The sequence below is a fragment of the Mastigoproctus giganteus genome, chromosome 10 (assembly GCF_048544385.1).
Source record: "Mastigoproctus giganteus isolate SK-2022 chromosome 10, ASM4854438v1, whole genome shotgun sequence".
Classification (NCBI taxonomy): Eukaryota; Metazoa; Arthropoda; class Arachnida; order Uropygi; family Thelyphonidae; genus Mastigoproctus; species Mastigoproctus giganteus.
Genome location: NC_143584.1, coordinates 211,610,798 through 211,734,467, shown reverse-complemented (window position 1 = coordinate 211,734,467; position 123,670 = coordinate 211,610,798). Strand labels below are relative to the sequence as shown.

Below are 123,670 nucleotides of genomic sequence, written 5' to 3'. Positions count from 1 at the left end.
CTGTAATTTGCAAAACTTAAGCCTTTCTTCGTAAGAGCAACCCTTTGTTCCATTCATTAATCTTTTCCCTTCTCTGTACTCATTCCAGCAGCTCTACATCCTTCTTGAAATGAGGCCTCCAGACCTGTACACAGTACCCAAGGTGTGGCCTGACCATTGCCTTATACAAGGGAATAATCACCTCCTTATCCCTGCTAGAAAAATTCCTGTATATCATTGACAAGACACCATGAGCTACTCTTGCAGCCCGTCTGCACTGCTCAGAGAACTTCATATCTGCCTGCACAACCACCCCCAAGTCCCTTTCATTCTCTACCACTGTCAGTGTAGTACCACAGAGTTGATACGTTGCTCTGGGGTTGCTGTTTCCCATGTGTAGTACTTTACATTTGTCAATGTTAAACTTCATTTGCCACCTCTCAGCCCATCTGCTCAACCTTTCCAGATCCTGTTGCAGCAGCATAGCGTCAGTAGTGCCCTTAACAACCCTGCTAACCTTTGTATCGTCTGCAAACTTGGACATTAAGCTTGATATACCATCATCAATATTATTTATAAATACAGAAAACAATAATGGACCCAACACTGAACCCTGAGGGACTCCACTAATAACATTTGTCCACGATGAGCAGTGTCCATTGATTACCACTCTCTGTCTTCTCCCCCTCAACCACCCCTTTATCCATAGCAGCAATTTGCCTCCAATGTCACACTGCTCCAATTTGTGCAGCAGTCTTCCATGTGCAACAGTATCAAAAGCCTTTCTAAGATCCAAGTATATAATATCAAAGTTATTCCCTGCATCCAGTTCTTTTGTGACTGCATCATAGTATCCAATCAAATTGGTCAGGCAAGACCAACTTGATTGGATACTATGATCTTTGGACCCCTTGCAGTATGATAGCCTTATCGCTGTTCTCATTCTTCTTTTCCTGATTAGTTTCTGACTTTATGATCAATTAAAAGATTCCGGCAGTACTCTTAAAATTGATAATTACCTTACCAATCAATAACTTGTTCAATGAAATAATTTCAAATAAACTCTTCACCTTTTTTTTAACCAATCTAGGCATGTCTACGTTGTTTGCTTCTTCACCACAGAAATCATCTTACAGTTTATATCGAGGGGTGCATTTTGGGGAAACTATACTTATCTGCGGAATCCATGGCATTGTCTGAACTTCGTGCTAACAATTATTGGGTGAGTGAAACTGTACAATGCAATATATACAAATACACTCATGCGAAAAAGTTAAGGAAGTTACATTTTAATAATAAAAATTTATAATTTATTCCACCTATTTTGATTTCAATAAATTCACTAAAATTTTGTTGATTTGTAAATAATTCAGCTCGTGAAAATTATAGAAATTTAATATCATGAATAAAGATTTGTGCAAGGTTGTTGTTGTAGTAGGGTTTTAGGAGCATCAGCGACTAAGTCCATGTTGCTCTGTGTGTACCGTCTGTAAATTCTGTGTGTTCTAAGGTCGATTTTCTGTTTTCTGGAAGAAAAATCCCGAGTTACCGGGAGGAAAAACTATGCTACCCTCGCCTGAGATCAATTATCTCAGCCACGTAAAGGCCCATAAAGATTGCTTACGTCATCGACGGGACTCGAACTCAAGTCTTTTTCATTCGGTGTGGGAGGACGGTGACCCTACTAACTGTGCTAACCACGAGGGTTGTGAAAAAGGCCCATAAAAATTCCTCTTGTTATCGGCGGGACTCGAACTCGGGTCTTTTCCATTCGATGTGAGGAGGACAGCGATCGTACCAACTGTGCTACCGACGAGGGCATTTTTGCAAGGATTAATATACAAAATTTCACATTAAAACCTTTGATTCCAAGAAGATATTCACGAAGTCAGTAGGGAATAAAACCAACAGGAAAACTGGGCTCAGAAAAATCAAACTGGACAGTGAAAGATTAGAAAAATGTTTCCTGGTCTGACGAATCCCAGTTCATGCTATTTCACGGTGATGGGAGGACTAGGCGGATATGGCGGAAACAGCATGAGTCCATGGACCCATACTGTCAGGGACTAGCGATGTAGGCTGGTGGCAGAATTGTAATAGTGTAGGAAATATTTTTCGGTACATGTTGCACCGCTTGGTGTTAGTGAAATAACATTTGGATGCCATAGGTTATCTAGAAATTGCTCCCAACTAGGCATAACCATTGACGCCTGCAATATACCCATTTGCGAATGAGTCCTTCCAGAAGGATAGTACAAGTCAAGTCAAAGTATTTTATTATATTTTTGGCGGGCTCCAGGGTTTCCCCTATTCACCGCTGAAAGTAATCTATACATTGGGTACAATTTATAATGATTAATTGTACATAAAAGTACAATGATTAGTTATACATAAAGAGTACAATGATTAATTATACATAAAAGACTATTTACAATGGTGGTACATAAGAAGACTATATACAGTGGTGGTACATAAATAAATACTGGGCTTCGGAGTCCAGCAGACTGATCAATACATCAGGTAGGAGTAATTCAAAGAAGCAGTCTAGCATTTTACTGAACCTCAGGAGCAAGAATTGTTTTCTTCCGTTTAAACAATTTCTCTGCATAGGTGGAGAAGGCAGTGTAATATTCAGAACAGTTAACCAATCTTGGCAGTTCGGAGCAGTCAAAGACATTTGTGAGAAGTTGAAAGTCTAGTCTTAAATCGTCGTACAGAGGACAACGAAAGACGAGATGCTCAACAGTTTCTTGAGCACCACAACTACAGAGAGGAGTGTTACTTAATCCTAGTGAGAACAATTTAAAGTTAAGACTTCCATGACCGGTATATAAAAACGTAACGTATAAACCAGGATTGAACCAGTCCATTTTCTTGTCGTAATCAACAACCTCGGGAAAAAACTTAAAGGTCTCCCTACCCAAAGTAGAGGTGGACCAGGTATTTTGCCATGCTCTACAACATTCATTTCTCATTCTTTTAATGTCTACATTTTCTTGCAAGTCAGTATTATATGTTATGCCTTTTACAATCGCAGGAATATTTTTTCTTCTACAATATAAAAGATAGTGTAACATTACTTCATATTGGATTGGCAGTCGATGACTGAGGACCTGGAGAGCAGCTGTAGAGACAGTTCGACAAGCTCTACTTACAGCGAGAAGAAAGAATCTTTGTGCTTGGGTAAGATATTTTTGAACAAGGGAGTTATCGATTCTGTATCCCCAGGCCCCAGCAGCATAACACACAATTGGTATAAATATACAAGAGTAGTATAATTTAATGGAAGATTTCTTTACACCAAAAGTACTTCTGGTAATCTTAATAATTTTCTAGGTCATAGCTTTTATTTTCTGAAGTACATATTTTGCGTGGTAATTAAAATTAAGACGGTCATCAAGATAAATTCCTAAGTATTTATGCTGCCGAGTACTCCTAATCATTACTCCATTCAACTTAATAACAGGTGGTCTATTCACATCAAGAGAGCCCTTTAGCAACATTTATTTTGTTTTATTAGTCGAGATTTGAAGTTTATGTGTTTGACACCAGATATCCAAGTCCTCTAGAACTTCATTTGCTCTGCACTCTAGCTCCCGGCGGGAGTTACCAAAAATCAGAATAGCAAGGTCGTCTGCATAAGCTATCTGAAGGATGTTGTCTCGATCAACCGCAAGCCACCCATCAAGGACCATGTTCCAGCACACTGGGCCAAGAACAGAGCCCTGAGGGCAGCCCCTAGAAACAGATCTGGAGACAGAGCAGAATCCTGAGGAAACTGTGATGCTGCGAGAATCAAAGTAATTCGAAAGGAGACGGTAAATAGGAGCAGAGACCCCGGCCTCTCTGGACCTCGCCAGGACACTCGGCCACCAAACAGTGTCAAATGCCCCTTGGAAATCAACAAAGAGACCGAGGACATATTTAGAATTGGAATTTTGAACAGAACTCAAGATCTGACAAATAGCATCAACAGAAGACCTTCCACGTGTAAAGCCAAATTGAAGTGGGGAACTTAGGTTTCTGTCTAAATAGTAATTTAGAAGACGAGAAACAATTAATTTTTCCAAGACTTTGCCAAGGATGGGCAGCAGTGCAATGGGCCTGTAAGAGGCCGGATCATTGGAGGGTTTGTCAAAGGACTTAAGCAGAAGTTTAAGTCTAGCCTGTTTCCAAGCCAGCGGGAATAATCCTGAAGACAGACAAGCATTCAAAAGATTTAATATAATTAATGGACAATTTTTCCCAAATCTTTTAAGTACAGAAACCTCAAGGAGATCCTGTCCAGGACATTTACCATCCCTTAAGGTTGAGATAGCAGATTCCAACTCAGTATCTGTAAAAGGAGCTTCGGTTCGGGGCCCTTGGTAAGATAAATGATCTAATCTCATTGTAGTTTGGATGGTGTTTTCGCAGGAAGCAGTGTCCTCATGGAGCAAGCCGTCCAAGATAGCATTTATGGACAAACTCCAGTCCAGGGTTTCGTTACCATTTACAATAATAGAAGAAAGAACATCGCCAGGATGAACCTTGTTAGTAACAAGTTTGTAGGGTAATCCCCACGGATCTTCATTTATGTTATGCTGAACAAACCTTGCCCAGGCAAGTTTCTTCTCTTGGAAAATGGTATTGAAATAACTCCTTCTATTGGATTTATACAACTCACCAAGTCTGTCAATCTCATCTCTGGGCCTGTTAGCTCTCTTTGCTCTCTGAAAATTACGACGAGCATTTGGTAAGTTTCTTCTGAGAATTGTGAGGTTTGGGGTCCACCATGAAACACTATTCATTTTTCGTTTTTTCTTTTTTAGAGTGGACTCACAGACGGTGATTAGAATCTCTTGAACTCTAGAAACCTGCATATCAGCAGGAAGCGAACCAAGTTGGACGATTATTTCTTCTGAAGTAAGCTCTTGAACCTTTACATCAAAGATATTCCAATCAATGTTTTTTGTCTTAAACCGCGGGAAGTCAAAACAGCACCTAACAACCCTAGGATTGTTGTTTGGACTGAACATAAAAGTAATGACATTTTGGTCGCTCGAGCACCACGAAGTATGGCTAAGCCAGTTGGAGATGCGATGACCAAGAGTAGAGTTTGAAAGGGTAATGTTAATATAAGATTGACCCAGAGAAGAAACAAAAGTAGGCGGATGGCCTGGGGTATTCCACAAAGTGAGGTTATTGGACTGAATAAGCTCCTCCAAAAGCTCACCTTTAGAGTCTGTAGTAGGGCTATTCCAAAGCTGGGAGTGAGCATTAGCATCCATCATAAAAATGATGGGAAAACCAGTTAAACGGATCAAAACGTCTTCCATGTAATTTAGAAATGGCTCTATGGCCTGCCCAGCCTGACTACATTGAGCGTACAGAGAAACCACATAAATTTTTCAAAACAGCCTTCCAAGCATGCGCATGCGGCATGTGTGGTGCAAAGACTAGAAATTTTTGTTACAGTAATGAAGGGGTCAGCAACAACCAGGGCGGCCCAAACCCTGGTGGCGTTACCACGGTCACCGACCGTAACAGGGTTTGAAGTAATAATGTGACAGCTGAGAGGGAAGCCCTTGACCACACCCTTATAAGAATGCAGTTCTTGTAACCCTAAAAGTTGAAATTTGTGTTGGACCATTAACTTAGAAAGGTCACTTAAAACCGATAAAGATCGTTGACAATTTAACTGTAAAGTATATATACAAGACATTTCAGAGTTAGGTAAAGTCGGTCCGAATTTTTGTTACCTCTTGGGCTTTCACAAACTCAGGGCACTTAACGTCCTTGAAGGAATGGTCCGCATTCTTCTTCTTAAGCCGACAATTTGGGCAAACAACAGGTTCCTCCATTTTAGGACAGTCTTGAATTTGATGACCCAGGTCACCGCAATGTCCGCAGGTAAACTCGGACTGGTGGCAGTTTTTAGCCGAGTGTCCGTAGCCAAGACATTTAAAGCAGCGTGATGCTGTGAAAAAATCCTTCATACCATGGACGGACCATCCGACAAAAACCTTGCAATTTGAAGCCAAAAACGCTTTCCTAATTTTATTTGGGATCTCAAGAACCCAATGTTGATTGTTTTTGTTCCGAGACCTGATTTTAAAACGAACCTTAACAGACTCGAAATCTTCCTGGGAAATCCCATGATCCACAAGGTTTTTATTGAATACGTCCTCCAGAAAATCAGAGTCATTGACATCTTTATGTATGTCATATATTATGACAGTGGGATTTAATATTTTAGGGGAATGCACAGAGAATTTTAACTCCTTGAACTTAGGGCAGGATTTAAGTTTATTTAGATCCTTGCTGTTGTCAGTTTCGATTAGAACTCCCTTTTCTCTTATTTTTCTTATTGATTTAATCTTTAATTTTTTAAATTCAGGTTTAAGACTTTTAGAAATTTCAGCTTTAACTTCCTCACTAGTTTTACAATTACTATCTGCATTTGCTTTAACTATGAGTACGTGCTTTGTTTGAACATCTGGTAAGTTAACAATACTCTGAGATTGTTTGCCAGCGCCTAAGGCAACCACACCCGAATAGGTGGGAGCTGGAACGGTTGGCAAGACATTTTGTTGTTTCCTCTGAATTTTAAGATCATTTAATTTTGTTCTCAACTTTTCATTCTCTATAGTTAGATCTATCACTAACCTTTCCATATTGTTCCAATTTTTGGACATCTCGACAAACATAAGAGGTGTCACAGTAGAGCCCTCTATAAAAACATCAAGCATGTTTGCTTTCAATCCAAAAAGATAGTCAAGAATAGCTGCGCTACCAGTTTGTTCACAATCTTGAAAATCATTAAACATATTAGTAGAATTTAAAGGCCCTTTTATAGGAGGAAATTTGTCTTCCAGTGTTTTTTCCATCCTAGCTGGAGGTTCCTTGAAACTGGTGTCTGGAACTTCAGAGAAAGTCAATTCACCAGACAACTCGGCTATTGAAACACTATGATCCGACATTTTGGACGACGGAAATTTGTATGGGGGAGGATCGTAAAGCTTTCCAGGAACACGAAGCCACCTTTTCCATTAGGCACTGTGCAAGGGCTTTGTGACTGACGCTGTATGTCGCTTCACCCTACGGCGAGACGTCACTTTAAGAAAGGGGGAGGATTATCACTCCTCTCTGACCTTGACTGGGGCTGCAATCCAGTAGGCAGAAATCCGAACTGCTGAAAACGACGATCTTCTACTGCAGAACGTGCTTGGTTCGAAACTTACACACAATTTGAAAGCGTTAGAATAAACGGATCCGGGATATACTCACCTCGGGAGAGGTAGAACCATTTGGCCGTTGCACTGTAACATGTGAGAACCTTTTTAACATTCACTTATAATATAAAAATCGAGTGACAATCAGGAGCACTTAAAACAACCGCTTCACCGTGTCCGCGCCACCTAGCGATCCCCAGAAGGATAGTACACCATGTTAAAAGGCCAGAATTGTGTAAAACTGTATATAGTAACATGAGGGTGAATTCAGCCTACTGTTGTTGTCTTCCTCAGTCGCCAGATTTCACTCCAGTTGTGCACCTGTGGGACAGGTGAAATGATTCCTTCGGAGTACAAATTCAAATTATTATATTAGGGCTACCCGTAATTTCTTACATAAACCGATTTATATATTATGTCTGTAAATTTCATGTGTTCTCGGGTCGATTTGTCTGTTTTGCTGGACGGAAAAACCTTGCTATCTACGCCTGAGACTGACTAACTCAGCACTCAGCCACGGAGTGAAAAAAGCCCATTAAAGTTCCTCGCGTCATTGAGGGAATTCGAACCCGGTCCTTTTCCACCCGATGTGGGGATTCGAACCTGGTCCTTTTCCACCCAATGTGGGGGAAGACGATGACAATACCACTATGCTATCCACGCAGACCCTTCGGAGTACAGATAGGCAACCCTCCAATTTTCAACAACTACGGTAAGCAGATGAGATAACGTGTCGATGCCGGATCCCGGCTATTCTGGAGTCTGAAGGGCAATTTACTCGCTCTTAGTTATATTCACTAAGTAAAGTGACCACTCAGTGTATTCTTTTGGTGCGAGGAATTTGCTGGCCATTTATTCTAAGGATATCTTTGGGTTCTAGATTTTCATCGACTAACTGTGCCGTATAGGAAAGAACCTTATCGTCCATAAAAAAAAAAGTCTTCTATCAGTGTTGTTGCCCATAGATGGTGTTCAGCTGTCCTCTGGTTACATATTGTCTCCTGAAATTGTTTCTATAGCCTTCAGATGGCACTTTCAATCATATTAAGCAATCTGGTAACTTCTACTTGTGATTGATATCCATCCTTAAATGGCTCTCCATCTGTAACAGTTATCCTTATAGTATCTTATTGCCACAGTAACGAAATCGGAAATATCTCAGATGCGTTCTTTTTCTCTGGCCTTGCAGGATTAATAGCGAACAAGTTGGTTAATGTGAGCAAAGACTTTAATGCGCGAATCGAGAAAATTTAGTGTCTGCGCATTTTCCTCATAGCTCATTCATTGCTTCAATCAGATCATGGCAACAAACATATCCAGTGCTTGAGCAACATTTGGGTTGTCTGGTTTGTCGACCCTCCCAAATTAATGAGATTTGGGAAGGCTCGACAAATCTTTCTAAAAGGCTCAAATATAAAATTTCACGAAAATCTGTCCGATAGGAGTTGAGTTGTTACACTCGAATGGACGGACCATGGACCCATGGTCCGTCCATTACGATTTATGCCACTTTCTAGGAGTATAAAATTTGCATGCGTGAGCCTTTTGGTAAACATTTCCTGAAAGAGGACTCGAAAATTTAGATATATCAAATAGCGGAAAACATAACTTCCTTAACTTTTGCATGTAGTGGGATTATATTCTAGTGTTTAGTTGAGTTAGTGTTCATCAGTGTGTATATGTGCTTGTTTGACAAAAGAATGATTTCATTTATTTCGATTTTTGCTTTGTTTGATTTCTAAATGGTAGTTTACAATTTCTAATTTCCTTGAATTTACATTTTAACATATTTAAGCACAGCCTTTATTGGATAATTTAATTAAAATATATGATCCATAATTTAAAAGCATAAAATTAAAATACTAAAATCGGAATAATTTTTTTACTTTAAATTTTAATTTTTAATGTTTTATTTAAAATTTTTAAATAGAAATTTTAATTTTTATGTACACTGTATTTTTAAATTTTTAATGATTTAATTTTAATTTTATTTTTTAATTTAAAAATAAAATAAAATTTAAATATAAATTTTATTTTTTTAATTTAAATTTTATATTTATGTATTTTAATTTTATTTTTAATTTAAATTTTATATTTAAGTATATTTTGTTTTTAAATTTAAAATGAAATCTAAGGGAAAATTCATTCCTTGTAAAACTCCGAGTGGCCGTTTCAGGGCTATTTGGACCTTCATCAGTGGATGTTTACCCTCTGTCAGTCAGAAGGTACCCGATAATATAACTGCTGAAAACTGAGTTGTGAAAATAAATCCACAATATGAAAATTTAGGAGTATCAGTGACTATGTACAGACAAAAAGTATATTGCTCTGTATATACTCTCTGTAAATTGTGTTCTATGGTCGATTTTCTGTCTGCAGGACTAAAAACCGTGTTTCAGGGAGAAAAACTATGCTACCCTCCCCTGAAACCGACTAACTCAGCCAAGTTGTGAAAAAGACCTTTAAATTCCTCATGTCATCGACGGGACTCGAACTCAGGTCTTTTCCGTCCAGTGTGGGGAGGATGGTGATCTTATTTATGCGGAGTTAATTTCACAACTGGGTTTGTTAGTCGTTATGCCATTCGGTTCCTAACCACCCACCTATGAAGGGCCAAATAGTCCTGAAACGGCCATTTTGGTGTCATCTACTGAGCTGAGAATAAGCAGCAATAGTCTTCTGTATTGGGGAAGCATTACTATTCGAGGTATAAGAGTGAGTGTGAGTAAAATGAATGTGGCTCCTTTACTTTCTTTCAGGGTAAACTTTGGCCTCCTACTGCCCTTCTTTCTGCTGCCAGAATGGGGAAAACTCGTGATATCTGACTTTGAGAAAGGTCTTATCGTGGGTGCAAGTTTAACAGGAGCCACAATTCAAGAAACGAAAGATACAATTGGTTTCTAAAAAGCATCCATCTCAAAGGTGTTTAATGACTGGAAACCAAAAGTTTCTTCCACATCTCAAGGGCGTAGATGTGGCAAGAAAACAATTCTTCAACAGCGAAGTTGTTGTACGCTAAGTAGGACCATATGGAAAAATTAGGACTCCCAATGTGCTGCAACTAACATCTGAATTCAACCAAACCCAGAACTGCCCTATTTCAACCAGTAGCATGCTTAGGGAATTGAAGAAACTGGGTATTGTCAGTTGCCTGCCTATTTGGAAATCACTAGCTTCAGAGAAAAACAGAAAAATCTGCTTGCAGTGATGCCGAGAACGTCGTGATTGGACAATATAATAGTGAAAGAAAGTCATATGGTCAGACGAATCACAATAGACTGTTTTATACTGATGGTAGGCAGAGAATGTGGCGGGAAGCGATGGACCCTGCTTGCCTTGTTAAGACAACCGAAGCATCTGCAGGTGGTATCGTGGTATGGCGAATGTTTTGTTGGCAGGACTGGGTCCGTTGATACCGTTGGAAGGTCGAATATCATCCAGGGTTGCCTGAATTTTGTATCAGATCTATTACACCCTTCCATGTAACACTTTTATCCCGATGGTGATGGCCGCTTTATGGATGATGTTGCAACAGTGCATCGTGCCAGAATCATGCAAGAATGGTTTGGAGTGACACGGACTTCCACCCTCTTTTTTGGCCCCCACATTAACCTGATCTCATTTCTATTGAGAATGTGTGGGATATGCTGTAGAACGTTATTCGGCAACGAAATCCTCTTCTTTCAACTTTTTCGGAGCTGCACGATATTTTTCTTCAAAGATGGATACGATTAGACCAGAACGCACTAAAACAGGTTATAGACTCAGTCTGAGGCTTTCAGCCCTTAATTTCTATTAAGTATTAATTAGTGTAAATTTAATTACTTTACTACTATTCAGTCGTTTTTAATATGTGAAATGTATTGTCCATAATTATGATTTTTCTTTCAGATATATAAACCTGATCTCTCAATTTTATCCTTTTGAACGTAAACCTTACCTTGTACATGAGCTTCGTTCTCTAAGATCTTTAAGAGTATTAAAGACAATTACTATTATTCCAGGTAACTGACAGAGTAATTGTGTCTTATTTGTTTTTTCATTCACCATTGATTATACGTTTATACGCCCGTAACGTACGTTTCGACTAATTATGTAAGTAACTATCATCAGATATATAGTATCAAACAAATTTTGCAGTTTTCTTATAATGAGTGACTACTTTATAAGAGACATCCACCCTTTTCATGGAATGGAGTATCCTTCGGTAATAGCATCGCCTGTTCGTGCTGTTGTTGTTCTTATTGTAGGGGTTTAGGAACATCAGCGTCTAAGGCCATATTGCTCCATGTCTGTAAATTGCATGTTTTCTTTGGTCGGTTTTCTGTTTGCTGGACGAAAAATCCAAGGTTTCCTGGAGAAAAAACCATTCTACTCTCTCCAGAGACCGTCTAACGCAGCCACGTTATGAAAAAGTCCCATAAAAATTGCTCACTTCATCGATGGGACTCGAACCGAGGTCCTTTCCACCCGGTGGTATCGATGCTGAATGTGTGCAGTTCGGTGGGAGCTTGGGTAAGACGAAAGATCTAAAAGAATGTGGAATTGAAGTCGGCGCCAGCCGCACCAATATGAAGATTTTGGAAGTTTGTAACCTTGCTGAGGTTTTCACCTAAGACCGTCTCGGAAGTATTGAGATTTATTTACTGACCAAATAACATGCAACCAATGGCGATCCAGGGTAGATCTTTCTGAACTGGATATAACAGAGCCAAACAGGCATTTTTAAAACACAGTCCATCGTACTTTGTCGTGGATTGGGCTACGTTGCATACCTGTGAATCCCCTGCTACTACCACTGTTTTGCCCAGATGGGAGGACCAAAATATAGCAAAAAAAAAGCATGGGTCCATGTATCCATCTTGCCACTTGTCAACATATTAGGTCCTCTTGGGACCACTTGATCAGCATTTGGATCTCACAAGTTATCTGGAAATTGTTTCCACAGACGCATCCATTGGTGGATGCAGTATAGCCATCTGCAAATGAATTCTACCAAGAGGATAATGTGCCTTGTCACAATCCAGGATTTCATAGAACTGGTTCCAGGAACATCAGAGTGAATTCAGTCAAGTGTCTTGTCCTGAGCAGCCACCAAATTTGCGATAACGGTGGGAAGAAATTGGATCAACATGGACCAGCATCTCTTTAGCATCCGTTGGACACCTCGTTGAATCCAAGCCACGAAGAATCCAGGCTGTTCTGAAGGCTGCGACCTACTCACTATTACGCAGGTGTACCTAATAAAGTAGCCACTCAGTGTATGTTAGTATTTCACTGTTCGTTATATCGTGAAAAATATTATACGTTGTATCTCAAGTTAACAGACACCTTATGAAATTACAATTAAAAAAATATATATTTGTTAGTGATGTGATTGTGTAAAAGTAAGATCTCTTATTTGCGTAGCTCTTCAAAAGTCTGCCAGTGGAATTCTCAATTCTTTAAGGAGTTTTATTCCTATGGTGCTTGTTGCTCTTCTGTTCGTGTTTCTTGCAGCTGTTATTGGAAAAGAGGTAATAAGTAGTTTAAATAGTTTAGTATTAGTATTATTAGTGGACAATCATTCATGGCAAGAAAGCAAGATTTTAGAATTGAGTTAAATTCCAATTCTTCTTGCCAATTACAAAAAAAAAAAAAAAAAACATACCTACCTGTCCATCCCCTTCAAGAAATTGTCGTTCTTCCTTGAATTTATTCAAACTAACCACGTCCACTACACCAGATGGAATTTGTTCAACAATAAATCACTCCGTACATCTATTTTACAACCATCCTTCCAAAATTTCAATTTATGCCCCCCCCCCGTGCGTATTTGCTTCGTCTCAGACTATACGCCCCAACGTGCGTTTAGTCTGAGAGGAAGAATCCCATCAGCATCGAGCTTGCTCAAACCATTCAAAGCTTTAAAAGCCTAAATCAGATCTGTTCTCTGCAACCATTCCAGCAGTTCTACATCTTTCCTAAATTGAGGCTTCTAGACCTGTATACATTACTTAATCATCCCTTGTACAAGGCCTAACCATGAGCCTTGTACAAGGGATGATCATCTCCAATTCGTTTTAAAATACGAGGGGGTGATCAAATTCGCGGACTGATGTACGATCTTAATTGTCATCTGAATCTTCTGTGCATTTCCCTTTCTCGAAATACTCTCTCTTAAAACTTTACACTCTTTTGCCACCGTCCTACTCATGCATTAAATGCTCCTTGCAAGCCATTTTTCGAAAGACTGCGAAGTGCTTCCGTTGTGAACCTGCGACGCGAAACGCTTGCCTTCCAGAGCTTTCTTCAGACTTGGAAACAGGAAGAAATCGCACGGGGCTAAATCCGATGAATAAGGGGATGTGGCACAACCACGGCACCTATGGCAGTAATCACTGCCTGCACAATTTAACCGTATGGGACATGTTATTGTCTTGATGGAAAAACCACTTCACACCGTTAATCCGGATAATTCGGTCACGCCGGAATATGGCTGTCCTACCAAGATGCTCATTACCATTCGCTTCATGAAACCTTTTAATTGTTTCCCATTCATTTAAGGCCCGTCTGACACAATAACGAATCATAAATCGCTGTTCAATCTGTATGTCCAACATGATATATGCTTCAAAACGATCATCAGTGACGTGCGGCTGAAAACGCAAGACTAGCTCGACAAGTACTAGCATGCGTGCACAGTCTGCTTAGTAGTGATCAAGGAGAGCGCCACTAGCGGCAATTATGTAAAGTTCGCGCGGTAAACAAAATCTTGCACCAGTGCGCGAATTAAATGATCACCCCTCGTATATTGTGATAAATATTAGTTTTCAATTACTTAATCTTTAATATAAAAGATATTTCTTGGCTAAATGCCTAAGAGTATGAAGGAGTTTGTTTATGCATGGGTAATGCACACGCATCATTTCTACTACCAAGGTAGTTTTACTGCATCGTTTTAATTATATCTCATATTGTGAATATCTTCACAACGAGTTGCCGTGGTATTGCATTTCCTCGAATAAGTAATATTTCACCTATGGACAAGACTATTATTACTTATTCTCGGCGGATGCCACCACCCAGACCGCACCGTTTCGAAGCTTGTTGGCTTCTCATCCCATAGGTGAAGCATTACTTATTCGAGGTAGTGCAATACCAAGGCACTGGTTGTGAAGGTATTCACAATATGAGAAATAATTAAAGTGATGCATTAAAACTACCTTGGTAGTAGAAATGATCTGTATGCATTACCCATGCATAAATAAACTCCTTAAACTTTAATAGTTTATATCTTATGCACACGCTCTCTGCCCGATTAGATTAAAATGAACACCAATTATAAAATTATTCTATTATTCTATTTATAATTATTTTTAAAAACTCCAAATACAGAAGTTCTCATACAGTGGAGTTTCGATTTTGTCCAGTAGTAAAAGCCACTTGATCAGAATTCTAAATTTTTGTTGGTAACCGGTTGAAGTTCGAGCTATTTTGAAATATTCCTTTACTATTCAAAATAGTTAAAAAAGAAAAAAAAAAAAAAATCGATTTTGTACGGCAGTGTACACTGAGTTGACTTTGCATTAGCAATACCTCCTTGTGTAGGAATGGACTGGTCTGTGATGCTGGTGAAGGCCCAAAGTCGGGAACGGCTGATATAAGATTCACACACGTGGCGATCAATTTTTGAATTTATGCGAGAAAGAATAGGTCGGCGCCGGGATGTTACCGATTTCGGATGTGGATTGATTGTGGGGCTAAGACGTGAAGGTGCCACTATACCGACAACAACCATTATGGTTAAGTGACCTCCTCATTCTGTTGCATCACAAGTCTACAGACAATATACACGAATAATAGGGCCTTAGTCGCTGATGCTGCTAATATCCTACAACTACAACAACAACAGCCACCTTTCATGGTCACGTCTGCACCAACGCTGGACCAGCAACATTTGGAAATTTGACTCCTGGTCTGGTGAATCCCGTTTCCAGCTCTATCTTGCTGATGACCGTATGCACTTTTGGAGAAAGCAACATGCGGCCATGACACCTAGGTGCACTGTTGGTGGTCAGCAAGCTGGAGACGGTGGTGTTATGGTTTGGGAATTGTTTTCGTGGCATGTCCTGGGTTCTCCAATCACTGTTAATCAATGAAATTCAATTTAAGCACGTTTGGGACCTGCTGGAATAGGACATTCGATGCTACGACCATCCACCTGACAATGTGCGGGCATTACTGGACACACTGTGCAAAGCATTGGTGGTACTTCCACAGGACACCCGGAAACACCTTGTGGAGTCTATGCATGAGGTATGTGGGGGTCATTCCGGGCAAAAGATGGTCCCACGAAGTGTTGCTAATACAAAGCCAACTCAGTGTACATTTTAGCATTTAATAACATGTTCTTTTGCACTTGAAGTGGTCGGACTTGTTTAGGGCAAAATCTCAATACAAGTCGCACATAACTTCTGATTGCGTATTCATTTTATTATGACCGGGCGGTGTATATTTATAGGTGAAATTTGTTTCTTTATATCTTTTGCTTTCTTTGAAGATTTTCATGGGCATCTTGATGCAGAAATGTGTGGCCTTTCCCGATGGGATTCGAAGCGAAGCCGAATACGAGCTGATCACTAGTAACGAAACTAATTGGCTGCACGATGTATACAACGTACCACAAATATGTGGAAATAGAACTGGAGCAAAGTACGTTTTCATGTTTTCCTTTGGTGATGTCACACATACTTAAAATAGCCTTGATTACAATGTTAATATGAATTAACAATGTTAATAATATTATGTTAATAATGGTATTACATTCTCCTACCAAAAGTCATCAGGTAAACCTTAAATAAACCAAATCATACGAAAAGTTCTGCATACAGCATGAGTAAAAATCAGACCTGATCGATGCATAACGAGCTTCTGCGCATTTTCAAAATGGCGACTAGTTCTTCGACTCACAACGTGTTCAAAATTTTTACTAAAGATTCTAATCTAATTAAGTTGCTAATGCTCCTGAAAACCAAACAACAACATAACTCATAACCTCAATGTCGTCTTCAGGGGTCAACCATTGAAATCATAAGAAAGACAGCAATATGTAGGCCTCTGTTTCTGACATGAAATATACGCTCGAAATACCGTGGTAGTGGTAACGAAATTTAAAATTGGTGGTTAAAGAAATTAGTTCTAAAGTTCAGATAATGCACAAAACAGGCTTATTACACACATTATACATAATTAAATTTATATACACCGCCGTAAATATATTTCCATTTGAAAAATCCGATCAAACAGGTCTGAACGGGCTACCCTTCACCGCAGAAACAGTCATTCGTGCGCATTAATACATTTGGAACTAGGTAAATAGACTCAATGCTGTCGCGAAGTATAATTTCTGGTACGAAGATTGTGGTATTACGCTCTACTTCTTTAAATTATTTAATCAGATGTGTTTATTTAGGTTAGGATCGATAAACGTTATTTTTTTATGTAGCTTTCTAAATTTTTAGTACGTCATGATATTTGCATAAAGTGCCTATTGGCTTCACCATGTCTGTCTGTCAGTCCGCATGCAATAACTCGACTTCCCGTTTCTGGACCTTCCTGAAATTTTGTACTTCATGAAATATAATATACTAAAATATAAAAGTATATAAAATTTATATTTCAAGAAATAACCAAAGAAAATATAAAAGTATTTTAGAATAATTTATCGAACCATCTCAAATTTTATTAAAATGGACTAATAGAAATCTGGCAATTATTATGTTATTTCTTTGTCCGTCCGTTCGCACTTGTGACACAACAGAACGGAAGCACTTCAACATGTTGATGTTGTCGGTTTACTGGCACCTTCACGTCATAACCCCGCAATCAGTTCACGTTCGAAGTCAGAAACATCTCATCTTCTCGCAGACGCTCAAAAAGTGATCGTCACAATTGCCAACTGCAATCTTATATCAGTTTCCCGACTTTGAGCCTTCACCAGCGTCACAGACGAACCCATTCTTACAAAAGAGTAAACTGTATTACGAACGTAGTCCAGTATACTAGGATTATTTACGATGGGGGGGGGGGGTCAAAAAGATTTACATTCACGCAGAAGTAGATTTTTTTTTTTTTTGTTTTATTCCCTGAAATCTCTATAGTAACCAGTAAGGAAAAACCAAGTTTTTCAGATGCAGGGGAAGCAATATTTGTGATGTGCTTATGCGAAGAGAGAATAGAAGTCAGGGCAATCCCTAATTGTTAATCACAGCAAAAGAAAAATTTAATTAATTTAAGAAATAAAAATCTAACGTACCTGAAATGTAATGCACTGTGTACATGAACTAACTCGTTCTCTTTTCCTTTTTGTGTCTGTTCCCCTTAGCTGAGGGGCCCTGGCGCAGCTGCACCGATGCACGATATCATTCTCCACTGTTCACAGTCCTTGCTTTGTGGCAGAGAACATTGTACTGGAAGATTAAATGAAGAAGCAAACTTATACGAAGCATCAGCAAAAAAATTAATGATGATAATAAAGTAAACTAGGGGGGCTTTGCCCCCTGCTCGTTGCGCTCGCTTCTTTTGATAAAATAAAATATAATCTTACAGATGCTCTCGACACTGTGTGTCTCTTCCTCATCAATGAATACATAAATACGTTACATATGGAAATCAAGAACCGCGTGGTCATGCTAGATAAACAAAGTGCGTGCACGAGGTTTATCTAGCATGACATTTCTTGCGTATTACACGTAACCCGCATCCCTCTTCTCTCATTGGCTGAATAAATATCACTAGGAGGAAAATTATTTTAATGTATAGAAAGATAACAATTCGCATATTTGTGAATGAACAGTCTCCTGCAGAGTGGATACTTTTGGTAGGACAGTGTACTTTGGACCACTTTATAATACTTTATTTTTGTTTTAAAACTGTAAAGTTGTTTTTTGGCGCAGAAGGATAACCGAATAATCCAACAGAAACCCGCCAGATGGCAGCACTTTATCAGTCATTCTTTCCATTCTGCTACTTCTAACTAGGGCTTGCATAAAACCGAGAAATTTCAAAACCGAATTTAACCGAAGTTTACTCTTAAAACCGGTTTTAAAACCGATTTTCTCAGACTTAGGGAAAATAATTAAAAGCTTATAACCCAGGTATTTATTTTATCTTGGGTAGATTGTACAAATCGTAATCAAATATTTTAAACAAAATCTATCACCTCTTATAGTAAAAAAAATTAAAAAATTAAAATGCTCCAAAAAAGTAACCAGCTTGAGATTTACAAAATTACAAATTGTATTCAAATCCTTTGAATAAAAACTATCTTCTTGTATAGTAAACAAAAAAAAAATAATAAGGCCTATAATAATAATAATAAATAAATAAAAATAATGTGAAAAAAAAAACAGCTTGGGGAAATTACTATTTATTGCTCAGCTTTTTGCTGAAAATTATCCTTTAAAAAACACAGTATATTTAGCATTTTTCCTGATAGACTTGACCTTATTTTTGTGTTAAAGAGACCAGTGATCGAAAACACTCTCTCAGATTGGACACTTGTTGGTTTAATGGTCAGCAGTGCGCTATAAACTTTCTCTAGTTTTTCACTTCTACTGCTAGTTGCCTCCAAAATTTTAAATTCTTTGCTGATTTCCAATTCACTCGGATATTTTGAAGGCTCTTCAGTTAATCTCTTTATTACACTATCATACTCTCGCATGAGTGTATCTCCAACATCGGAACTAGACGAGTCTTTGTTTTCTTCTAAAAGAACAGTTTGTTTATTTTCAGTTTCTTCATTCAACGCTAAGACTCCTTCGGAATGTTTTGCCAATAATTTCTGATAAATCTCTTCAGCATCCTTTTTCAAAACTTGGTTATTTGGAAAATCAAAAGTTCTTGAACCTGAATCTTCTTTCCTAAACTTTTTGGGGTTGTGTAGATAGCTCAGCAAAGCCACAGTTTGGCAATTTCGTCTTGCATTGTAACGCTGCAAAAGGCTTTGGTGAAACTTTAAAGCAAATGGGTTTTCTGCTGTATCAAGCTTAGCAAACAGAAATTCTATTGAAGACTCGGCTTTAAGTAAGTCTATCTTCTGAGGTTGTAGCCTTCAGAATCATTTCAACTGGTCGCAAAGTTTCACGTAGCAATTCAAGTGTTTTCTAGTCATCGTCAGACAGCTTCAGTTGACAGTACTGCACATTTGGAATGCAATTTTTCAATTTCAAAAATCTCTCAATCATATAGAATGTGCTATCCCATCTAGTCTTGCAATATAATATAAGTTTATATTCTTTCCCATTAAATTTTGCTTTAACAAAATTTTATAATATGCCATTTTTGGTAGGCGATTTTCGAAAAAGCTTGCAAATTTTTCTGACTTTGTTAATAGTTTGTGCAATATTGGCCATTGGATTGAAGAAATAAATGAGCTCATTGGTAAAGTCGGTTTGATAAAGCATGCCTTGCTGTCTTTCTTCAACTTCTTCTTCATCACTACTTTCTTCATTATTTTCATTTTCTTCATTGTCTTTGAGAGACCCAAAGACTGTGGCACCATAATTGATTGCTTTCTCATAAAGTACATCTTTTTTTTTATTTTTTATTTTTATTATGAAAACCCAAAACACGAAAGGTATCAAAACCTATAGTACTTAGTACCGTGCATGGGTTGAAGGGGAAGTATGGGGGGAGGGGGATGCCGGAAACTTTGCTCTAGAGACTAAACATGGGTTTCACCACTTCAAGCCTCCAATAAGCAAAGTGGTGGTATTTCACTGGTTGATGAAAGTCATCTACCACATCTATAACTGACAGATGTATACAATGGGCTATACGTTGTTGGTGATTAGGCGTAATTTGCTTGCCAAACTTAATCATCATTGCTGCTTCATCGGTGGTGCAGGCAACAATATCCTCATCCAAGTTCAAACCAAATTCCTTCAAGTGTCCATTCACAATTTGCTCAGTTCTTCTATCAAGTGAACCATTAATCTCAATAAGACCTAACGACCAATGATTGTCTTTTGAATGCACATTTATATTCATATACATTTTATTTTGTATAGACGTATATTCGTCAATGAATACCGTGCACCCAAAACCAATGAATTTTTGAAATGCTGAATGAGTTCTTCTTTAGTTTTATAATCATTCAGAACCATATTTTTAATTCCATTCACTGAGGCTGGTGGTAATTTATCGTATTTATTTCTCTGAAGGTGAAGGCTTGATTGTATAAACTCACTCTTGGCAAATGAATTAAAAGAAAATCCATCTAAAGCAGCTAATTTTGAAATCTCTTCTTCCATAGATTTTTTTAACGATAAAGTTTTCTAATGTTCTTACCATTTTTGCGGGAGGTTCACTGTTATCTTGTTTAATGTCAATTTGATGCATTTTCTTTAAATGCAACATCAAAGATGATGTAGATCCTCTAGACGACTTCATTCTCTTCTGACATTTCGAACACTGTGCTTCATCTTTGCTTTTTCGAGCAAAATAATTCCATACATTTGATTTCATCTTAGACATATTAAGAGTAATAAATATTAATTAGTAGGAATTTATATCACCGACAATTTTAAATAAAAATATTGAAGATAACAAAGGCACAATACTATGCGTCACTCCCGCAAGCACTGAATGAAGAGTCTAAACGAGGCAAGTTTCAAAATTTTCACGAAAGAAATTTTTTATTTATTTACTCGCAATTTTTTTTCCCCAATTAAATCTATTGTATTTTCAAAATTACATAAAAGCTAAATTTGGTGAAGCTGCTTTTTGGAGAACATTTGATCGCAAATTTAATAGGAATAAAGAAGCAAAAAACTTTCTACGATTGAAATTTGATGCAATATTCAGCGAATCCGTTTCAAGTGGGTAACCATCATTAAGGCGCGTTCCACAACTCACTCAGTCGTAAATGAGTACACCTGCATCGTGCCATGATACAGGTGTGAAGATAAAAAGGTACCCCTCCTAGATTTGGGCCACTTGCCCATGAGATTCGTACCTAAACATGAAATAAAATAAAATAAAAAACATGTTTAAAACAAAGCAGTTGAACGATCCAGACAAACGAACAAACAAAAGAAAATGTGCGTAACAAAAAACTATATTCGAGGGCTAACTAAAAAAATATTCGAATCCGGTTTTAGAAGCTCGGTTTCGGTTTTAACAACTCAATATGAAAACTGGATTTAACCGGTTTATAAAACCGGTTTGCAAGCCCTACTTCTAACTGCATTAATTTATTTCTGAGTTATTATTATTTTTTTAAATTAACACCATTACGATTTGAATATTAATTAAATGTCCTCATTTATGGCCGATAGAGGGCGTGATAAATGTCATTTTACTAAATTGTGAAAGATTATAACATTATATTTAATTTCTGCAAGTATGGCGGAAATTATTCATTTAAATTGAATCATGAATTTAATTATTATTAATCATTTAATTTAATTTTAATTATTAATTTAATTTATTAATTTAATTTTATTAATTATTAATTTAATTTTAAATTGAAAATTTCACAATATTAATTTCAGTATTAAAACTGAAAATAGTTAATTGGATATTTACGATTTTCCACCGTTATTTTTCCAAACTCCATATTTGATAGAATGAAATTACGCTTATCGTTAATTAAATTTTATTTATGATTGTTTTATAAGGTCTCCGACTTAAAAAGAACATGTTAGCCCACAATCGAACAAAGCTTGTCTTCACAACAAGTTGTCCAGGCGTTGCACTGTTTTCATGCATATTTTATCAGAGTAATGCAGTTGGCAAATTAATGGTAATTTATATACCATTTAGCTATTGTCTGCCCTTTTAAATAAGAGTTATACGCACGCTGGCCAAAAAGTACAGAGAAGGGCAACAAGATTGGCGAGAGGAGCAAAGGGGTGCGTTTACGAAGAAAGGCCTAAGTTCTGCAAGTTGCAGCATCTTGAGACTAGGCACCTGCGAGACGATCTGATTGAGGCCTTGAATGGTTTCAGCAGGGTAAATGCTGATGGAACACTTCCGCTTGCTCAGATTAAGAACTTGGGGGGGGGGTCATAGATTCAAATTGCGGAAAGGCAGTTGTAGAATAGATATGCGGAAGTTTGCCTTTAGCCAGCGGGTAGTTTATTGCTGGAACAGACTTCCATCTGTTGTTGTGGAAGTTGATAACTTAAACAAAGTTAAGGCTGAACTAGATAATCGTTTGGAGTGACCGGATGGGTGAAATGGTGCTGTGTAGCTTGCTTTCTTGTATCATATGCCTCAACTAATTTGGAGGTGGTATCATGATATGGGGAAAGTTTTGTTTTCACGAACTGAGTCCGGTGGAAGGTCGAATTCCATCCAGGGAACACCTGAATTTTGTATCAAATATACTGTACTCTGTAATTTTATACTTTTATCCCGAAGGTGATGGCCACTTTATGGATGACAATGCAATGGTGCATTGCGCCAGAATCGTTCAAGAATGGTTCGGAGAATAGGACGCGAATTTCTACCATCCTTCCTGGCCCCCACGTTCACCTGATCTCAGTCCTATTCAGTTGTTGTTGTAGTAGGGTTTTACGAACATCAGTGACTAAAGCCATATTGCTCCGTGTATATTGTCTGTAAATTGTGTGTATTCTGAGGTCGATTTTCCATTTGCTGGAAGAAAAACTCAAGTTTCTTGAAGAAAAAATTATGCTACCTTTGTCTGAGACCGATTAGCTCGGCCTCGTTGTGAAAAAGGCCCGTCCTCTGTCATCGACTATACTCAAACTCAGGTCTTTTTCACCTGATGTTGGGAGGACGATAAGCCTACCAACTGTGCTACGTGGTAGGCTTCTGAATAGGACTGACCCACGTGGTCAGTCCTATTCAGAATGTGTGGTATATGCTGGATAGAGTTATTTGGCAACGAAGTCCATTTCCTTTAACTTTGTAGCAGCTGGGCAATATTTTGCTAGAAGAATGGTTACAATTAGACCAAAACGCATTAAAAAAAAACATGGAAAATCCATGCCGCGCGCTAACTTGCTCTTATTCGGAACAAAGGTGACGGGATTCGATACTGAATAAAGGTTCATATTTTTTTGGCCAGGTGTGTGTATCTTTTACGATGTTTTTGTTTAAATTAAGTGAACTGCATTACGAAAGCGTAGACAGTATACTAGGATTATTTAATTTATTAAATCGCAGAATACTGACAGAACTTGTGAAGGCAAAGTTCGTTTTGTTGTGGTCATTACATCAAGCAATATTAATCCTGACCACTGCCAAAAAAAAAAAAAAAAACATAGAAGACAGGATATCCAAAACGCCGTATAAGTTAATAATCATTTTATTTTATTTACAGTTGAATTGGTATTATAAGTTAAATAATATTATAATGTAACTAATTTAATTATTTATTATATTTTTTTGGAAATTACATTCCGGAAAGTTTAATTTAATTTTTAGATTATTAATTAAATAAATTCCTAATTTCATTTGTTTAATTCTTTCTCGGAGGTACATAATGACATATCTTTATTTTCCATATTCTTTGTATTGAAGGCTTGTTGTCTTTGGATTTGAAAGGGAAAAATGGTAAGAGAACGAATAAAGATGCCATCAGTGTTAAATAATAACAACCATTTTATTTCATGTGGAACTGTATTAGTGATCTTTACGAAATATGTTTATCAAAATTATTCTTTGCATCTGCCTTTATTGCTGTCACTCTACTAATAGCAGAAGGAGTAGCTCAGAAGCAAAGATTCTGCAGGAGCACTGGCTCGTTGTCTGGAATCGGGTGTACAGTGTCTCATAAAGGTGCCTTAGTGGAGTTTTGATCGCAACCATCAGCATAATAACAAACAAATTGGAGGAGTGTCCCTGTTGTTGTTGTACAATTTTAGGAGCATCGGCGACTAAGGCCATATTGCTCCCTGTATGTTGTCTGTAAATTGCGTGTGTTCTGAGGTCGATTTTTTGTTTGCTGGATGAAAAACCAGAGTTTTCCCGAAGAAAAACCACGCTGTCCCCCTCCCGAGACCGACTAACTCAGCCACGTTGTGAAAAAGATCCATAAAAATTTTAACGTCATCCACGGGACTCGAATTCAGGTCTTTTCCATCCGATGTGGATTCTACCAGCTGTCCTATTCATGACTGCCCTGTTGTTGGCTGAGACTGACTAACAGCTACGATGCGAAAATTCCCATAAAAGTTCCTCGAGTCGTTTAGGGGATTGAAACCCAGAAGTTATTGTGGTAACATCGTCCATTCCTTTGTCAGCTCCATCTTCATTTTGGATAATGTCCATTACAAATTTCGTCTTTGTGCTATTTTATCACCCTGTAAAATAATGATTGCTGCTGCTATAATTGGATTCCTAATTCACTTGAATATCTATATGAAAAATGATTTTTTCCCCTATACTTTGTAGCAAATGCCCAGAAGGCTATATCTGCATAAAGGATATTGGAGACAATCCAGATTACGGTTTCAGCAATTTTGACAGCACCCGATGGGCTCTCCTGAATACATTTCGTTTAATGACCCAGGATTCGTGGGAAAAACTCTACGAACAGGTAAGCAGATGTGCAAAATCGCCAACTTAAATTATATGCAGCATTTCTTTTAATTTTTTTAAATAACCGGATTACTAATTTTCTTGGTATCACTTTCGTTGGATATACTTGACAAAAAATATGGCTAATTTATTTAATAGCATATCAATTCAATAAATTGTTACTTTTTCAAAAGATTTCGAAAACTAATTAGAGTTTGTCATTCTGATAATTGCTCTGATGAGTTTCATGTCGTAATGGACTAGATATTTTGTAATGTGAGGTTTTTTTTTTTTTTTTGACTAAGGCCATATTGCGTTGTTCTGAGGTCGATTTTCTGTTTGCTGGACGAAAAATCAGTTTCCGGGAGAAAAAAATCACGATACCTTTACTCGAGACCGACTAACTCAACCACGTTGTGAAAAAGGACCATACATTCCCAGTAGGGAATTTCTAAAATCACGGTAATAAGGGCCGTGGAAGACAATGTGTATCCAGTCTTCTTGCTGTCGACAAAGGCAAGCGTCAGTATCTTCCAAACTCACTTCAACAAGTTTCATTTTGATGTAACCGTGCCCGGTGATTTGAATGGACGTGTAGATATTAGAAGAGAACCAAGATGAAATTCTATGATCAGAAGCAAACAATACATTATCGATAAACTTGACCGTGACTGAAGTGGTCCAACGATCTTGCCAGATGTTGATAAGTTCTGCCCAGATACTTTTTTTCTTGCTTTATATCATTTAAAGAGTTTGCAATGACCAAAAAATTCCATTGGTAATGTGTGCTTGAGATGATAACAGAACTATCGAAATATAAGGTGAAGATCCAATAGCAAAGTCCCTTCTATCACTTGTAGGGCATCCGTAAAAACTGTCCTGTAGGCGCATAGCATACAAAGGCGCATTGAGCGCTGAGGGCAGTACAGTTTGAGTCGAAATTTGGCAGTTATAGCACGCTAAAACCAGATAGGGCAGCCAAAAGTTACATTGGAAAATACATAGTGGCATAGTGTTTAGTGAAAGGCGCCACCGGCGTTTTCTCACATCTGCACCATAGTGCTTTGTACAGAAGTACAAAATTATTATATTAGGAGCACTCCTAATTGATTACATATGCCAATATGTATTTTGTTTATAAATTGCGTGTAGTCTCTGGTCGATTTGCCTGTTTTGCTGGGCGAAAAAATCCCAGTTTCTGGGGGGGGGAGAAACCTTGCTATCTGCGCCTGAGACCGACTAACTCAGCCACGGAGTGAAAAAGTCCATTAAAGTTCCCCGCGCCATCGACGGGATTCGAACCCGGGCCTTTTCCATCCGGTGTGGGAAGGACGATGACGATACTGCTGTGCTACTGCGCAGACTGTGAAGTACAGAATATAGTAAAAGCCAGAAAAGTGTAACGTCTGGTTTGCGTTAGTGGTATTATTATCATCATTATTATTATTTTTAGGGTTGCCCGTAATTAAATACATTAACCCGTATTTGTGTCTGTAAATTGCGTATGTTCTATGGTTGATTTGCCTGTTTTGCTGGACGAAAAAACCCCAGAACTGGGGGGAAAAAAACCTTGCTATCTACGCCTGAGACCAACTAACTCAGCCACGGAGTGAAAATAGCCCATTAAAGTTCCTCGCGTCATCGACGGGATTCTAACCCAGGCCTTTTCCACCCGGTGTGGGGAGGACGGTGACGATACCACTGTGCTACCCGCGCAGACGCGTTAGTAGTGTATGTTCTGTTGTTGTGTCACTGGCTACTTGGCGGCAGGTCCCACTAAGGGACCTACCGCCAAGTAGCCAGTGACCTTGCGTTGCCCGCCACCTCCACTGGTAGATGAGCCAAATTGCCCATCATACTCTGGCTGGCCTCCGCCAGGATTGCCTGAGCTTCCTGACGGAGACCAAGGAATTGGTCTCCGTCACTTGAGACTTGATTCTTCCCTGTTTATTCTCGGCCATATCATCCGAGGGAGAGTGATCACATTTCCCACTTTCGCGCATCTATTCTCTCCGTTAGTAACTTTGCCAGAATTAAGATGCTTCTGGTTATGATGATATACTTCCAGGGTGTGATGTCCAGATTGAAAACAAGACCGCTCTTGAAATGGTAAACGGTTTCCCTGCGATCTTATTTAGCCCTCTCAGGAGCTGTATTCTACTCCAAGAAGGCCTTGGTGTTGTTCTTGGGGGCCGATGACCAGATAAGCGATGAGTACAACGGAATCAGTGTAACGCATTTAAGGATGTATTGAATCATAAGATGAGGGCTTCAGAGACCGGTGAGTTCTTGTCTAGTGCTGCAGAGTGCTGCGTATGTGTTTTTCCTAATGTGTTCGAAGTGAGGTATGAAGTTTAATCCTTAAGGCCAAGGTCGACAGATGGTGGTCGTTTGGTCACCGTGCTTGATTGTAAGCACTAAACACCACATCATCTCACATAAACTCCACTCCGAACTTTCAAAGTTGTGCAATGTTGATGGTTCTTAGCCCAAGCCAACCGTTTCTTTCAATTTTCCGGTTTTAATAAGGGTTTTCGGACCGGCTACTCGACCACGAAGTCCTGCTTGTTTAAGACGAAGTTTTCCAGTGGATGTAGACACGGGAGTTTCAGTCGTCGATGTTTATCACGAAACACAAAACTTACACCAAAAACTCTTTCTGAATGATGGGTTTGATTTTATAAGTTTCATATTACTCCTCAATTTATATTATTGAAAAACAATCTAGAATCATCTACAATCTTCTATAATATTTGAAACAATACTCCTACTTTCTGGAATATTCTAGGATCATCTACAACATTCTGTTGTTGCAGTTGGGTTTCTAAGAGCATCAGCGACTAAGGCCATATTGCTACGTATATACTGTTTTAAATTGCGTGTGTTCTGTGGTGGTGTTTCTGTTTGCTGGACGAAAAATCAGAGTTTCCGGCAGTGAAAATCACTCCACCCTCTCCTGAGACCGACTAACTCAGCAAGTTGTGAAAAAGGCCCATAAAAGTCCCTCTTGTCATCGACAGGATTCGAACTCAGTTCTTTTCCACCCGGTGTGGGGAGGACAGCGATTCTACCAACCCACGAGGGCTACAACGTTCTACCACATTCCGAATTTTCTACAGTGTTCTGCCACATTCAAGAATCTTATACACTTTTTGGAATATTCTAGAAATTTTCTAAGTATTTCTTAAATATTATTTAAGATTCTTGATTTTTGTACATAATAGGAAATATTTTAATAAAAATTGGTAAATAAGTTGGTCTATTTTAATAAAAACTTGGAAAATTAAGAAAAATGAAACGTAATTACGAACTTTTAGGTGGGAGGAAAAGAAGGGAAAAAAAATAATTCGCCTCAGAACAGTTGGAGTAGCTCTCCCGTTTTGTTGTAATAATTATGCATGTTAGATTTATAAAATATTACATCAATAAAAAAAAAATAACATAAAATAAATTGATTTTTCTAATATAGCAGTTGTTTCTAAGATGGAAACTGAGACTTACATTGCTTTGAATATGAAACATTGCAGGTAATTCAAGCTTTTGGAGGCCTTGCCCTGATTTTCTTCATTCCAGTTGTCATTTTCGGTTCCTGGTATTTATTGAGTATAGCTCTTACCGTGGTGGTTAATGCTTATGGGAGTTTAAAACCACCATCCACGTCGGTAAGTCAAACCATAAAAGCTCGTTTCAGAAATGTAACTAACAAACTTAATTTGTACGTCTATTAGGCACTCCGCATAAAAGTGCATAAGTACTTCCTTTAGCCTTTGGAACAGCCTTCATTTCGTTGTGGCTTGGACTCAACGAGGTGTTAAAAGTATACTACCTTGATGCTTGACCATGTTGACTCAACTGTTCTCCTCAGTTTAGCAAATTGGATGGTTGCTGATCTTACAATACTGGTCTTGCGACCTGGTGCATTGTCCTGTTGCCAGTACCCATTCATGAATGGATACAGTGCAGCCATGAAGAGAAACACCTGGTTGGAAATAATTTCCATATAACATCTGCGATCAAACAATTAGAAGACGGAGAAAGCTAACCTATTCCAACAACTGCAGCGAGCATGGCAGAACAGATGGGTGCATTCGACGAAAGGAGAAGTGACAAGGAAATTCCTACCAGATATTGACAGGGTGTACACCCGGCCCCATCACTGGTTTCATCCAGGATTGAATCTGACCTTTCTAATCACAGTACATGGCCCGTACAGCGTCAAATTGGCAGCTTTCGGCTTGATTGATAGCCCACTATGTATTTGCGGGCGGGCAGAGACATGGCACCATCTGATGCACCGATGTGAACACTATGAGGACCTGCGATGCCTCCTACTAACAAGGACAAGTTACACGCCTCTGAATCAAGAGTCGCACTTACTCGAAACGGAGGACGACTACAGAGTGCTCTCACGCTTCGCCTAGGATTTATTCTCCAGGAGAAGAACGTTGATTGCTGTTCACGGTACCAGTGTAACATCGTTACACTGGTACCGTGATTAAAACTAGATGAAGAAGTGACAACACACACACAGGAAATTCGAAATTTGGGATTCCACTCCCTGGTTGGACAACGTATAATCCGGCCAGTCACGCAAATTGGACCTCGAGTGGACCAAAAACTATCAACATGAAGACATCCTCACCGGACGGGACTATCCCCATGAATGACTCACAGCAGACCTCCGACAACTGATATGGACTCTGACATTGACTGCAAAACTCCCAGCTATGCTGGCGCCATTGGTGATCTGTACCCCACTCTCTTGTGAGGTGCCTCTATCTTTCCCCTTCTTGGAAGGGAGGAAGAGACCGCGTGCTGCCCGTCCTCTCCCCACCACCGTACTCTTCGTCTGGTGAGGCATGTGCCTGCCGCAGTGATACTCTGGGGCAGCCTTCAATATTGTTCCCATACTTCTGTCTCTCACTCCCCAGTCTTCAGTCTCCCTTACCTCTCTAGCTATCTCAATACTAGCGTTTGATCCTTGTTAAAACTACACAAGCCCCCACTCAAAAATTTTAACTCTACCCAGCACGACTTACCGGTATATGCTGGTCTGTAACCAAGTCACAAAGGAGATTAGGTAGGCAAAGGCAGATTATGGGAAATCTTCTTTACCTTATGTAAACTCTAGAAGGAGAGGGATGAATCAGATTGGTCCACTGGATATTGATGGGTCAACCTGTTGATGATCCTGCTCAGGTGGCTAACAACTAAATGAGTATTTTCCATCTACCTTCACCCATGAGGAGTTATTCGGAGAGGGGAATGCCAGAGGTGAATTAAACTCTAGCAGTGAGCTAAATGATTTTGTAATAACTGAGAGGAAAGTGGAGGAGAAATTGTTGAAAAAGGCACCCGGGGTGGATGGGATCTATCCAGTTATATTAAAGGAGGCTGCAAACGAAGTAAGCAAACCCTTAGCCATAATTATGAGAGCATCCTTGGACTCAGGGGAGGTACCCACAGACTGAAGATGTGCAAATGTGACCCCAATTCACAAAGGAGGATCAAAGGCTGACACAGGTAATTATAGACCTGTGAGTTTAACTTCTGTTCCAGGAAAATTAATGGAGGCACTGGTTAAAGAAGCACTGCAGGATCATCTAGACAAGACTTCAGTCATAGCTCGGACACAGCATGGTTTTATTAAGGGAAAGTCTTGCCTGACCAATTTGATTGGATACTATGATGCAGTCACAAAAGAACTGGATGCAGGGAATAACTTTGATATTATATACTTGGATCTTAGAAAGGCTTTTGATACTGTTGCACATGGAAGACTGCTACACAAATTGGAGCAGTGTGACATTGGAGGCAAATTGCTGCTATGGATAAAGGGGTGGTTGAGGGGGAGAAGACAGAGAGTGGTAATCAATGGACACTGCTCATCGTGGACTAATGTTATTAGTGGAGTGCCTCAGGGTTCAGTATTGGATCCTTTATTGTTCTCTGTATTTATAAATGATATTGATGATGGTATATCAAGCTTAATGTCCAAGTTTGCAGACGATACGAAGGTTGGCAGGGTTGTCAAGGACACTACGCTACTGCAAGAGGACCTGGAAAGGTTGAGCAGATGGGCTGAGAGGTGGCAAATGAAGTTTAATATTGACAAATGTAAAGTACTACATATGGGAAACAGGAACCCCAGAGCAACGTATCAACTCTGTGGTACTACACTGACAGTGGTAGAGAATGAAAAGCACCTGGGGGTAATTGTGCAGGCAGATACGAAGTTTTCTGAGCAGAGCAGACGGTCTGCAAGAGTAGCTCATGGTGTCTTGTCAATGATATACAGGAATTTTTCTAGCAGGGATAAGGAGGTGATTATCCCCTAAGGAGGTGATGATTAGTCAGGCCACACCTAGAGTACTGTATACAGGTCTGGAGGCCTCATTTCAAGAAGGATGTAGAGCTGCAACAAGACTAGTGAATGGAACAAAGGGGTGATCTTACGAAGAAAGGCTTAAGTTTTGCGAATTACATTGTCTGGAGACTAGGCACCAGCGAGGTGATCTGATAGAGGTGTATAAAGCTTTGAATGGTTTGAGCATGCTCAATGCTGATGGGATTCTTCCTCTAGCTCAGAAAAATCACCTGAGAGGGCATAAATTCAAATTGAGGAAAGACAGATGTAGGATAGATGTGCGGAAATTTGCCTTTAGCCAGCGGGTGGTTGGTTGGTGGAACAGACTTCCATCCCTTGTTGTGGAAGTTGATAGCCTAAATAAATTTAAGGCTCAGCTGGACAGGTATTTCGAACGAACAGAGGGGTGAAGTGGAAGTGTTTTCGTTTTTTTTTTTTTTTTTTTTGGCTGATGCTGCATAAGCTTGCTTTCTTGCCTTATATGCCTCTACTAATGCTAATGGTAATGCTAATCTAATGTTTCCAGGAAAAAAAAGAAACCATGCTACCCACGCCTGAGACCAACTAACTGAGTCACCTTGTGAAAAATACCCATAAAATTCCTCCCATCATCGACATCAGTCCCCGATGTCGATGACGGGAGTCCCTGAATTCAGGTGTTTATCACCAGGTTTGGGGAGGACAGCGATCCTACCAAGTCTGCTGCCCACGGTGTGCAAAATACACTGGTGTATTTTGGTGTACACAATGGTGTGCAAAACGTAAGGACCAGTCAGGTTTTCACCTGTAGCTTCTCATAGGAGTGGCCTGGATATGGGAAAAGCATACCAAAGGAACCTTGTGAGGTACAGAAATGATGAAGGAAACAACACTGACACAACAACGGAAACAAAACGGTAGAGAGGGACTTTATTCAAAAATGGCAACATAGCACTGGCTGCCATGATACAGATGCATCACTGCCAAAGATGGAACAAAGGGAAGAGGTGGTCCTCAGTAGGAGATATGGCCACTCCTAATGTCGATGCAGGCTTTGCATCCCCTGTCCATACTTAGAACAATGTTTTTGATAAGTTAACATCGTAACATCGTCCATTCCTTTGAAAGTGGGTGTGAAAGTGCTGCTAGGCGTCTCCCCAGAGTGTTCCATATGTGTTCGATGGGATTTAGATCGCTCGAAGCATTGATTACCAGTCCATACGAACAATGTCCTCACTTTCCAAAAGCATATCAACATCTGCAGTGCGATGGGGTGTGGCGTTATCGTCCCTAAACGCGAACTCGGGGCCAATGGCACCTCGGAACAGACGCACGTGGGGAAGGATTACCTCAGTACAGTAGCGTGCACCGGTTACAGACCGCTCTCCAGTATCTGGAGTTTTGTGCGTCCATCCAAGATAACGCCTCGCCAGACGAGAACACCTCGACCGCCGTATCGATCCCTTTCAGTGATGTTTTCGGGGTGATACCATGTGCCAACCTCTCGGCAGATTAGCTGACGTCCAGAATCGCTGCTGAGACTGAATCTATTCTCATCAGTAAAGAGTACCTCACCCCACGGCGCTGCTGTTCAGTCCATGTGTTCGATGCACCACTGTAAACGGTGTCTCCGATGGGCAGGTGTCAAAGGGACACAGCGTACTGGCCGTCGGGCACACAGTCACCTTTGTGGAGTTTCATGGCCACAGTAAACCGCGATATCCTTCGTCCTTCGCTCCTGTGCAGCTGGTTTGCAATGGATTCCACTGTCTGGTGTTGGTCCCTCTTAGCCTGTAGAGTATATAACGGTCATCATTGGGCATTGTTTTTCATGGACGACCGCCACTGGTCCTTCGAATAGCTGTACCTGTCGTTCTGAAGGCCGACCACACACAAGTGAGACGATGCTATGGGCGATACCGAACTCTGCAGCCACACTCCTCCCACTTCGACCTTCCTCGAACTTCCCAATTATTCGACCCTGGGTAAAGTCATCCAGATGTTGTCTACTCTCCATTTCGTTGTCTCTAGCACTGTATGAAACCAATGGAACTTCTGTAATAATCGTGCTCACCATTCGGTAATTTGCACATAACTGCTGAACTGCTGCTTTTATCTCTTTATGTGAGCCCTCTCATCACGATTCAAATTTTTGCACGTGCACCAGCTTTTTACTGAACTGCCACAGTTATGAAAATCGCCACAGGCTGTTTCGTTTGATTTTGTGGTAATCTTTAGAAATAGGGTTGGTCCCTAAGTTTTGCACACCAGTGTAGCATATTTGACTTTTTTTTTTTTTTTTTTAATCCATCTGGTGTTAGAGGAAAATTGTTCATACATACAGTAAATTTTTAAAAAAAAATGCACTTTCATTCGTTAACGTTGCTATGGTAGTTGGTGACCGATTTCTTTCTTTTTTATTAGGACGTCCGTTATCTATCGAAGCATAGTGGTTCTTTTTTATTTCGTTTCGATATAAAGTACCTTCATCTGACGAAGCTAAACAGGAACATCTCTTTGTATACAGACGTAAATTACAAAAGACATTCTCCAACCGATCCATCTCTAATAATGCAAGAGGCATCAGATCCGGACTCGCCCCTGGAAGTACCCAGAGTAAGTTAGACTCAGGCAGTTCATAAAGTTTTTGACTCATTATTCTTTCCTCCCCAAGAGAAGAATTATTATCTTCTCTGCTCTTGTGACCCACCGACATAAAAAAAAAAAAAAAAAAAAAATTGTAGAATACTTTTAATTATCCTTAATTTTTGAACTAGTTTTTTTTTTTTTTTTTTTTTTTTTAATCTATCATAAATCGTTAAACTTATTTTTCATTCAGAATAGATGGAGGAATTATTTAAAATTTCATAGGAATTTTAATTGGGTAAGTGCTGTACACTGAGAATAAATCGAATGATAATCCATTTATTAGCTACACAATTTCCGTTATAGAAATTCAAGATGACAATTTTACAGGGTTGATGAAATTTTTAATTCACGGTTGGCAGCACCACCGTACAAATAATTAAGTTTCGGCGAACTGCTCCTAGATGGCCGCTGTATGTACGTCCAAGAATACGGTAACACAACTGAAACTATCAGAAGATTTAAAGAGAGTACCCTTAAGGATGCCTGAGTGGTCAGGAGCAGGAGTGCAGTAACGCGCTCTTTGAGCAGACCGGGGTTCAAGTCCCTGACTGATAAATACGGTCCATCTGCCAACCGCACTGGACCAGCGTGGCAGATTATGGTCCATTTCCATCAATATGAATCATTGAGGAGGCTTCCATCCTGCAGTGGATTGATAAGCTGCAGTTTACCTTTTTTTTTCTTTTACCCTTAAGGACCGAGCAGCATTTCCCTTTTCCCGGGATTTTGTGCCATTGAACCACAGAAATATTCAGAGGTGGTATACGTGCACAATCGAACTGATTGCCCACGGTCTGATCGCACATTTTAGAAGCATATGTACTGCGCATATGCACATATGTTTATTTGCATTTGCACCACTGTTGTTTACTTGAACTCTTCGGGCCCAATTTCAGTCTTTATCTTAATTTTTATATACCAGTAGTGGGTTACTAATTTTTATGTCTTTATTTTGATTTCAATACGTACTGTATGCATTTGAAAATTGCAAAATAATTCTGAACAGATTATTCTCATCTATTTGTTTCTTATTTTAGATTCGGAGGTCCATGGCTGAAAATGTAGACCAACAAGGTAAGTTGCAGCTCACCCGAAGATGTTGTGAATATCTTTGTTAACATTATAACTGTAATGTTAACAAAAGTTCCACTTTTAAATTTCTATAAAATCAGATGTAAAACTATTAAAGGAGTCAGAAGCTTACATGTGGTATGGTGGCATGCCATGGAATAACAATGAAATGAGACAGCGAGAAAGAGGTATAAGGGACAATTATAGGGGTTGTATAAGAATTACCAAAAAGGTCCCATTACAGAAGCCATCAGTACAGCATATGGTCCCTCCAACGGCTAAACGCCTGACAGTGGTGAACCATGTTCAATATAAGGGTGTTTGTAAGATTCTGTGGCAACGAATCCCCATCTTTCACCAGCGCAGACCTTAGCTCACCAAGTGACCGAAGGGTTGGCTGTCGGTGTGCAATGCAACACCCAAGGGCGATCCACAGATGTATGATCGGATTTAAGTCTGATGACAGTGCTGGCCTCTGCAGTCGTTGGATATCTTTAGTTCCAAGATATTCCTCCACCACTTGAACTGTACATGCAGTGGCGTTGTCATGCATGAAAAGAAAATCTGGGCCAACTACGCCCCCAAAAAAGTCACACATAAAGTTCGAGACCTGTTCTCGGTAGGTCTGTGCAGTTATGGTACCCCTATCAAAAACATGGAGGGGTGCAGCTGTTGATCATTATTCCGCCCCACACGAGAACACCGCCTGCAGCGTACGTGTCCATTTCTCTGACATTGGAGGGATGGTATAAAATGATTTAAACCCTCCTTCCATGTTGACAAAACCACGAACGCACATGTTGATCGTTATTAGTTCTCTTAAGAATATAAGTTTACCTTTTTTAAATGTCTCAGTTTTCTGTCCATCTTCATTGATTAATATTTGAAATCTTCAAGATTATTCTGAACAACTTTTTGGTTTATACAATGATTATATAGTGCAAATGTTGAATTCCACTAGGTCAATGATTTTTTTTTTTTCGTTATTTTTCTTGTCATTCTCATCTGTGTTTAAATGTTTCTTTCCAGGACCAACCAATGCTATTAGCACTTTTTTGAGAAAATTCGTTATTCCCAACCCTTTATTTCGAGGATTTATCATTGGGTGTATTCTGGTAAATGCCGCGATCCTTGCAGTAGAACATCATGGAATGTCTGACCAGTTGAAGGAAAATCTGGATATAGCAAATATGGTAACCAGTAACACTTTGAATGTAGATAAGAGTCAGTCATACGATCTCTACATTAAAATGTCTAATCTGTAAGAACATTATTAAAAATTAATAAATTTATTTATTTATTTCTGTAATAAATATAATATTTTTTTTACATCTGCCAAAAAAGTTCCACTCATCCATCCTTTCGCCAAAAAGTTATTCGATTCCGTTTGATCTTAACTAAACTCTCCACCTTGGCCATTTTGGCAAGTAGTTCATTCCACTGATTTCCAACGTGCTGCCTGAAAATAATGTTCATGAGATCTAGCTTTCTGTTACCCCTCCCCAGAAATTTTGTATTTGCGGACCTTAGTTCTGTCTTCTGGTGAAAATGTACCACCCTGTTTTATTGTACTGATTCCCTTAAGGCAGAGGTTCCAAAAATGTGGGGGGGGGGGCGCTTCCCCGGGGAGACGCCAAACAGTTAATGTATTTTTTGTAGGATCCCTGGTTTGCGTACAATAATTGCTTCAAAACAAACAAATAAGAAAAAAACTGTGTACTGAATTCGCAGTTTCTTAGGGATTCGTTCGTTGTGATTCTCAGGAAAGACCCGAGGTCACTGGATCGAATCCCAGCAGAGGTAAAATGTTAATTATTGTACATTATAATAATTATTCTTAAAATAAAATTTAAGACAATGAATACCACAGAAAGCATGGCGTAAACAAAGGAAATTTGGATATTTATAAATTTGAACTGTAATCGAAAAAAGAAAAACTTTAAATGGGCAGAATTCACTCGACCATTTTCAAAAAAAAAAAAGTGAAGGAAAGTAATAGAATCTCGAAAGACAGATATACAATTTTTTTCTACAAAAAAGGGAATGGATTTTGAAGCCTTGAGGATATAGTTTGAATTTTCATAGAATAAGGATTCAGTTTTAATGTGGACAAATGGAATCTGGGAGGCCCTTTGGTCTCAGGTAAAGTTAGGTTATGTTGGATTCCTGTTAAACTCTAAAGCAACTGGGCTTAAAAGGTGTCAGTATATTGTGCGTGTAACCTCGCGTATTCTCCTTCAGTTAGCTGTTCGCTGGATGAAAATCCATGCGACATCTCTCCAGAGATCGATTGATTTGGCAACTTAAATACCTTAAAAGTTCTTCCCATCATTGATGGAATGTGAGCTCAGGCATTTTCCACTCGGTGTGGGAGGACGGTTATATAACCACTGTGTTTCCCGCTGGCGTCTCATACTAAAGAGTAATGATGCATATTGGTTGTTGTAGGGGTTTTAGGGCGCATCAACAACTTGGACCATATTGCGTTTGCACTGTACTTGATTTGTTGGACAAACAACCAAAGTAACAATATCTGAATTTGCATTACCCTAATAGCTGGATTAGTCGTAGCCGTCCTTAGATCACACCCCTTGATGTCTTCCTTCAGAGGCACACGAAGGACTTAATGTACTAGAAAATATCGCAGATAAGGGAAGAAAGTTTGCTTCGAATCTTGGATACAGTTGCTTAAATACCGGTAAATTTTGAAAATATTCAAAAGGAAACAAATAAGAACGCATGCCTTATCTTCCTTTCCCATACGATGTTGTTCTTAGTGTCCCAAGTGGGGGACTTCAGATCCTACGAAATCCATCTAATAGTACGTCCTACAAAGTGGTACCCAACTTATATGTTCAGTTGAGCACCACATGGAGTTTCCCTTGAAACTGAATGTTATGCATTCTTAAAATTTTGGGGGATGGGCAGGACTTGCAGTTCATGCACCACAGGTATATTGAAGTTGATTCTGTCTGTACAGTTCGAACTGTATGTAAATGACTTGGAACATCCTTTCTGCACACTCGTATGTAATCTCGTATTTTCTTTCCGTTTTTATTTTCAATTATTTCTTTTGCAATAAGGTCATGTTAACAATAATAGTAATAATATTTTCTAATATTTGTAGATTTTACTACCTGCGTTCATTACTAAAGGGGCGCTGGAACTTATTGCTCGTGGAAAATATTTTTTCTTTAATAACTGGAATGTTCTTGATGTGATAGTTTCGATTACCGGACTGTTCGACATTGCTTTAAGCAAAGTAGCCAAGTTGACATTTGCTCGACCACTGAGAATGGTAGGTATAATTGCAGTTTATATTATGTCCTGTCCTCTGTCTATATACTGTCCTCAAAAGTCGTGGGACTTTGTAATTATCTACAAAACGTATTTAACCCTAAAGAAATCAGTAGTGTTCTTTGGCCGTAATGACAACTGGGGTGGGGAAGACTTCCTACTAGTTTCTGGAAGAAAATCTGCTTATTCCTTCTTTAAAGCACCTTACATTCCAATAAGAAAGAGTACCGCCTTGTCCTTGTCCTAATCCTGAGTTTAAATTCATTTCAAAGGTGTTCATTGGGTTGGGGATCACTGCAGTGTTCCGATGTTATTCTCGTCGAGGCACACGTTCACAATCTTTGACATGGAGCGTTGCAGAGTTGGAAGATGTAAACCTTAAAACAAGGTATAAGAGCCACTTCCATAAAATGATCACAATGTAGGAAACACTGAATTGTTTAGCACACTAATGCAAGACACAGCATTCGTGGCTCCATATATCACGACAAGCGGACTTAGTCCATACCACGAGAAACACCCTCAGACCGTGACAGGTCCTCCTATCAAAATTATTCGGCGTTCTCGTGGTATCCTTCCTACCAAAACACGTCCATCAGACTGGAAATGAGTGTAGCGTTAGTCATTGTTGCACAGAATCGATTTCCTATAATCCACAGTCCCGGTTCGGTGTACCAATCGGAGGTGTGCATTTGTTTTTATTATCAGTGACTCGTGAGCTCTTCCATGAAAATTCATGGCATGCAACTTTAAGCACTTATCGTTGCCCGCCTGCAACTCAACACTCAAATTCTGTAAGGTCTGATGGCGAGATGAAGCCACCAAGCATCTCAAGACGCATCGATTCTTGTATTTTATGCCTGCCTGTTCGTTTCTTGCGCTCCTTGTCATCACTGGACTTCTCTTGTTTCAGAGCGTTGCCAATTATCGACTTTAGTAGGCATTTTCCTCACATAACATTCAGCTAACATTCCCCTTTGAACTCTGTGAGTTCTTTCTGATAGTTCATTTGAAATGAATTCAGAAAAACTTCTGATCAACTTTATTGGCCAAAAAATTGCATATTTCGTAATCACACAATTTTCTGCAACCATTAAGGTGTCTCCCATGATTTCTTGTAGGACAGTTATATGATGTATTTAGCTCTGATGTACATCGTACATCAGTACTAAATGTATACTCGAATAATGTACCATAGAAATATTAAGCATTAAATAGACACTGTTTTATGTACGTTGTTTTATCTGATATCCCAATTCAGGTGCGACTTTTTAAACTAGCAGAAGAATGGAAATTGATTAAGAGGATGCATGGAGTTACTGTGTCCAGTATAAAGTCCATTTTGACGTTAACAGTAGTTTTCTGCATAGTACTGTATATATGTACCGTGGTGGGGTTGCATCTGTTAAATCCAAGATACGAAGATTATAAATATCCCCCTCTTAACAGGCCAAGGTAGGATATAAAATCTGTGGTATGTGAAGTAAGTTTGTTTTCGAATGCATTGACATAACTAAAAATTTTTCCATAACTTGTTTTGAATAACCTAATAGAGTTGATAGTGTAATCTTTCTTTCATAACTTTCCATGAGCATCTTTACCAAACAGTTGGTCAAAAATTCTCAGTTCGATTGATCATTTATTCTTCCTGTTTTGGTTAAGATCTTCATGATCATTGCATACAATCCCCTTTCTGTTCACTGGAACATTTATATTATCACCCAAATCTGAAACCAGCAAGCCTAGCCCATTCTCCGACTGTAAAGACATCACAAGTCTTTAAGATTCGCTTATACCCTCAAGATCCTGCTCTCAACCCTCATGAAACGGACTTAAGCGTCGAATCTCAAAGAATCCAGCACATCGTCTAGAGAAGATCAAAAGCAGTAATGCCCTCTGAATATCCCACTCACGAAAGTGCTCAGATATTCTGTGTTCCGAGGCAAACTAACGTTCACTTTTAAATTACCAGCACTGGGCATGTGTATAGCTGGGCTGCAGTTCCTTCTTCACTTCAAATTTCGGCATTAATTACTGTACGTTTTATTCGTTTTTAAAAAAATTCAGTTTTATCTTAAAATGAAATAAATGAAAATCAATAAATGAAAGTTTCATATTCAGATAAGGCCCCAACGGGCACTGCAGAAATGTTTATTTGCTTCCCAAGAGGCATCCTTACTGAGTCTCCTTTGATCACCACTTTGCCAATGAATACCCCTCACGGATAGGAGTGCATATCTCCGTCCGCCCCACAACAGGTAGACAAGGTTTGGATTCGAACCCCGTTAATGACGCGAAGAACTTTTATGCCGTTTTTCGCAACGTAGATGAGTTATTGAGTCTCAGGTGAGGGTTGCATGTGTTTTTTCCACTAACCTCAGGATTTTCATCTAGCAAACATGCAAATCGACCAGAGAATACATGCAATATGCAGACACAATGTACTAGTGCCTCAGAGTTATTAATTGGCGTGTATGTGTATTTGATGGGCTCCAAAGCAACTGATGTTGCACAAATTCGCATCACTATGAATCCAACAGCATTTGCTTAGGACGCAGACCGTAAGAAATTAACAGACTTTGGGACTATCTCTGATTATAATCACTTCTAAGCAAAAATGCATGCCGTTATTGCTTAGAAATGATTTTTGCTCTATCGATAACAAACTCATCTACTCTTGTGTATTAAGTCCATAAATTGCGTGTGTTCTCTGGTCGATTTGCCTGTTTTATCCCCTAGAAACGGGTTTCTAGGGGATAAAACCTTGCTATGTACGTATGAGACCGACTAACTCAGCCAGCACAGTGAAAAAAGCCCATTAAAGTTCCTCGCGTCAAGACTGCCTAACCAGCAGTGACACGAGAATCATCGGTGTCAAACGTCTCGAGACACAATCAATATTATCCAACACAATTTCCTAGTAGGATAAACAGCCGTCAAACTAGAAGCACCAAAAGAGTTGTCACACACACCCAAGTTGTCTTGTGGAGAGGACTTTTTCGTGTTCAAAATAGCACTTTTCTAATTGATGCGGGGAAGATCGTGGTTATGACCACTGTGTTACCGCACAGAATAGTAGATAATAATAAAAACAGTCATTGAATGGCTTGTCTACTATCCTGCAGATACTCGCAGCTAATATCTCTGCAATACACTGTTAACTTGGTCAGTCATAGAAAAATGTGACCAAGTCAACAACTTGAGGTACTCTTCTCTGATGGCAACGTATGCAATCAATCATCCTGGACGATGTGGTGACCAAACAAAGGTCACTGAGGGTGCAGTGGAGCCGATTCGAGAAAATTGTACGTGGAGGTGGCAGCCAAACAAAGTTCAGTGAAGATGTAGTGGTTATGGTTCGAAGAAGTTGTACGCAAAGCGTAAAACTTCCTGTAGCCTTTCTTGGAGCCCAGTTTAGTCTTCTCATAAGCCAATGTTCTAAGTTTAGGTGCCGCTTCAAACGAGATTGGGGAGCAGACACTCAGATCACCAATGCACACATCATTACAAGGATCACGCATCTATAGTTACATTGGACAATGAGTCCGGGTTAGTAATAGCCGGTTCGCTCTTGTGTGATGGCCCACAAAGCTCCGCAGAATTTGCATTCATGTCATTGAAATGGGGAATAAAGGAGAAGTTAATGTCCCATGTTATTCCTAAGTCTTTACTCTTTGAAGCTTGATCCATTTGATACATACCGGGTTGTCTATCATCATTTTTTAGAGGTTATCTGCACGGATTTGCCTAGGTTGATTTTCAATCAAGTTGAGGTTAAGGACATGTATTCTAGCTGCTTTTTCTTCTGTGCTACTTAATTCTTTCTTAATCTAGGAGACTCTGATGGGTCTAAATCTTAGAAGGTAATGAAGATTTTCATGTCATTTGCATAGGAAATTATATCTTAGTATTTGTGACTTGATAATAAAAGATTTTTGAATCCGAAGAGGGGTATCCAGAAGATTGGTGATTGTTGACCTTTGACTTAACAGAGTATAAGTACCGAGGTCTCTTGAAACAATGATTGATCAATGCTGCATGAAACACCTCAAATATTTTAAGAAGAGAACATTCTATTTGTGGGCCGAAAATCCTTTGAAGCTCTTGGATTTCTGACTTTGGGGACAGGTCTGACAATATAAGACCGTGTTTATGGTGAAGACGTTGCATAACTTGACAACAAACATAAATTATTTTCATATCAATAAACTTTATGAAAATAATAAATATCAATTATTATTATTATTGATAATTTAAATAATTATAATTTATAAGACAAAAATGTTTTCATACCAGTTGCTAGTTATGTGTAACTACACTTTCAGATTCCGGTTTAACGACTTTCCTCATTCCCTGTACGCAGCGTTTCGAATCTTTTGTGGGGAATGGATAGAGACTGTGTGGCTCTGTATGATGGGCGAAAAAGAACGGTATGTCATTTGTCCGATTATCATAATTTGCATCTTGATCCTGGGCTACTATGTGGTCCTTAATGTCTTCGTTGCAGTTTTGCTAGGCTCTTTCGATATTGAAAATTATGAAAACCGGGTGGTGAGTCTGCATTTTTCAATTACTCTTTTAATAGAATGATATTTAAAGTGAAGTTGTTATAAAAGGATTTTCTTATTAATTAATAATTTTAACTAAATGGAAGCTGTTCGATTTCTTTAAAATATATTTTATTTTTATTAGGTTCAAAATTTTGAAGATAGTAATTGAGTAATGTTTTGAATGTGACACTTTTCGTTTAAACGAAATTAATCTCCATTATCCGTGACCACATAAGTAGTGAAATGTATAAACTCATTGGTCGAATCTCTGGTCGTGTTTGATTGAGTTTACTTCCAGACTAACTGTGTGACGTCATAGGTGACGCCACACAAATTTTAAAATTAAATTTGGTAACTTTTACTCCACAATCGATTGCAATTTTGCGTTTGAAACTATTTGTTCATTTTCGATACTTGAAACTACAATGCTCGACAAAACTAACCGAATACTTAGAAAACGTGGTGTAACTCCTGGTGTAGTTCTGTTCTCTGATGAGGCTCGTTTTAGCCTACAAACAGATTCTAGACGTTATTTCATCTGGAGACAACGAGGAATGCGGTACCATCCCTCTAACATCGGAGAAAGGGACACTTATAGTGGAGGCGATGCTCTCGTGTGGGGTGGAATAATGATCAACTGCCACACCCCTCAATGTTTTTGATTTGGGTACTGTAAATGCGCAGATCCTCGAATCATATGTGCGACTTTTTAGGGGTGTAGCTGGCCCAGGTTTTCTTTCGTGCACGATAACGCCATTGCACACAGAGCTCTAGTGGTGAAGGAACATCTTGAAACTTAAAATCCGATCGTACATCTGTAGAACGCCCTTGGGCGTCGCACTGCACTCCAATTCCTCGGTCACATGCTCAGCTGAGGTCTGCGCTGGTGGAAGAATGGGATTTGTTGCCAAAGAATCTTATAGACACCCTTAAATAGAGCATGGTTTATCGCTGTCAGGCTTGTTTAGCTGTTGGAGGGAATCATGCGCTGTACTGATATCATGTGATCATATTTTCAAGTATCTTCTATCGATTTCTGTAATGTGATCTTTTTTGGTAATTCTTATAAAACCTCTATAAATGCCCATTATACCGTCCGAAATTTTTAGCTGTCTCTTCATATCACCATTATTCATCTAAAGCTGCACGAGTTACACCGCGTTTTCTACGTGTTCTCTAATTTTGTTGAGCAGTATATATAATTTCAGTTAATTATCTACACTTAAGATGTTCAAAAGATGTTGATCTTTCAGGCTGAGCCCAAATTTTCAGAAAGGATTAAGAAAGCATGTCGTCGAATTTGGACCAAATTACCGAAAATAAGTCAGGTATGTTATCTTATAGTGATATTCGCAATATATAATTTAAGTCAATCGTCTTAAAGTGGGCTTTAACCTTTTGGGAGTATTAATAAAATTTGGGAATCAACCTTCTAATGGTTGTTGCATTGGTTATCTCATCTTGGCAATCACACTCTAATATTTATGTCTATTTAAAGTTTCGACCATTTTGAGTTGTTGAAAAGTCATTCCGTGTTCTTATTTAAAAGGCTGAAGGGGTTATCATATTTTCTGAAAAGAGATTTTGTATTTAAGTGATATCAATATCGGTATCGAAGTTCCCTAATGATAGGTTCTGTGGACAAATGCGTCTATTTTTGATAAATGTTTTACATGAATGTTAATATTTATCCATTCATTTTTCTTGTAGGCAAAGTTCAATGACGTTGAACATCAAATTGGTGACCAATCACCTATTGGAGAGAAATCTCATGTCCAACCTCCTAGTGCTCAAACAGAGTAAGAAACTGTTAATTATAATTATTTATAGTAATTTGGTATTAAATTTAACCTAATGATGGCCTTTTTATTGAATATGTAAAGTTAACAGCAAAACAGGTTACCTTAAAACATCGTAATTTATAATTAAAATAGTAAAATGTAATCACCAATATTGCCTTTCAACTTACCTATTGATGTCTCAGTAGCTTCTATTCTTCCAGGGAATTGCACTATCCCAAATGGTGTTCCGGATATTACGTGAACAACCACAGAAGACTGTGCAGATTAGTATCGAGCAAGATGTTTGAGTTCTTGGTGATCGTTGCCATCATCATCAATACAATTGTTCTTGTAAGCACATTTTAAAACTCAACTTTGAAAATTCGACATACGTTATTACAGTAGAACCTCACGAATCCGGCTATCTCGGGGACAGTATGTTTCGCATTATGGAATATTCCGGATTTGTTTATCTTCAGATACTCGGGATTTTCATCCAGCAAAATAGGCAAACCGACCACAGAACTCACGCGATTTATGAACTGAATACACGTGAATAAATAAGATTATTCTCTGGGGGGCCCCAGTATTGTAGTTTTTCTGTGCTATTAAGTACTATACTGTGAACTACACTGCTCGACAAAATTAACAGAACACGTAGAAAACGTGGTGTAACTTGTAGCTTGCAATGAAGAGGGACTAAATTTAACACGGTCGTGTATCATAGAATAACGATGAAATGAGGAGACAGCGAGAAACTTCGGGAGGTATAAGGGGCATTTATAGAGGTTGTATAAGAATTGCCAAAAAGGTCATATTACAGAAATCGATACAAGATACTCGAAAACGCGGTCACATGACATCAGTACGGCCTATAATCCATTCAACGGCTAAACAGGCCTGACAGCGTCAAACCATGCTCGATATAAGGGTGTCTGTAAGATTCTGTTGCAACAAATCCCATTCTTCCACCAGCGCAGAACTTAGCTCATCAAGTGAGCTAGGAGTTGGCTGTTGCCAACACCCAAGGGCGTCTCACATAGGTTCGAATGGATTTAAGTCTGTTGATCGTGCTGGCCACGGCAATCATTGGATATCTTCAGTTTCAAGATATTCCTCCACCACTTGAGCTCTATGTGCAGTGGCGTTGTCGTGCATGAAAAGGAAATCTGGGCCAACCGTGCCCCTAAAAAGTTGCACATTGGGTTCGAGGATCAGTTCTTGGTATCTCTGCTCAGCTACGGTACCCCATCCAAAAACATGAAGAGGGTTGCTGCCGTTGATTATTATTCCGTCCCTTACGAGAACACAGCCTCTACCGTGTCAATTGCTCTGATATTGGAGTGACGGTATCGCATTCCTCGTTGTCTCCAGACAACGCCTGCAATTTGTTTGTGTGTTAAAACGGGACTCATCAGAGAACCTAACTGTACCCTGTTTGTCAGCGCTCCAAGTCACCTTTTGCATGGCACCTGTTTCGACAAGCTCTGCTGTGGATAGAAATAGGATATAAACTACTGGCTTCCTTTCATAAAGTTCACTTGAATTGAGCCTTCTTAGCACAGTCCGTTTGGAAGTGTTTTCACCTGTGGCCCCCAGCAACCTCAAGAGACAGTTGGTGACAGGACATCGTAGGGTTCCATCTTGCTGTTAGAGCAAGATAGCGGTGTGTCCTGGTTTAGTAGCCTTCGGGCGACCTTGGTCACTGTTCCTGTAATGGTTCCTGTCTCCCGAAACTGTTTCCATAGTGCTGAGACAACACTGCGTGACACATTAAGAAAACGTGCCACCTGCACCTGCCCTGCTTTAAGTTATCCAACGGCCCGCCATCTTAAAGAATCATCTGAAAGACGTGACTTGCCATCCTGAGTACTGAAGATGCGCGATCACACTGAGCAAACGAAAAAAAGGAAATGAAGTAATGTGGTCGCAACCCATTTTTTATAGGCATTAATAATTTGCATAATGTGCGGCTGTGTAAGGTGGTAGATCGATTTGCATTGGACACTCAGAATTTGCATGCCAGGATGTCTATTATATCAGAGCCTTCGTGACACTGTTCAAAATAAAATATTAATGAAAAGCATTTTGTTCTGTTAATTTTGTTCAGCAGTGTAGTATTGAATGTCTCGCAGAATGAATTATTTTATATTGTGAATAACGACAATTACATACAGTCTGCGAAATAAAAAAGGAAAGAAATCGGGTTTAGAAATTATAAATAGAATAAAATGCATAAATTTTCGAATTTTTGAGCCTTTCGGATTTTCGAAAATTCCGGATATTTGAGGCTCTACTGCATTTCTTCCTGAAATTTTACACCAACCTTTATATTAAACAGGTAACTATGGCAACAGTACCCGTTGCCATAGTTACAGGTTTTGTTGGTTTCCATCCATTTCCTGAAGTTTGTTTAAATATTTGAATTCTTCAGTAGATTTTGATGAAGAAGTTGAAATAGTTGTGCAATTTCTTAAACATATTTTTTATTCTCTTTTTCCTTCTCAGTCATTCATTGATATATACGATGAAGAAATTAGTCGAACCCACGTGCTTAACATCTTAAACCATATCTTCCTTGTTGTGTTTGTTCTGGAACTTGTACTTCGGTTTCTTGCAGTTCATTTTCGAGCGATATTTGGTTCTCTTTGGACGTTTCTGGACTTTGCTGTGATCGTGGTAAATTTGCATATTTGCTTAATTATTAATATCGATATAAATATATCTATTATCATATGATGTCATCCAACAGATAATGATTCACAATGTAGTTATTTTTTCCATTTATAGAGTTTTAATTAAGCAAAATTTTATTATTATTATTTATTTTATTTTTTTCAGGTTCGATGATACCTATACTGCCAGACAAAATTAATAGAAGACGTGGTGTAATTCCTGGTGTAGTTCTATTCCCTGATGAGTCTCGTTTTAGCCTACAAACAGATTTTAGACGTTATTTCATCTGGAGACAACGAGGAATGCGGTACCATCCCTCCATCAGAGAAAGGGACACTTACAGTGGAGGCGATTTTCTCGTGTGGGACGGAATAATGATCAACTGCCGCACCCCTCTTAATGTTTTTGATTGGGGTACCGTAAATGCGCAGAGGTACCAAGAACAGCTCCTCGAACCGTATGTGCGACTTTTTAGGGCTGCAGTTGGCTCAGATTTTCTTTTCATGCACGGCAACACCACTGCACATAGAGCTGTAGTGATGGAGAAGAAATATCTTGGAACTAAAAATATCCAATGACTGCCATGGCCAGCACGATTATCACATTTAAATCCGATCGTAAATCAGTGAGACGCTCTTGGACGTCGCATTGCACGCGACAGCTAACTCTTCAGTCACTTGATAAGCTAAGGTGTGTGCTGGTGAAAGAATAGGATTTGTTGCCACAGAATCTTATAGACATCCTTATCTCGAGCATGGTTCACCGCTGTCAGGCCTCTGTAGCCTTCGGAGGGGATCACGGATGTCATGTGGACCGTATTTTCAAGCATCTATGTGTACCCTGTCTATGGTGGCTCTCAGACTAACGTCCATCTCTACCTAGTGATGAGATACAGAAACTCTGTAAAACGGGACTGACGTGTAGTTAATGAATGTTATGTAGTATCTGTTGTGAGTGTTAGGCCTTTTTGCCACCAGGGAGCAGCGATCACCTGGACAACTGCTGCCAAGTGCCGGTCCTCGGCACATGCAGTCGTTTCCTGTCTTTTATCGCATCCGCTGGAGGTAGTGCAAAACCGTTGGATACATTTTCCCCTTACTCGGGTTGCCCAGTCGTTTCTCGCTGTCTCCTCATTTCATCGTTATTCTATGGTATTCCACTATACCAAATAAAATTTCGTAGAAAACGAGTTACACCACGTTTTCTACGTGTTCTGTTAATTTTGTTGAGCACTGTATTTGCAATAATGTGTACATTGCACTAACATCAATATCCGTCGCACTCTTTGTTGGAGGATCCAAAGCTCGAACTGACCTTTTCACAGTATCCCAAAGATGCTCCACAGGGTTCATGACTAGTGAACAGGAAGGCCATTCCATGGTGGTAAAATCTGCGGAATGCTCTTCGAACCATGTTCTAGTCATCACAGCTCTGTGGGGAGGCGCATTGTTCTGCTGGAAGAGTCCATTGTCATGTGGGTGCATTATGACCATGAAGGGATGTAGATGGTCTGCATGATGGACACAACCTGGACCATTCAGAGATGCATGTAGGCGTACCAGAGGTCCCAACGTGTGCTAGATGAACATGCCCCAGACCATTACCGACCGTCCACCTGCCTGAACAGTTACTTGTTTTCATGACGGGTACATAGCTTCGTGTGGTTTCCACCAGATACGCACCCTCCACTCCGCTGAAATAACTGGAAACGGGACTCATTGTACAAGGAGACCCGTCTGCAATCATCCAAGGTCTAGTGCCGATGTTCTTTCGCCCAGTTGAGGCGTAGAGTCCTTTGTCGTGGTGTTGGCAATAGGGCTGTGGTGGATCCCATATCCTATTGCGGCTAATAATCGCCTGATGACCTTGATGGAGACATTTGTGGCAACTGTCTCGTTGAAGTCTGCTGTGATTTGTACCACTGTCGCTCTCTGTTTGGCTGAAACAATGCGAGGCAGACTCGATGGCTGCGTTCATCCACCAACTTTCTCCGCCCGCTGCGCTGTCCACGATGAGATGTTATTCCGGAAATAGCGCATTCCCGATACACTCTTGATACTGTCGAACGGGGATAGTGCAATTTCTGTACCACCTCCGCGACAGAGTGTCCCATGCGTCGGGCACCCATTATCATCACCCTTTCAAAGTCGGTCCATACTGACATCGAATTACCGTCTACGTGAATGCAGTGTACCTATATACCTACCAAGCAGTGGGTTCGTCCACTAGCGAGATGGGTAACAGGGTCTCGTTGCCCAGGAACCAGGTGTCCCTTGAATAGTGTCCTTTCAGTGTAAATATAAAATATTAAAGCAGACAAATATTTCGTTATTGTAGAGTAGAAATATAATTACAAAACATATTTTCTTGAATTATGGATTATACGTCACTTTTAGGAGGAAGTAGCAGATAGAGATAAGAGGCTTCTGTTTTGCCTTTGTTTTAGCGCTGAAAACCCGAAGTATACAATACTTTTTATTTTTCAGATTGGAGCTGTAGGTACTTTTGGATCACTAATCCGGCTGAAGGGTTTCACAGCCTTTAGGCTCTTACGATTGTTTTCGCCACTTCGACTAATAACGAAGTTAAAATCATTGCAGGTGCGTGTGCATTCTTTTCTTTACGAAATTCTGTCAAAAAGATTTTAAATAACTATGTAATATCAATACCAATAATACACTGCTTCGACAAGTTAACAGAACAAAAAGTTTTTCATGAATATTTGATATAATAGGCATCCTGGCATGAAAATTCCGAGTATCCAATAGAATTCGATCTACCACATGGCAGGCCATTGGACGACTTGAAGCCAGACATTCACAGGGGGCTTAAAGTCAAGTCAGCTTAAAGTGTCACGCAGTGTCGTCTAGACACTATGGAAGCAGTTTCAGGTGACAGTAACCACTACAAGAAGAGATGGCCAAGGGTACCCGAGGCCTACATCTTTTGAAACTGCTATCTGGCTCTAAAAGGAAGGTGGAAACCTACGATGTCCTGGCCTCAACTTTCTCTTGAGGTTGCTGCAGCCACAGGTGAAAACATTTCTAACCAGACTGTGGTAAGAAGGCTCAATTCAAGTGGATTCTGCGCAAGGAAGCCAGTGGTTTGTATCCCATGAATCCCGAACCACAGCGGAGCTCGTCCAAACTGGAGCCATCAACATGATTCCAGATGTAATTTCATCTGGAGCAACGAGAAATGCGGTACAATCCCTTCATCAGAGAAAGGGACACTTACGGTGGAGGCGGTGTTTTCACGTGGGACAGAATAATGATGAACGGCCACAGCCATCTTCATGTTTTTGATAGGGGTACCATAATTGTGCGGAGGTACCCAGAAGAGATGTTCGAACCCAATGTGAGACTTTTTAGGGGTGCAGTTGGCTCAGATTTTCTTTTCATGCAGGACAACGCCACTGCACATAGAGATGAAGCGGTGGAAGAGTATCTTAAAACTGAAGTTATCCAACGACTCCCGTGGCCAGCACGATAACAGACTTAAATCCGATCGTTCATCTGTGGGACGCTTTTAGGCTCCCACGCTGACAGCGAACTCCTCGGTTACTTGGTGAGCTATGGTCTGCGCTGGCGGAAGAATGGGATTTGTTGTCATAGAATCTTTATAGATACCCTTATATCGAGCATGGTTCACCACCGTCAGGTGTTTAGCCCTTGCAGGGGATCATATGCCATACTGATGTATGTGACCATCTTTTCGAGCATCTTGTATCGACTTCCTAATGTGATCTTTTTGGTAATTCTTATACAACCCTTATAAATGTCCACTGTACCTCCCCGAAGGTTTTTGCCATCTCCTAATTCATTGTTATTCAATGGCACACCACATACCACCAAATCTTATCTCGCTTCATCGCAAGCTGCACGAGTTACACCACGTTTTATACGTGTTCTGTTAATTTTGTCGCGCAGTGTAGTACTAATTTTCTCAGTTAGATGATTAGTATAGTTTTATTGATAATTTATCTCATGTGCTCTGTATGATTTAGGGAAGCATGTCGGCCAATTCACACAGTTGATATCTTTGACTGCCACCATATTGTTGATTTGCTGTGTCCTATGGGATTGAGTGATATCGTACATAAGAGGAGAACTCCTTGCCTGCAGCAACATCTTACGGAAAGACCGTGGATTTTTGTAATCGCTTGCGGGTAGGGTCTGGTTCTTGTTGATGTGGGGATTTGCACAACTACAGATCCACCCCATACCAACAATCCACCTCCATCGAACTGACCACTTTCTTGGACGTAAACAGCGTTGGGTACACCACATATCACCTTTCACACCACGCTAGGAATCGATGAGAACCCACTGTAGGCGGTATCTGGACTCAACTGTGAAAAGCACACGGCTCCACTCCACGTGGGTCCGATTATGATGTTAAAAAAATGCCCACATTCTGTTTGATCTACGATGTCAAGCACATAATGTAATACAACCATAGGTCTTCACACATAAAGAACATGTCTGTACAAATCACTTCGATTTCTTTGGGTTGACACCACTGTGCCCGTTGCTGATGGAAAGTGCCCGAAGTAGAGTTCAAGTGTCGATTGTGACCAGCAATAGAGAGGGTATTACTTCGGCATTTTGGGTGATCTTCGAACGGTTTGGGTTTCCTGGAACCAATTTCGTCACCTGCTGATAGCAAACACTTTATGCCACACCAAGTCATAGCCCTGCGAGCTGAATGTCCAGCCTCCCGCCTCGAGAAAATCTTTCTGAGATGACATTTTCAGGTTCCTCACTACAGGTGCATTGTCTTTTGCACCTGTCGTTCCCGAAAGAAGTGCGTCTACGACATGGTCGAGTATTTAACGAAACCGTCACACACTTGAATTTGTGTTTTTTATTCCGGTGTTTCTTGTGAACGTAATAATTTATATCAAAAAGTCAATCCGTAAAAGTTTGCTGTTATTGCAGCCACTCTGGATATCAATGCGGTAGACTGCCCCAGGTGCAGGGATCCTTAATTGTTTGACCAGCGTATTTAGGTTTAAATGTGAGGAACAAAAAAGATGGTGGAAATCCGTACCATGTTCTCCGAACCATTTTTTCATGATTCTGGCACGATGCGCTGTTACATTGTCATCCATAATGTGGACATCACCTTCGAGATAAAAGTAACATTGCCGAGTTGAGTAGATCTGATACAAAATTCAGGTACTTCCTGGATGACATCGGACCTTCCACCGATAACAACGGATCTAGCTCGTGCCAACAAAAAATTTCCCATTGGGTTGTCAGTACAAGACCAAGTGTATCGTGATTTTTCTGACCACCTGAATTTCTTCTATTGTTCCACTGTCCAATCACGACATTCTTGGCACCACTACAAGCAGTTTTTTTTATGTTTTTTTTTTCTCTGAAACAAGTGGCTTCTGACTTGGAAAGCGTCTACCAATACCCAATTTCTTCAATTTCCTCAGCCTACGGGTTGCATTTGGTTAGTTCTGGCTTGGTTGAATTCAGATGTTATTTGTTGCACATTGGATATTCTATTTTTCTGTACACTCCTGCTTAGAGTATGACGACTTCGCTCTTGAAGTATTATTTTTCTGGCACATTTACGCCTTTGAGATGTTGAAAAACCCCTTGCTTCCCAGTCATTAAAAACCTTTGAGATGGATGCTTTTGAGAAACCAGTTATGTCTTTCGCTTCTTGAATTATGGCCGACCGGGCTAGCCGGGTGGGTAAAGTCCCTGCCTGGCAACCCAAAGGTCGCGGGTTCGATTCCCGCCTTGGGATTGGATCAAAGTACTACAAAAACCTTGGGAGGTGCATTATGGCTACAGAAGCCTATACGCCAACATCTACCAAAATAAAAAAAATAAAATAAATCTTGAATTGTGGCTCTTGATAAGTGTGCACACACGATAAGACATTTTTCGAAGTCTGATGAATCACTCGTTTTCCCCATTCCAGCTTCAGATTACTGCGTATTAATGTACAAGGAGTGGTAAAAATTTCTGAGAACTAACTATAAAAGAAATAGGTACAAATTTTTGTTTTTTTTTAATCCGCACAATTCGTATTTTGTGCACTGGTGCAATGTCGTGGAGAAGCAAAACCCGATAAGCCAACTCGTCTTTTGTCCAGAATTGCAGTTTTAATTTTTGTATGTGGCTGGCATAATATTCCCCTATTATTGTTGTTTTAGGTGGAAGGTAATCGATGAACAACAATCCTTTTCTGCTCCAGAAATGTGAGGCCTACGCTTTTCCAACTGATAGTTGGGTTCGAAACTTGTTCGGGTTTAGAGATTCTGCTTCCAGTGAATGCTTTCTAATCTAGATTCGGGATCATAAAAATGTAGCCAGTTTTCATTACCAATCACCAAATGGGATAAAAATATATCTGGATTGGCAAGAATTCATTATAAATTCTCCTTTTGATGACTCCACTTTCCCACGTTTGTCATAAATGAAAAGGTTTCCGGGAACCCATCTTGCACAAAATTTAGACATTCTCAAATGCGCATGAATTATTAAAATGATTCCATGGGAAATAGTAAGTACTGTTTGTGGAGATGACTACCAAGTTTACAGTGTTGTTGCACATTGGTATGAACAATTCAAATGTGGAAGAACCTCAGTGCATGATGAAGAAATCCTAGGATGCCCAGAAATTGTTGTAACAGAAGAGAGTATTGCGAATAATAAGGCCTCAACCTTGGAAAATCGCTGTATTAGCATCAAAGGACTAGATGCAGAGCTCCAAACTAATGTAGGGTCTGTGGAGAACATCGTCCATGAACAGTCGCAAAGGAGTAAAGTGTCTGCTAGATGGGTTCCCAGAATTCTGATCCCTTACCAGAAGGAAAGGCCGCAATGTGTACATGAAATGTTGTCTATGTGCCAGGAGAAACAAGTGGAGTTTTTTTTCGCGGCTAGTCACCATGGATCCATCACTATGATCCCGAAACTAAATAAATGTCAAAACAATGGAAGCATGCCGAATCACCCCTCGCCAAAAAAGGTAAAATTGCGACAAAGTGCTGGTGATGCTGTCAGTTTTTGGGATCAAAAGGGCTGTACTATGAAAGCGAAGTATTTTTCCAACCTCCTCATAAAGCTACGTGCTGCTATAAAAGAAAAAAGATGGGGAACACTGCCAAAAAAGTGTGCTTCTGCTTCACGATAATGCTGCTGCGCATTCCTCACATTCTATAGTGTGGTGTGCCCACACTATAGAATGCGAGGAATGGATTTGAAATATTGTCGCATCCTGCTTATTTCCCCAAATCTCCTGCTTGGACCCAAATCATCCTGCTTGGACCCTCGGATTTCTTCCTCTTTCCTTGACCTGAAGTCCTTCCTTTGTAGAAAACACTTTGCTGCTGCTGATGAGGTGATTTCTGCTCCAAAATCTTGGCTTGAAGGACATTTCTTTGTTTCATCCTTCTATCATAACTACTTCTGGGTGAATACAAATGTTTTTTGAACTCCCTCGTATTTGAAAGGTCAATGATGCTGATGTCATGCGTTTCCTTATTCATCCTTTCCAGAAAAGACCCACATCAATGTGGGTCTTTTCTTATTCTGTAAAGATCAGAAATTGTTCTAATCAATAAGTTGATATTAAATAGAAATTAATTATTTTCAATCCTACGATAAATAGAAATTATTATTTTTTTTTCTCAGATCATAATTTCGGCCTTTATGCACTCAGTATCTTCCCTCGTGGAGGTTGCAATTCTCTGTGTCTACATCTGGTTCATGTTTAGCATCATTGGAGTACAACTGTTCGCTGGATCATTTCGTTATTGCGCTGATGCAGCAGGAAGACGGTTGCCATCCACCCAAATTGCTAACAAAGATGAATGCCTCAGTAACAACAACTCCTGGACCAATGCCTACTTCAACTTCGATAACAGTGCAATTGCGCTTTTGACCCTCTTCCGTGTGGTACGTGGAAAAATCAGGCATTCGTATTGTAGTTATAACGTAATGAGTCAAAAAAATCATTAAATATATTTTTAAATTTTTAAATAAATTTAAATAATATTATTTAAATCATTTATATTAATTTAAATAATTTATTTAAATAATATTAATAAATAAAATTTTAATTAATTAAATTAATTATTATTAATTTTCATTGTTAATTAATTAAAATTGTCGACATGATGATTTTAATTAATTAATAATTGTCTACACTCACTTGACAAAAAATTAGAAACCTTTTGCAATTGGCGTCGGTATCAGATAATGTTGTTATTGTAGTAAGGTTTTAGGAGCATCAGCAATTAAGGCCATATTGCTCCCTGTATATTGTCTGTAAATTGTGGTGTTCTGTGGTCGATTTTCAGTTTGCTGGATGAAAAATCCTAGTTTCTGGGATTAAAAAACACGCTGTCCTCGCCTCAAGGCCCATAAAAATTCCTCCTGTCATCGACGGGATTCGTACTGAGATCTTTTCCACCCGGTATGGGAAGGACGGCGATCCTACCAACTGTGCTACCACGAGGAAGAATCAGATGAATACTATACACTTTCCTGGGGCTTCTTAGTCGATCCACTCCTGAAAAGACAAGTGATCTTTCCGATTTTCAGAAAGGCGTTATTGTTGGTGCAGGTTTAGAAAGAGCCACAATTGAGAAAACAAAGAAAATCAGTGGTATGTCGAAAGCAATCATCTCCAATGCAAACAATATACTGAAGACTATAGAAGGAAGGCCCAATGTGCAACGAAATCCGTGATTCTACAACTCTCTTTTTCGACGGAGTTGTAAAATCAATAATTTTTTTGTCGTTGGTTCAATACGAAGCCACTTTTTTCTGTAACGAATCGAAAGATTCAACTGGAGTGGTGTCGCCAATGCTATGATTGGACTGTGTAACTGTCCAATAAGCTCATATGGGCTGATGAGTCCCCATTTATATTTTAGGGTGAGAGTATGGCGCGAACCTAATGAAGCCAAGCCATGCATCTAGACTGACTCGTATCCCCCACTCAAGCGGCTGGAGATGGTATCATGGTATGCGGTATCTTCTGTTGGTACGAACTGGGTCTGCTCATACAATCGGAAGGTCATATTACCTGCAGTGAATATCTTCCTGTCGTATCGGACCAACTTCACTCTGAAATTATTCATTTTCATCTGGACTGCGATGAATTCTTTCAAGACGACAAAGAAACTATCCACTTTGCAAAAATTGTATCTCAATGGATTGAGAAGCATTCCCAAGATTTCTAACGTCTATGAGTGGACCGGGGTTCAACCCCCTGACTGCTAAATACGATTAATATTTCTATTGGTTGATTTATTGTAAACTCCACTGACCTGGTGGTGGTGCCATAGTATAAACAAGAATATATAATGCTCTGTATCTGAATCCAGTTAGGAATGCCTTGGATATGTTGGAAAGGACAGTCCAGATTCCAGTCCTCCACCCACCACAATACAGCAGCTGACAAATATTGGTTGGGCGAGACTACTTAGACAACTATGGAATTCCTACTAAATATTGAATAAAGGTTTCTAATTTTTTGGTTTGTGAGTGTGTATCTGATGCCTAAAAGCACTGTTCTGTTCTATATCATACTAATTATGCCATTTTTATTCATTATTTTCTGTGTTTTTACCATGTTATATAGTTAAATCCCATTAAAGCAAACTTCTCGGGAATGCATGAATCATTTCGTTGTACCGAAATTTCGCTCTAACGGTTTGCAGTTTATGGATGACCCATAGTTCAAATCGCTGCGTGACCCTTCCTCAACTGCTTGCGAAGGCAACTTGTTCCAGCAATCAACGTCTCACTGGCTAAAATAAAACTTCCTACCATCTAATCTAAAACTCAACCCCTGTAATTTGAATTTATGGCTCCTAGTTCTGAAATTCTTTTTAATAGTGAAAATTCCTCCTTCATTCGTTTTACTAATACCACTCAGATCCTTATAAACCTCAAAGAGTTCAACTCTGAGGTGCCTGGTTACCAAGTTCTCTGTAGCCCACATAATACGGCCGTTCTTTTGCCGATCTTATCATTCGAGCTGCCCATCTTTGGACCCTTTCAAGAAGCTCAATGTCTTTTTTTCAGATGAGGTCTCCATACTTAACACAGTATTCCAAATGTGGTCTTAAAATTGCCTTATACAGTAATATATATTTAGTAAACTGATAACAAAAACACTAACCTTCAAAAAGCAACCATTTTAATAGGCGCAATACTATACGAAGAATTTGTCTTTTCTGCTCAACTACCGTATTGCCCAATTATTTCTCCAATCAGCACATCTTCACAAACATAATATTCAGTACTTCAGTTGCAGTTTATGGATGATCCACAGCTCAAATCGCTGCGTGACTCTGTAAGAAGTCAGTGGAAGGTCTGTAAGTTCCTATTTACCCTTTCTCCAAAAGAATAATTCCAATGATTCCTGCGATGACCTTGAACGAATATTCAAGATTATCGGAGGAATCATTGCATTTAGCATTATATTTTATTTTATCTTCCGAACAATAAAGGAAAATCCATAGCATGTGAAAATAAATCTCATTAGTGAAATACTATAAACTATGTTTCCAGTGAGAAAGCAAAACAAGTGGTAAAAAATTAATCTGATTCTGCTAAATTTCATATGATTTAGGCCACAATGAGTGGGTGGACAGAAACTCTCGATTTGGCCACTGATATCGTTGAGACAGACAAACAGCCAGTCCAGGAAGACAATCCTTGGGCATATTTATACTTCGGCATCTTCATGGTAGTAGGGTCTTTTGCTCTTTTCAACTTAGTTATTGGCGTTCTGGTGGAAGAATTTTATATCATGAAGATCAAGGTAAGTTTCAGTATGATATGATATGATAATATTTCTAAATTCAAATATTTGTCTTGTACAGAAGATTTTAAAACTGATTGACGTTATGAAAAGGTAACGGAAAAATGCGAGGTATAAACATAGCATTAAATGTATACCTGCTTCACAGTAGGATTGAAACTTTCAATCTTCGGATTTGAAATCAGACACCTTATCCATCATTTTTCTTCAATCGGATGATAGAATAGAATCACCATTTTCCAACTTTTGTCCTTTATCCTTCATAAAATTAAATGGGTAACTCCAGTCCACCCGAGTTGTCCTTGGAGTAGTGGTTATAACCACCGTCCTCCCCACACCGTGTGGAAAAAGTCTGGATTCGAATCCTTTCAATGACGCGAGGAACTTTTATGGGCCTTTTGCACACCATGGCCGGTCTTATGCGAGGTAAAAATGTGTTTCTCGGAATCCTGTGTTTTTTCGTCATGAAAAACAGATAAACCGACCTGTGAACACATGGGTGGATGAGTTTGTTTTCCATAACCCCACATTGGTTATGGAAGTCGTACGTAAAAATTCATGACAGCATGGGTGTGACCTCTTCTTCCTGCCAATACCTCTGCCACAGGGCGAGGTATGGCCTCTATAAGGCCTCTGAAAGTTGCAGGAAGTATGTTATACTACCTCGTCAGGATTGTGCCACATAAACCTGCGACAGATGTTTGGATCCTCTTTGATGGACGATCCAAACGCCAGACCTATCGATCACGTAATCCCAGAGATATTCTGTGGGATTCATATCCGTCAAATTCGGCGAACCACTTTGGACAATACCAGCAGTGTGGCAGGGCGCATTATCCTTCTGGAACACACCTTTGCCATCAGTGAAGATAGTTACCACGAAGGGCTGGACCTGATTAACCACAGGGGGAGGGTATTCAAGGGATATTCATGTGTTGTTGTGGCCGACCCCAGGGTTCCCCCACGAACCGCTATTGTACTTCTTGTGTTGAAGCTTACGCCAAAACCGGGCCAATTTTAAGTAGTGTGTTTGGTATGTAAGTGTTATGATATGTTCTGTTGTTATGTTGTCGACCGGTGCCTGGTTCTTAGCAGGTGGGAAGCAGCAACACCAGGTCACCACGTCCCACCTCCTATCCCTGCCATGTGGAGGCGGCCAGGATCTACTATCTCCTGCTGAGGAAGCCCAGGGCATAAAACCTGAGCTTGCCCGAAAAAAGAATGAAGTGGAAAAGGAAGAAATAGAGGGAGAAGTTTTGGGAGCTGGGGAGTTAAAAGGATAGAATAGAGGAGGATCAACAGAGGGACCCTCCAATAATTAGAAGTGAGAAGAAGTAAAGCAAGAATAAAGTAGGAAGTGGAGAAGTGGACTAACTTCTCTAACCATGGAAACCTATCCCATGGAAAATCCCATCCTAGGAATTAGAATTAGCAAAACTTCTTAATTTATAGGTTGCGTAACCCCTTATAGGCAGAATTTCTTCACTTGTAGAAGAAATAATTAATCTTCTAACAAAAATGCAGTGAATGCTAATCCACGCATTCTGAAAAGCTCCACAGAAAGACACTATGTACAGATACGTCCATTCCGTTTAAGTCAAGGTAATACCATAACCTGGACCAATAAATAAAAGGTTTCAGGGTTAAAGCAAAAGTACAACACATGCCCAAGAGGGATTTAAATAAGGCCCAAATCCTAGATGAGATCACATTAAGCAGGGTTATTATGATCTCATCTAAACCATGAAGTTTTACAATAGTTTTTGCTCCTGGTTAACCACAATAGATTGGTAGTTTTTAGCACTAAGAGTGCGGGCTAGGAGTACGAGAGATTCCTAAGAAAATACATCCCATACCAAAACATTGCCGCCTCCTTCATGTTTTTGTTGGACCAGGATATCGGAGCGATTCCTCGTCCACACGGCTCTGTCGTGCACCCACCACAAGACTTTGAAAAAAGGTCTTATGGTGGGTGCACGTTAAGCACATTAAACAATCGGTTTCTAAGCATCCATCTCAAAGGTTTTTAATGACTGGAAAGCAAACAGTTCTTGCACATCCCAAAGGCGTAAATGTAGCAGAAAAGCAATACCGAAAGAGCGAAGCCATCGTACTCAAAGGAGGAGGACTGTACGGCAAAAAATAAGATATCCAGTGTGCAGAAATAACATCTGAATTCAACCAAGCTCAAAACTGCCCTATTTCAATCCATACAACGCGCATGGAATTGAAGAAACTGGGTATTGGCAGTCGCCTGCCTATTCCAAACCCTCTTCTTTCAGAGCAAAATAGAAAAATCCGCTTGCAGTAGTGCTGAGAACTTCATGATTGGACAGTGACACAATGGAAGAAAGTCGTGGTTAGACGAATCTCGATACACTTAGTTTTGCAGTGATGGTAGGCAGAGAGTGTGATGATAACCTCAAGGAGCGATGGACCCTGCTTGCCTTGTTAAGACAATCCATGCACCTAGAGGTGCTATCATGGTATGGGGAATGTTTTATTGGCAATGACTGGGTCCGTTGATACCTGTGGAAAGTCGAATGTCATCCAGGATGTATGTACCTGAATTTTGTATCCGATTACTGCACCCTGAAATGTTACACTGTTATCCCGAAGGTGATGACCACTTTATGGATTGACAATACAGCAGCGCATCGTGCCAGAATCGTGAAAATGGTTCTGAGATCACGAAATAGATTTCCATTATCTTTCATGGCCTCCACATTCATCTGATCTCAGACCTATTGAAAATGTTTGGGATATGCTGGAGAGATACGTTCGGCAACGAATTCCTCTTCCTTCAACTTTGTCACAGCTGCGCGATATGTTACTAGAAGAACGGTTACAATTAGACCAAAACGCACTAAAACACCTTATAAAATCCATGCTGCACTGTGCCCTTGCTGTTATTCGAAACAAACGCGGCCCAATTCGATATTGAATACCAAACTTCGTATTTTTTTGACCACTGTTTGTATAAACATATAATACACTGGTGCAAAATTTAAGGACCAGTCAGGTTTTCACATGTAGCTTCTCATAAGAGTGGCCTGGATATGGAAAAGCATACCAAAGAACCTCGTGAGGTACAGAAATTATGAAGGAAACAACACCGACACAACAACAGAAACAAAAACGGTACAGAGGGACTTTATTCAAAAATGGCAACATAGCACTGGCTGCTATGATACAGATGCATCAGTGCTAAAGATGGAACAAAGGGAAGAGGTGGTTCTCAGTAGAAGATATGGCCACCTCTAATGTCGATGCAGGCTTTGCACCGTCTGTACAAAGTTAGAACAATGTTGTTGATAAGTTCTTGCGGTAACGTCGTCCATTTACTTTGGAATTTAGTATTTTATTTCAATGAAACCATGCTCTGGCACTGAATGTTAGAATGCGAATGAAAACAGCAGAGTAGTATATGCCTAAGGTCCTCTTTGAGAGACCCAATTCATCAACAGGAGACTCTAATGAGGCCTCTAGAAAAAGTGTTTTCACCTTATTCGCTAAGTGATTTAAGTGAGCATTGAAATTTATTTTTTTATGGTCAGCTGTACCATCATTTTGCGTATATCAGCTCGCACAAGGCGTAACAGCCTAAGCTCACCAAGGCAATCGGTGAGGCGTGGGCGCCTGCCACTGCTTTGTCCACTGTCCATCCACTCTTGGAACAGCTTAACTACAGCAGTGCCTATGGCTGGATAATGTGGTACTGACAGTAAACGAATCCATTTTTAGGTACAAATTATTGACAAAGTCCACAATTGGGCAGTGAACTCCCGTGCTTTAACTTCGAGATTTTTGATCAGTCCATAACCCTTTGAGGAAGAAGTCAATGGAATCCTCAAAACTATTACAGTAACTGGGTGCCAACGAAAAGCACCATCCTTAAATCATACATTTCAGAAATGTATTCTAACATAGTTTGCATTTCAATATGAAATTAGTATTTTATTAATACGTTATGTCCAATGGTAATTTTATTAAATTTTGATGATCGTGTCCTTTCGTTGAGTTTCCTAAAAGGTTCAGTTTTGTACAGGCAGAAATCCAGGATGTTCATCTCAATATGAACAGAAGCCAAAGAGAAATTTATCGAATAATGAAAAAAATCGAAGAACTTAAACCATATCCAGTTCCATCGAGACCAAAAAACATTTTCCTGAGATTATGTTACGATCTAGCTCTCAACCGTTGGTAAGTAGTATCTTCTCATAGCAGAATTTTGAGATTTTCAGAATTATCATTACTACCAAAGGAGTAATCAGAACCCTTTGTTTTCATTTCTTAGGTTCGAATTATCAGTGCTCGTTGTTCTGAGTACAAATGTTATCTTCATAGCTGTGGAGCATTATAATCCACCTTCCAAGGTAAAAGAGGTGATTGAATACTCCGAGTACGCTTTTAAAATCTTTTACACACTAGAGACCGTCATAAAAATGGCCGGTCTGCAGAAGTATTATTTTAAAACATTCAGCAACATCGTGGACTTCATTGTCTGGCTCGTCACTATTATAGGTGAGTCGATTACCTGCACCCCATATCAAATTTAAGTAGATCTTTAAGGATTATCCAAACACAAACTTGAAATTTTTTCTAGTCTACTCCTCTTAGACGTTTAAGATTTAAATCGAAAAAGTTCGGGGAGTAACTTAAAATTGTGATGTATATAGTTGCGACGTGTTTCAACATGCTTGGTGACTCATCTAGACAGGAACATCTGAATCACCCATTTATCTGCAGTCAGTCCAAATTAGCACGCATTGAATAGAAGGCGCTTTGTGTACCAAATTTGTTGAAATTAGGGATTTATAAATTCCTAATTTCAACAAATTGGAATAAAGGTTGCTATCTGACGTTCGAAATCTTTTAAATGGTTCATAAAACATTCTTCGACGGGCCACTTGTCTGTTGAAGATAATCCTCTCATTCGCTAGCCTTCAACTTCAAAAACCAATGATTCAGTCGCTTGTTTGTGACCTTACCAGGAGTGATTGATATTTAACTGTCCATGAAGGTGCTAGTGAAGTTGATATTTATTATGGAACATATAAATCAATTCTAACATAAGATTTGTTAATGCGACGCATTTCAGCCAAGTTTTTTGTTTCCATGACCCTGAAACAAACGTTCAACTCGCTAAATCGAAGATTCATCTTTTCTTAGGCCCCAAAAAATTGTAAGAAATCTCGATCAAATATGTAGATCATGCTTATCGCATTTTTCGTCTCACACGGCATTGTTCATTCTCCCGTATGGTTAAACAGTAACCAGGAATACACTGAGTGGACAGAACTCATGAGATATCTACCTAGCAATGGGTAGGTCCACCTTTCTCCCGGATAAGGGCAGTCACACGGTGAGGCATTGAGTCCACTAGTTCACAAAAGCGTTCCACATGTATTTCCATACACGCTTGCTTCACCGCTGTCCATAATTCAATGAAATTCGTGGGTGGAGGATCCAAAGTTCGAACGAACCTATCCACAGCATCCCAAAGATGCTCCACGAGGTTCATGTCCGGTGAATGGAGAGGCCATTCCATGGCGGTAAAATCTGTGTAAAGCTCTTCGAACTATCTTCTAATCACCACGGCTCTGTGGGGAGGCGTTGTCCTGTTGGAAGAGTTCATTTACCTGTGGGTGCACGATGACAATGAAAGGGATGCAGATGGGCTGCAAGGATGGACACGTAACCTGGACTGATCAGAGATTCGTCTGGACGTAATGAAATTATTTTAATTTGATTTAATTCAATAAGTTATGATAGATGAAAGTGCAGACCCCACCCCGATGATGTCAGCCTAAAGCCAACTCAGCATAAAAGCTACAAGATTCTAACGAATATCTGAGACTGACATCAAGCAACTTAAAATTTAGGACCTATAAAAAATAGTTTACCAGGATTGATTTATTAAGTATTTTAATTCTCGGATAAAATAAATATTTCGCTCCACAACAAATATTGACCCTTCCTCAGTCAGATATTCAACATTTCCTCGATAGATGGCAGCACAGTCATGCCAACCTGATCATTTTTTGACTGGAAGGCCTGCGTAGCCGAGTGGAGCGCAGTAGCAGACACTCTTTGAGTAGACCGGGGTTCATGCCCCTGACTGCTAAATACAGTCTATTTGTCAACCGCAACTGGACCAGCGTGGAAGATTGTGGTCCATTTCCCTCAACATGAATTGTTGAAGAGGCTTCCATCCTGCAGTGGATTGATAAAGGCTGCTTTTACTATAGAAGTGGAAAAGACATGAATTTATGATCAACGATGGTGGCTGAAATACGTTATATTGGTATTATTTATCGAACAAATGCAGACTTACCTTTATTGTGTTTTGTCATTGGGACCTCTGGGGGACTTATCATACCCAAAAAACGACTATCATTTGATACTCATTCTTTACAAAGAAACTGGTAGAGTGAGAAAATTACCATGAATTAAGCCATTTTAAAGACAATTTGGGTGGGACTCTACCCCAGAGGTGTCCGCTGTAAACAAAGATCCGTACAAAAATATGTAAATAGGAGAGGTCACGTGGTACGCAATGGTGCAGAAAAGCGGTAAAAATTCGTCTGACCTACTCAAGTCAGCTCACCTGCAATGGGGAATGGACAAGATTTCAATGACTTCCAAAAAAGGTATGATTATAGGTGCTTATTTAGCAGGTTCTATAGGTCTTCGCGGTAGCACAGTCACTGTCTCCCCACCGGGTGGCATAGATTTGAGTTCGAATCCCGTCAATGACGCAAGGACTTTTTACGGGCCTTTTTCATAACGTGGCCAAGTTAGTCGGTCTCAGGCGAGGACAGCATGATTTTTCTCTTGGAAACTTTAGTTTATGTACAGCAAACAGAAAATCGACCACAGAACACACAAATTTTACAGATATATACGACTCAATAGGATCTGAATCACTGATTCACCCAAAACATTCTGCAACAACCATACGTGCTACCAGATGATAGCTACATTTGTCCAATGTTCAAAGATTAGTATTATTCGAATCTTACGAAATAGAAAAACGCCCCAAAAACACTGGTGCACGGACGCAACTGTGGTCGAAAATATAAAGTGAGGAGCAAATTGCTGGTCTAGAGCGTATTATTAAGTAGTTAATCTCTTCATTTAACGTGGGATCATCACGAAGCATCAGTATTCACACCAGAGGAGAAACCTACCAAACCAAACTAAACTATTATATTAGGGCCACCCAGTAATTTCTTACATATATCCGTACCTGTATCATGTCTGTAAATTGAGTGTGTTCCACGGTCGTTTTGCCTGTTTTTCTGGACAAGAAAATCCCAGTGTTTGGGGGGAAAACCTTGCTATCTACGCCTGAGACCGACGAACTCAGCCATGGAGTGAAAAAAACCCATTAAAGTTCCTCGAGTCATCGACGGGATTCGAACCGTGGCCTTTACCACCCGGTGAAGGGAGGACCGTGACGATACCATTGTGCAACCAGCGCAGAAAGGAGAAACCTACGAAGAAGGCACCACAGAACAGAAACCTTTCACAGAAGCTTTTTCCCAAATTATTATTTTTTATTATTATTTAATTTTTCTTCATGCACTCTGCCTCGAGTTCCCATTATAGTGCAGAGCCCAATTTAATTTTTATTTCCTAACCTGCACCGCAGGTGTTGCTCCTCCATCTGGAATGGGCCCCAGAGGAATCTGGCCCACCTTCTAGCACCACTAGGTAGGCAGAGTCTCTCTTGAGACAATACGTGTTTTACTGGGACTGGCCCACCTTCCCGTGGTATGGATGAGTACCCAGAATCATCTGTCTATGTGACTGATGCTTCTTGGTAGCCAAGAGGCCAGAACAGGACATACACACAAACCTACATCAACACATTTGATGTAGGTTTGTGTGTACATGTCCATGTCCACATAAAGTTAGTATCAAGTAACGAAATCATTTTTGCGAAAGCTGGTGTTCCTGTACTACTTGAAAATAATTAATTTCCGCATAGAAACCCACCAGGACAGCAATAAACCTACAACAGAAGGACAAATACACTAACAATACACTGGAATCGACTTCTCATGAACCTCAGTGCCATTATGTTACCCATGTATGGACTAATTCAATGGAAACGTTCGGTGAAACACAAGCAGTTGCTCTTAACATCTCAAAGGCTTTCGATCGTGTTTGGCTTAAATGTCTTCTAAACAAGCTTCGATCTTATGGTTTGCCAACTGTTTTTTTGTAATTGGTTATCCAGTTTTCTCTCCGATCGCTCACTGAGGGTGATGGTAGATGGCTCGCTGTCTTCTAACTTCTCCACTAATGCCGGTGTCCCCCAAGGTTCAGTTCTTTCCCCCACACTTTTCCTCTTGTATATTAATGACCTTCTTTCATTGACTGGAAATCCTATCCATAGTTTTGCCGATGATAGCACATTGCGTTCCACTTTCCATTTTGAGAAACCTTGCCTTGCTCAATCAGCTTCAACTTCTCGAAAATCTGCTACCAATTCCATAAATGCCGATCTTCAGGTAATTCTCCAGTGGGGCAAAGACAACTTAGTTGATTTCAACCCTTCTAAAACTCAGTCTTGTCTTATATCTCGCAAAAAGGATTCTTCTGCTCCTATGCTTATCTTTAGTGACACTCCGATTTCTAGGCAAAATGATATATCTCTTTTGGGGATTACCCTGACTTCTAATCTCTCTTGGCACAAGCACATTACAAACATTTCTTCCACTGCATCTAAAAAACTTAGTTTTCTCTTTCGCTCTCGGCGTTACTTTTCTTCCAAACAGCTGCTCACTCTGTATAAATCGCAAATCAGTCCTGCCATGGAATATTGTTCCCACATCTGGGGTGGTGCCCCCAAAACCTCTCTCAGGCTTCTTGATTTCATTCAGAAGAGGGCAGTGAGGTTAATTAATGATTCATCTCTAACAGAGTCTCTCCACTCGCTTTCTCATAGACGTACTGTTTCTGCTGCATGCCTCTTCTACAGGTACTTCCATGGGCACTGTTCTTCCCAATTGGCTTCTATAATTCCCGCTCTATCTTTCAAAGCAGTCCGAACACGTGCCGCCAACATCCATTTTCTGTCCAACTTCAAACTCACTGAACCAACTTTTCATCTTCCTCGTTTATTTATTCAACTGCCCTTTTCTGGAACAACCTTCCTTCATACTTATTTCCTGAAAATTACAGTCTACAGAAGTTCAAGTCCAATGTCAACAAATGTCTTCTTTCGTCTTCTCAACCGCCAACCTAAGCACGGCACTAATTACTATAGGTTTTAATACCTCTCGTGTTTGGGGTTTATATATAAAAAAAAAAAAAAATTACAAGGGTTCCGATGCCAGTTTGAATCGTTGAACTACACTTCATGCATTCTACTCAGCCCTGGTGTGTAGCACAGTTGGTAGAATCGCCGTCCACCTCACACCGAGTGAAAAAGAGTTCGATTCCCATCGATGACGTGAGGAATTTTCATGGGCCTTTTTCACAACGTAGCTGTGTTGGTCGGTCCCAGACGAGGGTAGGCATGGTTTTTCCTCCCGGAAACTCGGGTTTTTCGTCCATAAAACAGAAAATTGACCACCACAGTACACACGAAATTTACAGACAGTATATATATGGAACCATATGGTCTTAGACGCTAATGGCCCTAAAACCCAACAACAACCAATGTACTCATACTTTTGAACCCGACTCTTCAATTTCTCAGACTGGTCGCCTCAGACACACTCGTGCAACTTTAAAAACAGATTTTTTAGAAATTTTCATGTTTTTCTACTCCATAAATGTTTAACATCTTTAAAATAGTTCAGCGTTATAAATGGACTTCCTCATTACGTAAGTTTGTAAAAATAAATAAAATTGATATTAATTATTTATTAAATATTTAATTATTTAAACCGTTGTTACTGTTTATATAATATTTATTAAATGCACTGAGTTGCCACTCTATTGGGTACACCTATTTAATAGCGAATAGGCCCCACCTTTAGTCAGAACGACTTGGAATCTTCTTGAATGCTTCTATGGATACCACTGTTTTATGGGACGTTAATTACTGACTGTTACCTTTCTGTAACATTACACAACTGTTGTCAGCCATCGTTGGCCTCTCTCATCAACGAGCCATTCTCGCCAACAGTATAGCCATTGGGCGGATGTTATTTGGTTATTAGATCAATCTTGATACACTCAAGACACAACAAGATTACAATTTCTGAGATATTCATGCCAGGGCGTCCTGCCCCGACAACCATACCACATTCAAAGTCACATATCTTTGTGTTTCCAATCCTCGCATTGAGTTGCATGCATACACCATTCTGCATTTATTGCTGTTGCATGGAACGAACACGATACTGTTACTGAAGGAGGACTTCATTTCACCAAAAAGTACCTAATAAAGAGGCCAACCAGTGTATACATAAATGAATTGATATGACTCTTCATCCAATGTCTTTATCGCGTATGAGTAAAAAAAAGCATTTTTACTTTATTGACAGGTTTTATCATAGAAGCAATCATTAGGGATGCTCTGATATTACCCTTTTCTCTAAGTTTCGTGATTCGTCTGGCCAGAGGAATTCGAGCTTTACATATTCTTGCGGGAATAGATAGAATAGTTGCTTCTCTCTTTCGTTCTTTACCACATATGTGCAACGTTACAATTCTACTGTTTATCCTAATTTATGCCTTTGCCATCTTGGGTATATCTTACTTCAAGAACGTCACAAGAAATGGAGCCCTTAATGCTGCAGTGAATTTTGAAACATTAGGTAGAAGCCTTCTGTTGCTGTTTCGTTTAACCACTGGGGAATCGTGGGATGCTGTATTAGTGTCTTTAAGTGTTTCTCCACCCAACTGTGATCCCAATTACGGTAATACTCCTTGGGGGAACTGTGGTCACACGGCAGCTGCAATATGTTACGTGATTAGTTTCGTCATCATGAGTAACGTCATCTTACTCAATCTGTATGTGGCTGTTATCATGGATAACTTCAAGCAGATAATAGCAGATGAAACTGATGACGTCAGTTACCATCGTATCAGGTCGATATTTTATGAAAATTGGGCGCGCTACGATCCAGTAGCAAGTGAGTTCATTCCCATATATACACTCCCTTACTTGTTGAACTCTTTGGGTCCACCTTTGGGTGTGGAAATGCCAAATCCATTAATCATCGCAGAGATGGATATACCTGTTTATGAGGACGACAAGGTTCATTGTGTGGACGTTCTTCTAGGAATCACCAAACGTTTGCTTCAAAAAACTTACGACCCTTGTGATGTGAAGATCATGTGTGAAATCATGAGAAATAAATTTCTTAAAACTTTTCCAAAAATGACCCATGAAAAGATAATATACACAACTGGTGAACTACGGACACAGGCTGAACAACTTGAGAAAGAAGAGGAGGAAGATGCTTTATCGGCTGTCGTTAGTTCTACACATTCAGAACAAGATTCTGAAAAAGGTTCAGTAGATGAGGAAAAAGGTTCAGTAGATGAGAAAGAGACAACTCCCAAAGGACCTTTAAAGACCCTGTTCATGAAAGCATTGTTAAATCTACATTTGGCCAATCGGTATGAATAAAGAAATTGTGTGTGTGCGCATGCTTTGTGTGTGTGTGTGTGCGTGTGTGGGTGTGGTGAATGTTGTATTATTAAAAAGTCTTTGATCTTGTTGTTGTTTTTTTTATTCTTAACGCCAAGGAATTTGTATTTTTTTTTTTTTTTGGCGAAACACGTTCTGAACACAAGGATATTTGATATTAATTATTCTTAAGGTCAAAGGGTAATGGAATATTCCGGCAGACTAGTAGCTGCATGGGCATAAAATAAAAGAGATGCATGATTACGGAGGGTAGGGTCAAGAAACTATTATTCTCCTCTAGTAGGCCTTGAGTAGACACTTTCTTCACTAAACCAGGTTTTGAAGGATATGATTGCACTCATAATCTTAAGGATGATGGAATTGTAGATTTTTTGATAAAGTACACAACCAGGACGTAAAATCTATGAGTGTGTATATAGTTGCAAAATACAAATTAGATCAGAATGTGGCTCACATTACTCTAATTAGAATTCCAATCAGCGTGTCCGTAATTCTTGATCGATTACAATGCAAAGATGGTAGTAATCTTTCGTGATGTAACTCGTAATACACTTATGGGCAAAAGTTAAGGAAGTTACACATTTTTAGAAATATCTCATCACCATCTGTCGAGATTTAGAAATTTAGACTGTATAAACAAATGGCTCATAAAATCTACCAAAAACTCATGAGCATGTATACTACCTTCCAAACTGTATCTTGGACACACCTCGGTTTCACACTGACGTCACTACCACTCACTTAAATCGCGTGATAGTCCCCTTTGCCCGCTATGACACCTTCTACCCTCCTGGATAGTAGTTCTGCGAACGAACGATAGACTGCAGTGGATATATTCCTCTTGAGGAAAGGCGACTGGTTGAGTTACCGATTTGGAACGTGTTTGTCTAGCCCTCACCCGATTCTGGTTCATCCCACAGATGTTCCATAGAGTTCAAGTAGGGACTCTTCGCTAGCCATCTGTACATTCATATCCATGAATTCTTGTTTCATTCCTAGCTTAATGCACTCCAGGCATCCTCTATATCCACACCCATCAATCTGATAGTAATGGGGTGTAACGACATTTATCACTGCATTGAACCGATTTTCACTGCTCTATGGACCAATCGCAGTTCTTTGCACTATGCAAGGCGAGATTGCTGATTGGGGTTGATGATGTTTAGCTTATGTGCCGCGCTCTCTCCTGAAAATCGAAGCACTGGTGTTTCTACAAATTGTGCTTAGATATTTAAATAATTTAAAAATATCAACCCTTTTGACTTTTTAAAGTTCCTGGTTGATGTTTTACAGGGATGCCATGGGAAAGCAGCGCATAAGTCCAATATCACCAACCTCAATTAGCGGTCTCAACTTTCATGCTGCAAAGAACACCATAGAACAGTACAAATCGGTTCTGTGGAGTGGCGAATCTCACTAAACCTATTCTGATCATAATTACGCAGATGCACTATGGTGTGGTCTTAGGACCTTTGGAAGTTGTGCGAAGAATCATGAACGCTGATCCCTACCTTAGCATTTTATACAATTCCATGCTCTTCACGATGTGACAGTTGCTTGGCATAAACCGATGTTTGTTTCATCAGGACAATGCCCCATGCAATACAAACCGTGCTAATCGAGAATGGTTTAATGGACATGAATGTTCAAAAGTTGGAATAGCCGGCACAGAATCGGGGTTGAACCTTATGGAGCAGAGATGAACTGAACTGTTGGATGTGGACCAAACTCGTCCCGCATCAGTAGTTCAACTCACCTTTCTTCAGGAAGAAGAAAAGTGAGTTGTGTTCGTTGGTGAAAAGCCTGTCCAGAAAGGTGGAGTGTATCATTGCAGTCAAAGGGAGAAGGATACATTATGGAAACGAGTGCTAGCGACGCCAGCGGTAAATCAACGTGAGTCCAAGTGGTGTACTTAATGTGTAAACGTAGCCGATAAAGCATGTACATCATTCCATGATGCTGGGAAAGCACTTCACTATTGCAAGGATGCGTGTTTTTTTGGCATTGCAGTAACAATTTAAATAAAAAGCAATGCTCCAAGAGAACTGTATTTCTATTTACATAAAATATGCCATTCTCCGTGCTATTTAATTTTAAATTAAAGATTGAACTACACCTGCTTCTAGAAATCTGAAATTGTTGCAGGTCTTTTTTGACCCAATACTTTATGTGGATGGTTGGCTTATTCTCAATAATCAATAAACCAAAAAATTTAACTTCCTAACAGGTTGCTTTTGCATTTAATGAAATTATTTTGTTCTTTAATCCAGGATGTAGGTCTGTATAAGTTGGCAAAGCCAGGAGAATGTGTTTAGAAATTCTGTCGCCCCGAAGCAATCACCAGGACCTCCGTGGCAATCACTTGCGTGGCTGGTGTTATTGTACATTGGCCGCGATATGAACGGTTCATAATTTATTTTCAGACTTTCAGGAGGGTCTATTAAGCTTAATGGAAACGTTAGACCAACTAATAATAAAATATCTTTATGGCTTTCGGTGGTGGTGGCGCGGAACTTCGTATAGACAAGCTTCATCACACTAATTCTGAAAAACAGGAATACCAATACACTGGGAGAATCAATTTTTTTTTTACCTGCTTATAAAAAAAAGGCACAAAAATGGATTACTGTAATCTTTGTAAATTATCAAAAACTGAACTACCTATGAAAGATGTTCGTCGAATATCTCTAATATATCAGTACGTAGGAAACTAATTTGACCTTTAATTAACAGGTTTACTGAAGTCCTCATCCATCACAATTTGCCACATAATGCTTATTTTTTTGTTTTTGGGACTAGTTCGTTCACATTCCTTATCAGAAGTGGGACATTGAGATACAACACTAATTTCCTAATGCAATATAAATTAGACGTTCACTGCGTTGCATCCCAGTACCTGGCTTTCTTGTACTTAACCGTTTTTACGTTATACATTTTAATCCGTTTGTGTTTTCAAATAACAGGACTCGCATCGTTCTCTTCCACCTCGGTCTCAAACGAGGGCCAGGTTTTTCCCCTCCTGAAACTCGGATTTTTCATCCAGAAACAGTAATCGAACCGAAAAATATAATTACAGACACAACATACTTTTGCCTCATATCCTTAGTTGCTTTGGCGCTTAATGCACACCTGACCTGACCTAAGCGTAGACGCGCCCAATAGGCCTGTCGTAGTCGAGTGATCAGAAGTGAGAGTGCAGTAGCACACGCTCTTTGAATGGACCGTGGTTCAAACTCGTCTCACTGCTAAATACGATTAACGATTGTATTCTTGGGGTTCGTTCAAAGGGTTTATTGTAAACCCTTCTACCCTGGTGGTGGTGGTTATAGAGATATAAAGAACATTTCTAGACGTAATTAATGACGCTTAACGTTTTTTGGGAGTTGTCATGTCCCGATGGACCGTAGACTTTTATTATAAAATTGTCTTCGTGGCAGGGACTTCACAATTTGGAATGCTGAAAACTTTCAAGTGCACTTAGAGAACAGCTTTTAGGAGAATACATAAAACGCCTATTTTAGGAGAATACGTAAAACGCCTATTAGTTTTAGCATGTCCGTGGGGCAGTAATCATGTAATTTTCGACGCCCAAAGAACGTATTTTCAGAACATCCGTGGAATTTCCTAACTTGTATCACCTAACTTGATGAGACTCTTCTTTAAGTTGCAATTTAAGTTTATTGACCCAGTTGATAGGAGGAAGGAGGGTTGCAAGAATAGGGCATAGTTGAGAAGGAGGTCGTGAGACGAAAATGTTCCAGAACCACTGATTTACACCAATAAAAAGTTTTTGTTTATAAAATGCCTATATACCTGTTTTCAAACTTTGATTAACTCTTGTTCAGAACGTCAGGAGGTGTTTCCAGTCCTATTATAGGTTATCCTATCAGACTCAATAACAGGCAGTTTTCGAAGCGAGTTTCGTGACATTTCTGCTAGGGTCGAACCATAGGTGATGGGAAGAGGCGCCCATCTCAGAAACCCCACTTCAAAAACGTACCTATAATTTTAAGTTAAAAATTAATGATAGTTCCTTTATGCATCCACATTTGTGGAGACATTTGACTACGAGTTGCCACCGTACTGCACGAAAGCACCAGGGGGGAAAAGTTCCCAGACTGGTGCTGTTGCATTCATGTCCGATGAGTTTGAAAATAAACTGAAGTGGTAAGTTTTAATTCAAACTTACCCAAAGACGAAGCGTCAAGAGCATGCTGTGCAGTTCAGATAGAAGGCAGATGTTTCTTGTTGCACGACAATGCACCCGTCTATTCCGGTGTGAAGATATTTCTGGCGAAACATGGCATTGTGCAGATCAACCATCTACCCTACTCTCCTGGTCCAGCACCAGCGGCCTTCCTCTTTGCAAAGATGAAATTTCCCTCAAAGGAAAGAGATTTCAGAATGTTGATTCTTTTCAGGAGCTTAAAACGGTGTAATTCAGTCAGGTGGTGATTGCTTTGAATAAAAATAAACAATTTTTGAGCTTCACTTTCTGTTCTTTTTTTTGTCGCACCAGTCCGGGAATTTTATTGCCACATATATTGTTATATGTGGCAATAAAATCTATATATCCCTATAAGTATCACTTTTTTAAAATAATTATTGTAAATTTAAAATTAATCGGCGTCATATTCTTATCTAGCCTTAGATAGCAAAGCAATTGGTTTCTTCTTCTTGTTCCCTTACTGAGGAACCCTTCTACATCAACAAACCCTACCACATCAAGAAACCTTACCACATTTTTCTTTCATTATGAACTAGAGTCATTTCATTATAGATCTTTGGTCTATCGATCCTTGGTAAGCGGCTCACCAAACATCGGGAATAATTTCTATCGGAGGCATCCATTTATGATTTTTGAGGTGCTGCTGCTCATAAAGCATTCTCCCTTTAAATGAAAATGATTTCTATTCATTTCTATCATATTTACAAAAAAAAAGGACAGCTTTTTTTCTGTTCACCCCTTTCAGCTCCACGTGTCGTATTTTTGAAGGAGCGGCAATTGGTGTTATTTATGTTCAAATTACAGGAGATGATTTCGCCTTCGGGGCATAGATTGAATACATCCGGATTGAGGGAGATGGCTTTTGATTGGCGTGGACACACGAATAATGGTATTAGAAGACCCGTTGACAGAGCGAGAATAACACCTCATAAGCTCCTTTTTGACATGCCATTTCTACTAAAAACCACAGATGGTAGTCACAGATTGTGCTGGTCCCACGTCCAGAACAGGCACATCGCTCGTGCGATGTTCTTTTTCAGTTACGTAGATGTAAAAGCTGCCAAAAAAAAAAAAACTGTAGCAGAATTATGATATCAAAGACCTAGTAGCTATTCACGCCCTCCCATCTGCCCACGGCAGTGGGGAAACTCGGATAATGTCTTAATACTTCAGGTTAAAAAGCCAAGCGTGTCGAATCTGCGTGATTCAAACAAGCGACCCGTTGCTAGCGTTGCTGCCATTTGGTGCACTTTCTCACGGCTCATGGTTCCGGTACAAGGACAACGAAACGGCCAATCGAAAGTTACGTCTCAGTCGTTAGCCATCGGCGCACGTATATACAAATGTACGCATGCGTCTTACTCCGCACTGCCGCTGCTGACTGCTAAATCCGAATTTCCGCACTCGCCCGCCCATATTTATTTTACTTGTGAATGCGGTGACAAATTGTGGTGCAATTGGACGCGGTCCACTGCTGCTCAAAGACCTATTTTACGCCTAGTAGGCTAAAGTGCGTGCCTCTCGCCAACCTTAACTGAGAGACCTCCATTTAGGAGACAACTTAAGTAGACCAGACGAATAGCGAACAGATTCAGAGTTAGGTGGAGGGATGCATAGATCATCACTAAATTAGCCGCTAGATGGAGTGGCTACAATAACGTCTGACAATACTTTTATTTAAATTCGATGTTTGTGTTTAAGATTAGCAAGGTCCAGTATAATATATGAACTCTCCTTGGTCTAGTGCTTTGCTTCTTATTTATAGCTTGTCAACCTCAGGAAGGAGCCAAAACCAAAACGCTACGTTATTTAGGATAACGTACAGCTCACTGGAGGTTGATTCCTTCATAGCGATATCTTTGGTACTGTCAAGAAGTTTGCTCTCTGTAGGTTTCATAATAACAAATACCACGCATAAGAAATATAATCTGTTATGCAGCATTATGCAAAGAATTTTTTACTGAATTTTCATCCGAAAAGAATTTTCTACTACTGAATTTTCATCCGAAAGAAGAGTATAATATGGAAATATAAAAGAGCCAAACAATAGCGAAAGAATCACAGATGTAAATTAGAATTACAAGAGAAAATGATAGAACAAGTTGTTGTGGAGTTTTAGGAGAATCATCGACTAAGGCTTATTGCTCAGTGTATATTGTTTGTAAATTGAGTGTGTTCCAAGATCGAGTCACTGGACGAAAATTTCCGGGAGAAAAAACCATGCTACACTTGCCTGAGACCGACTAATTCAGCCTGGTTGTAAAAAAGACTGATAGAATTCCTCAGGTCATCGACGGGACTCGAACTCAGGTTTTTTTCCACCTGGTGTGCGCAGGACATTATAGGAGCAACATGCCTTTAGTCACTGACGCTCCTGAAACCCTACTACAATAACAACCATCCTCAGACCATACATAGGCTGTTCTCAACCTCCGGCTTGCCAAATGTCTCAATTCCGACTGCACGTTCTGAAACATTCGGCAAGTAAAAGGCTGGCAACAACCTACGTATGGTCTGAGGTTGGGTTCCGGCAAGGTCCCGGAAACGTTACCTTACTGTATAGTGATTTAGTTAATAGCTAAATAAAGTATCTTGATATTCACGTGGTATAAAAGTGGCCATTGTAGAAACCTAGATTCCATGGAAAACCACGTAACATCCTTTTCCAACTACATGTTTCCGATTTTATACATTCATCTCGATTTTTTTATGTTGACAAAAGTTGGACCCTTTTGTCAATATAAAAGATTCGATTAGCATATTTATAATCACCGTTTTCAAGTGGATTTGGAACATTTTCAGAATCAATAAACCAGACGGTAAACAATTTGAAAATAATTTAAATATTTCACTGCGGTTATTAAGACTGCTGTTTTTAATGATCTAATAATGAGTGAGTCAGGACCGATGTTGGAGTCCAGAGAACCAACTCTTAAGATCGGTGAAGGAATTAAAAATTTTACCCTCCTAGTTGTCTTTGCCGGGACTGAGGAGAGCCCCTTTTTTTGAGATTTGCGCCCAATTTTAGTGGAGGTCTGATTGCATTTCCCCATTACATCCTCCAACCCTGAAGTTAATAATAGCAAAATAATGCAAAGAAATAAAAGCTATGAAATTATATAAATTACACGAAGACCTTTTCTATAAAATAATTCACCACAGTTCATTTGTGGTGAATTAGTTATCTGCATGGTGAACTCACCACGCAGATGCATTAATTCACCACGAATGAACAATATGTGCGAATTTTTAGGGGTTCGATTGCCCAGCTTTTCTTTTCATGCATGACACTGCACATATAGCTCAAGTGGTGGAGGAATGAAACTGAAGATATTCAATGACTGTCGTGGCCAGCACGATCGCCAGACATAAATCTGATCGAATATGTGTGGGAGGCCTTTTGAGTGTCGATATACAGATGCCATAAACAAGCCATCTGAATAAAAAAACACGTCGAGTTTAATCATAATTCTCGCTTACCATTTTATCGTGATATATGGTATTAATCCATATGACACAGAATTATACTGCTCGACAAAATTAACAGAACACGTAGAAAACGTGCAGCTTGCAATGAAGCAGAACAAAATTTGGTATGGTGGTGTACCACAGAATAACGATGAAACGAGACAGCGAAACACTTCGGACAGGTGTAAGGGACATTTATAAGGGTTGTATAAGAATTACCAAAAATGCCACATTACAGAAGATACAAGATACTCGAAAATATGGTCACATGGTATCAGTACGGCGTATGATCACCTCCAACGGCTAAAAAGGCCTGACAGCGGCGAACCATGTTCGATATAAGTGTGTCTGGCAGCAAATCTCATTCTTTCACCAGCACAAACCTTAGCTCATCAAGTGACCAAGGAGATGACTGTCGGCATGCAATGCGACTCTCAAGGGAGTCGCATTGCATGCCGACTCCCTTGAGAGTCTGGCGATCGTGCTGGCCACAACAGTCGTTGTATATCTTCAGTTTTAATAAAAAAATGAGGGCCAACCGCACCCCTAAAAATTCGCACATATTGTTTGAGGATCTGTTCTCGGTACCGCTGCGAAGTTACTGTACTCCTCTCAAAAACATGAAGAGAGGTGCGGCCATTGATCATTATTCCTCCCACACTAAAACCTCGCCTCCACCGAAGTGTCCCTTTCCCTGACGTTGGAGGGACGGTACCACATTCCTCATTTTTATTGTGAACAGTATCACCTAAGACAGTGTTCACAATAAAATATTCATGAAAAACATTTTGTTCTGTTAAGTTTGTCGAGCAGTGTAGTAAAAACTAGTACAAGTTTGGTATATTTATTCGCTAATCGACAGCAGCAGGGTAAAAACATGTTTTTTCAAAAGAAAAGCCTGCACCCACTTAAAGCAACTTCTGTTACTGTTTGTTTACCTAACCGTGTGACTTTCCCGGAAAATGGATAGACACAGTGGTGAGGCAAATTCAGTAAGCTTAAGGGATTAGGCGATGGTTTAACACATAAGCTGGGACCCGGGCGCTAACGTGGGAAGGAAGAATATTGGCCTCAAACTATTGTATTCTGTTTCTCTCTCTCTCTTAAACGCGCGCACACATACACCCATGCGCACTGTATTACCAAAATGTTGAGTAGCAAAAAAAATTTATATTTTATGTTGGTTTTGCAAAACGTGTCTAGGGCAAATCGGCTGCACAGATATATAAACTGCAGAAGTTAGTAGTGTCATTTGCAATCGTTTCCATAGGGAAACGTTTAAAAAGATCCCCTTCTTCACGTGGTCACCGAGTTAATCGATCTTGGGTGGCACTTGCATGCATGATTTTTGCTGAGCGAAAATCCTCTCTGGTAGCACAATCATATAAGTACCATCTTACTCACATCGAGTGCAAAAACCCAGGTTCGAACTGCATCAATGACATGGGGAATTTTTAAGCAATTTTTTCATACCGTGGCTGAGTTAGTGTCAAGCGAGGACTGCATGGTATTTCATCCATCAAACTTGAAAATCGACCACAGTACACACGCAATTTACGGACAATATAAATTGATGCCTGTGTGGAACAATTGAATCTTGATGCCTGTGTGGAACAATTCCATTTTTTTAATACATTGCAAGCAAACATCATCTACAGGGATATGTTCATTTTAAGGCCGGGGTGGGCTATCTTTGTTTATGTTGACAGACATTCTAGTTACTAAACTATATTTCAAAAAGTGTCTGGACGCCCCTAGAATTTAGGATAAATGAATCATACCCGGCATCCACTTAACAGGAATATACAGGGGGGTCTAGTTAGAAATTAAACAAGTTTGAACCCTTTAACTTTTTATATATAAAGTTCCCAGACTGGTGCAATAAAAAAGAACAAAGTTCAGGAGCTCAAAAATAGTTTGTTATTACCATCTGATTAAATGCAGTTTTTTCACCTTTCTAAAAGTTTCTGAAAAAAGTCAGAGAAGGCGTCCAAAGAGATGTTCGGCAGTTACTTTTTTCTTCATGTCCTCAACATCCTGAAATCGCTTTCCTTTGAGGGAGGTTTTCATCTTGGAAAAGAGGAAGAAGTCCGATCCTGAGATTCGGGTAGATGATTGATCGGTACAGTGCCACGTTTCGTCAGAAATACCTTCACAACATATGTTGAATGGGAGGGTGCATTGTCGTGCAACGAGAACCAGCTGTTTTTCCCTTGAAATTGCAGCTTCTCCTGGGAAATGCGCTTCAATAGTCTTTGAGACACCTGTACGTAGAACACAGCATTGACTCTCTCCCCTTCGAGTAAAAAGTCCTTCTGAGTTGCACCTTAATTGTCGAAAAACATCCTGGACTTCTGTAAACGAAACTTTACTACGATACATTACATATTATATTTATTTTATATACTTTATTTCAGATTGAACTATGATGACCCCCACAAGAGAAAGCAAATTTTATTATTGATGGCCGAGTTGCAGAAAGGTCATGAGTAGTTATACATGCTTCAGCTCTTTGTGGCACCACAATTTTCATCCCGAAAAACTCGCAAGCCGCAATGGAATCACAATTTATGAACACAGTGCGATGCGCTTTAGTTGCTTCAGAGAAATTGTAAAGAATTGAAATCTTTATAGATGCTGAATCTTGATGCCTGTGTGGAACAATTCCATTTTTTTAATACATTGCAAGCAAACATCATCTACAGGGATATGTTCATTTTAAGGCCGGGGTGGGCTATCTTTGTTTATGTTGACAGACATTCTAGTTACTAAACTATATTTCAAAAAGTGTCTGGACGCCCCTAGAATTTAGGATAAATGAATCATACCCGGCATCCACTTAACAGGAATAGGTACAAATGCCAAAATTAAGATCAACGAAATATTGTAAATGGGGTGAAGTATTGAGTTCAGAGGTTTCCAGCGCGGAGTCATTGCAGGATGCTATATTAGCAATCAATTTATTCCTGCGTTGAGTGAAATTTTGAAGTTTCTGTTTGTACTCTGACACGACTACACAGTCAGATGAGTGTACAAGATAGATAAAATGTAAGAACAGCTCTGTATTTAGCAATCACGATCAGCTGTTACGTGCGTACTACTGTACCCTCGTGTTTGACCACTCGGCTACGAGCAGACTGTAAAAATTGGTGTGCTCAGAATAGTGGTACGTAGATTCAGTCAGTCTTTATCGAATTTTAAGCGGCTACAGGAATAGACGTTAGAACAAGGACAATACGCAGGTGGTTGCATAGCAATGGATTTTACGCAGGATCTGCGCACAGGCCAAACATCACAATGTCAACTAGCCAGGTATGCGACCCATCGTTAAGTAGTCCTGGAATGTGAAGCCGTGTTATGAAGTTTTTTGCTCTGATGACCGTATTTGAATCTGCCAGTTGCCAGTCGAATGTAATTTACCAGACTGTGAGAGCATCTCTTCCTAAGAAGCATGAGAGAAGTATCTTCAACACCCCTTGAAGTTATTTAGGCTTGTTTCCCTATCTTTCTCATTCCACTCATTGAAAAATTGCTACCTTCAGAACATTTGGAGTCGTTTCTCGAAGTTTGGGGCTTAGATTGTCGGTCATCATTCCTGGAACAATGAATGACATTCGTCCATTGGCGTTCTTTTTTTTTTTTTGGACCTATGGTAGGATGAAAGAGTGGCGTGAACCTCACGATGCTATGCATCCAGACTGTCCCGTGTCCAATGCACCATGTAATAATGCAATGACTTGAAAACATGGGCATGCAAAAACCTCATTGGTCCTCTCCTAGCACTACCATAACACCACTGAACACATTTGCAATGAAATGAAACGTCCACTTTGACCTAGTCCAACACGTCCGCAGTCAGTAGGTGAATTGGCTGTTATGTCTACCAATGAGGATACAACGTGTAATCAAAGCTGGAGGTGTGCGTATAAACAGATTGTTTTTTTTTTATTTTTTTTAATATAGTTATTTATGCGTCCGCGTGGCCTAACGGATAAGACGTCTGACTTTGAATCAGAAGATTGCAGGTTCGAGTCTTGTCGTGGATGGCCAATAATTCTTTATAGCCAAGCAGTCAGTGATGAGGCAACAACAGCTTTGATTGGATCTATTTCTAGTCCGTATGACTGCCACAAATATGGTTAATGATTGTATTCATTGTCAAAATATTTTAGATAAACTCTTCTGATCTAGAGGTCGTGGCGGAGTATACACAAGAACATTATGAGTTGTCTAAATTTAAAATGGTTGCTGGTTAGCAATTATATGGTAAGAAAGATCACTAATTCTTTGGAGTAAAAAATCTTTAGATGGTGGTGTTTACAGTCGTCACAGTCTGCTGAATAATTTATTATATGACAAAGCCCAGCATTGACTCCATTGATAAAAATGAATACATTCATTTCAGAAATATATTCGAAATAGATACAGTGTGTACTTCAAAAGTAGAAATAAGAAATATGTTATAATTTGAAGAGTAGCCTTACTCTGTTTAAAAAGAAAAAAAAAAAAAAAAAAAAAACAATAAGATCAGCAATATGAGATAATATCGCATGTAAAAAGATCCATTCTTCTAGTAATAAAGTCCTATTTAGGATTTAATTTTTTTTTAAATGAACATTCGTTTCGTTATAGACTTGATTATTAAAATCAAAATTTCTTGCTCTACTATGTCGCTGTACACTAACCTGCCAAAAAAATTAAAAACCCTTATTCAACACCTAGTACCTTTATATTCAACACTTAGTAAGGACACTGTTTGCTCGAATATAACCGGTACACGTCGTGGCATAGATTCTACTAGGTCTAGCTCCAGATTTAACCATTCTTCTATCAAGAAATTTGTCAGCAGCAGCTGTTTTGTGGTCGGTAGAGTACTGCGAAGCCGACTTACCCTTTCTGGATTTGGAACTAGAGAATTAAGCTGCGAGAGTATATGTTAGGATTGTAGGAATGTCCCTCGAACCATTCATATATAATTTATGCATGGTGGATATGTGCGTTGTTGTCTTGAAAAATTCATCTCAATTCGAGTTAAAATGAAGCATTGAAGGGTGAAGTTGGTCCGATACAACAGAAAGATATTAATTGGAGGTAATACGATCTTCTAACAGAATGAGCGAACCCAGCCCATATCAACAGAACGTATCCCATACCATGATGCCACCTCCAGCCGCTTAAGCGGGTGGACACGGGTCAGTCTGGATGCATAGCATCGCGAGGTTCACGCTACTCTTTCATCCTAGTTCACGCTACTCTTTCATCCATAGGTCCAACAAAGTGTAGTAAATGGAGACTCGTCTGGCCGCATGATATTTTTCCACTGTGTGGAACAGTGGCTTGCGATAAATATGCTTCAACAATAACACCTTTCTGAAAATTGGAAAGCTCACCTGTCTTTCCCATGACCAGAAACCTCACGAAAGCATACAATTTTTAGTGAACTTGTAAGCATACCATGTGACAACTTATATTCGCATAACGTAAGTTAACTGTTTTCATATTATTATTAAAATGTCCCGGTAAAATGGATCAACAGTTTGACATCATTAACTGTTGTTGCCATGACACGTGCAATTAAAATTTAAGCAGCATCTAGGAAGATTCTGGAATCCAACCATGACTAGACCCATTTTATTCGATGTTGTCGTATTTACTTCTGATTCTAATCACAAATCAGCCATAACCACCTCCTCTTCGTGTATTAAATGTAAAATATTCCACTCTGACGAGATTAATAATTTGGGTACTGCGGGGAAATACACTACGAGGAGAAAATGAGTGATTATAGTTGATGGTTTGAAATTATTCTTAGTCTTAATAAATGATTCACTCGCTAATCGAATAAAGTTCGTTTTTAGTTGATCCATTCCATCTATTTTAAGTAGGGCTATTTTCTGATTGTTTTGTTTAAAGTGAAGTAATTTTTATGACATTTAATACACAGCCTTAACGAGATTAGACTGTAAATTGGTAGGTAGAGACAAAAATTAAGGCATTATCTCTCCCTCGAAGCGCCAGTCTGGTTTAAAAAATGAAAAAGAAAAAAAAATCCTTTGACTGCTAAAACTCCATGACGATGCTATCCTCTCTCCTTGGCTATCTTTATACACTCCGAGCGCCGATTTTCAGGTTATGTCTCCATCAATCAAGATCTCTAGTTACAGTGTATGATTAGCGCCACCTCTGGGCTCCGCCCGTAACTAAATGAGATTCAGCAGAAGCGGAGAGAAGGCGTGACGCGACACAAGACACTTCAATCCATCTTACAGGAGCTGAGACCCAGCATGAGAAAGAGCCCTAATTACAGCGGTCGTAGCTCGCTAGAAAACAATATGTACACGCCACGATTCGCCTAGGATACAATAGCTGCAGGCCCTGTAGAGTGTACTTTCCAGCCATCAGTTAATCGAAGGGGTGGGATCGGATACTAAGTTTCTCTAGAAACAGTTTTGTTGTGGCTCTATCCCTTTTCCAGCATCTAGCTGGGGGTAGTACGGTTATGTTCTGACTCCTTTCGCGTATGATCTGATAGTTTATCGTTACCTGCATCCGCTGACAGATACGATTACGTAATTAACCTTTTATGTAAAAGGTCACTTGGATGCCCGAAGTAACCAATAAAGATTGAGATAATTTTTCAGTTATTAATTAAAGCATGGGATTAGCAGGCAACGCCTGGACCATGAAAAGAGAGAACACTACATAGAGCCATTTATCAGGGCAAATATCTGTATTCAGAAGCTATTATATTGTGGCGAATAGCAACATGTACGATGACATGGACATCGCCTAATGACTTCTACGGGCATCTGTGATCGAGGAGAATTAATATATAAGAAGCTAACAGATGATGTTGTGGTGTTTAGAGATAAATGTTGACAGTGGATTGCAATCTTAATTACAAGCATGTCTTTTGTGTAATCGGCCCACGTCAGCACGAAAAATTTCATCAGCAGTTATGAATATTGCGTTACTTGCTTCAGGTGTCTGTCTTTTCCTTCGAGGTATACACTGTCCTCTCAAAATATGCGGACTCCTTCTTCGAAGGTAGTAAACTATACGAAATAGGTCCATGTAGTTATAAAAGGGTGCAGGAAACATGGGAGATTTCAATAAGAGCCACTATGAGTTCTTTGCTATCTCAATTATATAAATACGTTCCAATTTATGAACCTCATCCATCACACTTCGTTTGGCAATATATCTGAACTGCAAAACAAGTTCGTTCACACTTCCTAAAGAAGCCTGGAAGTTCATACAGTAGTTTATTGATTTTCGCGAATCAATTCATTTCTAACAAAAAATCTGGGGTAATATTGATTCATTATTGAAAATCTATAAAACCAGAAGGCTTTTATTTAAGAATGGCTTTTTTTTATGGAAGCTTGTTGCACTTGGAATAATCAATAGAATTAATGAATTTATCTGAATTTTATTTTTAAGAATTAGACAACGATAAAGCAGATGTCGCTTTCATCGCTTATGCAGAAAATACGAACTTGTTTCTGTCAGTTAAAAAAAGAAAAAAAAAAGATAAAATCTAAAAATATTTTATATTTATTTAGTCAATTTCGAAAATAAATAAAATAATGCTTCAAATAGATTCTCGTCTCATTACTTACTTACTAATAATAAATTACTAGAATGATTTAAATAAGAAATTATTTAATATCTGAATTTTATTTTAAGAATTAGTTAGCGATAAAGTAGATGTCGCTTTCAACAATCGTGTACAGATTGGCAGATGATTTAAACTTGTGGCTTTTGAAATTTGATAATGAATTTTGAAAATGAATAAAACATTACTTAGTAAATTACTACGACAATTTAAATATTTTTTAAATTAAATAATTTTCTTCTGGGAGAAGAAATTATTTAATATATCTGCATTTATCTGAATTTTATCTGAATAAATTACTAGAATGATTTAAATAAGAAATAATTTAATATCTGAATTTTATTTTAAGAATTAGTTAGCGATAAGGTAGATGTCGCTTTCAACAGTCTTGTACAGATTGGCAGATGATTTAAACTTGTGGCTTTTGAAATTTGATAAATGAATTTTGAAAATGAATAAAACATTACTTAGTAAATTACTACGACAATTTAAATATTTTTTAAATTAAATAATTTCCTTCTGGGAGAAGAAATTATTTAATATATCTGCATTTATCTGAATTTTATTTTAAGAATCAGTCATCGATAATGTAGATGTCGCTTTCATCAGATGACATAATCTAACTAGTCGATTTAAACAAAAGCAAATGAATTTTGAATTTAAATAAAAAATAATGCTTCAGATAGAAGCCTGTGAGCATTATTTGCTAAATTACTAGGGCAATTTAACAATTTTTTAATTAAATAATTTTCTTCTGAGAGAAGAAATCATTTAATGTCTGAATTTATCTGAAATATATTTTAACAATTAGTCAGCGATAAAGTAGATGTCGCTTTCATCGCCTGTACGCATTTAAACGTTTGAACTTTTGCTTCAACCGAAAGAGAGAAAGAAAAAAAAAAAAAAAAAAAATGGTGAAACTAAAAAAAAAAAAAAATTCATCCATTGTGTATTAAAAATAACTAAATAAAATATTTCTTCTAAAAATATTTAATTTGACTATTTTTTGGAAGAAAGAATTTATATTTTCAAATTAAATTTAAATGTAATTTGAAATTATAAATTTCAAATTTCAAATAATTTAAAGTATTTTTTGGTAGAAAGAATTTATATTTTCAAATTAAACTTTGACGTCTTGGCTGTAGTATGGTGACGACGCGAATCTCAGCTGGATTCTACCGTTGAACACCAGAGAACTTCTAACTTTTCCACTTGAATCTAAACTAGCCGGCCCTTCACGGAGGCATGAAATTTTTCCCACAAAAAATTATTACAGCCATATTAAATTTTCAGCCAAATTTGTGTCCTGCATTTTCATGATTACAGGGAGCAGCAAGTTCTCACATGTCAGGATCTTTGTCAACGTACTGCTCATGGTACTTCGTTTCTTCCACCATAACTAGTGATGAATCGTGGGTGTATGGCTATGGCCCGGAAACAGACTCAGTCCTCTGAACAGCAGATTACATCTTTTTTCAAGGTCCCCAAAAATGTAAGACAATCTCAATCGAATGCCAAGGTCAATGATTATCATATTTTTTGACTCAAAGCGCATTGCCCATTATGAATTTGTCCTGCATAGCCAAATAGTGAACCAGGAACACTACAAAACAGGTCTAAGGAGATCGAGCGTTGCTGTTGGGAGAGTGGTCGAAATGGGCTTCAGTAAATTAACTCTTGCATCAGTGGTAAATATGATCTTTATTGTAAAGTAATGGATTAATGGTAGATCTCTGTGGATCATTAATCTGGTTCCTGATTCGCCATACTCATTGGATTTTATCTTCCTGTAATTTTTTGTTTCTCAAGTCTTAAGCCCCTTTTAAAAGCCACAGATTTGCACTGACTAATGGAATTAATCGGAACTGGACTGAGGAACAATAGGCAATTACAAAAAAAAAGCCCATCAACAATGCTTCCAAGAGTTGCTGAAGCTTTTTAATATATGCGTACATAGTCAAGGAGATTACTTCAAATGAGATCCATCCGAATAGCCGGGGAGCTTCATCATTTTCAAAATATTAGTTTAGTTACCGAACTTTTCAATCACACCTCATTCTTAGTTTATGCATAATTAAAAAAGGTCATTAAAAATGAAAAGTTGTTGGTCAGCTAATGAACTGTTTATTTTACAGATGAAGATAAACTGTTCAATTTTAAACTCAAATTTAAGAGGAAAGAACTCTCAATTGATCCATGCAACTCCAAGTAGCTGAGCCCGTTTTAATAGCCCAGCAATATTCATGATGGACTTTAATATTTGAAATAACAATAGGAACACGGTCATACTTACAGCGCATGCGTCAGTGTCCTGTACACACACACACACACATCCATTTTTCGATAGCAATAAACTAGCATTATAGAAGGTCCGGGTGTCACAATAAAAGCTTTATGTCATTTATAAGGACCCCTAATAGTAAACAGCGTCTGAACCAATGATGGGGGAGAAAGCGAAGACCCCTTGTAAGAACTACAAATCTTCCCCTTTTATTAACGCCCCAGATCCCAATTAAAGTTCCAACTCCTCACGGTTCATTCAGAACAAGATTTATCTCTCAAATAAATTTCCACTGGGCGATAGGATTAATAAATCCCCGTGATAAACTCCCCACAGGTGGCGACTGAAGGCCTGCACGTGCACGCTGTGTTCGTGCTGCGAGGGTCGTTTCCCGCCTATTTGTTCGTCGTTTGTCTCGCATTACCCGACGCCGTATGGGGCACGTAATGTACTCGGGCCCATTACCAACACACTATTAGGCTACAATTAATAACTATGATTTGCATATTTTGTATTTGTTCGATCCGGTTAAGATTTACGAGAGTTCGTTTGGGTACGAAGAAAACGAGCCTCGTTTCAAATAGCGTTTCTTTCCATCTACGAACGCCTGACACCCTACCTGCTAACGAAACTACCTCCCCTACACACTTTCCCTTAATGCGATTCATTTGATGAAAGACAGAAATAAATTATAAATACCAGGGGCGGTCACCGAGTATTTACCATCACCTAGAGAAACATTGAATTGAGTCATTGGTTGATGGAAGTTGAGGTGTGATCCGTTTTAAATTTCTTCATTTGCAAGGTAAAGAAGCGAAACGAATCCAGGAGGAGATGAAGGCTGTATATGAGGAGGATTGTCTATCATATAAAACTGTGAAAAGTTGGAAAAGAGAGCTCTGGTGTTGGTGTGTATGATGGCCCAAGAGAAGGGAGACACATCTCATCCACGGACCCTACCTTTGTGGCTAAAGTGGAGCAGCTAATCCTCGAAGATAGACCATTGACTATAAATTTTAGAGAAAATGAAATGAATATTAGCCATGGGTCTGTGGGAACCATAATACAAGAGTTCCTGTACATGTCTATGGTGGCAACCAATGTGTTCAAAGATTACAGATGATTGAGAGTGTTTCGCACGTTTCTTGGAGCTTTGTAGAGAAAATGTTGACGTTTTTTGATAAAATTGTGCCAATGGATGAATACTGAGTACATCACTATGACTCAGACACAAAACAAATGAAGAAACAAGAGAACATTCATCTTCACCAATTCCCCAAAAAATCAACGATCAATCGTCTCGCAACAAAATCATGTCAATCTTCTGGGATTCTAAAGTACCATCCTGACAGATTACCTCGAAAAATGCACAGCATCACTGAGGAGTACTACAGAAATCTCCTGGGAAAGGCAAGAGTGGCTATTAAATTGAAGAGCTGTAGGAAACTATCCAAAGGATGTTGGCCTACTATTGAACAATACTCCTGCTCACAAGACCACTCTCACAGTGAACTAAGGGCGCTTTGTGGCTTTGAAAATCTACTGCACCTACCTTATTCTCCTGACCCATCTACAGACTTCTTTTTCTTCCCCAAAATGAACGAATCATTACGGGACCTCAGATTTCAGACTAAGGAGAAGGTTGTTGTAGTAGAGTTTTAGGGGCATCAGGAACTAAGGCCATATTGCTCTGCGTATATTGGTAAATTGCGTATGTTCTGAGGTCGATTTTGTTTGCTGGATGAAAAACCCGAGCTTCCGGGATTAAAACCATGCTACCCTCGCTGAGACTTACTAACTCAGCCATTAAATAATTACGATTTATCTCTGAAATACTTTTAACTGTATCTCTGCTATTTTTTTCTTAATAATTTTGTCTTAACAGTCACGTGAGCTACGTTGGTACAAAGAAACTGAACTTCCTCTAAACTTCTTTGAAAAGCATTGTTCCCTTATCGGTCGATCTTTCACGTTTACCCGGTCCCCTTCCCCCCTACTTTCATGTTCTCTATTGATGTACCTTTCGAAGGCCCCGGGGGGTGGTGACGAAAAATCCCCTACTTCGGTGAACCCTTAGAACTAGCACACTGGTGACGATTTTGTCGACCCATTCAGAGATGGATAGTGAAGTCAGGCACTTGATTAATTGGCTGTGAGCTTTTACGCAGACCCACAGTGGGGTGTCAATCTATTTATTGAGAGGACTTAGCCGAAACCGCTTTCTTCTTCAAAAGAGACTTCCTCTGACTTCACTAAATGAAAGACGACAGGTTCCAGGCTGTTTACCAAACCACCACCACCATATGGTGTAAAATAACTTGGAAAAATAATAAAAATTTAAAACTTAACCCGGTCTTGATCCGGGTTACAAGTCTTGGTCTAGGTTATGGCTAGAAAGAAATTACAATTTTTAACAGGTGGCGCTATATCCAGTACTCCCATCCAAACGTAATGCTAGATTCTAGCAAGTTAAAATAATATACAATTAAATCTACAAAATTCAGATATCGTCTGCAATTATCTACAGTGGGTTAACAAAATAATGGAAACACCAACGAAGAATTTAAATAGAAAACGTCTTATAAGAGTCAATAGCTTTATAGCAAAGACTTCTTGGAATTGTCAAAAGATGCATACATCACCGGCTTCTTCTGAACGCGATATTGGTGTCAAGACATGTCTGTCCGTGGTGGGACCGTCTTTTCCAATTTGTGTTCCATTGATTCTTGGGGGGAGGGGGGTATAAAAAAAAGCAGAAGATATGCGAGTGACAGCCGACCGCTCATGACGCTCGCCATATGTGGATATTTGAAGTACTCTGACGGCGGAAACATTCAGCCGACCGACTCGCGACTACCAAAGAATGTCTTCTGACAGAAATTAATGAAAGTGTGCATAAAGGGGTAGATAAGAAGAAGTTAGAGATTAAGCGCCCCCTTAGGGATTCGGGGAGTATAAAAAGGGGGACATTTTCCGAATAAAGAAAGCGAAATGGTTTTTATTGAATCAAGCGAGTGCATAGCGAAGAAATCGGGATGAAAAAGCTGTAACGTGCAGGGGCTAGGGGGGCCTGTGGATGATTTTGCCTTCTCCCCCCCCCCTCTCTCTCTCTTTCCCCGTGGTTCCTCCCTTTCGTAACGACCATTACGTCCCCATCTGCGAAGGTAGTAGTCGTCTGCTTCGGAAGAGGACACTCCATTAGCAACTCAATGGCTGCGTTATTTGGGCATGTTGCGGGCGATCGGAGTGCAACTGTCGGTGCGTGCTTCGCCATCTCACGAGATGCAGTTTTAAGGAATAGCAAGACGACACTTTAGGTGTTGAGTGAAATGCACGGAGACGGGGCACGCGTCCGCTGTTAACAGCTGGAATGTCGGCCATAACAAGGAACATACTTCAACTATAGAGCGTGCCGCTCTAAAGACACTCCGACTTTACGACCTTGTCGCCCGTAATGGCCGAGACCGACACAAGTTTTATGGCTTGTTTGTTGGGAATTGCAGGGACGTTTGGTTTGACAGTTTTGCTACTGGGACAACCTCAACACGGCTCACATACACGAGGAGGTCACGTGGCAAAAGCTGCACAAAGCGAAGACACTCTTTAAACTGGCCTGTCACCAAATAATGCCACAAATAGCCATTTCCCCTCCCCTCCACTCCCCTCCCCCATTGTCTTCGGGATTGTCTCGATAAATAGAAAAAAATAAGCGAGTTAAAAAATAAATCGGATTCGAACCCTTGTGAAGAAATTTAATCGTGATAAATACGCGATGAACTCGAATTTAGGAACGATTGGTAGACTTTATTTAATGGCTTTTGCCCATGTTGTATACTCAATGGCCAAAATATTAGAAACCTTGATCAATGTCTAGTAGGTCCGTCTTTTGGCCCGGATCTGTCTTGGTAGTCCTTCTACAGATTGTCTGCTGTTGTACTGTGGTGGGTTGAGAACTAAGAAGCTGAACTGGTCAAGATTTCTCAGTTGGATTCAGATCTGTAGAATTGGAAATCTTAGGAGTATTCGTGGAACCATTCAGATGCAGTTTTTGCATCTGAATGGTTCGAAGGACTATTTGAAACCAACCTGACCTTCTAACAGTGTGAGGGACCCCAGTGCGTTCCAGGATACTACCTCCATCAGCTTGAGTGTTGGACACAAAACAGTGTGGTTGCGTGTCTTCATGAGGGAAACGCCACACTTTCATCCTATCAATGGTACAAAACAGTGTAAATGAAGAACACGTGATCTTTTTACACTGTTTCATTGTCGAGTCTTGGCGTTGGCAGCACCATCCCAGTCGAATCTTTTCAGTTTTTGCAAAGGAATACTACAAGATCCTACGAACTGTGCTACCCACGAGGTTCCATACCACGTGACAACTTAGATTTGCAAACCATAAGCTTAATTATCTGTTGATACAATTGTTTCTAATTTTTTGGCCCCTCAGTTTATTATGGATAGTAAAATAACAAAACGGTTGGTAAAAAACGTTTAAAATTTAAAAATTTCCATTTTATTTTGCTTGCGGTATAGAAACCTGTATATATAAAGAACACTTACATTTAATGATTCATGCTCATAAATTTAACATAATTTTCTTTGAGTCACACTAATTACCCATGATAATAAATGACTCCATGACACATGCTTATAAATTTAACATAATTTGAAACGACTCACACTAATAACATGCTAATAAATAACTCAATGACTCATGTCAATGGATGACTCCATGACTCATGCTGATAAATGACTCTATGACCCATGCTTATAAATTTAATATAATTTTAAATGACTCACACTAATGACACATGCTAATAAATGACTCACACTAATGATACATGCTAATAAATGACTCACTAATGACATGTTAATAATGACTCACTAATGACATGTTAATAATGACTCACTAATGACATGTTAATAAATTACTCACTAATGACATGCTAATAAATGACTCCATGATTGAGAGTAATAAATGATTCAATGATTCATAGTAATGAATGACTCCGTGACTCAATTTAGCATAATTTTCAATGATTTGCACTAATGACTCATGCTAACAAATGAGTCCATGATTCATGCTAATAAATGACTCTATGCTTCTCAAATTAGCATTATTTTCAAAAATTCACACTAATGACTCTTGCTAATAAATGACTCCAGGACTCATTCTTATCAATTTAGCTTAATTTTCAATGATTCACAATCATGCTAATAAAGGAATTATCGGAATTATATAATTCTGATAATGACTCATGCTAATAAATGAATCCATGACTCATGCTTATTAATTTAGCATAAATTTCAATGACTCATACGAATGATGCGTGCTAATAAACTCCATGACACGTGATCATAAATATATCATAATTTTAAATGACTCATGGTGATAAATGACTCCATGACTCATTCTTATAAATTTAACATAATTTTCAGTGACTCACACTAATGACTCATGCTAATGAATGACTCAATGACTCGTGCTTATAAATTTAACATAATTTTAAATGACTCATGCTAAAAATGACGCTAATGACTCATTGTGATAAATGACTCCATGACTCAGGCTGATAAATGACTTCATGACTCATGTTGACGAATGATTCTATGAGTCACGCTAATAAATGACTCATGCTTATAAATTTAGCATAATTTCCAATGCTCACACTAATGATTCTTGTCAATAAACGACTCCGTGACTCATCCAAATAAATGTAAAATTATTTTAAATCATTTTTTTTACCTGAACTTTGCATATATAGCTGATATTGGTGATTTAAGAAAAGCTCATTTGCGTTTCTATGGTTACCGATTAGCACGTGACAGCGTTTACGGCAGTTATCTTCTGCCAACATTATCTCTTTTTTTAACGAAAATTATGGAACAAAGAGCCATCAAAGAGAGGATTACTAGCGAAAAAAGGGAAAAGAAAAAAAAAGTAAAAAGGGGTAGAAAAAAAAGAAGGGCCGGCTTCTAACAAGACACGAAGACACTGAAACAATATACCCTGTTTTAGCTCACAGCACTTCCTGCTATACACGTCACTCGAAAAAGGGAATTTTTCACTTCGAGGGGATCAACGCGACACATCCACAGCCTTCAACCCCTTATCGGAGAGACACCCCCCCCCCAATGACGATATAAGTGCCGTAGGCTCTGCGCAAAACAAAGTAAATGTTAAAATGTAGCCTACATTCGTTTTATCCCAAAGAAAAATGTGCACAGCCCCAGGACACGAAAAACCAAAAAAAAAAAAAAAGAAAAAAAGAAAATAGAAAAAAAAAATGGAGAAAAATGAACTTCGAAACAGCTGTTCCCAACACCCAACAGCAAATACTGCCTTCACCTTTTAACTCCCGCTAGACAGCAGCCGAAATCCGATCTAACATTTGCTCCGAAAACGTCTGCGTAGGGGGAAGGGGGGTTGACAGTAGAACGGGGGAGGAACACAGAGGGGGAGGGGATAGTTCCGCTTCATTGCCCACACTTAAGGGCACTAATAGATTTTGTATTTGTCCAGAATTAGGGCGACAGTAATACTCGTGTTATACAATTACCGAAATCGCCAGATCAACAGCCACCACCGGCGAATCGATAAACTGCTCGAAAGTACGCCACTACGGGCCGGCGAATCGGTTAAGGGCGATGAGGGGAAGACAATTTCTCGCGCGCAAATACCACTTAGTAAGGCCAATTTTTCCTGTCGCCCGTTCAAGGCCTTCCGACAACTGATCAGTTTGCAGAACGAGAGGGGGGTGGGGGTGGGGAAAGGGGGGACGAGAAGAGAGAGAGAGAAGGAAAAACTCCCGCTGAAGAACGCATCGTTTGCGTTCTCTTGCACGGAGTCTCCATTTACGCGAGAAATGTGTTGGAAGGAGCTCCCCAGCCATTGTTACAGCACGTGACTAGCCTCGCACGAACGCGTTAGAGTCAAAGGTAGGCAGAAGAAGGAGTGGGTGGGAGTGGGGGTGGGGGTTGGCAGACGTTGGCGAAATGCGTTCATCTTGGTCCTCCAGTGAGGTGGAAGCGACACAAAACGAAAGTCATGCCGCAGTTTAAAAGTACCGGTCCACTTCAGATATATGGCACTGCTTCTGGTGTCCACGCGCTGCCTTATATTTCGGCCTGCCCAGCCGTGCTTGTAAGATGGAATATCCGGCCCGGCCATTTCTGCCGATATTTGCGACGATTGTAAAGTCCGATGGAAAAAGGGGAATTGTAGCGGAATGGAAGTTGTAGACGACGCTACTTTATGTGCGTGTGTACGTTGTCTCGATAACCGTCGAACACCGAGGGGTTTCGCAGACGACAATGCCCCACTAGAGAAATTTCGATAGGCGGCAATCAAAGAAGCGCGTTCTGATCGCTAAATAAATCGAAATGCGAGGTATTCGCGCCCGTTTATCGTTTTAAATGTCAATTTCAGTTAGATCAATTAAGCAGACGACCGCCGGTAAGAGTGGCATTGTTACACGATTGTTAATTGAAATGCACTTGTCGTCTGCCATCGCTTACAATCAAAAAATGTCACTTTTATTGTAAATAATTGTACATTTCAGATACGTCACAATGGCAGACAGCCGATATTGCTTGATGCGCACTAACAAAAGAAAATCATGTCATATGACGTCATGGCGTTCATTGTTTGATAATAATTACGTGTACAGTAGTAAACAAAAAAATTTGGATTTCCAGTGCTGTCCGAAACCATATTCGTACAGTATGCTTATTGGAGTCAGTTATGCCTCTTCCCTATTTAGGGGCCCCGGAATTACTACACCTAAGGATTGTGACTTCGATCACAAGAAATAAATGACAAAGTATTTTAAAATATTTTTTTTTTACTTCATGTTTAGCTGATGATATCGATGTGTTTGTTGAACGTCATGTTTGATGGATCACTGAATCTGTCCATTGTGCTGTTTCACCAACAGAGTTGGGACCTTGGTGGAGGGACCCACTGTCATTTTGAGTTCCTGTGGAGGAGTGTATTGTGACACAGAAGGAGTAGGTGCATCTACACATTACTGTTTATTTAAATCGAAGTAGGTCGTTCGTAAGGGTTTGCAAATAAGAGGGGCCTCCTCTTTCCAATAATGTCATGTTTATTGCTGCCCAATTGCTGTTCATGTCATATCATGAATGTTTCGTGTCATTTTCATGATATATCACATCCATACCTATTTCATGTTTCATATTATGTCATATTTATAGCAATTCCATGTCTCATGTTATGTCGTGCCATGGTTCATGTCAATTTCTTGTTGTGTCATGTCACGTTTCATGTCTGCTACGTGTCACGTTTCATGTGTGTCATGTTTCATGTCTGCTTCATGTCATTTGCATATCATATTCATACCAATTTCATGTTTCATGTGCCATATTTCATATAAGTGAAACGTTTCATGATAGTTTTCTGTTATGTGACATGTCAGTTTTGGGTTATATATCATGTCAGTTTTGGGTTATATATATCATGTCAGTGTCATGTTTCATGTCATGTATGCATCAATTTCATGTTATGTCCTGTGATCTTTCATGTTATTTTCATAATACATCATATTCATACCAATTTCATGTTTCATGTTATGCCATATTATTTATACCAATGTCATGTTTCATGTTATGCCATATTATTTATACCAATGTCATGTTTCATGTTATGCCATATTATTTATACCAATGTCATGTTTCATGTCAGTTTTGTGGCATATGTTATATACCATGTTTATGTTATGTACCATGTCTGTTTCATGTGTTTCTTGCATCATGTCATGTCAGTGTCATGTTTCATGTCATCTCGTGCGATGTTTCATGTCATCTCGTGCGATGTTTCATGTTATTTTAAAAATATATGATATTCATAAAAATTTCATGTTTCATGTTATTCCATATTATTTACACGAATATCGTATTCATATCAATTTCATATTTCATGTCAATTGTGTGGTATATGTCATGTCAGTTTCGTGTATGTTTCATGTCATGTCGTGCGTCATGTGTCACTGTATAACACGTATAACATTGTCTTGTCAGTTTCATGCTATTTTCATAATACATCATATTCATATCAATTTCATGCTTCATGTTATGCCATGTTATTGATACCAATGTCACGGTTCATGCCAGTTTCATGTTATGTTGTGCCATGTTTCGTGCCATTTTAGGATATATACCATATCCATACCAATTTCATGTTTCATATTATGTTTTATTTATACCAATTTCATGTTTCATGTCATGTCACGTTTTCGTGTTGGTTTTGTGTTAACTGTCATGACACTTTTGAGTTAACTGTCATGTCAATTTCGTGTTATGCACAGTATATCCTACTAGTGTCATGTTTTGTGTCATTTTCATGTTGTGGCATGTAGTGTTTCATGTTATTTTCATGTTATATTATATTCCTGTGAATTTCATCTTTCATATTATGTCATATTTATGACAATTTCGTGTTCCATGTCATGCAATGTTTCATGTCACGTTCATGTTATGTCATATAATAAATATGATAAATATCACTCCGTTCATACCAATTTCATTTTTCATGTTGGTTTCACGTTACGTGGTGTCATGTTTCATATGAGTTTCTTAAGGAGAATCCCTCAAATATAGAGTCCACTGCTTTACAAACAGCCCGAAGTAATTTTTAATACAACTCGATAGGTGTTTTGTTTTTAAAATATCAATGACGTCATTATATCCTCCACTTGTAACATCACCCGACTTGCCAACAAATCTAACAGACTCCCCCCCTCCCTAAAGACTCAGACAAGAAAGTTTGTTCTGAGGGTTGACCAAGTAATCTTCATTTGCGACTACAAGCAATGAGGTGCTCGCCCCGGAGGGGTTTCTGCAGCCCATTTAGACGCTGTAAAAGAGAGAGAGTTTCGCTACCACCCTCTCCGCTGAAACACGCACGCACACACGCACACACACCAGAGAGCGAAAATCGGAGGAAGGTGTCATCTGTGATCAGAGCTTTCAATAAAGTGTAGCCCATAGATGGGGGGGGGGATCTCGAAGAAGTCGCCCTTTCGAATAGTCAACATCGATATTGTAGTATGTCATGACCAACCAAAGCCAGGGGGCTCCAGATGTGGCTAGTCTGGAAACACTGCGTCTGTCAGCTGTTTCTGTCACTATTTCTCCGAAACAGTTGGCAAGCCTTTGGCGGCGCGTCCCCATAGAAAGTGACGGATAATAGACACTACATTTCTGACAGATTTTCACAATGCTGGTATTGCTTCGAATTTAATGCTTCGCCGAAGTGTTGTAAAAGTTGTAAGTAAAGCTGCATTTACAGGAGGCGATCTTCTCGTGCCCCCAAGTTCAAATTTTTAATAGCGAGCTAAATACTTCGATTTTTTTTTTTTTTTTTTTTAACTTTTTTCTTTTACAGACGATTAACTCCGCACCGAGTCCTTCCTTTTTATTAGAAGTATTCTTTCGGAAACAACAATTGTTTTCTTTCTGCGCTGGCATTTCAACAGTGGAGCGCGCGCTCTACGGTAACAATTATTATATGTACATTTCGACGATGCCAAAAGAGTACGATTGTTACTGCGATTGTTGCGTTTGAAATTGACGCGATACGGCAACACTTAGAAGCAGTACCAGAAGATTTGTTGGAGTAACTGAGATGCGTGCGCATTTCAACAATGAGTAATCGTTTGGTGGAAGAGACAACAAAAGTCGAAGAGGATTCTGATTCGACCGTTTGGTTTAATTTTTTTTTTTTTTTTTAAATCTGATTATTCGCAAATCTTGGGAACCGATCTCGACAAGTTACATGGGATCGTATGGAAATTTAATATTCGATTAGCGTACATATTCGGTTAGCGTACTATTTTCCAAGAACGTACTATGTACGTTAATTGAGTGTACTTGTTGATGCAGTTTTCAATTTTTTCTCATACTTTGTACATTTCGTTTGTATTTTTGTACATTTTTCTTTGTAGATTTTTTTGTTTTTGTAGTTTTTGCTGAATTTTCTCGTAGATTTTCCTCTGTAGGTATTTCTTGGTTTATAGATTCTTCCATTTATATTTTTTCTAGTTTTGCAGATATTTCCTTGTAGGCTTTTTTATCGTTTGTAGATTTTTCTCTGTACATCTTTCTTATCGCACTTTTGTAGATTTTCCCTTGTAGTTTTGTGGAGTTTTCTCGTTGATATTTCTCATTGTTGGTTACACATTTTTTCGTGTAGATTTTTTTGTTGATTTTTCTCTGTACGTATTTCTTATTGTTGTTTTTTTGTGGAGTTTTCATGAAGATATTTTTTATGTTTTGTAGATATTTTGCTGATATTTATTGTACATATATTTATTGTACATATTTCTCTCTGTTGTGATTCATAGAATTTTTCGCGTAGATTTTTTCTTATCGATATTTCTTTTTGTACTTTTTTGTAGATATTTCTTTAAACATGTTTTTTTTTTTGTAGTTTTCAAGATTTTTCATTATAGATATTTTTATTGTAGTTTATAGATTTTTTGTAGTCTTGTAGATATTTTGTACCTTTTGTAGTTTTTGTAGATTCCTTTGAACGTATTTCTTTTTTTTTGTAGGTTCCAGATTTTTCCTTGTAGATATTTCTTATTGTTGTTTATACATTTTTCCGTGTAGACGTTTTGTAGATTTTTCCTCATCAGTATTTCTTTTTGTACATTTTGTACATATTTCTTTGAACATGTTTCTTTTTTGTAGTTTTCAAGGTTTTTCATTGTAGATATTTTTAATGTAGTTTATAGATTTTTTGTAGTTTTGTAGATTTTTCTCTGTAGTTATTTGTTATTGTAGTTTTGTAGCTTTTTCCTTGTAGCTATATCGTATTATGGTTTTGTGGAGTTTTCTTTCTTTGTGTTTTGTGGATATTTTGTTGATATTTATTGTAGACATTTCTTTGTTTTTGTAGATATTTCTCTGTGTTGTGATTTATAGATTTTTCCGTGTAGATTTTTGTCCTTTCCTTATCGATATTTCTTTTTGTAGTTTTTGTAGATTGCTGGGAACATATCTCTTTTTTTTTGTAGGTTCCACATTTTTCCTTGTAGATATTTCTTATTGTAGTTAATAGATTTTTCCGTGTAGATTTTTTGTAGTTCATATTTTTCCGTGTACATTTTTTATCGTTACTTAAATTTTCAGTATTTTCTTTACTATTTCAATTTTCTTAACTTCTTTTTCCCTTTACAGTTTTCATAGATTTTTCTTAAACTTTTTTCTCATAATTTGCGTATTGATTTTGTACCTTCATACATCTTTTAATTTTGTAGTTTTGTAGATCTTTCCAGCTTTTAGTAGGGTACGTTTCTCTCTATAGTTATTTTCATCCAGGGTCTGAATTTCGTTTAAAGAAAACGAAAACACTACTGCTCTTTATAATTCGTACTTTTTTTTTTAAATTTTTCTAACCTCATACATTTTTCCTGCAGTGTCAGAAATTACATTTTATTTTTACACGTTTAAGAAATCACTTAAAATGGGAAAGAACTCTTCAAATTACATTTTGGGGATGTTCATCGCCAGAAATATAATTTTTATTTATTTATTTTTATTTTTTTTTTACAACCTCCTCTTAAACAGAAGTTGGCCAACGTGATTTCATGACTGCGCGGCCATCGGCATCAAATAAAACTCAGCAGATTGTATTTTTCCCATCGGAAAACAAATGGAGGCATTGATGAATCTCCCGCAGCGAGCCAAGATCCCGAAGCGGACAGGCCAAAGTAATTTCTATTACCGAAAAGTTCTCAAGTGGTGAGAAACGAAGACGGACGCCAATCAAGGCGGGCTGACAACGCCAACCCCACCAAACTAATGTAGCTACAAGGCCCGCTATCATAATGTTCTGCTGGCAATAGAGTTGTACATCACCAGTACGCAGCCCGCTTTACACACGGCTGGGATCATACGTGTCTTGATGGCTGTAGTTAAGCCTATGGCTCCGTCAATTGCACGTGCTGTCCGCTCAAGCAGCCACCGTTTCGCCCGCTATAGCCTGGACGGCCGGTGATTTCAGGCGTGCTGCAGTCCACTGTTGTTCCTTATAATTAGAGCGACACGGCCGTGGCTCGCCCTTTCTGATACCCTCACCTACAAACCAATAAAAGATCATCAATTCCAGCAGGCTCGGACTCCGCCGTCCGGGCTACGGCAGCTGGCGATGACAGCGAGTGCTGATGAATGGAACGCCAGCCGCGCTCGTCCGCGGACGGCGGAGGTCTCCTTTCAGTTGTGCCCAAAAGCGGAGCGCAATTTTCGGACCTGCCGGCAAAGGCCAGCGTGCTGGGCCGGCTTGGATGGTGGCCAGTTAACTGAGAGGAGAATGTAATAAAGCTGAATCATAGCGCATAATGTATGCTCGGCCCTAACGAGTCGCAATCAATCTTGGGGTGGTTGCGTCGTCTTTGCAAGACGCCAGTGACCGAGCAAATGCGGTTATAACGCCTTAGAATAGACTCTAATAGAAAGAGGATTGTTCGCGCTGGAGGTAAGACCCTTAATTTAACAGATGGGCGATAGAATCGCATGCCTTGTCTCCCATTACTGTCTGCCGTCACTCGGAAGCATCCTCTTCCCCCGTCTTGTACAACGTCTAAGGGGGACATGCCGTTCCTTTCCCCACCAGTGACTGTCTGCCGTCTAAAATTACTTTTATTCGATGTTTTCCACTCTTTAAAATTAAAATTAAATGACTTCAGCAGCCTTTAGATGATCGTGCAGCAATTACACAATTATTATTATTATTTTAATCAGTTTTGCTAATATCTAAAAGAACAATTACCAGCAAACGTTTCAAGAATAGTTATTTTATCCTATATCAGAGTTTTATTAAGTGTCTACCGAGCATAGTGCCTAATAAATATACTACATTTCCCATTATTGCGAGGCAGAAATGAACCGATAGGCGCATGAGCAGATTGCTTGATTAAGAGAATGACGTCATCAAAAGTTTGAAATCCCCAGTCTGAAAAAAGGCTTCGGGACTGATATCAGCACCACTTGCTGATCACTTATTACTTATATCTGCACAAAAATGTCGTGTATAAATTAAAAGAACCACTATAAGCAACGTTTCAAGAATAATTATTTTACCTCTATATCAGAGTGTCTTTATTAAGTGTCTGTTGTTCGTTTCCTCTTTATTGAGCATTGTACAAATAGACGGATAGACGAATGAGTATTTTTTTAAAATTAAACTACTAAAAGCTGCTATATTTGGTAAATTTCTTGGGCCCTCCCCTTTGGAGGTATCCTTCACATTTCACGAAGCGAAAATAATATAAAAGAAAATAATATACACGAGCAACGTTTCAAGAATAATTATTTTATCCTACATCAGAGTTTTATTAAGTGTCTATTATTCCCAACATCTTTACCAAGCGTGCCTAATAAATATACATTTCCATTATTACGATACAGAAATGAACCGATAGGCGCATGAGCAGATAGGTTGATTAAGAGAATGACGTCACCAGAAGTTTGAGTTCAGCAGTCTGAAAAAATGCTTCGGGGCTGATATCAGCAGCGCTTGCTGATCACTTATTACTTATATCTGCACCAACGTTTCAAGAATAATTATTTTATCTCTATATCAGAGTGTTTTATTAATGTCTGTTGTTCGTTTCCTTTTTATAGACGAATGAGGTTTTTTTTTTAATTAAACTACTAAAATCAACTATACTGGTGAAATCCTTTGGGCCAATATGGCTGTCCAGAACATTTACAAAAATTTGTTTTTTGTATGATGAATCCTGAACAGGATCCATCAATTTGGAGATATCCTTCACGTTTGGGTGAAGAGAAAAGAGATGCGGTAGAGATGTGAAGAAAGATGGAATCTGCTCTTTGTTGGCGCGTTTTGTGCACGTAAGAGAGTATCCACAAGGTTCGTTGTTGTTGATCTGACTGGGAACATTGAATGAAGACGTAGTGTTCTTTGTGGAACAGAAGATGATTCCGGATTGGATTGAGAGAATGGTGTTTTCAAAAAAAAAAAATTGTAGGGTTAACTGGTTGCAGTGGCCCTTGATTCCTTTAGGGTTCTTAAATTTAGGGAGTTGTTGAATAAAACAGTTGTTCCACTCTTCTGGAAGTACACCACTTTTGCGAATTTCTTGAAATACACTCCCACCTAAAAATTTGGAATCATGTTTTATTTTCCTTAATTTTCAAAGTTTTATAAAAATTAAAGAAAAAAAAGAATAATATTTTAAATTTTTCAAGAATATTCCAGAAAGGTGTAGAAGACTCCTGGACGTGGGAGAACATTGCAGATGCTTCTAAAATATTGTGGAAAATGGAGTATTGTTTCAATATTATAGAAGATTGCAGGCTTGGCTTGGGCTAATCCAGGGATTTTCTAGCAACTTGGCCTGTGGAGGGATTTTCTAGCAATTGAACAACACGAAGAGGTATTGCAAATTACGGTGTGGCCACCCCCAGTGGTCTGATTTAAACCAAACAGAGCTTTTATGGGATCATCCAGACCATCTTCAAAAAATTTATGGAAAACCTTGAAGATCGCTTGGAATAATTCCATCTCAAGGTGCTTTCCCCTTTTAATGGCATTGGATTACTCCAGGATTCTCTTTCTGTTTTCATCTGAATGAAGTTGGTTTTGCAAGAGAGGTGAGCTGAATGTGGAGCAGCCCACTCCTTAAAGACCTGCTCTCCCATATCAGCCTTATTACCTCTATGATCAACAATTCTTTCGCATTGCTAAACTTTGATTGGACCACTCTGCTATGTTCCAGCTTCTTTAATATAATGAAGTTGGCTCATTCCAACTTGTAGCGCATGTGGTCTACTGGGATGGAAATGCTTGTCCATTTTCAGAAATATTTTTGTTTCTTAAGAAAATTCATTTTAAAGTGAGGGCTCAACCAGATATTTGTCCTCTCGGAAAACGTGATTTCCTTTGAAGCACCGCCAGAGAAGATTGGAATAATTTGTGTGCCATCAGAGTGGTGGCTTCGTCCATCGATTTGGACCGCAGGTAATTCCAGTTATCTTCAGTAAGATTTCACAGGGAAAATCTTTCAGCGTGGTTCGATTTTTGGGCAATCTTCCTGGAAACGCTTGGATCCCTCTTGTAGCTGGAGTATTAAGTTGGAGTATTAATGGCTCCAAGCACTGCGTCAAACTAACATCAAGATTTCCAACAATTTTGAATTTGCTGTTGGTAACATCATCATCAGTTGAACCCATTGAAGTATGTTTCAGGTGTTCGGACATTGATCTAAAAGGAACTGCTGTTTGTCTGACGCCCAATTTTTCAGAGTATGTTCTTTTAGTCCATCGAAATGGACACGTGACTAACTTATAAAATCGAACACCAGCCATTCAGAAAGAGTGTTTGGTGTACGTTTTGGGTTTTGTGATAAACATAGCAAGAAATAATGAACTGAGGCCCTCGTGGATAGCACAGTTGATAGGGATCCCCGATGACCCTTCAGCCGGTGGAGAAGACCTGAGTTCAAGTCCCGTCGATGATGTGAGGAATTTTTATGGACCTTTTTCACAACGTGGCTGGGTTAGTTGGTCTCAGGCGAGGGTAGCATGGTTTTCTCTCCCAGAAAATCGAAAGAAACAGTTGGCCTAAGAGTGATCGACATTGGAAAATGGAAGAGTGGAAAAACGTACTGTGGATGGACGAATCCAAATTTGAAAATTTTGGACCCAAGAGTAGAGTTCATGTGAGACGATCAACTAAAGAAAAAATGGTGGCACCTTGTTTTGTGATATAGTCAAGCACGGTGGTGGTGGTGGTTCCATCATGATTTGGGGTTGCTACTCGTTTTCTGGAGTGGTGACATCGTCAGAATTGAAGAAATTTGAAAACAAAGAAGCCTAGAAGAACATTGGTGAACATAATGCAATATCCTATGGAATTCGACTACAATACAGCAGCTGACAAATGTCACGATGTAAAAATGGGCAAATCTGGACTTAGATTCCCTCATACATCCAGTGGAATCCATGCCACGATGTAAGAATGACAAATGTGGACTTAGACTCCCTGAGATATCCAGTGGAATCCATGCCCCGACATCCAGTGGAATCCATGCAATTTTTACAGTTAACAAAGTTGTTCCAAGAGTAATTTTAACCCTGTAAGTTTATCCTCTTGTTTTATTAGGCGAGTTGTGTTTTAAGCGCCAAGGCTACTAAGGCTGAGAGGTGTTAATACACCGTGTCTACATTATACCAGGAGAAATTTGTTTTACGTGAAAATAAACAGTTTTGTATACGGGAATTTTATTAAAATGGTCTTTTCATCATTTAATATTTTATTTTTTTAAATGGAAATTTCAAAGTTTTTTCCTTAAAACTTAAGGAATTTTTTACTGAAAAGTGTAAAAATTAAATTTTTTAAATGCTTTTTTTCCTTAAAAGTTCTAATATCCACAGATAACTAATAAAAACTGATTAATAGAAATGGTTTTAAAACTTAATTTCACATAGCCCGATACACCACTATTAAAACCAACACAATGTAGCGAGTAAATACGGTAAACGCATGGTATTTTTGAACAGTGCCGGTTTTTCTAGAAAAAATTGTTCTATAAATGCGCATGCTTACGCACGCACACAATCACATTAATAATTAATTATTTATTAATAAATTAATCAAAAATTAATTAAATAAATAATTTTTAAAATATTTATTTCATTAATTTTTAAAAAGTGGGAAAGAACTTTATGATAACACATCAGCCATTATGTTTTCACATCAGATATGTACATCAGCCATTATGTTTTCCATTCTGCGGAAATTCGTCTGCTTCAGTCAAAGATGATGAATTTTGATGTACGAGCATTTTGCGTCTGTCCGCGACGTCCCATGGCCTTAGTTTCCTGGGCCCAAAACAAAACCAACCCGTTCTTTCGGAGTTGGATAGAATTTGTCCACATTTTATGAAACGCGGAGTTAGAGCAGCTTCGCAAAATTAAATGTGCCTACGCCTCCTGGCCTTAGTCGCCTCGGCGATTATGCTGAAAACTGATCTTTTAACGTTCGAGTCTAAATTTAATTTTAAAATTTAAGGTTAAAGATGGGCTAGGCAATATTTAGCTGGGGTGGTTTGATTTTTTTTTCACAGTGGCTGAGTTAGTCGGTCTCAGGCGAGAGTTACATGCCTTTTCCTTCAAGGAACTGGGGATTTTCTTCAAACAAACAGCAGACGGACCGATGAATTCGCACTGATACACACAATAATCCGACACCTCGTGGGCTTAGGTGCTTTGGCGCTGAACGCGCACAAAATTAGCAGCGCCATTTGAGGCGTTCATAATTACGAAGAGATAAATCACGAATAGATAGACAGATAGAGTTAATTCCATAAACACCAAGGGGGGGCCCCGCATTGTTACAACTTAGGTCGACATGACTCATGTTGGCACGCGATGCAACTTTATTCGAAGTGAAAGTGACATCACCATGGCAACTGCATGTCAGACAAAGTGCATGCATAACCAGGTACCTATAGATTCCCGATAGATGGCAGTCCCTGTTCGCATTGACCTCTGTCTAACTTTGCGACAGCTAGGAGGATTGGACATCCATCCCTCCCTCTTCGGAAGCGGGTTCTCTTTCTCTGCCATCTGGGGCGCAGTCGCCATGTTGCTCTACGTACAACCTCGTGCCACGTGCTCTATGCAGGCGCTATTAAATTTCCATTAGCTGCCATCAGAGGTCGCGAGTCCACTGCTCTGATGACTGGAAGATGACGGAACAGCTTGGGACGCCGTGACGTATCTGCATACTGGCTGTCAATAACACCATCAAACCATCATTAGCAGTTATTAACGGGAGCCCCCTGCGTCCGCTTGCACGCGGGATGCTTTGAAAATTTTAAACTCTTCTCAGATTCCTTCTTGTTTTCTTAAGCTATCACTTGGCGCATGCGCGTTCGCTACAAAACTGCGAGTGCCCGTGTTGACATAAATCTATTATTAACTGCATCTTGCCTTCGCGCACTACGTTCACGAGGTGACCTCTCGTTTCCCATAACCAGCCCCCCCTTTGCCATACACCCCCCCTGCGTAATTACAGACACAGTTTCGGTGTGGTCAACATAAAAACGAAGCTTAGGATTCATTAAAACACACGATTTGTTTCCACCCGACATTCCTTCATCATAAAATCTAATTTTAACAATGAGCCGGCCCTTCTCTGCATTCTACAAACATTTTGACTTAAATTAACCCTACTATGGGAAGTAGCAGGATATATAATCCATATAACTACCTATTAAGTCAATTGATGACGTACGTGTGACGTAATGTGACATCAGCCAGTCGTCATTGGTGACGTATTTATCATCAATAGTTCCAAATTACACCACAAGAGGTAGAAATATTTTTATATAATTATCACGATAAATCGAAAGAAATCGCACTTTTAAGCAGAAGATGCAATTCATTAATATGCAAATGCCAATAATGAGTATGATTTTTATAGAATAAAAAAAAATCATGCTTATAATTTTAATTAATTAATTAAAAACAAGTTTTTAACACAACTGGTGGTTCGGCCATCTTGGGTTGGGCCAACTTAATTTGTAACATTTATTTAAATTATTATTAAAATAACTTGACTGTGTCTGAGTTTTTTTAACCTATGAATTAAATAAAAAACTTCATTAGTAGCTCTTTGTTATGGTAGCCAACAAAACAGCGCTCAGCTAACAATAAGCCATTTTTTTAATTTTTTTTTGGCAACAACGTTTCTATTGGTACGTGCTTAATGTTAAAGAATTTTAAACAAACAGAAAAATAAAAAAATATTCATTAACAGCATGATAAAAAGTATTAATTAAGTAAAGGTGTCCACGCAAGTGTTCCTTTAAATTTTCAAACAAGTATAAATCGATCCATTTTATATTAATATATTTCAAATTAGCTTTAGTGCGCCTGCGTCAGTTAAGCCTATGTAGACTGCACGTGTACATACGACCGGGGGTTATATACACCAACAATACATACGTCAGGGGATCTGTAGTTAGTGAAACCCAGAGAGGGACCAAAATGAGCGGAAAATTGGCCAAAATATTTCCTTAATACCCTTTTCCATTGAAGCTATTTCGAAGATCGCTATAATCCCGTCTTTCCCCTTCGAACCCAACAATAATCGGTCCGTAAGTAAACACTCCTCTTGTCGGATAGTTGCCGAAACTGGGGCCACACCACGATCAGCCTTTCGCTCCCCTGCCTATCCACGCCAACACATTCCTTACCTCAGCAAGACGTGAGAAACAAGATGAGTCTTCCACTTTATACGAACGCAATGAAGCTTGATCTTCCGAAAAAGAGAGACCCGGCCCTGGCTGGCCAGCAGGTGAGCACAGTCTTCTGCATGAAAAGCCATAAGGAAGTGGACACCACGCCGATTGTGTGGCAGCTCTCACTGTGCACTCTTTAATAAAGACTTGTGTGGAGAATGACCCGTATTGTGTCCCCGATATTGGATGCTGCCTGAAATAAGTGGTTCCTTTCGCTTGCTCCTTAGAAACTTCTTTTTATCTGCCTCGTGTTTGTCATGTGTAGGGTGGTGGAGGGGAAGACGTAGAGAGGGATGAAAACAGTCTAGCGGAGCGTTTAAAACACTAATTACGTTAAAATAAGTGAAACGTCGCAATTAACGTTTCGATGTATACATTCTTGTCTTCATCAGGGATAAAACAACAATATAGTTAAAAGTAAATCTATGGAAATTATCTTAATTATTAAGAGAATCTCCCCAGTAAGTTGGTACAGTTTAGAATTTCGGCCAATTAAGGGGCAGTATTTGCGGAAATCAGGCAACTGAGGCCGTGAGGCATCGGTACGCCATGTCTGTATACTTTGTATATTCTATGCTCAGTTTATCTGGTTTGTGTGATAAGAAACTTAAGTTTGCCGATAACAAAATTTACTATCCTCGACTGACTAACTCATCTATGGTTAAAATAACCATAAAACCTTCTCTCTCACTCTCCTGTATTTGCTAACTTCGACCTGCAATGAGGATCGAATCGAGATCTGTTCCGGTTTGAAAGAATATCACGCTATTTAGAGGAAATTTCACAATATTCCCCTAGAGAAGACTCATCTACTTTGTTTCTAAAAGTAAACGTGATTTCTCAATTAACGTTTCGATGTAAAGTGTTCCTTCATCAGTGTGCCATAATAAGATTTTTTTGAATTAGTTACAGAGATGGTCCTAGTTTTTATCCTGTTTCTAAAGAATTCTTTCTAAATAATTTATTATCCTATTTCTAATGCCCAATCTATTGCGCCCTCTACAGTTTTGTCTGGGTTTCCCGTTCAGTATACTCTTTATACCTTTTGTGGTGCCGATAGGTACACCCTTAGGATGACGCCCATACAATAGTGCATACGTAAGACACTTATGTATGTACTATTCTTACCATAATAATGGTGTGCTGCTTATTTTAAATATTGTACCTGAAGCAATACACTCCCATGTACAGAGGGCGCTGGACAAGAAATTCACTGGGACGTTTAACTTCTGCAGACAGACAGAAGTTAAAAAAAAAAAAAAAAAACGATTAACCACGAATCGTCCCAATATTTAAAGGAATTAAAACACAAACATAAGGTTATAAATACACAGAGAGGGGTGGATAAAATGCTCGTGTACCCACCTCTAAGAGAAGAGAGGGTACAGGGACCTCTTTGTTCAGCTACTTTAAAAAATAAGTTCGGGGGACCCGTCCCCGGGGCATTTTCATCAGAATGGAATACGAAATACATCTAAATTTATAACAGAATACGAAAATATTGTCGTATAATTCTATTTAAATTCCCCTGTACAGTATTATACAATATTATACTGATATTCTTGAATAATATTGTACAGATTTCTGTAGAGATATTCTTGTATGATATTGTATAAATATTCTTGTACTATAAATAAAAAAAAAATAATGCTGTACAAATATTCTTGTAGAGTACTGTATAAATATTATTGGACGATATTGTATAAATACTGTATAAATTGTACTAATATTTTGTACAATATTGTGTAAACATTCTTGTACAATACTGAATAAATGCACAGTATTGTATAAATATTGTACAATACCGGACAAATAGTCTTGTACAATATTGTATAAAGATTTATAATACTGTATAAATAATTCTTATGCAATATCGTACAAATATTTTTGTACAATAACTGCATAAATATTATTATACAATAGCTGCATGAATATGATTGTACAATATTGTATAATACTGTACAAATATTAGTTACTAATTCAAATCAAAAGGGACTATGAAGCCCAATATACAAATATTAGTGTATAATGCTGCATAAATATTTTTGTACAATAATGTATAAATAGTATTGTGCAGTACTGCATAAATATCGCATAATACTGTAAAAATATTCTTGTATAATATTTTGCAAATGTTATTGAATTCTACAAATATTCTTGTACAATGCTGTATAAAAATTGTGTAATGCTGTACAAGTATTACTGTATAAATATTTTTGTACAATATTGTATAACACTGTTTAACATTCTTACAGAATATTGTACATATATTCTGTTACAAATATTACTGTACAATATTGTATAATACTGTACAAATATTATGCACCACTGTACAGATATTCTAGTATAATATTGTACAAATATTCTAGTATAATATTGTAGAAATATTCTAGTATAATATTGTAGAAATATTCTAGTATAATATTGTACAAATATTATTGTATAATATTATACAAATATTCTTGTACCACATTGTATTAGTATTCTTGTACAATGCTATATAATACTGTACAATTATTATACATTCATTATACAATTATTACTGTACAATTAATATACAAGTATTATACATTATTATAATACTGTACAATTATTATTGTATAATATTGTACAAATAATCATGTACCATATTTTACAAAATATTGTGAAAATATTGTACAAATATTCTTGTACATTATTGTATAAATATTTTAAATTTGAAGTATTTGTAAAGTGTCGCTTTATTATATGGAGAGGCTAAATCCCACACTGCAACGATTAGCAAAGCGTAAGGGCCCCTGAATACGGGGAGGCCCACGGATTGATCCCGATAATTTGTTTATCAATATTATAGAAAGAAAACAATCCATCGAATAACAATGTTGTTGCGTAATAGTAGCGAGGCATCGTGTGATATTTCTTACGTTTCTGGCAACGGCGGGTGAAAGGTCATTTGTTAAATAAAGAAATTGTTCCGGGCAACCCGCATTAAACGATCTCGCTACTGAACACAAAAAACTGCCAAAAGGTATCCGAAAGAAGTCATTCGTGATTCTGCATTCCCCGGGCAACGAAAATGAACTCTTGAAATGAGAGGCCGATTCACAATTTCACTCGCCTTCACCCCAACGTTGTTCAATTGCTTATTTTCAGTCACCCCCTTCTTCACAGATTTTTAGTTACTTCAAGTGCTCATTACAGAAAGAGGCTCTTCGAGGGCCTTTTGTAGGGGCCCAAGAATGTCCAACTGTTGAGCAATTGCAGAGCAGACCGGCAAAGTAAGGGACGGAACACACGAACAGGGTTAAAAAGGATTCCAAAAAAGAACGAAGAAAACGGGGTTACAAAAAATAAAAATAAATATCGCTTGATCGAAAGCGCAGTTGTTACGAACACCTGAGACCGGTGGGGGAGTTATAAATGAAGGGAGCACGTGACCAAAACCACAACAACTCTTCGTAGGAGTCAACAATTTGGGAAGAAAGGGAAGGGTGAGAGAGAAACAGACGAACAGATAGATGGAGAGAAAGATAGAGAGAGAGATGGAGCGAAAAAAAGACATAATAAAATGGGTGGGTTAACCCCGTAACCTCGCCGACACCTACTCGTACCGACACGAGGACTCGGCAGCCGATGCTAACAGGTGTTATCGTCTGCCTGCATCCAGCGTGCCGAGGGGAGGGCTCTAGTGGCATAATCTGCGTGAGTCGCGAACGCCACGGACCAATGGGACGCCGGCTCGGCACTCGCCCGGCCATACATTCATGTGCTGGCCATAGACGGGGGCCTTCCCGCTTTATTGGGTGCTCGCATGTCGCGTTACACAATCATTTCGGAGAGGACTCGATGCCGTGTATAATTCATAGCGCGGAGATAGCCCAGACGGTGCCGCAAACACAGTAGCCGGGGGAGGTGAGAGCCCATGTGCTTGAGCCACGTGATGTACCCGAACATCCTCGCCCAGACGTCGGTGTACCCGCCCTTGCTGCGCTGTCCGGTGTCCAACGTCCCGAGCATCGTCTCCTCACCTCTCTCTCCGGCGTCCAGCCCGCCCGCCAACAACTCCTTTCTGGTGGAAAATATCCTGCGTGACCGGGCGGCGGTCGCGGCAGCCGCTGCCGCTGTCGGAAATAGTGGACACTTCCTGGCGAGGCCGATCGCCGTTTCCGCTTGCGGCGCCGAATCTGTTTGCACGGCGTGTACCACGTGCTCGGCTTGTTGCACGAACGCTGGTGGTGTTACCGAGGTGGTCAACAAACAGTCGAGGGGCCAAGGCATCGGAAACGGGGGTGGAGCCCCGTATCTGAAGTTCGGGGTCAGTGCCATCCTCGCCGACTCCAAGGACAAGTTAATCGCCTCCAAAACGGTCATCTCGTCTCCAGGTAAGGCGGACTACAGTTTCTTAAGTAACAGAAAGTGAAACCAAAAGAATTAGAGTAAACACCTAAACTATTGTTCTTCCACTCTACACAACAGTTTTTAATAAGAAATTAAAGAATGTTTCACTCAACAAAAGCTTCATAAACACTAAATGAACGCCAATATTTATCTCGATACACAACTTAAGAAAAAGTGGAGAAAAATGTGATTTGCATATCAGCAAAAATAATGTTTCTGTCTTTATGTAATTTCTGTAAAAACTGCTTAAAAATTGACCGGTTAAGGTAACTGTGAAAGTTGAAATTGATCTGTTGCTTTGCATTGCAAAAAATGTTAATTCCAGCACGTGATAATTGTTACCAATCTTTCCATTTCAGCTCCATCCACGTGCTAATTGTTGCAAGCCTTGATTCTCCATTTCAGCTTTCACCACGTGGTAATTGTTGCCAATCTTTCGATTGTTCATTTTAGCTTTCACCACATTCTAATTGTTGCGTCTTTTGATTGTTCATTTCAGAATTCATCACGTGTTAACTTTTGCCAGTCTTTTGATTGTTAATTTCAGCTTTCAACACCTACTAATTGTTGCCTTTCCTTGACTGTTCATTTCAGATTTCAGCACATTCTAATTGTTCATTTCAGCATTGACCATCACGTGTTAATTGTTGGCAGTCTTTTGATTGTTAATTTCAGCCTTCACCAAGTGCTAATTGCTAAATTGTTCATTTCAGCTCACAAACCACGTGCTAATTATTACCAGTTTTTAAATTGCGCATTTAAACCCTTGTCAATTGTTATAAATCTGTTATTACTGCTCACACCTGCAGACGACAACTGACAACAATGTAGAAAAGTTTAAACGTGTAAATCTCATATTGTTTAATGAATTAAATGTTTCGTTTCTTCAAGAAACTTACCGATTTCTTGTTTCTATTTGTCGACTGCCTGTTTTTTCTTTCGTTCCATCTCGCTCTTCTCCTTCTTCCATGATTTCAATTATCGTCTGCGTGCCACCGAGAGAGTTACTTGAGGGAGATGGCAAGCTCGTGCCAGCTGCAATACCCGTTGAATAATAACGTGCAACGCTTGAACACACTTACACACACCGAGGTTGCTGCAAGGTTACTTACAACTATCATTATGGTGTCATAAACCTGTCCAGCTACACGATTCCATCTCTTTATCGTGTCCTTTGCACTCTCCACTCGGCAATTATATCTGGTCGTCCAGAAAGCAATTGCTCTGTCAGACTCTGCACCCACACCAACAAGGTGCTTTCTGTAGAGACACCAATCGGGAGAAAGAGAAGGAGGCGTTCGTTTATTGGCGTTCTCTTTCAAAAGACATCGATGAAAGAAATCTTTTGCGAAATGTTTATCCGCAATTGTGGACTAAAAGAACAACGAAACCTAATTGTGGAAGAGATTGCGTTTTACCACACAGTGTGGAGAAAACTGGGTTCGAATCCAGGTTCCAAAAAGTGTTTTTCCTGATGTTCAGCTGGTCATTGTCGAATATAGGTTCGGGCGTGCTCGCAATTATTCGTGGCGTTCGAATGTTCCAGGATTGGTGGGGAACGCTCGCAATTTGAAGAAGAATCTGTATTTAATATCGCGAAAATGTTTTGGTGGAAAAATGCTATTCCCGCGCGAAAATATTTATAAATTTGAGTTTATTTTGAGTTAAGCGGATGCGCTTTGCAGATATATGCCCAATCGTGTTGGTCTGAAGATGAGATTTAGAGAGAAACCTGAAACGTAGTCGGATTGATTGTGTTTCGGTGATGAAGGTGATCAGAGGGGGTTTTGTACTAATCAAATGTCTCGAAGAACTGAAATTGATAAACAGTTTGAGGGGAGAGGAGTGTTTTTCCTCCCGCATATACCCCCTAAGAGCTACAGATGATGTTCTTGTTACTGAACCATTTAATCCGTTTCTCTTGCCAATCATTAGCATCCGACCCGTTAACATTTTCTCCTTCGAGCCCTGGACACGACATAACTCATGACCTGGGTTGCCAAAAAAAAACAACCAATCAGTGTCTCTCTCTTTCACTCTGTGCCTGCCTCTCTCTCCTTCTTACTTCGTTTCACTGTCTGTTTTTCCTTCTCTTCTCTTCTCTATCCGTTTCATTCTTTCACTGCCTCTATCTCTCTTTCTTGCTGTCTTCTGTCATTTTTCCTCTCTTTCTTTCTCTTTGTCTCTTCTGTCTCTGTTCCTTTTCTTCATTCTTTGTCTGACTCTCCCGCTTCTCTCTTTTCGCTCTCCTTTTCTTATATCTCTGTTTTTCTTTCTTTTTCGCTCTCTGTCTTTCATTCTCTTTGTCTTCTGTCTCTTCCTTTCTTTTTCTTCTTTTTCCTTTTCTTCCTTTTTCTCTCTCTCTCTTTCTTTCCTTCTTCTCTCCGTGTCTCCCTCACTCACTGTTTTTCTTTCTTTCTCCCTCTCTCTCTCTCTCTCTCTCTCTCTCTCTCTCTCTCTCTCTCTCTCTCTCTCTCTCACCTTGCTTTCCTTTTTTCCTCTTTCTCTCTCTCTCTCTTTCCTTGTTAGTCTCCTCTCTCATTTTCTCTCTTTCTCTCTTTCTTTGTCTTAATCTCTACGTCTCTGTCTTTTCTTTCTTTCCTTCTTTTTCTCTTTTTCTTTCTTTCTGTCCGTCTGTCTTTCTTTGTTTCTTTCCGTACGTATCTGTGTTTTGTCTCTCACTCTCTTCCTTTCTCTCGCTCTGATTGTCTTTTATCCCTTACTTTGCTTTTCTTCTTCCATCCATCTCTCTCTCTCTCTCTATCTGTTTCTTTCCTTCCTTCTTTCTTTCTCTGTCTCTCTATCGCTCTATCTTTGTGCTCTATCTCTGTTTTGCTTTCTTTTGTTTGTCTTCTCTCTCTCTCTTTATTTCTTTCTCTCTCTTAATTTCTGTGTCTCTCTTTTCTTTTCTTTTTTCTTTCCCTCTTTCTTCCTTTGTCTCTTTCTCTCTCTGTCTCTCTCTCTCTTTCTGTGATTTATGGAACTCGGTGAACATCTTCTTACAACAAAATGGATTCAGAAGGCAGAGATTCCACTGTGGGCCACTATTTTTCGGGTTGGACCCGGGTCCTGTGGGTTCGTGCAGAGCGGGGCAGGGCATTTCCAAAGCGTTCCATCGGGGTGAGATCGGCACTCCGCAGATCGTAAATAAAGCGGAGACTGCGGTGGTGCTCATTTTCACGCAGATGGGGAACAATTGTCCCCATCGATCCCCTACTTAAATGGCGTTCATTCCAATTCTCACGTGACAAATCGATAAAATCAATTCCAAATGAAGATCGCGCGACTGTGCATTTGCTTTGCTAAGAGGAGAACCTCTTTCATCAAAACCCCATTTGCCCATCGTCTCGCCAGGGGTCGCTCCGATCTTTTCTTCTTCTTCTAACCCCTTTCTCCATTACACCACCATACGCGCTACTTTACTCTTCCATCGTTGACCAACGCGCAAAATATAGTCAATTCTTTCTCGCGACATTGTCGTCTGCGATACTTTTGCAACAATCCAGGAGCGCGTGCTGAAATAGACTTCATTGTTTACCACGTGCTGAAATAGACTTCATTGTTTACCGCGTGCTGAAATAGACTTCATTGTTTACCGCGTGCTGAAATAGACTTTACTGTTTGCAGCGTACGTCGTTTGGAATAAATGATTGTCGCGTACTTTTAAGTCTGTTTCTTCGTTGAGATTTATCGTCTGCTAACGAATGATGAAGTCGCGTTAAGAAAATAAAAAAAAAAAACGCGCAACCTTGGATGGCTGTGGAGCACGAGAAAAGAAGAAAAATGTATGAATGAGGAAATGAGCGTGTTAAACGTGGCTAATGCATTTTAAGTGTTGAGCGCGGACGAAGAGGTATCATTTACGTACTTTGCCCTAAAAATATATTTCTCGCTCGGCAGGTGCGAGGGTTAAGCGCACGACGTCATAAAACGCACACTCGGACCTGTGCGTTCTGGTAGCTTAAGTGTTCGGACGTGTTGCTTGGCAGGTTTTGGCCCCGGGGGGTTCGGCAATCAATCAGGGCGCAGGTAAACTTGTGAATATACATTTAAGTTGTTATTAGTTTGACAGATTAAGTCGTTTCGCCCGCAGAAAGTGCTTACGAACGCCAAATTACACGGGGGAACCCTCAAATTACGGTCTTTTTCCATTTAATAGAATTTAAAAACGTGTCGAATGCGGACTTAATTGTATCTTCGCCTCGATGGCTGCGTGTTCGGCGACTCGGGGACTCCGATAATTGGCGACCGGTCACGCCGGCCACGGAACAACCACAGCCGGAATGCACGGGGCCAGCGACGTTTAAAGTTCCAACGGAGTTCGAAGAGCGGCCCAAAAACGTCCAAGTTCGGAAAGGCGGCGGAGTGTGGGGGGGGGGGGAAGACGGGAGAAAAAAGGAAAAAGAGATCGATGGATGGAGAGAAAGGTAGAGTGAGAAATAGAGACAGAGAAAAATAGATATGGTGAGAGAGAGAGAGAGAAAGAGATAAAGACATGGTGAGAGATGAATGGATAGAGAGAGAGAAAGATATATAATGACTGAGAATAAAAACAGAAAAGACGAGAAAGAGAGAAGAGAATGATGGATGGATAAAGAGAGAAATAAACACAGACTGAGAGAGATGGATAAATAAGAGGCAGATATAGTGAAAGAGAGAGAGAAAGAACCGAAAAGAAAGACAGAAAGAATAGAAAAGAAAATATAGAGAGCAAGAAAGATGTCAGGATGGACAGAAGAAGAGTGGAACAGAGAAAGAAAGACAGGTAGAAAGAGAAATGGATGAAGAAATTGAGAGAGAGAAACGGGAGGGTGAGAAAGAGACGGAGAATAAGACAGAGGCAGAGAGAGAAGCGAGATAGACAGAGTGAGGGAGATCAATGGAGAGAGAGAGAGAGAGAGCGAGAACGACAGTGACAGAGAGAAAGACAGTGAGAGATGAATGGATAGAGAGAAAGATATATAGAATGGTGGAGAAGAAAGGCAGAAAGAAGGCGAAAGAAAAAGATGGATTGAGAGAGAGAGAGAGAGAGAGAGAGAGAGAGAGAGAGAGAGATAAACAGAGTAAGAGAAGAATAGAAAGATAGAGAGAGAGAGAGAGAGAGAGAGAGAGAGAGAGAGAGATAAACAGAGTAAGAGAAGAATAGAAAGATAGAGAGAAAGACATAATGAAAGAGAGAAAGAGAGATGAATGGATAAAGAGAGAGAAAGAGATAATGAAAGACAGAAAGAATAGGAAAGAAAGAATAGAAAGAGAGTAAGAAAGTTGGCTGGATGGACAGAGGGAGAGTGAAAAAGAAAGAGAGAAAGACAGGAAGAGAGAGAGAGAGAGAGATGTAATGACGGAATAGAAAGATTGGGAAAGAGAGAGAGAGAGAGAGAAAGGAAGACGGCTAATAAGATAGGAGAAAAGAGGGGGGGAGGGAAAGAGAGAGAAAGAGAGGCAGAGTGAAAGGGATGGATGGGCGGAGATAAAGATATATGATGATAAAGAAGAAAGACAGAAAGAGAGAAAGTTACATACAAAAGATAGAGAGATAAACAGAAGGAAAGACAGAGTGAAGGACGCAAATCAGGCAACGAAGAAATTCAAACAAAAAGAGAGAGTGAGAAAGAAACAGATGGAAAGAGGGACGGAGGGAGAGAGAGAGAAAGAGCGATGGACGATGGACAGAAAGAGGGATAACAACAAGATGGAAGAGATGCAGAGAGAGAGAGAGAGAGAGAGAGAGAGAGAGAGAATCTCCATCGTGAAAGTGGCCGATGGACATGGACATGTGTTACGTGTGTGTTCTGTTCTGGCCTCTTGGCCAGAAGCATCAATCACCTGGACAGATGACTCTGGGTACCCGTCCACACCACGGGAAGGTGGGCCAATCCCAATGGAGCTCGTACTGTGTCAATGGGGGTGACGGATTTTGTACTTTGTTGCGTCCTCCAGAGTTTACCCTATACGCCGGGGGGGGGGGAGAGTGGCGGATGTCCGACTGGATTGCAGCACGGAATGTTCAACCATTGAAATTTCGTCGATACCCAATCCGTGCAGCGGTAAATTTGACCCTCTCCGCACACCATGGGGGGGTCGCATGTCCGTCACAGGACCCGAAACAGGTACGAAGGAAGCGACCCTCGCGAGAGAGAAAGAGAGTGCGACTCCGCTCCTCTCGCCCGCAATCACGTGACCCCTCGCTGGAATGGAGCCAACGCTGGACGGACGGATCCCGAGAAAAATCCCGCTCTTCTCTCTCTCTCCCTCCGAGGCGGACCCGACTCGTTACCTTTGCCACACAAAGCGCGCCGATGATCGCAGCCGGGCCACGCAAGATAAAAGGAGCTGGCCGCGCATTGTGCAAATGACGGAAAGGTCATTACGTTGACGGAATCGCACTTAAACGCGTTCAGTCAATCTGGTGTCGATTGGATCCGCCAAGATGGTTAAGGCCGAGACAAAGGTCGCTAATGACTACGATGGACTGCTTTATGCTCGCGAGGCCCGCGTAATTCCATCCGCTAATATGTGTCGCCACATTCCATTTGCACGAATGCCAATCGACTCCGTCCTTTGTCCTCTCCTTTGTGCGACCACCGCCGAAAGAAACACGCGCATCGAATTAAAGACATCCTTCGTCTCTCTCTCTCTCTCTCCGCCAACGCACGCACACTTCATTAATTTGCCAAACGACTGTTACGGTACTTTTCAGCCGTCGTTTACAGACCACCCTCAGCCGACAATTTCAGGTCAAGAAAATTCGGGACAGCCGAGCGAATTATTTTCCAGTTACCCCCCCCCCCCCCCGCAAGGTTAGAACCCCATACGGCTGCAGGCCCAGACAGTTACTACGATCTCGTTACCACCACTCCTATTGTAGCAAGATGTGATTCTCGGACATATGTACACTGCGTGTGCAAAAAAGTAGTCGCTTTAATGCTCCTCTTTTACAGTAATCGGAATTCTTAAAATCCTCTTCAACCGGAGCTGTAATTAGCCGATCTGAGGCAAAAGGAGATCGCGAATGGTCGATGTGAATGGTTACGCAGCACTTTCGTGAGCTGAAGACCACTCTGACGTCACGCTAAAACAGTTGATAGCAAAGAGTAATTAAAATTGCCCAGTGTGGATACAGCTTGAAAAATGCACGGTCCACTGCTTGACTCACGCGAAAAATGGGTTCAATTCCACGCAAGGAAAGTTTTTTGGCGCTATTGTACTATTGGCGCAAGAGAATGCGTACTTAGTGACCTTGAGTCGCCTGTTGTTATCCTCTATGATATAATTATAATGGCGACAAAAAGGAAACAGCGATCTTTGTGCTTACGAGCCAGAAATTAGTTGAATCTTTCACATCTCCTTCATGGCTTCATTAAAGATCCTTGCATCTCCTCATGTTCAAGTTCTTCTTCATCCTTACAATAAATCCCTTTTATTAACTATGGAAGGCCAAGCTGAAAAAAAATTCCTCCCACGTGATTTTCGCAGTCTTAAAGTGGGATTCGGTGTCCCCTGATAATTTCTAATCATCGATAGCCAGTTATAAATTATCAGAGCGCAACAAATCCCACATATCTTTCTGCTAAATGCCAAGGAGACTGTGGTCATGAGGCGTCGCTGTTATCGAGTTTCCGAACAACTCGCATTCTCTGACCGCTTTGTCCCTTTGCCCTAACGGTAGGGCGGATTTCAGATTTGTTGTGGATATTGGAGAAGTTGAAGCTGTTTTTGCAACACAAGTTTTCTCAAACTGGAATGTAATGTGCTACCATCAACAAAACTATGGATTGATTTCCAATCCATAGTTCTACTGATGGTAGCACAGCCATCGTTGATTAATCCAATTCACCATTACACTGGTCAATGGTAGAAGATCATTAATATACAAGAGGGAAAGAACTCAACCTCAAGGACACCGGCATTAGTGGAGAAGTAAGAAGACAGAGAACCATCTACCATCACCCTCAGTGAGCGGTCAGAGAGGAGAAAACTGGAGATAATTTGATGGGAGGGATTTGTCACCCTTCTTAGGAACTTGCTGGATATGAGGAAATTTCCAAGCAGAAGGAAAAACACCTTTAGAATAAGAAAGTGAAAAAAGGCAGCAAAGAACAGGAGTAAGTTCAGGAGCACAGGTTTTGAGAACAAGTGGAGAAATACCATCAGGACCTGGAGCTTTCTTAGCATCAAGGTTCGATGGGATCCTTCTGACATCCTTTTGACGGAAGACCACAGGAGGCATTGAATGGAGCGTGTTGGGAATGGTGGGAGGTGTTTTACCAAGATCATTAATACATGAGCTCGAAGAAAAATGGGATGCTAGCAGGTCAGCTTTATCCTTGGCTGAAGTGACAACAGAACCATCTGGTTTGGACAGAGGTGGGAGCAGAGATGGGCAAAAGTTGCGGCCAATAGCTTTGGCAAAAGAGACCAGAATGCTCGGCTACCATTAGGGCAAGAAGCAAGTTTTCTACTCTTAGCATGTTAACTGTTTTCTAATTTTGTGTGTTAAATTGGAAAGGTAATAATGCGTAAAATCACGGACACATTTTAAGTTGTTTTGTTGTTTTAAGTTTTAGGAGCATCAGGGACTAATATTGCTCTGTGTATACTAAATTGCGTGGTTCTATGCTCAATTTTCCGTTTGCTGGATGAAAAACCGGGGTTTCCGGGAGAAAACTCCGTGCCAACCTTGCCTGAGACCGACTAACTGAGCCACGTTGTGAAAAAGACCCATAAAAATTCATCACGTCATCGACGGGACTCGAACTCAGCTCTGTTTTAGCTGGTCTAAGGAAGGAAGGAAGGAAGGAAGGCGATTCTACCAACTGTGCTGCCCACAAGGTAGCCATTGTATTTAGATCCCAGCATTCATGCAGTCTTCCTACTAACTACACCCCTAGATTTTTCGTGCCTCAATGGGTCAAAGACACTAATTTAGAGTGGTGTCGTGGACGGCTGCAGTGGTTGTTGGCAGAAATAGTAACGTGTTCGGATGAATCCATTTTCGTCGTTTACCATCGACCAATAGCTTCTTATCTTTGAGATATTTCACAGAGATGATGGAGTAAAATCTTCTGAAGGGTCATCCTGTCCTCTCTCTCTCTGTCTCTCGGTGCTCCTTCAGTTTTTAAGATCAATAAAAGATGCCCCACACCGAACATAACAACGCGTGGCTTCATTAAACGATTTTTTTTAATTTTTTTTTTTTTTTTTTTTTTTGCGTGGTTAACTACTTCTTGCCATTTCTGTTTTTTTTTTTTTTTTTCCAATCTGCAAAGAAACAATTGCCAACAACAGAAAAAAGAAAAGAAAATCGCATTCCGGTAGCTATAGCAACGACATCATTGTTTCTCGTTGCTGTGACAACGAACGAAGAAAGGGGGGGTTGGGGGGGAGTCGGGAAATCATTTGAGCGACCGTAGCGACGAAGCATTAATTGTTCGCCTCTCAATAAACCGGGCGAAACTAAACATTAGTCGAATTTTCGAGAAAAGTATCCATAGCAACGGAAACATTGATGGCGTACTGCAGTAGTTATGGCAACCGAACATTAATTGTTGACCGCCATGATAACTATGGTAACGAAAAATATTAGATTTTTCGACACAAAGAAACCTTAATGATAGTGTTTTGGGTAACCATGACAACGGAAATCTTAATTGTACGTTTCAGTAACCATGACAACGGAAATCTTAATTGTACGTTTCAGTAACCATGACAACGAACGTTAATTGGATGTATGAGCAGTATTTTGAACGTTTTATGTCCATAAAAGGTAATATTTAAAAAAAAAAAAAGTAATTAATTATAAAGAACGTTGATTGCGTGGAGGAAATATTTTTATAAAAATAAAATCATGAGAGGGCAGTCATTCTTCCAGCATGCATGATCTTTGAATGTTTGTCTTTCAAGGTCTTAGTCGAGTTCGAGACCGACCCCGAACTTTGCAACATCTGAGCGAGTGTCCTTGCACACGCACTCTTCTCTGTAATTAAAGTGCTTGAAAACTTTGCGATCGATCATGTAACGGGACAGTGAACCCGCCCCCCCTTCTCGTGTTTCCAAAAATTGGACGATCTTCCCTAAAGTCATCTGACAGCGAATCCACCCACCTTTCTTCTTCGTCTTCCCCCCCTCTTTAGTATTCGTGTCGTTTTAAACTAAAATATTTTGGCTATTAATTGATTAGAAGGATTAACTCCATTAGAAGGATTAACCCCCAAACTTCCCTCCCCCCAAACACTTTAAGTTATTTTCTGGTGAACGGCAATTTTACCAATTTAAGATGATTATTATTTAGAATTTATCCCCAGGCCACTAAGGCCATGAGGTGTCTTGTACGCTATTCTATGGCGTGGGGATTATCCCGTTGAAACAATCATGAGTCTGTGACGAAGGATTGTCACATTGCAGAGAGCATGAAATTGTCCAAAATATTAAGGTAGCATTCGTGGTACACCACATAACCATCAAAGGTCACACCAGAACCGCATTTCCTTTGAACTTTAGTACACAATGCATTTTGGCAGCAGACAGAATTGATTTCACTGCAAATAAAGAGTGCTGATTGCAGTTCGCGATGTTTGGCTTATGCGCCGCCGTTATTCCATGAAAAGTGATACTCTGGAGTTCCGTATACCGTGTGTTCATAAAGACCGCAATCCCTTTGATGATGACCTGGGTTCCTTGCGGTAGAAATGTAAACATTAATTAGAGAAGAAACTTATTGCGTGTAATGCGTGAACCATCCAAGATAACCAACCATCAAATCAAAATCAAATTATCAAAATAAAAAAATAATAAAGGGGTGACGATCACGTTTGGTAGCTCAAACGCACGACTCCATCCAATGAGGCACTCCCTCACACCCAGCAAAGAACGAGCGTCACTATCACAACAAATAAAGAAAAGGGCCCCACCTATTACTTCTTTAAAGAACAGCAACGATCTGTGGGTTCCAAAGGTTCGTATTTCAGCAGCTGATCTCTGTACTGCCCAATGTCAACGGATGTCCTTATACAATTCAAAAACAGAACGAAAAATACACAAACCAAAATCGAAAAAACATAAAAAGTCATGACCAACGCCCTCTATAGTTAATATTGCATATACTCCAAAAAGAAAAATAGATATAAAATAAAGCAGTATTCATATTATTCCCATTCCCACAACCAACCAGACTTAGCCAGACTCTCCTCTTATGTCATTCAGTGGCATCTTATTTCAATTTCGACAACCAACTGCTTTTAGGTGGACTTCGTGTCATCCAATCTTCTGTTATTCCTTGAGATTGTCCTACCCGTATACCGATTCCCAAATAGTCAACCCCACCCAGACTCTCAAAAACAACCAAATAGTCCATAAATCAATGCCATCATGGGTGAGGGCGGATTCAACCTCTTAGTGGGTTACAATAACTAAGAAACAGCTATCTGCGAAACTGTTTAATGGCCCAATGCGGTCCAACAAGAAGGAATCGCTCTGGATCTCCTATTCACCTCAGATGGTTGCGATACCCTCTAGGATCCACCTCTTCTTTTCTCTGAAAAACTTCCTCCTGAAGTCTATCAGTCAATAACAAAAGTATTCCCTGAAGATTGAAGTGGGCTTTACACAAGGGGCGCACTCTCGGATGTCCAATTTCCACCCAAAATTAGTCCATCCTTGGCATTAAGACTCATTAAGTTTCCTTCAGAGGTTGATGACCAAATTTATGACGTTTATAAAGGCAATTAAAAAACAATTTTCTGATGACTTTTTTTTGGGAAGATGGACGAACTTCATCTTATGGTCCAAATGATTCCATAAAAGGTGGATTAGGTTTAAGTCAGGCGATTGGGATGGCCACACCATAATCTCCAATACCCCTTCCTGTTGTAGCTAGAA

At 39.5% G+C, this 123,670-nt stretch overlaps 1 protein-coding gene across 1 annotated transcript; it reads left to right on the top strand.

Annotated features, from left to right (window-relative positions):
- Positions 1-7,843: 7,843 nt before the first annotated feature.
- LOC150079852 (sodium channel protein 1 brain-like) lies at positions 7,844-69,503 on the top strand. Its single transcript, XM_090383253.1, has 17 exons — positions 7,844-7,905; positions 11,085-11,197; positions 12,603-12,709; positions 15,736-15,887; positions 24,603-24,747; positions 33,499-33,690; positions 34,761-34,797; positions 35,824-35,987; positions 37,922-38,092; positions 44,352-44,440; positions 44,644-44,773; positions 46,931-47,101; positions 54,760-55,023; positions 57,713-57,904; positions 61,953-62,107; positions 62,202-62,428; positions 68,413-69,503. Exons 1-17 carry the CDS (start codon positions 7,844-7,846, stop codon positions 69,501-69,503), a joined length of 3,462 nt encoding a protein of 1,153 aa, XP_090239379.1.
- Positions 69,504-123,670: the final 54,167 nt, after the last annotated feature.

Bases quoted from the DNA above. Each gene is read 5' to 3' on its own strand.
- LOC150079852 (XM_090383253.1), top strand. From the start codon at position 7,844: ATGCTATCCACGCAGACCCTTCGGAGTACAGATAGGCAACCCTCCAAT. The intron at 33,691-34,760 runs GTAAGTTAGACT...TTCTTATTTTAG, and splicing joins CGCCCCTGGAAGTACCCAGA to ATTCGGAGGTCCATGGCTGA. The intron at 62,108-62,201 runs GTAAGTAGTATC...TTCATTTCTTAG, and splicing joins GATCTAGCTCTCAACCGTTG to GTTCGAATTATCAGTGCTCG.